The sequence below is a fragment of the Puma concolor genome, chromosome C1 (genome assembly GCF_028749965.1).
Source record: "Puma concolor isolate L17-30 chromosome C1, mPumCon1.1.hap2, whole genome shotgun sequence".
Taxonomy (NCBI): domain Eukaryota; kingdom Metazoa; phylum Chordata; class Mammalia; order Carnivora; family Felidae; genus Puma; species Puma concolor.
The window spans coordinates 19310769-19434948 of NC_141674.1; the positions used below are offsets into that span (position 1 = coordinate 19310769).

A 124180-nucleotide genomic window follows, 5' to 3' on the forward strand; every position below is an offset into this window, starting at 1 on the left:
CACCCCTCCCCCGCTTAAACCCCTGCGATGGTTTCCCATCATATCTAAATGCAGCTTGTTACTTCGGCCTGCAAGGTTCTCGGACACTCGGCCCCGCCTCTGTCACCAGCCCTTCCTGCCCTTACTCCACTGGGCCTGTTCTGCCTTCTCCAGGTTTCCTGAACACGCCAAGTTTGTTTCCCACGCAGGGGCCTCCGCGCTTGCACCCCTGCCTGGGCTGCCCTTCCTTCGTGCTCCGGGAGCCGGCCTCTTTCCACTCAGGCTGCCGTGTAAATGCCACCTCCCGGGGAAGCTGCCTGACCCCTGCACGTGCCACCCTGTCTTACCCCTTCCTGGTTACCATTGTCCAAAATTATCTTCTCTGTGTGTTTGTCGCCTCTCGCCTCCTGCTAGAATATTTAGCTCCAAGAGAGGAAGTACCTCATCTGTCTTCACTTCCATGCTCCAGGAGGCTAGAACAGTTCCTGACACATAGTAGGCCCTTAGTTTGTTGAGAGGCCCATGGGGTCCAGGCAGGCAAAGCTACTGCTACGGTGACACCAGAAGCCTCCGTTTCCTCAAGTGACAACCCCAGTTTGATCTCCTGGAGGGAGAGAGGCTCCTCCCTGGAGAGTCTGCCCCAGTGAAACGCAAGCAGAAGAGAAGTGTGTGTGTGTGTGTGTGTGTGTGTGTGTGTGTGTGTGTGTGTGGAGGGGGGAATAGGGCAGGGTGTGAGGCAGTGACTCCGCTCCTGCCTGCAGGCAAGGCCAAGCCCTGCCTCCCCTGCCAGTGGGGGGGGATGGATGGAGGGGGGGAGGCACCCTCCCTCAGTAGCCTGAAGGTGCCTCCATGGCCGAATGTGCTGCTCCTCCGATGACTGGTGTCTCTTGAGGATAAAGTCCAAGCTCGGAGCCCCAGCCTGTCTTTCCTGCCTCCTCTCCCTTCACACTCCCTCGTGTCCCCCTGATCAAACCCGCTGGACTGTGTCCTCATAATGCCGTAGACAGGCCGTTGATTTTCATGCCACCAGGCCTTTCTTTTGTCTCTGCTGTTTCTGCCCCTGGAATGATCTTCCCCTGGTGCTCTGACTGGAGACCTCCTGAACTCGGGCCTGGCCGGACTTCCACTCTGTGAAGCCTCTCCTGGCCCCTCTTGATAGTCACGGGGGCCCTCCTCTGCGTACATCCCTCTCTCAGATCATTCACCTCTGAGGAAGGGGGGGGTGGGGTGGTCATTGTATCCACTGACTTGTCTAGAAGAGCAGGGACTAGGCTTTTCTTCTCTGATGGATCCCCAATGCCCAGAACCAAGCATCGAAGACCCTCAATAAATATTTGTTGAATAGGTGTGATTTCCCTGCTAGCCTGGGAACGACTTATTTTGATGCACTTCATCTGATGCTACAACCAAATACCACCCTGGCCCACTCATGGCCCAGAAACAAGGTGCCAAAAAAGCCCCTGCAGCACCGCCCCCAACCAGAACCACCCTGCCGGCCCAGTCTCTCCAGGCCTTGCCTTGCCCGGGTCCTTGGTTTAGAGACAAGCCTCCTGGGAAGGGTGCCACCAGCAGGATGCCCAGTCCTGCTCCGTTGCCAAGGCCCAGAGCCTTCTTCCCAGAGCTGGGGCCCAAGATCGGTCCTTTTCCCAGAGGCTCACTGACCTAAGTCAAATCTTGCACACCCGCCCCTCACCCCAGCGCCCTCCCAACCCCAGCAGCTCATCTCCCCAGCCCTGGGCCGCAGAGACCAGTGGGATGTCTGTGTCTTTAACAAAAAGCAAGTGTAATAAATAAAAGTCATCTGGCAAAGAAAACTTCTCTCATTTATTTTCCAGGGGCCTTGGCTCATCAATCTTCCCTTCCTAACCTGCTTTGTGCTCTGTTAGTTTTGCTTCCTCATAGAGCAGAATTTGGTTTTCTAATAGCATCTGTCGTATGCAGGGTGTCCCCAAACATTAGCGGTAATGAGTTGGAAGTGGCACATTTGAAAGCCTTCAGAAGCCAACGGCAGATGTCAGGCTCTCGGTGGGTTCCCCGGGGCTCTGGGGCCAGAGTACTGGGCAAAAGCTAGGTCCACGGCCTACAAGTCTCGGTCCCTGCGAGTCATTCATGCAAAAGACATTGGGGTGCCAGCACGTGTCAGGTCCTGTGGGGGCTCCGGGAAGATGAGCCCCGCCCCTCAGGGCACTGTCATAGCTGGTTATCCACGAAGGGCGGACGTGGCAGTAGAAGAAAGTCCTCGTCCCCAGTCTGCTGGGCCGTCCCCTGCAAGGCAACCGGACAGGAGATCTGGACTCAGATAGACCTGGGTGCCTGAGCTCAGGCTCCTTAATTTAAAAACGAGGCAAACAATCCTCACCTCACTGGGTTGCCTGAGAACAACTAAGCATCAAACACCCAGCACCAAGTCCAGCACAGCGGTGCTCGGTACCTGTTAGATCCCTCCAACATCTCAGACCTGACAGGTGCGTGTGCACTGGGGCTGGCAGTGATCTTCCAGGGTGGTGCTGCTGTTCTCCGCAGCCAGGGTTCTCGTCTAGAGGCTTCGGCAGTTTCTGCCCTCTCCTGGGAAAGAGACAGCCATCCGGGGGCTCCTGGAGACCTTGAAATGATGGAAGAGGGCCCCAGGGGAAAGAGGCTCCTGGAGACAGGAACCAAAAGCATTGACGGATCCAAAAGTGTTTTCTTCAAACTCCATCGGCCTCCATTCCCAGGGTCCTCCTCCAAGCATGCCAAGAGTTGTTCCCTAGAAAAATCACTCCTGTGGCCATGCGACCATCCAGCAGAGGAGAGAGTAGCTGGCAAGTCACAGTCTGGCCTTGCCGGCGCCAAGAGGCCGCCAGCCCCACCAGCCCAGGTATTTCTCCCGCACCACAACCTGCAGGGAGGGTCTCTTCTGACTCGTCCTGACAGGTGAGGACATTCTAGCCCCAGCAGGTGAGGGTCTCAGGGCAGCACCGCCTGTGTGTGGCGTGGAAGAAGTAGAGCCCCCTCCCCCCAGCCCGCAAATGTGCCCCGATGGCCTTCCAGCTGGACCATGAAGGGGATGGAATACGGCCTGGACTTCGTAGTGTTTTATTCTTTTCCATGACTGAGGACGTTTTAGAGAGCAGGTGGGATGAGGGGTACCCTCCTCCGGCCGACAGAAGGGGACGCGAGGCCTGGCGGCCCACGAGTGCCCTCCCCGGCGACCCCCCGCCCCGCCCCGCCCCGCCGCCTCCCTGGCCTCCGCCGGGCGGGACGCCGAGGCCGCTTTCTCTGCGGGAGGCCAAGCGCAGGGAGGAGGCTCGGCGACGGCGGGGCCGGGCTGGCAGGCGGGTGGCGGGGAGTCCCGGCGCCCCTCCGCTGACTCGCTCGGCTCGCCGGGACGCTGCAGAGCCGGCACCCGGCGCGGGGCCCGCGCCCGCCCCCCACGGCCCCGCCCCTCCCCTCCACTCCCCTCCCCGCCCCGCCGCTGCCGCCCCGCCGCTGCCGCCCAGCCGCCGCCGCCGCCGTCGCGAGTCCGCCAGCCCCGCCGCCGCCATGGGCCGGGTCCGGCCGGGCGAGCGCGGGCCTCCCGGCCCCGGCCCCGGCCCCGCCGCTCCACCGCCCGCGCCCCGCCGCGCCCGCGCCCTGGCGCTGCTCGGGGCCCTGGTCGCCGCCGCCGCCGCCGTTGCCGCCGCCCGGGCCTATGCCCGCCACGCCGAGGCCCAGGCGGCCGCGCGGCAGGTCTGGCCCGCGGGGAAGGGCGCGCGCGGGGCTCACCGAAGGCCTGGGCTCGGGGGTCCGGGGGAGGGGGGCTCGGAGGGCGGGGGGAGCCTCGGAGGAGGCGAGGGGAGGGGCTCGGAGGGCGGGGCTCGGAGCGGGCGGCAGCGGCGGCGGCGGCGCGGGGGGGGGGGGGGGTGGTGGTGTCCGGGGTGCAGAGGGAGGTGTGGAGTGGGCGGGGGAGGGGATGGGGAGGCACGGGTTGGGGTTGGGGCAGGGTGAAAGGTCAGGACCGGTGGGCCGGGGACGGTGGCCTGAAAGGGAGGGAAAAGGGGTGGGGAGGGTGGGGTCGGGCAGACTTGGGCAGACTGCTGCGGGGAGGCGGGAGCATCGGCCCAGCGTGCGGCAGAGCCTGGGACAGACTGGAGGGGTTGTCCAGAGAGGTGACCTGGACAGAGGGAGCGAAGCTGTGACCTGGAGAGCCTGGTGGGGACCTGGGGAGTGCCGGGACAGTGCTGGGGGACAGGAGAGGACACTGGCGAAAGAGTGAAATGGAGACGGGGCCAGATGGAAGACTAGGGCAGCCTTGGGGGGTAGTGGATGGTGGATGAAGGAGCAGAGTGAAGCAGGGACCCGGCCGGGGACTGGGGCTCTGGGGTGGTGCAGAGGTGACATCTGAATGGGTGGACTGGAAGCGTCCTCAGAACTCAGGAAGGAGGTGGTGGGAGCTGCCCCCTCTGCCGCTTTGGGACCCCAGCTGGGTATTCACGTGGTGCTCAGCGGAGCCCCTTCCTCCCAAGCAGGAGTCAGCACTGAAGTCCCTGGGGACAGAAGGCCTCTTTCTCTTTTCCTCCTTGGACACAGACCGGGATTTGTACATCAGCCCGGAGGAGTTCAAGCCCATTGCTGAGAAGCTGACAGGTACCAGGAGAGGCTGGGGACTGGGGTGGGGAGCACCGAGGCATGGCCCTCAGCTTCTTGGCCACTGTGTTTGCTCTGAGCAGGAAGGCCACCTGGAGAGGGAGATGATGGGTCCTGACGGCCCTGGGATTCTCCCTGCCCTGACACTTTCTAGTTGGCGGTTTGGGCGAGCCTGAGCCTGTTCTCAAGTGCAAATACTAGTTAAGGTTGCCTGACCCCTTCCAGACATGACTTGAAGCACTTCATCTGCGTTCTCTCTTTAATTTGCACGGTGTCCCGTGAGGTAGCCGCTGTCCTAATTCTCGCGTTTATAGTTGGGGAGACTGAGGCGCAGAGCCAGGATTAGAACCGGGGCCATCTGGCTCCAGGTCCCGCACCTGTTCACAGGTTTGAGGGTTAGAGACAGTACCTGCAGAGTATACAGTAGCTAGCTTTCAATAGGAGTTCTCACTAGTATTACTCAGTATTAAACTCTGCTTAGGTGCTGTCAGATTCCTAGCCCGTTCTAGCAATCCATTTTTATCTAATTGTGATCAGTTATTATTTTTTTTTTATAAAGATGAGGGCCTGAATCATTCTAATGAATTGTTAAATGCCTCTCGTTGTCTCACCCTTGCCCCAACCGCTATGTCCGTTTCTCTCCCATTTCTTGAACTTGGGATCTTGTTATCCAAATTGGTGGGTGTAAGTAGGTCAGTAGATGGCAAAGGCAAGGGAGAGATGCCGGCCGCTCTCGGGCGAGTAAGCACCAAGCACGTGATGGGCTTTCCGTGTCTCAGGCTGGGTCAGGGAGGTTGGCCACTTGCTGGCCCAGTGACCACAGTCCCCGCCACAGGAGGAGGGTCAGTTGAAAAGTGTGAATTTGCTGGAGCAGATGTGTGTCAGTGTCTCTCAGTGACGTTCAGCTCTGTCGTGAAAGCAGATGGGCAGGTAAACGGGTCAGCCTCGTGCGGATTTGCTTTGACCTTTTCTATCTGCAGACACTTCCCTGAGCATCCACACAGCCTCCTCCTTGTCCTTTTTTATGGACAGCGAGAGTGGGTTCCCTCATAATGACAAGCTCTCTGGGCTTGAGGGCACTTTTAATTTTTTTCGCATTTATTTATTTTTGAGAGACAGAGACAGCGTGAGCAGGGGAGGGGTAGAGAGAGAAGCAGACGGAATCCAAAGCAGGCTCCAGGCTCTGAGCAGGCTGTCAGCACAGAACCCGACGCGGGGCTTGAACCCATGAACCAAGAGATCATGACCTGAGCTGAAGTCGGATGCTCAACCGACTGAGCCACCCAGGAGCCCCCCCCCCCCGCTTTTTTTTTTTTCACATAAATCTTTTTCTCCATCAGGGGAAAATAATCCCTCTCTCCATTACCTCGTAGGCCACTACGAGGGCAAAACGGAACCAAGTTTCAGGAAAACAAAAACTAAAATAATTCAAAGCCCAAAATATCAAATCTATGCAGGAAACAGAAGCAGGCTGTCTAGTTGGTACAGTTATGAGTGTGTTTAATTTTCTTTATATCTTAAAGGTTTTACGAATTGTCTGTATTGAGTCACTTGTAAGGAAATAAAACTTTTTATGAAAAACAGAAGGCCATAAGATACTGGACACTGTTATTAATAATTATCTCTGATAACAGTAAAAGAATTGAAAAAACCAGGCAGGCCTAATAAGCTTACACATTCCTATTGTTCCCTTCCTCCAAGGTTTCCTGATTGCTCTTTGGAAAGTTTTGCTGCATTGGCTTACAAATGCAGAAATAACAATGGTTCTTTAGAACAGGGGTTTGCATCAGGAGCTGCTGGGGAGTGCTGATTAAAAGGGCAGCTTCCTAGGGGCGCCTGGGTGGCTCAGTCGGTTAAGCGTCTGACTTCGGCTCAGGCCATGATCTCGCGCCTCGTGAGTTCGAGCCCCGCGCAGCTCAGAGCCTGGAGCCTGCTTCGGATTCTGTGTCTCTGCCCCTCCCATGCTCATGCTCTGTCCCTCTCTGTCTCTGGATAATAAATAAATGTTAAAAAAATTAAAAAAAAGGGGGGGGCAGCTTCCTCATTCTAGCCCCTTAGGATTCTGGCTCAGTAGGTTTGAGGAGGATACGGGGCATCTGTAGTTTAAAAAGGCATCCTGAGTGATTCTGATGATTCCTGGTTAAGAACTGCTCCGCACGCACCCAGTTGGTCTGTCAGTAGGTTCATCAGCAGATGCCAAGCATCATCTCTGTACCACGAACCTGCCCGGGGACAGCAGCCATGACAAGACCTTCCACTCACTGTCTTTTTCCTTAGAGGTGTCCAGGGCCCCTCCCTCCTGTTAGTCACCCCTTCTGAAATAGGCTTCATTTCTCCCTAAACCTTCATCATGACTCCGTCCACACTTGAAGGGCTTGGACTTGGCTTGCCTCGGGCAGGAAAAGATCTAAGAAATCAAGTTCAGCCACTGCCACTGCAGCCCCTCCTTTTACGGACGGGGAAACAAGGCCACCCAGAAAACCAGGGAGAAGCAAGCGTCCTCTCTTCCAAACTGGCATTCTTGAGGACGTTGTAGCCGCAGAGCTTTTGACACCAAAGACAGTGTCAAAGGTGGTTTGTTTCTCACTTTCATTCCTTGTTCTGATCGAGTCTCTGACAAGCGTTCGTTTCCTCACGAGGCCCCCATGACAGGGACATGCGGGGCAGCACGGTGTCGATTCCCCATGTGGGAAAACCAGAGGGGCTGAGGGATTTGCCCCAGATCACCCAGGAGATGGAACCGACCTCAGCCTAGAGCCCGCGTGCTCTCTTCTCCAAGCCCCAGACAGTAGCTTCTCTTTGGTGCTAGGATCCCGGCCGCCAGGAGAGGCAGCTGCCTGCCCACATGTTGCCTTTGGTGGGCCCAACACCAAGTTCATCTCGGACTCAGTTTGCAGAACAAGGGAGGGGGGACGAGAGTGGCCTTTCTGCAGCCAGCTTGGCCTGGTAGAGCACGGGATGGAGTCAGAAGAATTTGGTTTGAGCCCTAGCTCCGTGGCAACCCGACCCTGAAACCTCTGGTAGGAGTAATATAGGTCAAGTTTATTATGGGTTCACTCGGTACCAAACCTGGTGCTACCGCTACATGAATTCTCTCATCCCGTCCTCATAACAAGCCACTGGCCAGACATCATACGGCTGCTAAGGGGCAGGATTTGAACCCACCTCACCTGGTGCCTGAGCCTTTAAGGAAACTGAGTCTTTGAGATCACAATGCCCTCAGAAGAGGGTCATGGTTGATTGTGGGTTTAGAGTAAAACAAGCCTGGGTTTGAATCCTGACTCCCCCCACTACCTAGCTGTGTGACCTTTGGGAAGTGACTTCACCTCTCTGAACCTCTGCTTTCTCATGTGTGAGATAGAGTTGGCAATGATGGTATTCTCTGCTTCTCAGAGCTCCAGGGAAACAAAAATGTGACACTTACTTGTCGTTACTTCGGTCCGTTAACTGTTACTCCAGCTCCAAGCCTGGCTCTCTCACTCACCTGCTACTCACCTGTCTCTTCTCAGGGCTTCCCCTTCCCGAGAAGAGAGGCCCTGAAGCCTGAGAGCAGGGCCCCTCTCCGGGGACCTCACTGACCGTGTCTCATAGGCTCAGCTCCTGCTGCCAGCTATGAGGAGGAGCTGCCCCTTGACCCCAGCGAGGAGACGCTCACCATAGAAGCCCGATTCCAGCCTCTGATCCCGGAGTCCATGACCAAGAGCAAAGATGGGTTCCTGGGGGTGAGTTTGGGGGGGGGGGGCAGGGGAGACTGCTCACGGGTGGGACCACAGATACAGAATCATCTGTGCACACGCACCTTCACCTCCTGAGAATCGGTCTGTGCCCTGCTTTTCTTTCCTTCTTTCCTTTCCTTTTTTTTTTAAACTTATCTTTATTTTTTAGAGAGAGACAGAGAGAGAGCACGCGAGTGGGGGAGAGGGGCAGAGGGAGAGAGAGAGAGACAATTTTGAGCAGGCTCCACACTCAGTGCAGAGCCCCATACCGGGCTCGATCTCACCACCCTGGGATCATGACCGGAGTTGAAACCAAGGGTTGGACGCTCAACCGGCTGAGCCACCCGGGCACCCCCTTTCCTTCCTTCCTTTATTAACTGCCCTCTGTGCCCCGCAGTGTGCCAGGCCCTGGGGGGTCCAGAAGTGGGTGTGGTGCTGACCCTGTTGTCTAGGACACCGTCTGGTGCAGGAGGGATCAGCATGAGCCCCTAACCCAGATGGGATCTGGGCTGGCTTCCTGGAGGAAGAATCTGATAGAGACTGCAGGAGAAGGGGGCTCAGCCAGGGGAGGCAGGGGGAGAAGGGCCTGGGCAGAGGAAGCAGCAAGAGCACTGGAGACTGTGGAGGCAGGCGCCTCACGAAGGCTCGTTACTTTCTGTAACTTGGTCTTTCCCGAGGCTGTGAGTTTCTCAAGGGCAAGGGCTGTGACCTGAACCTGTATGCATCCTCAGGCCCCTAGCCCCATGCCTGGCACTTGACAGCCGCTCTGCTGAACTCTGTTGAACCAGACCTGAGGTTCTGTCCCTGGCAGGGGGTCATAGGGTGGGGAGGGCACCTGACAAATGCTCTCCTGAGCAGCCCCGCCCCGACCTGAGGCCTCACGGCCAAGGTCTCAAGCCCACCATGGCACCGGGGCATCCGCACACCCTGCCGGCCTTCCCAGACCTCCCCCCACCGGCTTGCTCTGTTCCAGCCGCTCCAGATGTCGAGGCTTTGTTCCAGCTGTGAGCCTTCTCGTATGCTGTTCCCTCTGCCAGAAGAGGCTTTTCCTCTTTGCCCAGCCCACACCTACTCAGACTTTCTCCTGAAATGCCACTTCGGCATGAACAAAGGTCTGAAGGCAGAAAGTGCCAGGCCAGGCCAGTCACCTGAGGACAGGGAGCTGGTGCGGCTGGACCCAGAGCACAGGAGACACATGCAAGGGCATCCTGGTCAGTGGGCTAGAAAAGAAGTCACCAGACTACGGAGGGCCTTGGTTGCCTGACTTTGGCCTTCATTCTGTAGCAGCAAGTTACCACAGCAGACTTGGAAATGGGAAGGTTCCCTCGTCAGATGCTCGGCAGGCCGGCAGCTGGGGAAAAATGGGAGACGAGAAGACCAGTTCTCGGGAAGGAAGAGGAGGTGGGGGTGGGGAAGCAGTGATGATCGAGAGGAAGGAAAGTGGGGGTTGGGGCTGGAGGGGTGGCTCAGGCTTCTGGCTGGTGACCAAGTACAGGGTGGGCCCTTGGCCCCATGGGACCCAGAGCAGGGAGTGGGTCTGGTGGGGAGGGCATGAGGTCAGTCTGGACGCACTGAAGTCATGGTGCCTGGGGACATCCAGGGGGACAGTCCAATAAGTGGTTGCAAACACAGGTTTGACCTGCAGAAGATCTGGGTGGGCAAGGTTGGCAGCGATAGTTGGTTGAAGCTGTCCGAGTAGATCAGTCCCCGGCAGAGCAGTGAGGACGGGGTGGGACTGGCAGGGTGCCTGGGCACAGCTGCTCTTATAGGAAAGATGGGTCAGGAGCAGTGCCCCACAGAGCGCAGCCCCCCCCCCCTTGGTGGACAGCTCCCCCTGCAGGGGTGGCCAGCCCGTGGGCAGGACCCAGCAGCAGGCAGCTCAGCCTGGCCCTGCACAGCGGGCCCTGCTTGGAGAACCTGCCTGCTCGGTCCTCTTGGGGATAGCTCTGAGAACCCCCCTCCTCCCTCCTCGCGATGAGCCTGGCCCCCCACCACTACAGAGGCGCGGAAGGGAGAGGGAGCCTGCTACTGTTGAAGACCTGGCAGCTCCCTGGTGGCCAAGTGCCACCCCCCGCCCCCCACAAGGTGCCAGGCACTTGCTGTCCTGGTGGCCACCACCTCCATGCGACTCCTGCCTGGAGCGCAGAGGGCAGGGAGGGGCTACAGAAGGTGGAAGCTGCAGGTGTTATTGGAGGATGCCTTCCAGATCCTGCCTCAGTGTTCTAGATGTGCAGACAGTCAGGCCTGCACAGTCTGACCCTCGTCCCATCCTGTACAGCAGCTCACCAGACGGAGAGGGCACCTTACCGAAGTGACAGGAGATGGCTGAGGGACCCCAGGCATGCCAGGTGCCCAGCCACCGGGGTGCTGGCCACAGGGGAAGTGGGCACTCCCTGGGGATTGCCTTCCTGCCCCTTCTCTGTGGTCACATCCTGCTCTTTGCCCCAGAGATTTCCCCCAAGGTGGTTACCACCTTTCTCCTCAGACCTCCCCCCAAACCCTCTGCCCCCTCAGCAGGACATTATCCTGGGGAGGAGACTTGAAGAGAAGAAGGGGAGGGAGAAGGCAAGGCTGGCAGAAGGCATGGCAGGCAGGGGCAGTTGGGGTCACCAGCTGGTGCAAAGGAGGGAGGCAGGACCATGTGCCAGTGAGGCCTGGGACCGGGGCCGTGTGACTGGGCTTAACCAGGGAGAGAAGAGGCAGGCAGAACCCCTGCACAGAGCAACCCCCCCCCCACCCCTGTACTAGCCCCGGGTGGCCCTGCTTGCCTGGGGCCTGGGCTTGGCCTGAGCAGGCCGTGGGGGTGCCGCTTCCTGGGCTGGGGGCTGGTGGAGGATGGTGGGGTGAGGTGAGCCTCGGCTCCAGGGAGACCTCCAGCCACTCATGGAATGGGGACCTCCACATCGTGGTTCTCAGTGCCCCAGGGCTTCTGCTTTCCTTGCCCCAGGTCTCCCGCCTGGCCCTGTCCGGCCTCCGCAACTGGACGACTGCGGCCTTGCCGAGCGCGGTGTTTGCTGCCCGACACTTCCGGCCTTTCCTTCCTCCTCGGGGCCAAGTGGAGCTGGGGGAGCCGTGGTGGATCATCCCCAGTGAGCTGAGCGTCTTCACCGGCTACTTATCCAACAACCGCTTCTACCCACCACCGCCCAAGGGCAAAGAGGTGAGGGTTGCCTGTAGTGACCCTGGGGCCCTCCACCCAGCCCCAGCCCAGCCACGGCCCCCTCTGCACCTGCTCTCCACCTGCTCCGCACCTGGACCCCCAGTGCCAGGACCACCCCGCCTTCTCTCCTGCCTCCCCTTCCTCACCCCCACCCCAGGCCCAGGCCTGCAGGTCCAGAGCGGAAACTCACCTAGGGGATCAGGACCCAACAAGCCGGCACGGGTCTCCACTGCCCTCCCCTCAGGTCATCATCCACCGGCTCCTGAGCATGTTCCACCCTCGGCCCTTCGTGAAAACCCGCTTTGCCCCTCAGGGGGCTGTCGCCTGCCTGACCGCCATCAGCGACTTCTACTACACCGTCATGTTCCGGTGTGTAGTCCTCAGAGACCCCTCCTGGTCTCTCTGCCCGGCTGGGGACCCGGGGGAAGCACGGAAGGGCACAGCGCCGCGAGGGCAGGGCCTGCCTGGTGGCCTCCAGTGCCACCGCGTACCACCCTCTGGTCTTGGGCGAGCGGTGTTGGCTCTCTGGGCCTCGGTTTCTTCATCTGCGGCTGGGGGTGGTGGTGACTTCCTCCTAGGAACAAGGGGAAAGCGTGGTGCTTGTGTAGCATGAGGCCGGTGGCTGTGATTGTCGCCCGCCCAGAGGGGAGTGTCGAAGAGCTGTGACACCGGGTCACACCCCTGCAGAAGCTGTGAGGGCTCAGAGGACAGTTGGTCACACGTGGCCTACAGTGAAGGCCGAGTGTGAACCGGGCCCTGAGGGCGGGCAGTGCTTCTAGGGCCTCGGGGCTTAACCCTCCCCAGCCCTGTTCTCCACACAAGAATCTGGCCAAGGGTTCCCCAGCTTTGGCAAAAGAGCCACAGTGTGGTGGCAGTGGGGGTGGGGGGGGAGGGCTGCAGCTCAGCAGGGGGCTGGTCCCAGCCAGGCTCCTCTCCCCCCAGGATCCATGCCGAGTTCCAGCTCAGCGAGCCACCTGACTTCCCTTTCTGGTTCTCGCCGGGCCAGTTCACTGGCCACATCATCCTCTCCAAAGATGCCACCCATGTCCGAGACTTCCGGCTCTTCGTGCCCAACCACAGGTGGGAGCCTGGGCCCCAGGCCAGCCCTGCACCCCACCACAGTTTGCCCCGCTCCCCGCCGCCCAGCTCCAGGAGCTCAGGTGCAGGGGCCCCGAGGCCCCCTCAGTCGCTGCCCCTCCTTCACTCCCCAGAGCCACTTCTCTTGGGGGAGGCCTGGAGCTGACCCAGGAGGAGGCAACTTGAGGTGAGCTGAGGTGGGTCATTCCATCACCTGGCAACCATGGCCCAGTTGGCCCGGACTGCCAACTCTGTGCCTGGGACCCAGGGCAGCAGCCAACAGACCCTCCCCAAAGTTGGAGCCCAGTGCCCTCATACTGCTCACAGACCTCCAACAGACCTGTAACCACAGCTTGCTCATGTCCCCCTAGGGGAGGGCTGGCAGGTGGGCAGGGATCTGCCTGGTCAGGATCCAGGAAGCCTTCCCAGGGGAAGAGACATCTAAGCAGAGACCTGGGGGGTTAGGAGGGTTTAGCCAGGCAGAGGGAGCAGCATGTGTAAAGGCCCGGGGGCAGACCCTCCACCACCTGTACTTGCTACCTCAGGCCCTGGGGGGTAGAGGGCAGGGGGCTTCTGGGAGAATTCCATGCCAGCTTTCCTGTGTGCCCAACCTGCTCAGGATCAGCCTCTTGTCAAGAGCATGGGACCCAGAGGGCCTGGCTTCAAGTCTTTCCAGATTCCTCCCTGACAGCAAGAGGCTGCTTAGTAGGTCTGAGTGACCCAGGACAGGGACAAGACCTTGGCTGGGAGGCCCATAGTAAGTCTCCACCGTGGCACCAGTGGGTTGCATGGCTGTGGGCAAGGCCCCGACCCTCTCTGGGTCTCAGTTTCCTCATCTGCTAAATGAAGGGATAGCTCCAGGGCAAGAGTGATAGTTGGGATAGCCTGAAAACAGAAAGTTGTCCCCAGGAGCCAGAGTGGTTTTGTCTCCTTCTCCTCAGCTGTAGAGGCTCAGCCCAGGGCACACCTACCTCCCCACCCCCCTCCCGGCCCCCCAGAGTTGGAGGTGGGGGTCCCGGATTGGATGAAACAGGGCAGGGACAAACGACCAGCCCCAGGATCTCCTGAGCCTGTGTCTCAGGAGCTGGCCACAGGGCTGGCTGCCCACCTCCTCCGGCCAGCTCCCCCGGCCCAAGGTTGGTAGTTGTCGGTGCTGGGCTGCCCTCGTGTGGCAGATGTGCAAATGGCTCGTGGTGGGGCCAGACTTCCTGTGGGAGAGGGCACGCAGGGGAGGCCAGCTCAGGGAGGCCGGTGCCAGGTTTTCGCCCCTGCCCCTCTCTGTGTCCTAGGGGAGGCACTGATGATCTTTCTACCTCAGAGTCTTGAGCAGCACTGGAGACATGACCTGGAGATGTGAAAGCCCTTTGTGAACTATAAGGGGCAGGGCCAGTGGAGTGTTGTGTGGTTGCAGTGCCTTAGGCAGAGGCAGCCCAGGGACAGAAAAGGGCCCAGCCTCGGCTGTCAAAACCCCAGTGGCCCCGAGACCACTTGGGTTCACCTTGCCAGGCCTCAGTGTCCTCATCTGTAACACAGGGAGAGTTGTATACTTCAAAGTCTGACATACGGTTAATGCGCCTTGGTGGTGGGGGTATTCGGCCCTGGCCACCCTCTCACCTGTCCCCAGGTCTCTGAATGTGGACATGGAGTGGCTGTATGGGGCCAGTGAGAACAGCAATATGGAGGTGGACATTGGCTATATCCCCCAGGTGAGCACACAAGTGGTCCAGACCCAGGTAAGGAGACAGGATTCAGCTGCAGGGCTGGGTGTCTCAGGCGGTCCAGGGTGAAGGACAGAGCCCCTGGCAGGCCGAGGCCAACTGTCCCCGAAGCGGGATTCTGGGAAACCACCAGACCCTGCACAGAAAACCCACCAGCTGTCTTCGGCCCCCAGGTGGCTTCACATAGTAGAAGGAGCCCCTGATGGACACTGGCTCTGTCCCAGACTCACTGTGGCCTTGACCAGGCCCTGCCCTTCCCAGAGCCTCAGTTTCTCCACCTTTGCAATGAGTGGGATATCTTTGAGGGTCTCTTAAGGATTCTTGCCCATCTCTGAGACACCCTCACTGATGTCAACCCCCACTGACCTCTGGGCCAGATGGAACTGGAGGCCGTGGGCCCATCGGTGCCTTCTGTGATCCTGGATGAGGATGGCAACATGATCGACAGCCGCCCACCCTCAGGGGAGCCCCTCCAGTTTGTCTTTGAGGAGATCAAGTGGCAGCAGGAGCTGAGCTGGGAGGAGGCTGCCCGGCGCCTAGAAGTGGCCATGTACCCCTTCAAGAAGGTGGGGCTGGGCAGGCGTGAGGGCGAGGGGCGGGCTCTATGCGGCCAGGGCTGGGGGAGCAGCAGGTGGGTGCTAGTCTCCAGGCTGGGTACAGGGCCTGCTGCTGAGGCCACCTCCCTGCAGGGCCTGGCCAGGGGCTTCTCTTTCCTCTCTTTGGCCATTCAGAACTTGGAGGAGCCATTCCCGTGGCTCAACAATACCCTTTCTCACACACACACTCACACTACAAATACACGCACACACACACACTACACAGAGCTCCTGAACAGGACCCTAGCCTCACACTGTAGCTTCTCTCTGTCTCCACTTGGCCCCAGGTCGCCTATCTGCCATTCACCGAGGCCTTCGACCAAGCCAAGGCCAAGAACAAGCTGGTGCACTCAATTCTGCTGTGGGGGGCCCTGGATGACCAGTCCTGCTGAGGTGAGGGAGACCCTGCCATTCTGGGGGAGATATCATACCTCATGGGGTACAGGTGGCTCTGAGACCAGCAGGACTGTCCTGTTGGAACATAGCGGGGAAGGGACTTGGGGACTACACAGGGCAGGGGCGTGGGAGAAGGGCTTGGGAGAAGGGGTTGTGTGCCGAGCTCAGAAGAAGCTGCTGTTCGCAGTAAAAGGGGCCCAGCTTGGTCATTTTCAGCATGGAGACCTTGGCCAAATGACTTCCCCTCCTTTTTTTTTTTTTTTTTTCCAATGAAAGGGAAACTTTATTGAGGCCCTAGGGCCTTGGGGCTCTGGCAGGAGGCCGCCCTGCTGGCAAAGGAAGAGCCGTTGGAGAGGCCTTATTTGACCTTCTTCACCATCAGGTTCACGTTATGGTCTGAGACTCCCCTCCTTAAGCCTTAGCTTTCTCAACAGTGAAGGAGGGGTAACATACTCACTCCCAGAGTTGTGAAGATGGATGTAAAAGTGCCTGGGCTCTGTGAAGTGTTGCACACAAGCGAGAGAGAAAAATAGTGCCAGAGGCTGGCCAGGCATTCACTTATTCAGAAGATTCACCCAAGGCCTACTAGACACAAAGATTCTGGATGTCCGACAATGGGCCCAAAGATGAGTAAAACGGTGCCCCTGCCCTCATTCAGTCAATCGACAAACCTCTTGGGCACCTCCTGCGCCAAGGCGTCGGCCTGGTGCTGAGAGTCTTCTAATAAGGAAGTCAGAAGTGGTCCCTGTCCTTGGGGAGCACGGTGTGTGCAGAAGGCAGACGTGGAGTGAATAAGTTCAAGCGTGGGGTGGGGAGCATCACCCAGGGGAAGATCCAGAGTGTGACGGGGGGCTCAGGGAAGGCTTCTTAGAGATCGTGGTTTTAAGCTGAGACCTGAAGGATGAGTAGGAATTTATCAAGTGACAGGAGGAAAAAGTGTTTTAGGTAGAACAATCCGTGCAAAGGTCCTGGTCCACAGAGTTTAAGTGGATTTAAGAAGCTGCCACTGTCTGCAAGTCCCTGGCTGAACCCCCCCACCCCCCCACCACAGATCTCCGCCCAGGATGCCAGTATATTATTGACTGCAATGGCAGCTACCCAGTATTCGGCACCTACTCTGTGGCAGGCTCTTTGAATCTGTTATCTCACCAGCGTGCACAGACCGTTCTACAGCCCACGAGGTTTATTACCCAGAGAAAAGCTAGTAGGACATGGGAGCGGGCCTCACTCTTCTCGCCGTGCTGTTCCCTGAACAGGTTCAGGGCGGACTCTCCGGGAGACTGTCCTGGAAAGTTCGCCCATCCTCGCCCTCCTTAATGAGAGCTTCGTCAGCACTTGGTCCCTGGTGAGGGAGTTGGAAGACATGCAGGTGAGTGGCAGGCGGACGGGAACAGCCCCGTGGGAGGCCCTGGGAGAGTGCTGGAGACTGAGGCATCAGGAGCGCGCCCAACTGTCCCCACAGAACAACCAGGAGAACCCGTCCCACAAGAAGCTCGCAGACTTGCACCTGGAGAAGTATAGCTTCCCCGTGGAGATGATGATCTGCCTGCCCAATGGCACCGTGGTAGGCAGCCCCCAGTACCTGCACCCAGCCCGGGCCAGGAGCCGCGGGGCGGAGGAAGCAGAAAGCAAGGGCACGGACTTACAGATGGCCTCAGGCTTCAGGGCTGGCTCCACCACTTCCTGCTGGTCTCCCAGCAGCCTGAGCCTCACTTGTCCCCATCTGTAAAGTGGGAACTGCCCTGCCCGCCCTGCCTGCCCCACCAGGTGCTGGGACCCTCCCGTGAGAAGGAGGACCTCAGTAGCACTTTGGGGATGGGGCAGCCGTGAGCACGGGCCGGCGGCAGAGTGGACAGGAAGGCAAGCTCACCCTGGACCATTGTGGCCAGCTCTGGGATGGAAGGAGGAAGCAGGGGCCAGGCCTTGTGACAAGCAGAGAGGACCAAGGGGCCCCAGGCCGAGCCAAGCTGCAAGACCCTACCTCTCCTCAGGGGCCCCTACGAGCACTCACACACTCGACACTCTCGTCAAGGTCTCAAATGGCTTTGGGAGATGGACAGTCACGAGTGCCCATTTTGCAAACATGGACACTAAGGCTCAAAAAGGTGCAGAAACTTGGCGAAAGTTGCACGCTTAAGAGATGCAGCTGGTTTTGAAACCAGGCCTGCCTGTGAGCCTCAGAATCTCCTGCCCCTTACCCTTTGAGTCCTGAGGGATGGTTAGTGTGGGACTGCGGGCCGTGGGAGGGTGACCAGCTTCCCCAGGCTTTCAGGCCGGGGAGCAGTGGGGGAGCCAGAGCTGAGGCCTGCCTGGAAGAGGGCCACCGCTCAGCCCAGCAGAGCCCGGCCGTGGCAGGGCCCTGGCCTCACAGAGCTCGGCAGACAAAACTTGGCCTGGGGACCGTGCTCTCCTGCTCGCTTGACCTTGTGTTTCTTGGCTCCTGTACTGGGCACCTGCCCTTAAGGAGCGGACTAGCCAGTGTGAGAGGCAGAGGGAGAAGCGGGCACACAGAGTGGGTCGGCATTTTGGCCCAAGGGAGTGTGGGGTTCATGGGTCACAGGAACGGGGGAAAGGGGCCGTAGGGGGTGGGGGCGAGGAAAAGGCGGAGAGGCGGGAGGTCCCCGCCCGGCAGGTGGGGTGTGGGAGAGGTCTGCCGGCAGAGGGCCCTGTGTGCGCAGAGGTGGGCGAGGGGAACAGCCTCTGGTTGGCGTCTGCCCTGCGTGTTTGCCATCTGCCTCGGAGCGAGGACAGTCAAGGCCTGAGCGTCCCCTTTTCCTAAGAGAGCGGGAGCAGACAGGGAGCAAGAGGGGCCCCCTCGCTCTCCTCACCCAGACCCTCTCCCAGGTCCACCACATCAATGCCAACTACTTCTTGGACATCACCTCCATGAAGCCTGAGGATATTGAGAACAACGTCTTCAGCTTCTCGTCCACCTTTGAAGACCCGTCCACGGCCACCTACATGCAGTTCCTGAAGGAAGGCCTTCGGCGCGGCCTGCCCCTCCTCCAGCCCTAGTGTGGCCTCAGACCATGAGAGGCCAGGCTGGACGGGGTGCGGGGGGAGCTGAGGCGAAGGCCTCCAACACTGAAGACAGGCCCCTCGGGCTCAGAGCCAGCGGTCCTGGCACATTTCAAACTTCGGGCACCCCCACCCCACCACTCCCAGGCTGCCTGTGCGGTCGGAGGTCAGTGAAGGGTCAGACAAGGGGGTGCCTGGGGTGACCGGACGGATGAACCTCTGACTCCAGCTGCCACCATTAGCCCTTTACCACCCACGTGGTTCCAGAAGCTGCTCAGGACACCAGAAACGGGACCTCAGGTCATCTCCCTGGACCTCACCCACTCAGGCACCAAGCCCAGGTCCTTGTGGGGTGAAGATCCGGGAGGCGTGGTGCCAGGAAGACAGGGCGCCCCTCTCTCCTTACATTCACCGCCCCCCTCCCCCGAAAGAAACGTTAAGAAGGCCCGGACTGGGGGCTGGGGAGAGGTTGCCAGGGAAGCACTCTTGTTTGTCTGGAGCCTTCTTCCTGGCTGCCCTCCTATGCCTGGTGTCCCCAAGGGGAGTCAGTTTTAGCTGGAGACAGCCTTCTGGAGGCTCAGGGAAAAACCCTCCAGAAGAAGTCACTGTACCCCAGACCTCAGCTCTCCAGACCACTCAGTCCAACCTAATGATAGGACCCCAACCCCTGATTTGGGACTTGCTGGAAGCCAGCTGCTTGGGGAGGTTCACTGTGAAGTAGGCTTCTGCTCTTAGCAAGGGAGTCCACTGAGGAGTTTCCGAGGCCCAGGGCCAAGGCACCCCCACCTCCTACCCAGCAAGGGTCACAGTAGGGCTACTGGAGCCAGGCCCCAGCGCCACAGAAGTGTAGCTCAGCCAAAGAACACAGCCTCCCCCAGAGCTGTCAGGGCAGCCCAGACCCGCGTGTCCCCCCCCCCCACTGAATGGCCGTTGACCTTGCTTGGCCTTTCTTAAGGCCTTGGTCTATGTCCCAAGCCACTGACTACAGCCAGTCTTTTTTATACCTGCAGAAAAGTGTTTTTACGTGAAGTTTCTCATAGTTTGTAGATATTTTTGATAACCCCAACACTGAGGAGAAAGAAGGGGCGGTGTCTTCCCCCAGCAGCAGCCCCATGATGGCTGGATCTGAAATCCTAGATGGGCCCAGCTTGATGTCTTTGCAGCTGCACCTATGGGAAGAAATATTCCTCTCTTCCTTTTCTTCCAGCTTTCTAAAAAAGAAAGTCACTGTACCCCCAACCCTATCCTTGTCCTCCACTCAGGCCCATGAGGGTCCCTGGGCTTTCATTAAAGCCTTGGAGCCAAACCTCCCCAAACCCTGCCCCACAGGGGCTCACTCTTAAGCCTGGAAGAGGAAGGCAGACACTTGCTCGGACCACTCCTGGGCCTCCCATATGCTGAGTACCCCTGCCTGTCATTGAAGTATCCACACCGAGCCTTCTCTCTCGGGCACTCTGTTAACTTTACTTCTATTTTCTCATTTAATCCTCACAACCTGTGAGGAGATATTAATCGATCCCATTTTGCAGATGAAGAAACTGAGTCTCAGGGAAGTGAAGTGACTTGCCCAAGGTCACTGAGTGGTAGAGTTGAGATTCAGCCTGTGTCTTGATTTTGGTGTTTTCGTTTTGCACTGCACCCCCACCTCTCTCCCCTACCCATTTTCACGGAGGTGAAAAAGTTCAAACCAAAATGTCTCAGCCCCCTCTGATCTCCAGACAAAATGAGGCATGAGCCAGCAAGCTCAGCCAAGTTCTTTGTGTCCTTTCTGGGAGGCAGTGCTTCTATGCCTCTTAAAGGGAGGGAGGGCACCGAAGTCTGTCTCAGTGCTTCCCAGGGTGGGTGGTAGTAGCCAGTCCCATGAGCCACCCAGTGTCAGCAGAGACTCCACCTCCCTACCCCACCCGGCAGGCTCTTCCCCTCCATGATGGTCCAGGAGGGCCCACCCCACACTGAGCAATCCTTGTCCCTTGTAAGGCGCTGGTTGCTTGGGCTTTCTGATCTTCATCTCATGCCTTTTCCTGACCGCCCCCCCCCAACTGTGCCTTGAAGCTCATGGTGGGGGAGGGCCCTAGCTGCCCTCTTGTCACCCCTCTGCCACTTCTCTCCCCTGTCCACATGTCTTATAATAAAATTGGAGAGACTAGGGTGGTTCTAAGTGCCTTTCCTTTAAGTAGGATATTGGTCAGTTCTATCCTTGGTCTGACTCCTCTTGTGAGATTGGCTTGGCAGATGGGCAAGGGAGCATGACTGGAATGCCTTTAGGGACTCAATTTTCTGTCACCAGAGGGCTCGAGTGATTTTTTTTTTTTTTTTTTTTTTTTTGAGAGAGTGAGAGAGCATGAAACTGAGGGGACAGGGGGAGAGTTAGGTGGGGACAGAGAGAGAGTCCCAAGCAGGCTCTACACCCAGCTCAGGGCTCGATCCCGAGACTCTGGGATTATGACCTGAGCCGGAATCAAGAGTCAGATGTTCAAATGACATCCAGGCGGCCCTCAAGTGATGTTCTTAAAGTAAGTTTGTGATAGACCTAGTTAGTAGAACTTACTACTATTTTTAGAATCTGATGTTCTGTGTTGAGATTCTAAAGTTAATTACACATTGTCTTAGAAGCAGAGCCTGAGACAGGCATTAGATAATTTTTTTGAAGGATTACACTTCAGGAAAAACCTGTATAAAGAGTCAAGAAAGGGTGCCTGGCTGGCTCAGTTGGAGGAGCATGGGACCCTTGATCTCGGGTGATGAGTCTGAGTCCCATGCTGGGTGTAGAGATTACTTTAAGAAAAAAAAAAGCTCTAACTTTTTTTTTTTTTTTTTTTTAATTAAAAGAAGGAATGACAATGGGGAAAAGGAAAATGTTAAGCAAGGATAGAATCTCCAATCCGAGCCCTAGAATGATCACAGGCGAAAGGTTCTGGAACACAAGCCACACCACAGAGTAGAACCTGCCTTTTGTACCCTGTGTTGTTGATTTGGAGGATGAAGTAACTTCGCAGGTTAGAGCTTCTCTTCTCCCTCTTATAAGTGCAATTTTCCAGAGAAGGGGGCAGCTGTGTGCAGCCAACACAGCAGCTGGAGGATGGATTCGCTGGCAGGGTAGAGGAGATCTGGGTCGAGCACCAAGACATCCGCCACCCCTAGAAGAGACAACTGGGGTGAAACTGCAAGATCTGCAATTGACCAGGAGAGAGAATCAATGATTAATTTGCCATCCTGGAAAGAGGGCTGGACCTGGAAGTCAACCTTTATCATTTGAAACATGATAAGGATCAGGGTGGACAACTCTGAGGTCTCTGGCCAGGACAGCTATATAATTTGCAGGATCCTGTGCAAAATGAAAATGCAGGGCCCCTTGTTTAAAAATATATATAAAATTATATATATATTTAAATTTTGTTATATATTAATTTCAGGGGGGAAGATAGCAGAGCATTAAAGCAAGCACGGAGTTCTGAGCAAGAGGCCCTGTGTGACTGCCCAAACCGGTCCCCGCTATGAAGCCAGCCTGTCCCTGGCAGCTGGGACCAAAGAACTGTGGCCTGGGAGCCAGGCACTGCTGTATACTGAGGTCACAGGAGGGCATACGACCCAGGCCTGGCTGCCATGAAGACCAGGACCAGGACGGTGAGGGTTTAAGAACAAAGAGGGAGTGGGTGAGTGACGCTGGAAGGAATGTGGGTCTCTTTCCCAATGCCTCTGGGGTCTTGCCCATCAATCTACCATCTCACTGAAGCTGCCTTGTGTAGATTGTGAGATACATAACGGCTAAAATAGAAAACATTACAAAAAGAGGCCTCTTCCTGCCGGACAGAAGGCTGTAGAGGGTCTTGGCTGGGAAACATGAAGTGTGAAAAGGGGACCAAGGCGAGATAAGGCAAGAGCTGGGTCCCGAGGGCCTGGAGAGCGCCAGGTGGAGGATTCTCAAGGCTGCAGTAGGCTTAGGGACAGCAGGCGCCACACAATTTGGGCGTCTGAGAGGGGCACGTAGTCGGACATCCGCTGCTAGAGGTCGTCTCGGGACTACCCCGGGAGAGCACCTAGAAGGCGGACACCAGCGGCGGATGCGACCAATCAGGCCGCGGGGATGTCCAAGCATAGTCAACTTTTCCCAGGGGCTGGGCCAGCGCAGGCGTGGTCTCGGGGATGGGCGTGTCCCCTCCTTCGGCGTCCCCACCTGAGGCCGCCCGCCGCCCCGCCCCTGCCGAAGGCGCACTCGCCCCGCCCGGAGTAGGGTCCGCCTTATGAGGGCGCGCGAGGTCGCGGCCCGGTGCGCAGCCGCAGAGGATCACTTCCGGGGGCGGATCGGCGGAAGTGAGGGCGGTTGAGGCTGCGCGGCCGGCTGTGGTAGGAGGGGCCGTAAGGTGAGTGAGTCCCGGAGCTGGAGTCTGAGGTAAGACTAGGTCCGAGTGCCGCTCGGGAGGCGGGAGCGCGGCCTCCCGGCCCGACTGTCAACGCAGCCTAGTGTCAGGCGTTGTGCGGAGCCCGCGGCTCCTGCTCCCGCGCCAGTTCTCGCGGGAGCCCATGTTGTCGGCCTAGCTTGGCTGGGAGTGGGAGGACTCAATGCCCGTCTTCGATGGCTGAGCTATTGCAGAGGCTCCTTAGGCGGCCGGGCTACTTCGGCCGCCTCGCTTCTTCTGGGACCCGAGGGCCGCCAGGGCCGGTAGCGAGAGCTTGGCCGACCTTGGCCCCATGGGGTCGGGACGTTGCGGGGGAGGGGAGGCGTGTCCCGAGCGAGCTCCCCGCAGCGGCTCCCCCAGCGCAGCCGCTTAGGGCCCACGCGGACTGTAGCTCGGCGGGGCGCCCGGTACCGAGGTGACGAGAGCAGGCTCTGCTCTGGAGGAGCCCCGAGCCTCCTGCGGGAGAGCGTGTGTGGACAGGCAATGACAGCGGCCCGGAGAGGGGTCGTGGGAGCGCGGAGGTGCTGAGAACCAACCAGCGTTGCCGGCGAACCGGGGGAAGTCTAGCCGAAGACCCTTGGGACGAGGAGGGGGTGAAGGCCAAGCCCGTGTTCTTGTTCGTTCCCGAACAAACGTCGAAGTGCCCACTGCGGACGAGGCAGGCACTGTGCTGTGCCTGGGGAAGGTTCTGCCCTTCGGCAGACAGCACGTTACACGGGGACCTCATTACTGTTGTGAAAGGACTCCGAAGGAAACGAGGGGTGCTGGGGGGGGGGGGGGAGGGGGGCAGGAAGGACCTGTCAGGGAAGGGGAGGCGATGCGTGATCTGAGCCCTGAAGAATGATGAGCTTGGTGAAGAAGGTGCTGGCGTTTCCAGCGGAGGGAATAGTGCTGTGAGGCGGCCAGCGTGGCTGGAGGGTTAGGGGAACGCAAGCGGGGTGGCTGTCAAGTGCGCGAGGGCCCAACTGTAGGCCTTGGGGTTTTGTGTAGTGAGGTTGGGCCCGATTGTGGAGGGCCCCGCAGGCCATTCTGTGTAGATGTGATCCTGTTGGTTATAGCAAGCCGGGGGTGGGCTAAACATAGGAGGAATGTGTCCTAGAAAGATCTATTTGGCTGTTGTGTTAGGCCCAACTGAGTCTTTGGAAGTAAGTTTGGAGAGGAAGTGGCTGTAGTGCCTAGAGTGGGAAACAACAGGGAACCACTGTTCCGTGGAACCTGTGGCAGCACTGACATTCACCAGAGCCTGGCACAGCGGGACTTTGATAAAGGCTTGAGCTGTATGGAGTTGAGCCCATGCAGAAAGTAGCAGGATCTAGACCAGACTTGAAGTGCTTTCTTCTGGTGTGCCCACCGAGTGACCTTAGACAGTTCCTTTCCTCTCTTCAGCCTCCTTTCCCCGTGTGTATCATAAAGTGAGTGATAGATAATTCCCCTCCCACAGGTGAAAGAGAAATCCTGCAAGGGAGGTTTCAGTCCACCCCCCCTTCAGACCCTGCCTCCCAGTGACTTCTCACCTGAGCATTCCCAGCCCTCATGACCGCGTTTACCTTCTGTGCTCCTCTTTATGCCCCTCTCAACTTCCTGTCTTGGACCTGTGCTTTTGTGGCTGTTTTTCATCCCTTCCTACCCCCTCTGAACTCACCATGAGGTTGCGGGGCCAGGAGCCTGAATTCACCTGGCCACCTGTTAACTGTACCTTTCTTAAGCAGCGATATTCAGCCTTTTCTAGAATTATGTATTCAGGTCCCATTTCTCTTCCCGATTGTGAGTTCTGTGAGAGCATGGGTGTGTCTTACTCCTTCCAAAGCCCCTACAGGGCCTGGCACAGAGTGGGTATTGTTAGTGTCTGATGAACAAGGGAATGAGTCCATCGATTGCATCTGCTCACCGTCAGGAGCAGCTGTGACCCCATCCGTCTGTGTCTTGTTTTAACAGTTCATTAAGTACTTTAAAATCCTGTTTCACTCATTGATCCTTAAGATAATCTAGGTGGCAGCTGTTCTTGTTCCCTTTACATCTGGAAAAGCCAACCCTCAGAAAGGTTATATGGCCTGCCTGAGGCTAAAAGACCTGTAGATAGCTAAGCAGGATGAACATTTGGATCTTTTCCCTGTAGCTCAGTAGATTCAGATTGGCAAGAGCTGGCTGTTCATTCTCCATTTGTCTGTTTTACATCTCCCCCTTGCCAGGACCCAGCAGTGCTAGGCTTGGTGGCACGTGCTGGGCTTTTACATCCCTTCTTTAAGAATGATTGCTGGGTTTGGATGGTACCTACAATTTGGCTTTGTAACTACCAAAGGAATCCCTTTTTTTTTTTTTAATGTTTGAGAGAGGAAGAGAATGAGTGAGGAAGGGGCAGAGAGGGAGACAGAATCCCAAGCAGGCCTGTCTGGCACCATCAGCACAGAGCCCAATGTGGGGCTTGAACTGTTGAACTGTGAGACCGTGACCTGAGCCAAAATCGAGTGAGATGCTTAACTGACTGAGCCACCCAGGCACCCCCCAAAAGAGGTCTATTTACATCTTTACCAGTACAGTCAAACCTTGAATTGCGATTAACTTGTTCTGCAAGTGTTCCGCAAGACGAGCAATCATTTCTAATAAATTTTAACTTGATAAATGAGTGATGTCTTGTAATATTGGTAATAGTGACACCGAACATCACATGATCGCAACTGAGCCAATGGTTCTTGAAATTTGCTTTGATATATAAGTGCTTTGGGTTACAAGCATGTTTCCAGAACGAAGTATGCTCGCAAACCAAGGTTTTACTGTATTGCCTCAGGAAAGCTCCCAGAGTTGGCCAAGCTCATGCGACGAGTCTGGAACAGAACCTTTAAGGGTCTGGATTTGGAGCCATTGTTGGGTGAAAGCAGTCTCTTGGGCTGTTTTTCTCAAACCCTGTGAAACATCAGAGCATACCAAGGTTTCTGACTTGATACTTCTACCTTGGTATAAGTCATGGCTCTGCAGGACCTGGTTTTTGTGGGACTTGTGTGCTGGCCATCGAGTACCCACTGTGGGGATTGTTTCACAGGAAGAGAAATCTGGTGTTCCTTAGGATGGCCTGATATGAAGGAGTCACGCCTCCAGCCTCCCCGAGCCCCCAGAGCTGCCCCGCAGCTGCCTTGTCCTTCAAGTGCAGGAGCCGGTTGAAATGTCGGCAATGGAAGCCAATGTGGTAAGGGGCATTCCCAGGGCAGGTCTGTGGTGGGGAAGAGTTGAGCCCTGGGCCTGCTGAAGTTCTGTAGGAAATTCTGAGACTCTCCAGTTAATTTTTCCTTTCCCCTGGAGGCGACCCTTCCACATACGCCCACTTCCCTACCTCCCACAGATAAAGCCAACTCTCGTCTTTGAGGCAGTTAAGGAGCCAGCGTGTTTCTGCTTTTCGGTGCAGAGGAAAGGGAGGGAAGCCTACATGATCCCTACACCCAGCTAATTCCTCACCCCCCTTCACCGATCCTCCCAGCATTGGCAGTGCCTTGGCAACAGCAATATCCCCTTAAGTGGCTGGCCAGGGTGAAGACTAGCAACTGGGGAACCTGCCCGAACTCATATTGAGACTCGACTAACCCCCACACTGCACCGTGTCCCTGGCATTGGGGACTTCAGTCTCCCTGCTAAAGGAGAGGGGAGTAGGATGGGAGAGTAGTTAGACCCATCTCTCAGATTCCTTGTCACTCTCTGCTTTAGACCATCCCAATCTGGCAAAACAAGCCACATGGAGCTGCTCGCAGTGTAGTGAGAAGAATTGGGACCAACCTGCCCCTGAAGCCATGTCCCCGGGCATCCTTCCAGGTAAGTGTACTGGAAGGGCAGGGTAAGTAGAGGCTCAGAGACTGTGGCAGGATGGTGCTACTTCTGTGCCCCAGACTCCTTGGTGTTGCTAAGGCAGGTTGCCTTCCTGATCACTTTTTCATTTTGTCAAGAAATACTAAGTACATACAATGGATACTGGTCACTGTGCCTTCCTGATTGCACATGAAACTATGACCACAACTGTCAGACTTCCAATCTGTTTATAAATGAATAATCTTGCATTTTTTAAATATATATATATTTCTTACCATTTATTCATTTTTTGATAGAGACAGAGAGTGAGTGGGGGAGGGGCAGAGAGAGAGGGAGACAGAATCTGAAGCAAGCTCCAGGCTTCTGAACTAACAGCACAGAGCCTGACACGGGGTTCGAACTCACGGACCATGAGATCATGACCTGAGCTGAAGTCGGACGCTTAACCAGCTGAACCACCCAGGTGCCCCTAATCTTTGATGCCACTGGGGCCTTTAGCACCCACTCTGCAGCAGATTCTTCCCTAGCCCATCTCTGAGATGTACCCCCCCCACCCCCCCGCTTCTGCAGTGGAAAGCTAAGTAGCATTCTTTAGACCCAGCTACCTCCCTCCTCTAAGAACTAATGGTTAAGTACCAGCTCCTGGCTAGGTGCTTAAGGTATATACATTTGGGGAACTGAGGCACAAGTACTTAAACATTCTGCCTACACAGATGTGACAAATATTTCTCTGAAAAGATATGGGTCCAGGTGGAAACAGAAATGAAGGAGGTGAGTTTCTGTATCAGATGCTGAGCTGTGAAATCTGTAGCTCATTTTGGAGTCAGAAGTGGTGTCAGGGATAGTATTAGAGGCAAGAATGGAGTTAGAAGTGTGTGGTATGAGTGGCTGTCCTGTGACCCAGATTGCCAGTTACCCAGAACTGCCTAAAGGGTATGGGCAGGATGTGGTCCTAGCTGCCTGAAGCATCAGAAACAAAGGGAAGCACAGCTAGGGAATGTAGGGACTCAGTGGATGTTGCCCCCACACTTGGCTATAACCTCTTCGGTCCTTTGGCCAGATGCTGCTGGGCAGGGACAATCAAGGGCACAGGCTCCCACAGAGCAGGAGTATGGCATGAGTAGTAGGAGTAATACTAGCTAACATTTACTGAGCACATACTGTGTGCCAGGCACTGTGCTAAGTACTTTATAGACGTTAATTCATTTAATTGTCAATAGTGGAGCAGCACTCTGGAAAGGAAAACAAATGGAGGCTTCCCCTAAGTGGCCCATCTTAACAGTAACTTCTGGGCCAGTGGAAGTCCTTTTCTGTGTAACCTTGGAGCATCACATCACTCCTGTGAGATCCAGGTTCCCTATCTAAAAGCTGGAGCTATCAATTCCTGATCTACCTGCCAATTTGTAGCAGAAACATCTGAATTTAACTCCTGTATAGATGGGTTTTTGAGAAATCATTCCTGGATTTGGTTGTAAATTCCTTTAAGGGAATCTTGCTGATTTATTTTTTAAATTTACCCATTACCCATACAAAATATTATGGAAAATAAAAAAGGAGAAAGGAAAATAAATTACATGTAATCATATAATAACTATTAATGTTTTGGTGTAGTTCTGTTCCATCCTTTCATAGGTGCATGTTCTTTCACTTTGATATGTTCAAAGCATGACAGAATCCTCCTAACCTCCTAATCCACTCAGCCTGGTCTGTTCCCTGGTTGTTGTTCACTGGGTTGAGGGGATATTTTAAGGAATCCTCTTATCCTTTTGGTATAATCATTTCTTGTTATTTAAATCTAAATATTCAAATTACCAAGTTTGCTTAACGCAATGTTGCTATAACAGTGTAGATCCCAGTTAGCTACAGAGGTGTTATAAGGAGCTAGCCAGGAGAAACTTCCTGTTGATAACAAACAAGACTGTTGTCCTTGCACCTGTATTCTCCCAGCCACAGAAAGCAAGATGCTCTTAGTGACCATTTCTGTTAAAAGGCAACTCTGGCCAGTCCCACTGAAGACTCCTTTGCTCTACCTAGGGGCAGCGAATGTTTTCTTTAAAAGACCAGATAGTAAATATTTTAATGTGTGGGCCATAACTACTGTTACAACTACTCACTTCTGCAGTTGCAGCTTAAAAGATGTCACAGACAATACATAAATGAATGGGTATGAACTTTTCCAATGAAACTTTATATGTAAAAACAGTTCCCAGGGCGCCTGGGTGGCTCAGTCAGTGTCTGACTCTTGGTTTCTGCTCAGGTCATGATCTCATGGTTTATGAGTTTAAGCCCCGCATTGGGCTCTGTGCTGGCGGTGTGGAACCTGCTTGGGGTTCTCTGCCTCCCTGTCTCTCAAAAATAAAACATTTAAAACAAAAAACCAGATCCCAGTCCTACCCTAGGCTGCCATGTTTTGCTTGGAAGATAGAACAGACTCAAAACTGGTCTCTTCACTCTCTCATGCATATTCCACACAGCAACCAGAGTAATCTTTTAAAATCTGATTCTTACTTAAAATCCTCCAGTGGCTCTTATTCACTTTCCAGCCTCTTGCAAATCACCCTCCACCCTTAGCTCTGTCCAGTTGTGCTGAGCTATTTGTAATCCCACAAATTTTCTTCTGACCTTTTATTCAAATTGTTTCCAGGAAGCCATCCTGGTACCCAGGACTGAATTAGGTGCTCCCCCCCCCATATGTTTTGCAGTCTTTGATAGTCTCCTCATGATTTCAGTAATTGTTTTTTGATGACTTTTGCTTCCCTGTAGACCCTGCCCAACATCTCTGACCTGTGTCTGAGGGATGTACCCCCAGTCCCTACTCTGGCTGACATCGCCTGGATTGCTGCGGATGAAGAGGAGACATATGCCCGGGTCAGGTAGCTGAGGCAGTAGCTGGTCTGCTGGGAATAGGGAGGGAGCTTCTTTCCAGATGAGGTGGCAGGCAGCAGGGAGAGTGTTCAAGAGGGGCCGAGGGCAACAAAAGCTGTGGGCTCTGAACCTGGCTGTGTTACTCTTATAGCAACGAGTGAAGGAACTTTAGAAGGGGTGCAGTGGCTGGCTGTCTCTGCTGACATACTTGTCTTTCCCTGGTCCAGGAGTGACACACGGCCCCTGAGGCATACCTGGAAGCCCAGCCCTCTGATTGTCATGCAGCGTAATGCCTCAGTGCCCAACCTGCGTGGGTCTGAGGAGAGGCTCCTGGCCTTGAAGAAGCCAGCCCTGCCAGCCCTAAGCCGCACCACAGAGCTGCAGGATGAGTTGAGCCACCTGCGCAGCCAGATTGCTAAGATAGTGGCAGCCGATGCAGGTAGGAGCCCCTGAGTCAGGGCCAGAATATAGCAGGCTGTTCCTTTTACGCTGGCTCTTGGTACAGGATAAGGGTAGGAAAATGATGGTCCATGATTCAGGGGGACATAGGCCCAAAACTCGGGCTGTTCTGAGGCCTAACTAGCCTCTGGTACTCCTTGGATGGTTTCCATTGGCCATTTGGGGCTGACTGGTTTGGTTAGGAACAAAACCTTCACTTTACCTGTGACCTCAGGCAGATTCCCTCCCTTGGCCACAAAAATCAATACCCTCATCCAAGTGTCTTTAACATCACATATTCTGTGAGCCCTCCAGCAGCTTTCATTTTTAATGAGAGATAAGCATTCCCCACCATTGAGAGAGCTATCCCCTTTAAGCACTTATCTTCCGTTTCCTTGTTCTACCAGAGACCACCTCTCCATCCCTCCATCTGTCTGTAAGGCAGAACCGCTGGAAATAGACGGGAGTCTGTCTTGACCTAGTGCATGAAACATCAACATGTGGATCTCGCCCCAGTTGCCCAGGGTTTATCCTCCTGTTCCTTCCATCCTCACTTTTCTGGTCCTTGTTGACTTAAGGTTTGGGAGCTATGACTTCATCTGTTGGTACAACACATGAAAATCATATGGCAGTTATATAGAGGAATTATACTTGAGTTTTTCATTTATATGTTGGCTACATTTTTGTCATCCAAGAGACAAGCTGAAGTAGTTGATGAAAGATGAAACTTAAAAATCTTTTTGTTTTGGAAATTCTCCCTTAAGATTTGAGAAACTAGGAGGACTGTCACCATTCTGTTTTCGCTACTTCTTCCAGTCACTCAGAAGCACTAGCCCAGTTAGAGAAAGGACAAATTCTGACTTTGGTTCTGTTACTGTTGCTTTGGTCGAAATAGGGCTGTCACTCCATAGCCCACTGCAGAATGGGAGGGAGATTTTAGGTGCCTAAGCCTTTACGGGGTGGTTTCTTCCACCCTCCCAGAACACTGGAAGAACTCAGTGCTTCTGTATCTTCTTTAGATCCTGAGAGGGGAGGGTAGTGGAGGAATCCTCCACTGGCTTACACGGACTATCCCGGGCTCTCCCAGAAGGTCACGGTGTCAGCCCAGGAAATGAGTGTTGTTGGTAGGCAGTGCTTGTGGGGAGAAGATATTACTGCCGTGTTCTAGCCCAATGTCCATCCATGCCTATTGTTTTCTCTTTCAGCTTCGGCTTCATTAACGCCAGATTTCTTATCTCCAGGAAGTTCAAATGTCTCTTCTCCCTTACCTTGTTTTGGATCCTCATTCCACTCTACAACTTCCTTTGTCATTAGTGACATCACCGAGGAGACCGAGGTAGAGGTCCCTGAGCTTCCATCAGTCCCCCTGCTTTGTTCTGCCAGCCCTGAATGTTGCAAACCAGAACACAAGGCTACCTGCAGCTCGTCTGAAGAGGATGACTGTGTTTCTCTGTCCAAGGCCAGCAGCTTTGCAGATATGATGGGGATCCTGAAGGACTTCCACCGGATGAAACAGAGCCAAGATCTGTAAGTATTTGATAAGGAGCTCTGGTAATGTATTTACTGTTTAAGTCATTTTGGCTAGTGGTCTAGTAGAAACTTACATAGTAAGTCCTCAGTAGTGGCTATAATTTACTCCATTCACAAAACTAGCTTGCTTGCTTAATAACACCCCGGGCTCTGGTTTGAGGAAAGAGCAACATTTTACATTTGGTTGGGTGATCTAACTCAATCATTGGTAGAGATTTATCTAATCCAACTTCTGTCCCCCAGAGGGGCTTCACCATTTTAGTTCTTGCTGGTGACAAGTGCCCATGCCCCACCCTTCAAAATAGGGTTGCATAATTATTTTAGTATCTCAAACTGGGTTTTTGATAGATGGGAGAATTCCAAAATGTCCCCTGGGGCACCTGGGTGGCTGAGTTGGTTAAGTGTCCAATTCTTGATTTCGGCTCATGATCTCACAGTGTTGGGATAGAGCCCTATGTTGGGTTCTGTGCTGACAACACAGAGCCTGCTTGGGATTTTCGCTCTGCCCTTTCCCCACTCACGCTGTCTCTCTCAAATAAACATTAAAAAATATACAGTGGTCCCTTCTTATACAAGCCAACTGGATTAGCCATTTGAAACTTATGAACTTGGCTGCCCATCAGAATTTGTTAAAAATACACCTTTAAACTTGCTAAAGCAGAACCTCCAAGGAATGGAGCCCTAGGTATTTTAAGTGGGGGTGGGAAGGAGTTTAGGAAATACCTACCTTGAGAAATTCACCTCGCAGAGGAAGCCCTAGAGCTCCAGCCAGAGGGACTCACTACCTTGCAGTGTTTCTCCAAGTGTAGTCTGAGCTACCTTCGTGGGATGCACCAGAGAAGCTTGTTCACATGCAGGTTCCTGAGCACTGAAACACTGAAGTTCAACATCCAGACCCCAAAGGCTGGAGTGTGCAGCTATTTGTAAATGCAGATAAAAAAGCTCTTTTGGGGGCTGGGACATGAAGTTTGTCTCCTGAGTTGGAGTTCTTGTTGAAGGGAAGGTTACTCACCTTGGTATGTCTGGCCCCCAATTACTTGTAAAGGCTGACTGACTCCCTCATTGCTTCCTGGATAGTCAATCCTTTAGGGAAGTCATTTTTAACCTCCCTTCTTGGGGCCTACGCTGGTTGGTCATACCCACAGTTCCTAGATCTCCTGCATTCCCAAATTCAGCTCCTGCTTCCTTTAAGCTGATCTATGCCTTTTTCTTCTGGTCAATGTTTTATAGAATGACTCTCAAACTTTCTGTTACTTGCCTCTTCACCATATTAGATCCAAACTCCTTCTCCCACTTATTTAATAGAAAGAACTGAATTGATAACTAAAAATGAGAAAGTAGCCCCATCAGCAAAGATTCAGAAATGTGACAGATTGATGTTAGTTAACCCTTACACCTAGTAAAATGACTTCATAAGGACATGTGTAATTTAAAGGACCTATATTCTAGGTATCTAGGACACTCTTTTATGATGTATCAGGTATTTAAACCTACCCCAATCTGGAGTTGATTCTGTTCCCATGGCTCCCTTATGATGTGAATACTTTACTGTGAATTCTAGATCTCTTGTAAAAACCTCAGGGAAGGGGCATTTGGGTGGCTCAGTCAGTTAAGTGTCTGACGTCGGTTCAAGTCATGATCTCACAGTTTGTGAGTTCAACCCTGCACTGGGCTCTGCACAGTCAGCTTCAGATCCTCCGTCTCCCTCTCTTTCTGCCCTCTCTCTAATATAAAAATAAACATTAAACAAAACCTCAGTGATAACAGACGTAGGATACTTACCCGATAAAAAGTTCAAAATGGTCATAAAGATGTAAAACTGAGAAGAAGATGGGGAGAAGAATGGATGAACACAGAACTTCAACAAAAAGAAAATATATGAAAAATACAAGTCATGGAGCTGATGAACACAATAACTGAACTGAATGAAAACACGAGAGGGGTTCACCAGCAGACTAGACGGAACAGAAGAAAGGGTAAGTGAACTCAAACACAAAGCAATAGAATATCTCCAATCAGAGCAGCAAGTAGGAGGAAAACAAAAAGTGAAGATAGATTAAGGAACTTAAAGGGGCAACATCAAATGGATTAACATTCTCATTGTAGGGCTCCCAGAAGGAGAGAGACAGAAATCTTATTGAAAAAAGAATGGCTGAAAATGCCCCTTAATGTGGGAAAGGAAACAGACGTCTAGATCCAGGAGGCCTGGAGAGTTCCAAATAAGATGAACTCAAAGAGACCCTAAAAGCAGCAAGAAAAAAATAACTTGTTATGTAAAAAGGAACCCCCCCCCCCCCCCCCGTAAGACTCTCAGTACATTTTCCAACACTTTGCAGCCCAGGAGGGAATGAAAGTGTATTCAAAATGCTAAAAGAAAAATTCCAAACAAGCAAAGTTATCATTCAGAATTAATTTCCCAGACAGTTAAAGGAGTTTATCACCACTAAATCGGCCTTAAAAGAAATGTTAAAATGACCTCTTTAGGCTGAAAAAAGCACTAATCAGAAACAGGAACACATATAAAAGAGCAAATCTCACTGGAGAGATAAATGTAATAAAAATAGTGGATTAATCACTTGTTAAGGTTAAAAACACAAAAGTAAAATAACAAAGACCTAAAAAAAACAAAAGTAAAAACGTAACTGATTATAATAGTTAAGGGATATGCAAGAAAAAATGGTGAAATGTGATCTCAAAAATGGGGAGGGGGAGTAAAAATGTTGAGCTTTAGAATGCGATCAAACAAGTTGGCAACTGTTTTATCAATTTAAAATAGACTTATGGATAGGAGTTCTACTTAAGGCTCATCTTAACTACAAAACAAAAACGTAAATATACACTAGATAAAAAGGAATATAAGCATACCACTAGAGAGTTTCATCAAACCACAAAGGAAGAGAGCAAGACAAGAAAGGTACAGAGAACTACAGAAACAGCCAGAAAACAATAAAATGGCAAGTACATACTTACCAATAACTTTTTTTTTAATGTTTATTCTTGAGAGAGACAGAGTGTGAACAGGGGAGGGCCAGAGAGGGAGGCACAGAATCTGAAGCAGGATCCAGGCTCCAAGCTGTTAGCACAGAGCCCGATGTGGGGCTCAAACTCAAAACCACGAGATCATGACTTGAGCCGAGGTCGGATGCTTAACCAAGCCACTTAAGCACCCCAATAATTATACCCAATAATGGAAACAGACTAAATATGCCAGTCAAAAAACAGTGGCTAAATGGGGCAGCTGGCTAGCTTAGTTGGGAGAGCATGCAACTCTTGATCTTGGGGTCATGAGGTTGAGCCCCATGCTGGGTGTAGAGATTAAATGAATGAATAAATAAAAACTTTTAATGTTTATTTATGCTTAGGAGAGAGAGAAAGAGGAGGGTTGAGAAGCAGAGAGAGGGAGACAGAGGATCTGAATTGGGCTCTGTGCTGACAGCAAAGAGCCCGATGTGAGGCTCGAACACACATACCATGAGATCATGCCCTGAAGTTGGACACTTAACTCACTGAGCCACCCAGGTGCCCCAAAAAGGACTAAAATCTTAAGAAAAAAAAAAAAAAAAAAGGCTATGGTTAAATGGATTAAAAAACAAAACCTAAGTGCTGCCTACAAGAGACTCTTTTAGATGTAGGAACACACACAGATGGAAAGTGAAGAGATAGAAAAAGATACTCCATACAAATGGAAACCAAAAGAAAGCTGGGGTAGCTGTAACTTAGAAAAAAATCGACTTCAAAACAAAGATTGTAGTAAGAAACAAAAGGGGTTATATAATGATAAAGGGGTCAATCCACCAAGAGGATATAATATTTGTAAATACTTATGAACCCAATATAAGAGCATCTATATGTATAAATAAATATTGACAGACATGAAGAGAGACAGCCATACAATAGTAGTCGGGACGTTAATACCCAACTTGCATCAATGGATAGATCATCCAGGCAGAAAATAAGAAAACATCAGCCTTATGTGATGTTAGACCGGACAGACTTTACAGATATATACAGAACATCCCATCTAAAAGCAACGGAATGTACACTCTCAAGTGTACATGGAACATTTTCCAGGATAGATCATATGGTAGGCCACAAAACAAAGAGGACTGAAATCCTACCAAGCATCTTTTCCAGCTCCAGTGATAAGAAACTAGGTATCAGTGGCAGCTCTTTCTGCCCATGGGTTCTGTCCCGTGCTTTAATAAAACCACCTTATTTGCTAAAAAATAAACAAATAAATAAACTAGAAATCAGTTACACAAAGAAAACTGGAAAATTCACAGATATGTGGAGATTAAACAACATCTATGAAGCAACCTGAGAATCAAAGTAGAAACCAAAAGAGAAATAAAAAAATACCTTGACACAAACAGCAGAATGGAAATATACCAAAATTTATGAGATGTAACAAAAGCAGTTCTGACAAGGAGGTTCACAGCAATAGTGCCTATCAAGAAGCAAAATTCCCAAATAACTTTATACCTTAAGGAACCAGGAAAAAGAATAAATGAAACCCAAAGTTAGTAGAAGGAAGGAAATAACAAAGATTAGAGCAGAAATAAATGAAAGACTAAAAAGCAATAGAAAAGATGAAAGAGGTTGTCCTTTGAAAAGATAAAAAATTGACAAACCTCTAGCCAGAATCACCAAGAAAAGGACTCAAAATCAGAAATAAAAGAGATTACAACTAATACCACAGATGTACAAAGGATGAGACTACTATGAAAAATTATGTGCCAACAGTGGACAACCTAGAAGAAATGGGTGAATTCCTAGAAACATACAATCTACCAAGACCGAATCATGAAGAAATAGAAAATCTGAACAGATTGATTACTAATAAAGAGATTAAACCAGTAATCAAAAACCTCCCAATGAAAAAAATCTAAGACCAGATGACTTCACTGGGTGAATTCTACCAAACATTCAAAGAAGAATATCAATTCTCAAACTCTTCCAAAAAACAGAAGAGGAAGGAACTCTTTCAAACTCACTTTACAAGGCCAGCATTATCCTTACACCAAAACAAGGACACCAGAAGAAAATACAACTATAGGCCAATATTCCTGAACACAGATGCAAAAATCCTCAACAAAATATTAGCTAACTGAATTGAACAATACCTTAAAAGGATCATACACCATGATCAAGTGGGATTTATTCAGGGGATTCAAGGATAGTCTAATATCTGCACATCAGTGTGATAAACCACATTAAGAAAACCAAGGATAAAAGTCCTATGTTCATTTCACAAGATGCAGAAAAACCTCTCAAGAAAATTCAACATCCAGTTGTGATAAAAACTCTCAACAAAGCAGGTATAGAAGGATCATACCTCAACATTTAAATAAAGTCCAGAAATGACAAGCCCACAGCTAACATCACACTGAACAGTAAAAGCTGAAAGCTTTTCCTCTAAGATCAGAACAAGAAAAAAATGCCCACTCACCACTTTGTCCTAGCCAGAGCAATCAGGTGAGAATAAGAAAACCTATCCAAACTGGAAAGGAAGAACTGTCACTATTTGCAGATAATACACAGAATACCTTCAAGACTCAAAAACAAAATGGTTAGAAGAAATGAATTCAGTAATTTGCAGGATACAAAATCAGTAAGTAAAAAGCTGTTATTTCTATACATTAATAACAGACTACCTGAGAAATTTAAAAAAACAATTCCATTTACAACTGCATCAAAAAGAATAGAATACCAAGGATTAATTTTAACCAAGGAGGTGAAAACTACAAGATATCAAGGAAAGAAATTAAAGGAGACCCAAATAAATAGATATTGGGAGAAATTAAAGAAGATACAAATAAATATATATTCAGAGAATTAATATTGGTAAAATATCCATACTACGCAAAGCAGTCTACAGATTAATGCAATTGCTATAAAAATTCCAATGGCATTCTGCACAGAACTAGAACAAAGAATCCTAAAATTTGATTTGGAACCCCAAAGACCCCAAATAGCCAAAGCAATCTTGAGAAAGAAGAAGCTGAAGGCATCACACTCCCTGATTTCAAGCTCTATTACAAAGCTATAGTAAATAAAACAGTATGATATTGGCATAAAAACAGAAACAGTTCAATGGAGCAGAACAGAGCCCATAAATAAACTCACACATATATGGTCACTTTACAACAAAGGATCCAGGAACATACAGTGGGGAAAAGACAGTCTCTTCCATAAATAGTGCTGGGAAAACTGGATAGCCACATACAAACAAATGAAACTCAACCACTGTCTTAACACCACATGCAAAACTTAACTCAAAATGTATTAAAGACTTGAATGTAAGACCTGAAACCATAAAACTCCTAGAAGAAAACACAGGCATGTGGACGTAGGACATAGGTTATGGCAATGATCTTTTCAACTGGACACCAAAAGTAAAAGCAAAAATAAACAAATGGGGCTGTATCAAAAAAGCTTCTGCACAACAAAGGAAACCATCAGCAAAATGAAAGGGCAGACTATTGAATGTGAGAAAACATTTGCAAATCATATATCCAATAAGGGTTAATATCCAAAATATATGAAGAACTACAACTTAATAGCAAAAAACAAAAAGACCAAAAACCCAGTCTGATTAAAAAATAGGCAGAGGGGATGCCTGGCTGACTCAGTCGGTGGGTTGTGACTTCGAGCCCCAGGCTGGGTGTAGAGATTACTTACTTTACTGAATGAATGAATGAATGAATGACAGAGAACTGCAATAGACATGTTTCCAAAGACATACAGATGACCAATAGGCACAGGAATAGATGCTTAACATCACTAATCATCAGGGAAATGCAAATCAAAACCACAATGTACCTCACACCTGTTAGAATGGCCATTATCAAAAAAATAAATAAGTGTTGGCAAGGATGTGGAGAAAAGGAAACCCTTGTGACTGGGTAGGAATGTAAACTGGTGCATACACCATGAGAAACAGTATGGAGGTTAGTCAAAAAAATTAAATAGAACTACCATATGATCCAGCAGTTCTACTTCTGGTATTATCAGAAAACAAAAACACTTAAGATGTATGCACCCCCATATTCACTGCAACATTATTTACAAAAAGCAAGATAGGGAAACAGCCTATCATCAATGGATGAGTGGATAAAGAAATTGTGGTACAGATACACAATGCAATATTAAGCCATTAAGAAAGAATGAAGTCTTGCTATATCCAGCAATATGATGCCTTGAGGTCATTTATGCTAAGTGAAACAAGCCAGACTGAGAAAGAAAAATACTGTATGATAGCTTATATGTGAGTCTAAATTAAAAAATAAAACACAGGGGCGCCTGGGTGGCTCAGTCGGTTAAGCGTCCGACTTCAGCTCAGGTCACGATCTCGCGGTCCGTGAGTTTGAGCCCCGTGTCGGGCTCTGGGCTGATGGCTCAGAGCCTGGAGCCTGCTTCCGATTCTGTGTCTCCCTCTCTCTCTGCTCCTCCCCCGTTCATGCTCTGTCTCTCTGTCTCAAAAATAAACATAAAATAAATAAATAAATAAATAAATAAATAAATAAATAAATAAATTAAATAAATAAATAAAACACAAAAAACAAGCCTATAGATACAAAGAACAGACTAGTGCCTGCCAGAGACTGCAGTGGAGATGGGAGAACTAGGTGAAAGGTGTCAAAAGGTAAAAAAAAACAAAAACCAAAAAAAAACCTTTTTAATTAAAAAAGACGATTGCGGTGTGTCTGGGCGGCTCAGTCAGTTAAGCCTCTGACTCTTGATTTCAGTTCAGGTCATGATCCCAGAGTCATGGGATCAAACCCTGCATCAAGCTCTGTGCTGATTGTGGAGCCTGCTTAAGATTCTCTCCCCCAACCCCCCGCCCCTCTCCCCTGCTCACATGCGTGTGCACTCTGAATAAATTTAAAAAGATTGTACCTATAGCTGACAATGTATTATATGCTTAGAAATCTGTTAAGAGCATAGATCTCTTGTTAAGTGTTCTTTCCAATTAAAAAAAAAAAAAATCTAAGAGCTCCCCTGATGAACAGATAGGGTAGTAGGAAATCTTCAGCACACCTTTTCTGTAGAACTAATAAAAGAATAGCCAAGAGTCAAGAATCCCTTCCCCTGCAGAAATGCTACAAAGAAAAGACACCAAAACGTGGGAGAAGCTTAGCGATCATAGACCAGCTCTACCAGGTTGATAGTCCTTTACTTTGCCCACATTCTATAGCCATTTCAGGAAATAGTAAAGCATTCTAGTTAAGAAACAAGCTAACTTGGTTTTGGATTCTGGATTTGCTACTTACTAGCTGAGTATCTAGTGACTGGCAAAACTGTATAATCCTGTGTGTGCTTCAGTTTCCTCATCTGAAAAAAAGGATTTTAATAGCACCAACTTTGTACGATTGTTGTGAGGACTGAATGAGATAACGTATTCAAAGACACAGAACACTACCTGAGACAGAGCAAGTACTTAATAAATCTAAGTTATGATTTTGTCTGTAGGAGCCGGAGTTTACTAAAGGAGGAAGACCCTGCCGTCCTAATCTCTGAGGTCCTAAGGAGGAAGTTTGCCCTGAAGGAAGAAGATATTAGTAGAAAGGGAAACTGACAGAACTCAGCTCTGCAAATTCAGTCTCATGCTCCTGGAATTCCTTCAATAGCTGCCTTCCTCACCACAGACCTTTCTGCCTCACAGTTAGAAATCTTTTTGCAAAGGTCTTGCGGAAATCTAGAGCTTGGACTGAAAGAGAAAAGTTGGATTATGCTTCCTTTGCTTCGAACCTTAGCAGAAGCTAAGGCATGTTTTGCACTGAGACACTTGTTACAGGTAAATGCATAGGTTGGAATGTCTCAGTCTAAAGGATGAGATAGAAGTTTGGCTTTTCCTGCCTCTGTGTGAAAATCAGTTCTAAGTGAATGGCTTATTACTTCACTGCATTAGACCCCATAACTGGTCTCACCGGACACTTTGTGCCCAGCTATCACTCTCAGCGGCTTCCTTGTAGCAGAGCAGGGCTGAGGGGAGGGGGGCTGTATTTGTATGTGTTGACAGGGCAAGGAAAATCTTATGCTGCTCCATCATAAATGGACACCAGTGCCCAGCAACCCCCCTCTCCTCCTTCCCAGTCCAATACCTAGATATAGAGGGTCACACCTCTGGACCAGCTGACACTTGGGCTGCTGCTGGGAAGCCTGGGCTGCTTTTTTCTTAAATATATTTTGTAATACTCTACAACCAGATCTACCCTCCCAGGCCCTGGGCCCTCACGGGTTCCACTGATTGAAAATGCTTTCTCTTCCGTGGACTTTAGTTTAAGCCTAGTACGAAAGAGAAATGGGGAGGAGAGAAGAGTACCATCCTTCTTCTAGGCCCTTGACTGCTCCTTTGCGTTGGGCCAAGGTTTGTACCTACCACACCATGCATGACTCAGACGCCCTCGGGTCCCTTTCTCTACGGTATGTATCCTGTGTGTGTGTGGGTTGAAGCACTACCTGACATTAAATGAAGGATATGGAGAGATACTGCACCTGCTCTTTGTCTCTGGGTTGTGACCCCTTGCATCCCCCATGGGTATAGGATTCCTGTTAATTTTAAGGTATGTGAAGTTTCGTAAAAAGAGGCTTCCCCTCTTTTCTTATAAAGTCCTGCCTATATAAAAACAAAAAAACACTTCTGTAGGGAGCCTCTTGTCCCCTTCTGTAGGGATTTTACCCAAACTCTTAAAGTAGTTCCATCTTACAGCTTGCACACTTGCTCCCTAGGGGCTGTTTGAGCCTCTTTTAAGGTAGCGTACCTGCAACATGGGAAACTGCCACCTGGTGGATAACATCTCGGCTAGAACACAGGTGTTCAGGTGAGACCCTGGCAGTGACAGAGCATATATTATTAAAAAGTTGCTTTTCCAGAAATAAAGCGGTAATGTTTTAATTACCATCAGAGTCAGCTTATAGAGTCATTTATTTGGATTCGTAGTTTTACAAAGGGAGTTCCCTCATACCTTGTAGAAGAGTGGTATCACATCCAGATTGTTATATAGCTCAGGCTATTTTAAGGGAGATGTTTAAACACAGAAGAAGTCTTTAAAATGCTGTAAAATCCCCACAAAAATAAGTAGAAAGCAGAATGATGGTGGTTTTTTTTAAATCTCTCTATCCTCTCTGACCCCATACATCTGGGCCCAGGAGATTTGCCTTATCACCTCAAAAAGGTGTCAGGAATAACGGTCCCATGGTTGAGTGGGTAAGCTAACAGCCAGAGATTAGAAGAACACCCATCCGTAAGAAGCGCTGTTCCAGTCAGGCATCTGAAAGGGCACAGAGGTGGCTCTGCAGGCTGAGTGGGGACTCTTTAGTGGAGGGATGAGTACCTGCCCTGCCTCCTCATTGCTCATCAGAGACTCGCACAAGTTTACCAGCCACCTCTTCCTCAGGGAAAGGCACCATCATACCCCCTCAACAAGTGGCCCCATTGCTTTATTTACACCAAGAAAATGCTCAATTATAACGTCATCCCTTGCCTCCCTCCCACCCACACTCCCAACCCCCCCACCCCAATATTTTCCTACAGCTCTGCCATTTCGAGGTACTTTTAGAACAAAACCGTCATAAAGACATTTAGACTTGATGCCTGATAACCTGATTACCTTCTGAGTCCTGGGTAAAGAGCAAATCAGGCTGCAGATTTAACTGAGTGGGCGTCTCCTGGCACTGAGCCCAACGGCTGCTAGAAAACTGCCCTAAGCCCCGATTCTGGTTGTTGGTTACATCTTGGAAAGGAGCTCTAGAGTTGTGGGCAATGACTCGCTGGCCCTGAGAATCCTCAGTAAAAAGCTGACTCCAAGAGTCCTTGTCATTCTTTTCACTGTCCCAAGAAAATAGAGGGATAGGACAAGGGCTTTGTTTCACTGAGTGTGTGTTTTCCCCATTCCAGGAATCCCTGTATGTTTGAAGGAGGATCGGGGTCTGTCTGGTTTCTTTTGCAGACACCTTTTCTAATGGCGTCTTGTCCAAGGGCTCATGGCCCTTGCCCCGAGGTGGTTTAATGGGTCTCTCCACACCCTGATAGTTCTTTTTCTTAGATCCATGAAGCCATTCCCTTTTCCAGGAAGAGTCTTTCTCTTCCTCCTTTTGGTCCAGTGAGCGAGAACCTTCCAAGTTCTTGGTGAAGGAACAAGATGGAGAGGCTTTACTCTTTCCAGCACAGACTAAGGTGTCAGGCTGGAGCAAAGACAGCACAGTCAAAATTGGTGTTCCCATTCTGTGGTGGCCAGAATCCTGGAGGGGCTGTGGAGAAAGTCCGGCTTCCTGGGTGTCTGCAGGGGTTGAAGTGGCTAATGGGGGTGCCATGCAATCATCCCCTAAGCCCTGGATCAAATGGTCTAGCTGGGTTACATCATTCTTAGACTCTTTGTTGGTCTGACTTTCTATAGGAGATGAAACATTCCTCTGGTCACCACCAATTGTCCTTCCTAGTAAGACAGACATGAGCAAATATTACTCTGCAGGAAAACTCTGCCCTGAGCAGGATTTAGCTGGTTTTTTTTTAAATCAGTATCAGCTACTACCACTACCTAGTGCAGGGGTCTCAGACTTGTCACACACCTTTATAGCTGGTCTTCCTGCTTTTAATCTCTACTTTCTCCAAAATGATTTTTCTAAAACACGGTCCTCATATTATGCTGCTCAAATATATGGATGCTTCCAGTGATCTGCCTAACAGAGTCAAACATGCTAGCTATGCTCAGATCACACAGCCTACTTTTCTGGCTGCGTTTTCATATGTGGGGTTTGTCTAACAGGGCACGTCAACTTTGCTTTTGTTTTTTATTTAACATGGTTTCTCCTAAACAGTGATTTTGGCTAAATATATCGTCCTTTGAGAAGTATGTGAAACAGTTTTCACTGGTGACAACTGCACTGGTGACAGTGCAAAGAACATTAAATGCCCCACTCTGCAAACATTTCATGGGAAAGGGAGTAAAGACCATCAGGATGCTAAGTCAACCAGTAGGAAGGACAATAAAAAGAAACTGCTAATGTTCAGCCTGTCCCTTTGATCAGGCATGGAATGGATCCTGTTCTGCCTTGATGAATTACATGGAATCCTCCCGCCCATTATACCAAGATCTAATTACAAACAAAGCTGAATGATTTCCTCTTCCTCCAACAGGAATCATAGGGCAGAAACCATGTTTTGTGAAAGATTTCTCAACGTTGCCTAAGAATTCAATAGATTATAGAACATGCCAGAATTTTGAAATAGGAGGCATTCTTGAAGAAAATCAGCCCTTGTTACTTAAAGCAAAAAGTTGCTTATTTTAAGTTCTTGTTTGGGGCAGGAAGAGTGAATTTAAGATTTATGCAGTGCAATCCTGGGAATCAAAAGAGTTCAAGCTCTCCCAGCACCCTTCATCCGGCAGACACCCTGCTCTGTAAGCCCCAGCCTGCTCTGAGGTAGCATATCCTCTGAAAAGGGACACGTAAGCAAAGAACTACCAAAGGATGATGAGACACAAGCAACTTTATGCCAACCTTTCTAACAAAAACACATCTTTGACTAATTTGAGAAGCTTTATACAGAAACACCTACTATTAAATAATCTTAGACTGTTCACTGTGGCCAATCCAAGACCTAACTAATGGCAGGTCAGCTCCCGTGCACACCCCAACTCCCAAAGTATACCTTTCTCCCCACCGCTCTGTCAGGAAGTACAAATATTTAATATTAGACTGAGTGAACCAGAAAGAAAATGTTTGTAAAAGCACGTATATATTGCTTTGCAGAAGGGGAGGTTTTGTTGTGTTTTATAACACAACCTCTTCTAATAAGTCACTAAGTTTAACACAAAGCACTAGTGTCACCACTTCTCATAAACGTTGCAGCAGAGGAGAGTGCACGCATTCCTTTCTGCTCCCTGGGTATTCCCAGGCGGGTCACCATACCTGGCTGCAAGGTGAAGAAGGAAGCGATGCTGGTCTGCCGAATGCCTGCAGGTGCAATTCTTTGAGTAAAGGAAATCTTAGCCTTTTTTTCTCCAGGAAAAAGTGTTAGCATTTTGGTGTTTGGCTTCATTACATGTGTCTGAGAAGGGGGAGAAAAAGAACAATAAAACCTATTAATATCAAAACAGGTGCCAGATGGGAGAGATTCAACAAACACCAGTGATCCTCACAGAACCCTACTGGACCCTTTGGACTCCACCCTATCCTAGTCTCTGGGTAGTTTTTGCTGTGTACATCATCATCTACCATTTCCTGCCATACTGATGGTATTTTTCTCAGCAAATCACATATTCCAACTATAGCCCAATCTTTCTGCTTCCCCACGGAAATCAGGCTGACTAAACAGGATTTGTTGAAGTGATTTCAGGGATGACACTCTCTCTTATATTTAAAGATAATGATTCTACATTAGCAGCAGTGGACACATACCTAGTGGTTTTCAAATAGCCACATATGGTTAAGAGCATGGCTCCACAGTCACACAGCTTGGGTTCAAATCAATCCCAATTCTGCCACCGCTACTTATTAACTGTGTGATGTTCTGCAAGTTGTTTAATCTAGGTCTCATTCTCATGTGTGAAATGGGGACAGTAAAGTACCTATCCCATAGGGCTGTTATGAGGATTTGGTGAGTCAATTCACATAAAAGGCTTACACACAGTTCCTGGGATTCATACTAGTTGGTTATTACTAGAAGGAAAAGCAATGAAACAGCTAGTCTTACACACTTTCAGCCCCTTTATACTTTACAGTATGAATTAGAAGATGTACCATAGAGATTTGGGAAGTTTTGTCAACTAACTATAAATCTAACCTCATCTTTATTTAGTGTGATTTGGTTTTGTTTCGACTTGCTGGTTAAGAAATGCCTGAGAAGTAACCTGAGAACGGGGCTATACTCAATTCAGTTTGGTGTGAAAACCAAAGAAGAAATGGCATTTGCCAACATTCATGCTACAAATTGGAGATAGGTCTGAAACTTGAACCCAAATTATTAATTCTAGCCAAAGCTGACTTCATTTTTACATTTGGAAACTAAAATGTACTTTAACTGGTGAAAAAAGAAGGAACTCCTTGATATAAAACTCATACTTTGACTTGCAGTACTGGCTTGGAACTTTCCCTTCCACTACACAAAACTAGAAAACTGGATAAGATACATAACACAACTGATTTTAGACGGTGGACAACAGATATTGCATTGGATTGTGAGCCCTGAGAGAAGAAAAACAAATGAGGTGAGCCCTATGATGACCCTAGCTTTCTTCCTGGAATCACCTGTCGATTAATTAAATATATGGAGACTGGAATTTGGAGAAACTGAGGTGGCCACTCCTCCTCTTACGTTGTGAAGTCCCCCACCTTGAACTTCGGAAGAATTTTGTGACTGACCAATAAAGTATGATAGAAATAACACTACATGGTTACAAAACTAGGTCATAAAAATGTCATGCACTTCTGTCTTGCTTTCCTGAAATGCTCACTCTTGGAACCTGGCCGCCATGCTATGAGGAAGCCCAAGTAGGCACATCACTCTCTAAATGTTATGAGACACATCCTAGATATGGGAAATAGTGAGATAGAATGCAAACAAGTATTTTAGCACCTATATGCTAGGGACTGGGAATATAATGATGCACAAAAATATACAGACTGTTTCTGCCCTGGTAAAGCTTACAGCTTATGGGGGAAAAAAAGACTAATAATATACAGTTATTTAAATGACTTACAAGAATGCCAAGTCCTGCATACACCATAGAAATACAAAGGATTGTAAGAATATTATGAAAAATTATATGCCAACATATCAGACAACCTAGAAGAAATGGATAAATTCCTAGAAACCTATAACCTCCCAAAACTGAATCAGGAAGCAGAAAATTTGAACAGATGGATTACCGCAATGAATTGAATCAGTAATCAAAAAACTCCCAACAAACAAAAGTCCAGGACCAGACAGCTTCACAGGTGAATTCTACCAAACACTTAAAGGAGAGTTAATACCTATTCTTCTCAAATGATTCCCAAAAATTGAAGAGGAAGGAAAACTTCCAAATTCATTCTATGAAGCCAGCATTATCCTGTTATCAAAACCAGATAAAGGCACTACTACAAAAGGAGACAACTATAGGCCAATATCTCTGATAAACACAGATGCATAAATCCTCAACAAAATATTAGCAAACCAAATCCAACAATACACTTAAAAAAAATCATTCACCACAATCAAGTGGGATTTATTCCTGGGATACAGGGTGGTTCAATATTCACAAATCAATCAATATGATATATATCACATCAATAAGAAAAAGGATAAAAACGATATGATCATTTCGATGGGGTGCCTGGGTGGCTTAGTGGGTTAAGTGTCCGACTCTTGATTTCAGCTCAGGTCACGATCTTGTGGTTCGTGAGTTTTGAGCCTGCATTGGACTCTGTGCTGATGGTGCAGTCTGCTTGGGATTCTCTCTCTCCCTCTCTCTCTTCCCCTCCCCTGCTCATGCTGTCTCTCTGTTTCTCTCAAAATAAACTTTAAAACAAAATGATTTCAATATATGCAGAAAAAGCATTTGACAAAGTACCACATGTATTCATTATAAAAACTCTCAACAAGGTAGGTTTAGAGAAAACATACCTCAACATGATAAAGACCATATGAAAAACCCACAGCTAACATCATGCTCAATGGTGAAAGTTTAAACTGACAGCTTTTCCCCTAAGATCAGGAACAAGACAAGTGTCCACTCTTACCACTTTTATTCAACATAGTATTGGAAGTCCTAGCTTCAAAAATCAGACAAAAAAAAAAAAAAAGAATAAATGGCATCCAAATTGGTAAAGAAGAAATAAAACTTTCACTATTGGCAGGTGACATGATACTATATATAGAAAACCCTAAGGACCCCACCAAAAAAACCACTACAACTGATGAATGATTTCAGTAAGGTTACGGGATACAAAATCAATGTACAGGATGCAAAATCAATGTGCAAAATCCGTTGCATTTCTACACACTAATAATGAAGCAGCAGAAAGAGAAATTAAGAAAACAATCCCATTTACAACTGCACCAAAAATAATAAAATACCTAAGAATAAACAACCAAGGAGGCGAAAGACCTGTACTCTCAAAACTATAAAACACTGATGGGGGCACATGTGTGGCTCAGTTGGTTAAGGTTAAGCATCTGACTCTGGGTTTCAACTCAGGTCATGATCTTATGATTCGTGAGTTCAAGCCCCCTGTCAGGCTCTGTGCTGACAGTGCAGAGGCTGCTTGGGATTCTCTCTCTCTCTCCCTCTCTCTCTGCCCTTGCCCTGCTCATGCTCTCTCTAAAGAAATAAATAAACGTAAACAAAACAAAACAAAAAAACAACACTGATGAAATAAATTAAAGATGACACAAACAAATGAAAAAAATATTCCATGCTCATAGATTAGAGGGACAAATATTGATAAAATGTCCATACTACCCAAAGCAATCTAAATATTTAACGCAATTCCTATCAAAATACCAACAATATTTTTCCACAGAACTAAAACAAACAATCCTAAAATTTGTACAGAACCACAAAAGACCCTGAATACCCAAAGCAATCTTGAAAAAGAAAAACAGAGCTGGAGGTATCACAGTTCCAGATTTCAAGTTATATACAAAGCTGCAGTAATCAAAACAGCATGGTAAGGGCACAAAAATAGACACACAGATCAACAGAATGAAATAGAAAGCCCAGAAATAAATCCACAATTATATAGTCAATTAATCTTCAACAAAGGAGGCAAGAACATGCAATAGGAAAAAGTCTCTTTAACAAATGGTGTTAAGAAAACTGGACAGCTACATGCAAAAGAATGAAAATGAGGGGTGCCTGGTGGCTCAGTCGAAGTGTCTGACTTCAGCTCAGGCCATGATCTCACAGTTTGTGAGTTTGAGCCCCGCATCAGGCTTCATGCTGACAGTGCAGGGCCTGCTTGGGATTCTCTCTCTCCCTTTCTCTCTCTCTCTCTCTGCCCTTCCCCTACTCATGCTCTGTCAAAATAAATAAATAAACTTAAAAAAAAAAAGAAAAAGAAAATGGACCACTTTATTACACCCTACACAAAAATAAACTAAAAATGGATTGGATTAAGGATCTAAATGTGAGGCCTGAAACCATAAAAATCCTAGAAGAGATCACAGGCAATAATTTCTCTGATAGCAGCTGTAATATTTTTCTAGATGTCTCCTGAGGCAAGGGAAACAAAAGCAGAGCAAAAATAAACTATGGGGATGACATCCAAATAAAAAGCTTCTGCACAGCAAAGGAAACTATCAACAAAACTAAAAGACAACCTACCAAAGGGGAGAAGGTATTTGTAAATGATATATACAATAAAGGGTTAATATCCAAAGTATATAAAGTACTTATATGACTCAACACCAAAAAAAAAAACAAAACAAACAAACAAAAAAAAACCCCTCAAATAATCCAATTAAAAAATGGGCAGAAGACACGAACAGACATTTCTCCAAAGATATACAGATGGCCAACAGACATGAAAAGATGCTCATCATCACTCATCATCAGGGAAATGCAAATCAAAACTAATGACATATCACACCTGTCAGAATGGCTAAAATAAAAAACAAGAAACAACAGGTGTTAGCAAGGATGTGGAGAAAAAGGAACCCCTGTACACCTTGGGAGTGCAAACTGGTACAGCCACTGTGAAAAACAGAATGAAGGCTCTTTCAAAAATTAAAAATAGAACTACCATGGGGCACCTGGGTGGCTCAGTCAGTTAAGCCTCCGACTCTTAACTTCGGCTCAGGTCATGATCTCATGGGTTCCTGAGATCAAGCCCCGCGTAGGGCTCTGTAATGACAATACAGAACCTGCTTGGGATTTTCTCTCTCTCTCCCCCTCCCCTGCTCGATCTCTCTCTCTCTCTCTCTCTCTCTCTCTCTCTCTCTCTCTCTCTCAAAATAAACAAACATTTTTAATACAAAAAAACCCACAAAACTACCCGGGCGCCTAGGTGGCTCAGTTGGTTCAGTGTCTGGCATGGCTCAGGTCATGATCTTGCAGTTCTTAAGTTCAAGCCGCATCAGGCTCTCTGTTGTCAGCACAGAGCCAGCTTTGGATCCTCACTCCCCTCTTCCTCTGCCCCTCCTCCACTTGCATGCTCTCTTTCTCTCTCAGAAATAAACATTAAAAAAATTTTTTTTTGTTTAAAGAATTACCATATGATCCAGTAATCTCACTACTGGGTATCTACCGAAAGAATACAAAAACACTAATTCAAAAGGATATATGTGCTCCTATGTTTATTTCAGCACTATTTACAATAGCCAAAATATGGAAGCAGCCTAAGTGTCCACTGACAGACGAATGGATAAAGAAGATGTGATATATATATACATATGGAATAGAATATTATTCAGCCATAAAAAAGAATGAAATCTTGCCATTTGCAACATGGATGGACCTAGAGAGTATAACACTAAGCAAAATCAGTCAGAGAAAGACAAATATCATATGATATCACTCATATGTGGAAGAAACAAAACAAATAAACAAAGGAAAAAAGGACAAACCAAAAAACAAACTCTTAACTATAGAGAACAAACAGGTGGTTACCAGAGGGGAGGCAGGTGGGATGCTGGGTGAAGGGCTGAAGAGTACGCTGATCTTGATGAGCATGGAGTAATAATACATGAGATACTAAGTCACCGAAACTAATTTAACACTGTTAACTATACTGGAATTAAAGTTTTTAAAAAATACTAAGTCCTATAGAGAAGACTTACAGAAACTACACATTATGTTGAATACCTGAAACTAATTTAACACTGTATGTTAACTCTACTGGAATTGTTTTTTTTTTAAATACAAAGTCCTATAAAGCAGACTTATAGAAACTACACATTACCAGATAACAGTAAGACCTCAATTAGCAAAACATCTTAGAATAAAGCTTTTCACCAAGTTGGCCATCTTAGCAGGAATAGAACATTCTTTCCTCAGGTCAGAGCAGTATCAGGAGTGACAATGTCCCCACAGTTATAACTCCCTTACAAGACTTATGGCTTTAAGGAACTATGTTTATCTCAGTGAAATGAGTGAGCACAGGTCATCTGGAACTGAGGGGACCCAGGTACAGTCCTTTAGCTCATTATCCTTACCTCAAAATAGATCCAACCCTTGTGTGTATATTACACAGTGTAAGAAAGCCTGTCTAAAAGGCACAGGGTTCGTACAGGACCAAACACGTTGGTAAGCCACAGCCTAGGTATTAACAATTCTTACCCTGTAAGAATGCCTCAAAGAATCTAACTTCAAGAAATACATTCCCTCCAACCCAAAGCATCTCTAGTCCTTTGGCATTATCACATTCATGGTCCCATTGAGTTTTCTTCTTTCAGAGTGGTAGGAGTAACTGACTTCCTACAACCACGGAGGCCCTGCTATTGCTATCACAAGGATCCCCTGGGATGTATTTCTACAGAGAACAATGTTTCTTTTGGCTGCAAATCACCTCAAAAGTATGGCCTTTTCTTAAAGACAACTCTATTATCAAAGCAGATCTGGGATCATATAATTCACCCTTCTAACTATTGGAAGATGTTTGTGCTTCCATGGCATTGAAGTTCAGTTTAGACCTCGTTCTATTTTTCTCTCTTCCAATAATTTATCTGCAAGTCTGTCTTAAAGTTCTGCTTTCAAACCAATTTAATTCCCCTTTTTTATGATTCATATGGCCTTCAAGTCTAGTATATACTTTGATCCAACTTACTTTTTTCATTATGGTCACTGGTCTTGAATTTATGTATGAAATCTCATTACCCTTATATACTGATAGCTTTGAAAAAAATACGAACACGTGTTTCTTTTTGCCCTACTTCTTTTATGCTTGAGATCCCACACTCCTCTCTTCCCACTTCTCCAAGTCCGCCCTCCTCCTCAGTCTCTCACAGAAAACCTTTTCCAATCAGTCACTGTCACACCTTATCAAGTCACGCTGAAAGTGATGCTAGCTAATAAGGACACCCAAAAGAGGACTGTTTAAGGGGTCTGACCCAGAAAAGCTGCCAAGATTCCCATCATCTCCAACATAAATGAGCTTGGTTGAATGAATAATAATAAAGTATTCATTCAAAACTTGCTTCAAGCTCTCCAAACCTGTGAAACAAATAACACATTATCCTAGTTCAGATATCATAAACTCTTGCCTAGTCCTAGACTATTACAATAGTTTCTTAACTGGTCAGGCCCTCATTCAATACCTGTTTCAATGAGTCCCCCACCCAATAACTAATCTTCTTGTAGTATAACTGTCAGCATACCATCTTGCTCAAACTCTATCAATCATTTCTCTACTACCTTCTAGCATAAAGTACCAACTCTCAGACCACACACATCAATGATTCCAGTTTATCTTTTTCTCCATTACCAAAACCTCTGTGTATACTGTAGCATAATACTTACCTATATGCCAGTTCCTATTATGGCCTCCACCTTGCTCATTTCTTTGCCTCACACAGAAGGGCCTTTTTCACACCCAAGTCTGAAATGCTACATATACTTCAGTTTAGCCCCAAGCATTCCTGATTCCAACAACCAGAGGTGATCTCTTCCCTTACAAACTTGGCATTTATCACTTGGTATTTCAAGACTTACCTGACAAAATCCTGGTATCAAAATTTGATTCACATACTTTTTTTCTGTCCTCCACAGAACTAGCTTAATGCACAGAGTGAGCACTTAATTCAGTAAATATTTTAGGAAGAAAGTGGGTATATAGGAAGGAAACATTCTGATTGTTTTATATATGTAACTACTCGTTACATTTTCAACATCAACAAAGCTCCCAGAAAACATTAAGCCTTTTCCAATACTGTGATCAAAGCCAAGGTGAGCTCCTGTCACTGTAATTTGTGTCACCCATAGGTCCAGAGCACAGACTGGATGAGAAGTACACCCATGGAAAACTAAAGGTTTTCCTCCCAAAATAATCTAACAATACAAAATCTGTTACAGGAATCTTCTCTGGAACCACCCGGCACTGATTTTTCATCTTAACCTAATGACAACTTCAACAGGGGTAACAGCAAAAAGCAATTTCTTTTAAGTGTCACAACTAAACTGAAGACCTGATATGTCTACATCCATTAGCATTACTAAGTCTCATAAAAAGGGCACTTCTTGCTAATGAGATTTTTCTCACTTAAAGAATGTCCCGCATACCAGATCATTATAGTATGGTGTTTTCATACACATGCCATCAATGTTGCCCTAATAAGACTATGTACTGAAGGTCTGTTTAAGCTTCCTGATTTTAACTACTTCCAGTACAGCAATGGCCAAATGTGGCCCTCTCAATAGCAGAGATGATGGTCCCATGCGAAAAGAAGAGCACTGTGTTCACTTAAATTGCAAAGCAGGTGCCTTAAATAAAATGCAATGGAGTTGGGGCGCCTGGGTGGCGCAGTCGGTTAAGCGTCCGACTTCAGCCAGGTCACGATCTCGCGGTCCGTGAGTTCGAGCCCCGCGTCGGGCTCTGGGCTGATGGCTCGGAGCCTGGAGCCTGTTTCCGATTCTGTGTCTCCCTCTCTCTCTGCCCCTCCCCCGTTCATGCTCTGTCTCTCTCTGTCCCAAAAATAAAAATAAACGTTGAAAAAAAAATTTAAAAAAAAAAAAAAAAATGCAATGGAGTAGAAACCCCCACTCTGGAACAAATCTTCAAGTCCCCCTGGAAGGTGTCAACTTTGTGAAAAGAATTACTGTGTATGTGTGTGTGTTTGTGTGTACACACACACAACATATACAGTTGACCCTTGAACAATGTGAGGGTTAAGGTCACCGACCCTCCCACACAGTTGAAAATCCACACACAACTTTTGACTCCCCCAAAAACTTAACTACTAATAGCCTACTGTTGACCAAAAGCCTTGTTGATAGCAGTCAACTAACACATTACATTATATGTATGTACATACATTATATGTATTCTTACAATAAAGTAAGCTAGAGAAAAGAAAATATTAAGAAAATCATAAGGAACAGAAAATATATTTACAGGACTGTACTGTATTTATCAAAAAAAAAAAATCTGCAAATAGACCCACGCAGTTCAAACTGTGTTGTTCAAGGCTCAACTGTACATACAACCAGCCCATGTTATATCTATTCTCCCAATTTCCAAACACTATTTCAAGACTTTTTTTTTTTTTTCTTTTTTCTCTACAATCATCTACTTACTCCAGTCCCAATTTCTGGCTCCTAAATGTAAACAGAACTAAAGGGAAAATGCAAACGTCCTTTAAAAAAGGAGAGATGCCAAGGGCTGCAGATAACTGGACAAAAGCCACAGTTTAAAAACATTTAAGAGACTTCCCAACTCCTACCAAGCCCACATTTAGGTCCTTCTTTTTTTTTTCTTTGTAGTGTTTATTTATTGTTGAGAGAGAGCTAACTCAAGTAGGGGTAGGGGTATGTGGGCAGAGAAAGAGGCAGAGAGAATCCCAAGCAGATTCTGAGTTGTCAGTGCAGAGCCCGAAGAGGGGCTTAAACCCACAAACTGTGAGATGACGACCCAAGAGGGTCGAAGACCCAAGAGGCAGACACTCAACCGAGCCACCCAGGCGTCCCATGGGTCCTTCTTGAGCATAACCATGTTTTAAATATATCCATAGAAAGCAATAATCCGCCAAAAATAACAATTTAAACTTATACTATTCTGAATTAGGCCCTTGTCATCTCTTGCCTAAATTTCTGCACTATCCTCCAAATTCCTCTAAACTTTCAGTGTACCACTTACTTTCACGTAAGTACAACTGGGCTAATCTTGGAGACTGTTATGTCAAATGCCTTCCATGAATTTCCCACCACATGGTACTATTACCCTCCTAGTCTCACCTTCAACTCCCCTACATTTTTAACAGCTTTTTAACAACTACATAACAGATATATAATCTTTTTAACAGAGATATAATCCACATACCATAAAATTCACCTACTTAAGTGTACAGTTAAGTGTTTTTTAATAGAGTTGTATAAACATCACCACTATCTACTTTTAGAACATTTTGCATTGTACCCATTAGCAGTCATTCCCCGTTCCCACCCCACCCTAGCCCCAGGAAACACTGACTTACTTTTATGTATCTAGAGATTTGTCTATTCCGGACCTTTCACACATCATACAACAGCTGGTCTTTTGTGACTGGCTTCTTTCACTGAGTGTGTTTTGGAGGTTCATCCAGCTTGCAGCAGGTGTATGAACTTTAGTCCCTTTTTAATGCCAAATAATATTCCATTGTTTGGATATACCCTTTTATCTATCCATTCATCATTGTTGGGCGACTGGGCTGTTTTTATTCTTTACTATTACAGGAAATGTTGCTACAAACATTCAAACATTCACTCATTGGTATACGAGTTTTTTGTGAAAATATCTTTTCATATTTCGGGTATACACATAAAGGCAGAAGTGCCAGGTCATACGTTGAACGTATAGGTAACTACGTTGAACTTTTTGAGGAACTGCCAAACTGTCCTGCAAACTGCCTCTACCGTTTTATACGTGCACCAGCAATGTATGGGGGTTCCAGTTTCTCCAAGTTGATAACAACTTGGTATTCTCTTTTTGATTATAGCCATTCTAGTGGGTGCCAAGTGGTTATCTCCTTGTGGTTTTGATTTGCATTTCCCTAGTGACTAATGATATCGACTATCTTTCCAAGTGTATATCTGAATAGACCTATAACAAGTAAAGAGATTAAATTAGTAACTTAAAAACTTCCTGCAAAGAAAAGTCCACTGTGTGCCACCTGAATTGGCTGAGAATTGTCAAAACCGGCAAGTTTAGGCTCCTCTTTGTTTAAGAGGCTTCCTTTAGCTCCTGTCTCTCCTCTGACACTTTGCTACAACCAGCAAGAAGAAACGAGGTAACACCTTCGGTACTGCCTAGAAATCTCCTTAGCTGCATCACATCACCCAGTTCCTTAAGTACGTTCTCCACCTTCCACCTCACTACAGCCAGCAGTAGTTGTAATAAACCTCCTGTCACTACGTAACAAGGATCCCCTTTCCTCTAATTTCCAGTGACATTATTTTCACTTTCCTTTAAACCCTCACCCACAGCTTCCTCAAAGACCATCCTAGTTCTAAAAGCAGTTTTTAAAAGCTCTTCAAGCTTTCACTAGCACTCCCTTCAAAGTCCTTCCAGCTGCCACCCACTGCCGCATTCCAAAGCCACTCCCCCATTTTCGGTTTTTGTTAGGCAGCACTCCACTGCCAGAACCAAAATCCGCATTAGCTTTCTATTGCTGCATTAACACACTGCCACAACACTTAGCAGCTTAAAACAACATTTATTATCTCACAACTTCTGCGCATCAGGAATTTGAGAGCAGCCTATCTGGGTGGTTCTGGCTCACAATCTCATTAGGTTGCATTTACGATATCAACCAGGACAGCAATATACACTTTCAAGGTGGCTCGCTCACACAACTGTTGGCAAACACAGTAAGGTTCCTCTATAAAGCTGCCTGCATATCCGCACAACATGACAGCTGACTTCCCCTAAAGAGACAATGAGGCTGAAGCTGCAATGCTATTTATGACCTAGCCTCAGAATTCTAACATTAACACTTCCATCACATTCTAGTCATCAGAGTCACTAAGCACAGCCCACATGTGGGGGGTTGCTTAATCTCCACCTTTTAAAGGAAGGCGTATCAAAGAATTTGTGGACATATTTTTAAACCACCACTCCTTCACCCACTATAAAAAATAATCTTGTCTTTCTCTAAATGCTTAGAATTTCCTTACACCTCTAAGGCACTTATAGTCTGTCTGACAGTTATGTGTGTACCTAACATATCCCATGCTGCCAGGATTGGAACCATCTTATCCACCTTTTTATCATCTGAGGACACCTTACACATGATGAAAAAACACACTGGACCAAGAGTCAGAAGACCTGGAATCGAGCCTTAGAGCTGCACTTACTCCGATGTGATCTTGAGCAAATTTCTAGCCTAACTTCAATTTCTTCGTCTGCAAAATGGAGATCATCTCACCTCCCTCACAAAGCTTACTGAGAAAGTTAGGTCAAACAATACATGTAAAGAAGTTTTACAAAACATAAGCCATTACATAAAGATCACATTGATAAACATTTGTTAAGTTACATTTACAGACCCGTATCAGTATTATAGTACTGACCCTAATATAGTGTTGCTACAATGGATTTCAGTATTATTATTATTAAGCCTGTTCAGTTTCAGTGAAATACTTTTCTCCTCTATTTTTTCTTCTTTTTTTTTTTTTTTTGGTTAAACACTTTGACATTTTACCAGAGGGCTCCAGGCCATCTTTGCTCTAAAAAGCTCAACGTCCTCCCACTTATCTTCTCATCAGAGTGAGAAAAATAGAATCAGCAACTATAACTGTATCTAAAAGGTTTTATCTAAAAGCTCAGATGGATTAGTTCACTCAATCAGTTTTTACTGAGTACCTACTACGTGCCACTGTTTGAAGGACTGCCCAATGCAACTTTCATTCTAGTAGAGGAAAATAATAAATGAACAAGTAAATATGTAGTATTGTAGTATATCTGATGGTAAAAGGGCTACAGAGAAAAATAAAACAAGACTAAGGTGTTACGGAGTATGGGGAGTAGGGGCTAAGTGAAAGGCATTTTTATGGTGATTAAGAAGTGGACTCAATGTTAAGTTGACATCCAAACAAATGAAAGAGCAGAGCCATGTGGCATTTTAATCCCTATGTATTTGAAGTGAGGTGTATAAAAGTCCCTGCAGAGATACGCTTGGTTGGAAGACCAGTATGACTAGAGCAGAGTGAGGCAGAGAAAAGGAGATGAGGTCTAACATGTGAGAGGGAGCCTGCTTGGGATTCTCTCTTTCTCTCTCTCTCTCTGCCCCTCTCCTCCACCCACCCTGTCTCTCTCTTTCTCTCTCTTGAATAGATAAAATAAAACATAAAACATAAAAAATATTTAAAATGTGTGAGAGGACATACATGGCCAAATCGTCCCTTGCAAGCCTCAGAGATTCCGGGTTTTACCAAAGATAGGAAATCACTAGATGGTTAAAATTAACAGTGAGCAAAGGGTCACTCTCATTCTGACTCGGGCAGCAGTGGTAGAAAGAATAGGAAATTATGAGATTATAAACACAGTTGAAGGCAGAATGCAGAGGATTTGCTGATGGACTGAGTGTTAGTAAAGCCGCACAGTGGCATTCAGCGTTCTGCCAAGGCTGGCCAAGAAACAAACCACTGATGCCTCAGCCAAGATTTCTGACAGCTTCACATTTCTGTCTCCTTAGTTAGGCCCACTTCTCCTTCTCTGCTGCATGTATCTCAAGGGTAAGAAACCTTCTGCATTATAGGTGAAGAAATAGAAATTATTTTTGAGTTGTAATGATATTTTTTTTTTTTACATTTATTTATTTTTGAGAGACAGAGCATGAGCTGGGGAGGGGCAGACAGACAGGGAGACACAGAATCCAAAGCAGGCTCCAGGCTCTGAGCTGTCAGCACAGAGCCGGACGCAGGGCTTGAACTAACAAACCGTGAGATCATGACCTGAGCCGAGGTCAGACGCTTAACCGACTGAGCCACCCAGGTGCCCCAATATAATGACATTTTGAATATAGTACACCTAAGAGACAGCAAATACACAAAACACATAATGAATCTTCTTACTTCTTTATTGTGTAGAAAAATCTTAGAAATATTCCTCAATATTTTAATATAGAGGTATCAAAGTTAAAATACAAAATCTAAAAACCATGTAAACAAGATGGCCTTTTCAAAAACTCATACTAAAACTCATGTCTCACATGGAAAGTTCTCCCATCATGTATTTAATGAAAGATGAACAGCAGAAAAATGTTTGATATCATCTCATCTGTGGGGAAAACAGATTTATATACATAGAAAATGTCTCAAAGGATACCAAATTGTTAAAAGTAGCTACCATCAATGAAGCTTTTTACTCTTTTGTTTTGTGTATTTTGTGTTTTTTACTGAATACAATTCTATATATTTTTTTTTACAAACATATATTACTCTCAAATTAAAAAAAAAAAAAAACTGAAATGAAAACAAATACAGTAGCCTCCATACCAAGGCCTAGGGAATGAGCTGAGCTTGCCATGTCTGCGGAACCAGGAGAGAAGCAAATCACTCCAAACTCATCGGTATCTATCTTCCAGCCAGACTACAAACCACCCCAGTAGTCTCCCCAAAATAACAGACAGTTATGTTTAGAGATCAAGTGGGAAGGGGCATGTTTTCTAAAACACTTGGCCACTAGCAACTGCCTTAATGCCTGACATTAAAACTCAAACAAATGTGTGCCTATTTGATAGATGCTTTAGGAAAAGGCAGGTTTCTACATCCTGTGAAAGGGAATCTTTAGTACTTTGCTCTGGGCTGGAAGTCTTAAAAAGTTAGAGGAAAAGGAACTAGTCAGAGAACCAAAGTTTTCAACAAAATTTAATAGAAAATTTTAGGGACGCCTGGGTGGCTCCTTTGGTTGAGTGTCTGACTCTTGATTTCGGCTCAGGTCATGATCTCACAGCCATGAGATGGAGCCTTGTGTTGGGCTCCTGCGCTGGGCTGGGCATGGAGCCTACTTAAGATTCTCTCTCTCCCTCCCTCTACCTCTCCCCTGCTCACACATGTGCTCTCTAAAAAACAAACAAAACTTTTAACACACATTTCTCTCCACACACATGCACCAAGAAAAGGCCATGGGAGCACATGGGGAGAAGGCAGCTCACTGTCTGTGAGCCAAGAAGAAAGTCCTTACCAGAACTCGACCAAGCTGGCACCCTGATCTTGGGCTTCCAGCTCCCAGAATTGTGAGAGAATGAATTCTGTTGTTTAAGCCACTCAGTCAACAGTAGTTCGTTATGGCAGCCTGAGTAGACTAAGGCAAACTACTGCATGCAATGGATACTATTCCACATCATGGAATACTATATAGTCTTTAAAAAAGAATAAAGCAGCTCTTTGTGAATGCATATGAAATGATACATAAGATGCAACAACAAGTGAGAAAAAGCAAGTTGCAGAACAATGTAGAATATGCTACTTATATGAAGGAATAGATATTGTATTTGCTTGTACATATACAGAATATCTCTGGAAGGATACACAAGAAAGTTGTGGCCTCTGAGATGGGTCAAGGATGGTTAAAAGTATTAGGTAGATATTTCACTGTATATCCCATACATTTTAAATCATTACCAGACAAATTGTAATACCTACCCCAAATATGTTTTTTTAATATTTATTTTTTAGAAAGAGAGAGAGAGTGTGGGCACATGCAAGTGAAGGAGGGGCAAAAGAGAGGGAGAGAGATGATCCGAAGCAGGCTCTGTGCTGACAGAGAGCCTGATGCAGGGCTCGAACTCACAAGTGGTGAGATCATGACCTAAGCCAAAGTCAGACTCTTAACGAACTGAGCCACCTAGGCACTGCTACTGGCCCCCCCTCCCCGCCGGAAAAACATTTTCAAGTAAAAAAAAAAAAAATTTTTTTTAAGGAACAGGTGGTTTGTTATTTCTCAAAAAAAGGACTTTAATGGAGGCACCTGGGTGGCTCAGTCGGTTAAGTATCCAACTTCAGGTCAGGTCATGATCTCACGGTTCATGAGTTCAAGCCTCACACTGGGCTCTGTGCTGACAGCTCAGAGCCTGGAGCCTGCTTCAGATTCCGTGTCTCCTTCTCTCTCTGTCCCTCCCCCACTCACACTCTGTTTCTCTCTCTCAAAAATTAATAAACATTAAAAAAATTATTTTTAATGACTTTAGGGGCGCCTGGGTGGCTCAGTCAGTTAAGCATCCAACTCTTGACTGCCACTAAGGTCATGATCTCACGTTAGTGAGATGGAGCCTCACGTAAGGCTCTGAGCTAACACTATGGAGCTTGCTTGGTATTTTCTCTCTCCCTTTCTCTCTGCCCCTCCCCTGCTCACACTCTCTCTCTAAATAAATAAACAAAGAAACAGTTTTTAAAAATGATTTTAGAGGCACCTGGGTGGCTCAGTCGGTTAAGCATCTGACTTCAGCTCAGGTTGTGATCTCTCGGTTTGTGGATTTGAGTCCTGTGTCGGGCTCTGTGCTGACAGCTCAGGAGCCTGGAGCCTGCTTTGGATTCTGCGTCTCCCTCTGTCTCTGACCCTTCCCCACCTGTTCGCATTCTGTCTCTCAAATATAAATAAATAAACATTAACACAAATAAGAATAAAAAACGACTTGAGTTGTAAGACACTTTTTAACAGTCATCAATTACTTTGTTCAGGAGATTGTAGCCACTGTAAGGGAGCAAAATTTGCCACCCCAAAATGTGTCCCTTTGGCATATGTATTAGTTTAGGCTGATTACTTTAAAAAATTTTTTTATGTTTTGTTTTGTTTTGGAGAGAGAGACAGCGTGTGAGTTGGGGAGGGGCAGAGAGAGGGAGACACAGAATCCAAAGCAGGCTCCAGGCTCTGAGCTGTCAGCACAGAGCCCAAGGCAGGGCTCGAACCCGTGAACCGTGAGACCATGACCTGAGCCGAAGTCAGACGCTCAACCAATTAAGCCACCTAGGTGGCCCTAGACTGATTACTTTTTTGTTGTTGTTGTTTATTTATTTTTGTGAGAGAGAGATAGAGCATGAGTGGGGGAGGGTCAGAGACAGGGGGAGATACAGAATCAGAAGCAGGTTCTAGGCTCCAAGCTGTAAGCACAGGGCCTAACACAGGGCTTCAACCTACAAACTGTGAGATCATGACCTGACTGAAGTCGGACATCCAAACGAATGAGCTACCCAGGCACCCCTACAGGTGCATTTCTACACACTAATAAGGAGCTATCAGAAAGAGAAATTAAGAAAACAGTTGCATCCATTTACAGTTGCATCAAAAAGAAAAAAAATACCTAGGAATAAATTTAACCAAAGAGATAAAAAGACCTGTATTCTGAAGACTGTAGGACATGGATAAAAGAAATTGAAAATGATAAAAATAAGTGGAAAAATCGTGCTCAGGGACTGGAAGAATTAATATTGTTAAAATATCCATACTACCCCAAACAATCTACAAATCCAATACAATCCATCAAAATACGATTTTTCACAAAACTAGAACAAATAATTCTAAAATTTGTATGGAACCCCAAACAGACAAAGCAATCTTGAGAAAGAAGATCAAAGCTATAAATATCATGCTTCCTGATTTCAAACTATACTACAAAGCTATAGTAAAACAGTACGGTACTGACACAAAGACACATACATAGGTCAATGGACTAGAGAGCCCATAAATAAACCCACAAGTATATGGTCCATTAACCTACTACAAAGGAGGCAAGAATATACAATGGGGAAAAGACAGTCTCTTCAATAAATGGTGCTGGGGAAACTGGACCACTATCTTAACACCATATATAAAAATAAATTCAAAATGGATTAAAGACCTTAATGTTAAGACCTGAAACCAGAAGACTGCTAGAATGAAAGGCAATAAGCTCTTTGACGCCCATATTAGCAGCAGTTCTTTGGACCCGAATCCTCAGGCAAGGACAACAAAAGCTAAAATAAACACAGGGGATTACGCTGAACTAAAATGCTTTTGCAGAGGAAACCATCAACAAAACAAAAAGGCGACCCACTGAATGGGAGAAGATATTTACAAATCACACATTCAGTAACACATTTGGTTAATATCCAAAATAAAGAACTGACACAACTTAGTATAAAAAAAGATTAAAAAGTGGGCAGAGAATTTGAAAAGATTTTTTTTTTTTTAACGTTTATTTATTTTTTTGGGACAGAGAGAGACAGAGCATGAACGGGGGAGGGGCAGAGAGAGAGGGAGACACAGAATCAGAAACAGGCTCCAGGCTCTGAGCCATCAGCCCAGAGCCCGACGCGGGGCTCGAACTCACGGACCGCGAGATCGTGACCTGGCTGAAGTCGGACGCTTAACCGACTGCGCCACCCAGGCGCCCCGAAAAGATATTTTTCCAAAGAAGACATACAGATGGCCAAGAGACACTCCTGAAAAGGTGCTCAACGTCACTAACCATCAGGGAAATGTAAATCAAAGCCCCAGTGAGACATTACTTCACACCTGTTAGAATGGCTAGTATCAAAGAGATAAAAAATAACAAGTGTTGGAGAGGATGTGGAGAAAAGGGAACCCTCATACACTGTTGCTGGGAACACAGACTGGTGCAGCTACTATGGAAAACAATATGGAGGGTCTTCAAAAAATTAAAAATAAGGCGCCTGGGTGGCTTAGTCAGTTAAGCAACCTCCGCTCAGGTCAAGATCTCACAGTTTGTGGGTTGGAGCCCCATGGAATCCTCTGTCCCGCCCCCCTCTGCCCCTTCACTGCTTGCACTCACCTTCTCTTAAAAATAAACATTAAAAAAAAAAAAAGCAAAAAAAAAAATTTGAAACTAGAATTACCATATGCTCCAATAATTCCACTTCTGGGTATTTACCTGAAGAAAATGAAAACACCAGTTGGAAGAGATACATGCACCCCTATATTCATTGCAGTATTATTTACAACAGCCAAGATATGGACGCAACCCAAGTATCCATCGATAAACAAACATAAAGAAGATGTGATAATACCTACAACGAAATATTACTCAGCCATCAAGAATGAAACCCTGGGGCGCCTGGGTGGCTCAGTCAGCTGAGCATATGACTCTTGATTTCGGCTTAGGTCATGATCTCACAGTCCTGACTTGGGTTTGTGACCTTGAGCCCCACATCTGGCTCTGCGCTGACAGCACAGAGCCTGCTTGGGATTCTCTACCCTCTTCGTTGGCCCCTCCCCCGTTTGCGGGCGCTCTCTCAAAATAAATAAATCTTTTAAAAAAAGAAAAAAAAATGAAATCCTGACATACAGCATGGATGGACCTAAAGGGTATTACACTAAGTGAAATAAGCTAGACAGAAAAAGACAAATAGGTCTGACTCCACTCATATGTGGAATCTAAATAACAAAAGAACAAACAAAACCGAAACAGATACACAGGTATAAGAAACTGTTCGTTACCAGAAGGGGGAGGCGCCGGGAGCCGGCGAAACAGGTGAAGGGGATTGAAACAGGTGAAGAGGATTAAGTCACAAACTTCCGATTACAAAATAAGTCATGGGAGGTCAAGTACAGCGAAGGGACTATAGTCAATCACACTGTAGTAACTTTGTAGTTACAATAATATCGTAGTAACTGTATGGTGACCACAGCAACTAGACTTATCGTGGGGATCACTTCTTAATGTGTAAATGTTGAATCACTATGATGTACACCTGAAACTACCAGGATATTGAATGTCAAGCACAGTTCTACCCAAAAAACAAACAAAAAAACAACACTCCTCGGAGCACATTTTCTGTCCACCCTCCCCCCACACCTGGAAGCCTTGCAGTCCCAGTCTCTTCCTTACCCATCCACAGCCTGCCTGCCTTCCCCCCCCCCCGCCCCATTCCTCTCCACTCTTCCCAAACCCCATTTTTCACCCTTCTTTAGGCTCCAGTCCCTCTCGCCTCTGAATTCCCAAAGCCGTTCCTTTCTTGGTCCCCGACTTTACCTCCATCACCTCCCCTCTCACGCCTCCAGGTCCCTAACCCCTCCCCCAACACCCTCCCGCGCGCCCACGACCCACCTGCACTTTCCGCCTCTTCAGCGCTGCCGCGTCCAGCCACACGCCGCAGGCCTCCTCCTCCGGGCCTCTCCGCCTCATGGCCGCCGCGGACACCCAGCCCACCAGACGCGTGGCTCTCGCTGCCGGTCCCGCGGCCTCAGGGAAGGGCTATAACGGCCGCCGCCGGCGTTCGGATCTCGCGCCAACGCTGGGGGGGCCGAGCCAGGACGTGGCCGCCGGCGCAAGCACCGCCCCGGCGCGCGCCCCGCCCCGCCCTCAAGCCCCGCCCCTTTCCTTAACTCCCGCCGGAGGCTTTAACCGTGGGTTCGCTCCTTGCCCTTTACCGAGGCCTTCACGTCATTTGTGACGGGTCTTCTGACTCGAGAGTCGCTTTCCCGCGACTGTGCTGTGTCAACGCGTTCGCGACACTGCATAAGGAATATATGCTTATATGCTTTTTGCTGTGTTGGTTGCACTTTTTAAAAAATTTTTAAATGTTTACTTGTGACAGACAGTGAGCGGGCGGGGGAGGGGCCGAGAGAGGGGAGACACACACAGAATGTGAAGCAGGCTCCAGGCTCTGAGCTATCCGCATAGAGCTCGATGGGGGGTCCGAACCCACCAACTGTGAGATCATGACCTGAGCCCGAGTCCCACTGCGCTTAACGCACTGAGCCACCCAGGCGCCCCTAGTTGCACTTTCTTGCTGTAAATGTAACTTCCCCGGGGCTCTGGGTTTTGAGTCTCAGTAACCAAACACTCGAGTTTATGAATTACTCTTGAAAGTGAAAAAAAGATCTAAGCATAACTATGAGACCACATGGGAGAGGATTTAGAAAATGGGGAGAAAAATGAAAGCTCAAAGTTTGGAGTCCCAGGCCTATCAGCTCCCAGTCCTGCCTTCACAGCTCATGTGTGACCTTGGATTTTAAAGAGGATCAAGTGAGGTAACATTTGTGAAAGTACTTTGCAAATTCTGAAAGCCCCTCAGAAATGCAGAAGTGCTGGCATCCCACTCATCCATTCCATCCCTAATCACGTGTCCCATAGATGTTCTTTATATATGTATATAAATTATATACATATATACATATGTATATAACTATATATAAATATATATAAATCATATACAAAAAATTATATAAATTTATATATATAAATTATATACATATAAAAATATATATAAATATATAAATATATAAATATATAAATTATATACATATAATATGTATACATATATATATTATATACATATAATATGTATACATATAATGTGTATATATGTATATATTATATATAATATATACATATTATATGTATATAATTATATGTGTATAAATTATATATATTATATATAGTATATTATATATACATATATGTATATATATATAATATATAATAGGATATAATATATATAATAGGATATCCTATTATATATATCCTATTATATATCCACTGTGTGTGTGTGTGTGTGTGTGTGTGTGTGTGTGTGTATACATATCGGGAGAATGGTATTTCTTATTCATTTGGGCTTTTTTAAATTATCTGTACTTCCTAATTTTCCTTCACTGTACATATAAAATCCTCCTTGATTGAAGGAAAGACCAAAAAATGAAGTCCTTGTCAAGTTATAAAGTGGGATTATGTTCCTTTATCTTCTAAAACATATTTAGTAATACAACTGTGCTCCCTTCCTTGCCAAAATGAAAAAGTTCATACATATAGTGTATAGGGCCCCCGACCCCATCCCCAGGCAAAGATAAAACAGGAACTGCCTTCCTCCTCCCTGTTCTGATCCCTGGGGGCCCCAGCTTCCCCTGGAAAGCCCCCTCAACACAGTGAGCAGGTCCATGGGGGTTCCTGGGAGAGGAGACAAAAAGCCAAGAGGCTGGTGTTATCACAGTTACTTTATTGCATCAGAGTTCAGACCACCCCTAAGTCCAGCCCCACTGAACTCCTCCTTCCGTACAAAGGAAGGCCTTTGTATAGGTTTTTCCTCTACCAGGAATGCACTTCTCCATTCACCCTTTCCAACCCAAGACCTTGAGGGTCACAGGCAGCACTGATTATTCCCCTCCTCAGTGCTTCCCCTGACAGGCCATTCTGATGTGAAAGCTTTTATCATCCTGCATGGATCCACAAGCCAGCTGGTGGCCTGCCTCTGAGCAGAGGCCCAGGAAACACTGAAAGCCTAACTGAACGGTGATCAAGGAAACCAGGAGACAGGCTGGGAACAGGATATGCAGGACATCAAGGCCGGAACTAGAAAGGCTGGGGGCTCACCGGGTGGGGAGATGACTGAAGAGGTATGGGGCACTGATGGGATCCATTTCCACTTAACACAATCTTCTATCTTTGGGGACTTCCTGGAACTCTAAAGCTCCAGGCTGGAGGTCAAAGAATGGTAAGAGTAGGCTACACACATTAGGAGCCTCCCCCTTTCCTATCCACCAATGACATCTGGGTAGAGGGGGTTTGCTGAGCCCTCTTCTGCCTTTCAGATCAAAGCAGACTCTGGCCTGAATTCCACTGTCACTCCCTCTCAGATCATCTGGAAGCTCCAAACCAAGGTCCTGGGCCCAGCTGACCCCCAATCCTCATCCCTAGCGAGAGGCAATGGGGGGAGGCAGGCCAAGGTGGCCCACATTTTTCTCTCTTTTCCTCTCCCAGGGCAGGCCCAAGCGGTGAACCCCAGCAGCTCGCGGCCAATCCCCAAATCCAAGGACTGGCCATCACCACCCCTGGCAGCTGAGGCATACACAGAAAGTCACCGAACGCCAGACACAAACAACGTTACCAGGCCTTGTTCCCATCTGGAGCCAAGCCCGGACCCCTGGGCCCCCACTACACCTCCCTCCCTCCCTCCCAGCTGCCCACCCCCCCCCCGCCCGCCCCCGCCATTCACTGGGCCTTCCGGTTGAGTCTGTGCCGTACCAGCTGGCTCAGGAGGAACGCGGTCAGGACACTGCTGCCCACGGTGAGCAGAAAGAGGCCAGAGAAGTTGTGGGGCCAGCGGGTATGCAGAGGCTCATAGATGGGCCGCCGGGCCTCGTAGTCCAGTGCCACGGCCTCCAGCTGGGCCAGCGTGCACAGCACCAGGAAGACATGGAAGAGCTGGTGGCCCTGCCCGAAGACGTGGCAGCTGCCAGGAAACCAGCGCTCAGGCATGAAGGTGGAGAAGAAAGCGGCGGCCAGCAGGAAGAAGACCACCTGGCACTTGTGGTAGAGAAGAGCCGGGTCGTCTGAGGTAGGGTCAGGGGACACCAGGATGCGATGCACCACGGGGCTGATGTCCAGCGCGTAGGCCAGCGCTGAGGGCACCTCCTGGCAAGTACGGCCCAGCAGGCCAGGCTTCTGGATGTACTTGTTGTAGCAGGAGCCAGTGCAAGAAAGCCAGGCGAGAAAGGCGGCCACGGGCAGGAAGACGGCCTGCACCCGGGCGTGCCAGGCAGGCTCGATGGCATAGTAGAAGTGTGCCAGGGCGCTGCCGAACTGGTACACGGCCACGCCCACGTAGTCCAGGAAGAAGAAACTGTAATGCCAGAACTCGGACTTGGCCTGCAGGAGGTGAGCCAAGGCGCTGAAGGAGAGGTAGGTGAAGGATGCGAGGAGGAGGATGAAGAGGGGCAGCGCGTGCGGGTCTCCCCAGATGCCCACGGTCCCCACGAAGACGGCCAGCCGCAGCAGCAGCACGACGGCTGCCAGCAGGTGGGTCCACACATTCACCGCCTCGTTGTGCTGCTGGAACAGCGTGCGGAAGTAGAAGTGCCAGGTCTGATGCAGCGGCCGGTAGCCCACGTAGATGTACGGCTTCCAGAAGAGCGGTGGCACTTCGGCACGGTCCACTGTGAACACGGGCTCTGGCCGCCTGGACGGCCGAGGCTCCTGGTGGGCCTGCCGCAAACTGGGCAGGAGATGGCTGAGCTTCTGGGCCACCATCGTGGCCATGGCTGTGGGCCAGGCAGGGAGCTGGGAGAGTGGCCAGAGCAAAGTCAGGGGACTGGTGTCCTCGACCCTTGATGGCACCACCAGCAGCAGCTGGGAGGCTCGGAAGCCCAGTTCTTAGTCCCTCCTTCCTGCCCCCTTGTCCCCACACTGAGTTTCAGAAGAGAGGAGTCGTCCTAAGGAAGAGCTAGCTCAGCAAGGATCCCGTGACTGTACTCCCCGATGTATCTCATGTGCCTCGAACAGTGCCTGGCATGTAGTAGATGTTCAGTAAATTTCCGAGGAATAATTAAGGAGGCTCACTACCTCAGCCATTTCCATCCCAGTCCAGGCTCCACACAGCAGCCCCTGCTGTTTCCTCCTGTGTTCATGCCGCCATCTGTGTTCATCTGGTGGTGACAATGACCTTGCTGACAGACCCGCTGCCTCTACCTTTAGCCCCTTCCGAGTGACCAGGGTCTCCCACTCACTTTCCATCACCCTACATGATCTGGCCCCTGCTACCTTTTTCCAGCCTTATCGCTCAACCGCAGTGCCCTTCACATCCAGCCATAGCCTCACCACACCACTGGGCCTGCTGTTTCCCACATGTCCTCAGGTTGACACAAGCTGTTCCCTCTGCCTGAGGCATTTTCCTCATCTTGCCTACATGGCAAACTCCTAATTATCCCTCAAAACCCGTTTCTTCTGTGATACTTTCCCCGGCCCCCCGAACCTCTGATGATGACCTCTCTACTTGAGTGCCTACCATAAGATACCAATCCTTTCACTAGTATAACGTTCCCCATGGGCATTAAACTTGCTCATGTGAGCTCACTAAGGGTAGGCAGTGTGTGTCATTATTTTGTGAACCGCTGGTGCTTAGCAGGCGGCTGGCACTCAGTACTTGTTAAATCAAAGAACATAACAGCGTCCCGGTAACATTTCATACCCTTTAAGTCTCCAACTCAAAAAGCCACTTTTGTTCCTGAAAGTCCCTGGTAACAACTGGTCTATAAAACAGCCCTCCCCCTCATCCACAACTCCCCTCAGAAGATCCCTCCTCCAGCCTTTCCATTCCCACCCATGCTTGTTAATGCCAAAGAAGTCAAATCTAACCCCTCAGCCTGCGTTCGAGACCCTGCTCCTACCCTCATTCCCACCTAACCCAAATAGCACACCCTGTGCCAACTTCCTTTCCCTCACTGAAATGCTTTTGGGCCAGGGGACCTCCTTACTGCCCCCCTCCCACTTCCCCTGTATAGGTTATACAACATAGCATATAAAACATATTCATTCATTCATCCATTTGTGCATGTAGCAAACACTGTGCCCCTCCTCTGCCTCCGATCCTGTGCTCGGTCCAGGGGAGGGCAGAGAGGAAAAAGATTTCATCCCTACCCCTGGGAACTTCATAGTATGGTGGAGTTACCGAGATGAAAACAAATCATAGCAAATGCTTATACAGTACTTGCTATGTGCAAGACACTGTCTCAAGCACTTTATGTACAATTGACTCATTTATGCTTCTTAACCCCCTGTGAGTAGGTGCTCTCATTATTCCCATTTTTCAGATAAGGAACTGAGGCATGGAGAAGTTAAGGACCCTGCATCCCCCCCCCCCCCCCCACCTAGGTAGGATCTGAACTCAGCTTGCAATCTTAACCACTGAACTGCCCTTTGCAAGACACGGTGAGAAGTGCTATTCATCAGTCCCTAATTATATACCCTATATACAGTTTGGCCCGGAACCAGTTGCTTAATTCAGGCTTATCAGTATTCACTATGGCATTCATTAAATCAAAACATCTACTGAAAAACTAGCACCTGCCAGACGACTCCCACCCCTCAAATTCTCTCTAACAAGTTTATTAGACTCAGCATCCTGGTTTTCTGTCCATCTTTCTTTCTTTCTTTCTTTCTTTCTTTCTTTCTTTCTTTCTTTCTTTCTTTCTTTCTTTCTTTCTTTCTTTCTCTGTCTTTTTTTCTGTCTTTCTTTCCTTTTTCATTTACTTATTTTGAGAGAGAGAGCAGGGGAGGAGCAAGAGAGAGAGGGAGAGAAAGAATCCCAAGCAGGCTCCAGCCTGATATGAGGCTCGGTCCCACAACCGTGAGACCACAACCCGAGCCAAAATCAAGAGTTGGACGCTCAACTGACTGAGCCACCCAGGAGCCCTGTCCATCTTTCATCAGATATTTATTGCAACTACCTGTGCACCAGTCACTGTAACAGGCAAGGAGATCCAGGGCAGGATAAAGCACTCACGTTTCTGCCACCAGCAGCACCATGATCACCCCCAAAAGCCCCCTGATAATTTATACACAGTCCAAGTAAATGCAGGGAGCTTGCCATGCAAAGGCAGCAAGACAAGCCGCCAGCCCATCAAGCCTCCTCACCCTAGCCTGAAGCTCCCCCCGCACTACACTTCTCAAGTCAGCTCTGGTCTCTGGCCTCCCCTGGTCCAATGAGGAGGCAGGAGTTAAATAAGTTACTACAGGGGCGCCTGGGTGGCGCAGTCGGTTAAGCGTCCGACTTCAGCCAGGTCACGATCTCGCGCTCCGTGAGTTCGAGCCCCGCGTCAGGCTCTGGGCTGATGGCTCAGAGCCTGGAGCCTGTTTCCGATTCTGTGTCTCCCTCTCTCTCTGCCCCTCCCCCGTTCATGCTCTGTCTCTCTCTGTCCCAAAAATAAATAAACGTTTGGAAAAAAAAAAAAATTTAAATAAGTTACTACAATACTGCACAAGGGGAGTACAGGACGCCTCCACTTCCTATTCCCCAGACAGCCTTGCCGGCCACTTCCGTCCAGACCACAAGAACCCCCTGGCCTGCTGTGCTAGTGGCGGAACCAGCAGTGGAGGTCCTCTCCTCCCCAAGAGCCTGGGCTTCAGCCTTCACCCCTGTCTACAACTTTGGCTTCCCAACTCGGAACCTTGGGGAGCCAGAAAAGGCCTCTGAAAGCATCTCATGCAGCACCCTTGTTTTACACTGAGAAAACAAGAGCCCAGAGACAGAAAGGCCTTCCCCAGCGTTGCCCAATCCAGCAAGGTTTCCATTCCACCCCAAGGGAGAAGACCAGGGAATGATAATGTGCGATGGTGGCCTAGTTCCTGGGTCCCTGTGATCCATTAAATACAGTCCAAGGCTCCATATCCCACCCTTAGAACTTCCCAAGGCCTAACAGCCTATTAACGTCTCTGAGAAGTCCTACAGCAAAGAAGCCAGCTTCCCTCTGTTGAACCTACATGTGTCAAGCCTACCTGACCAAGGATTCTTTTCCTAGTAATAATTATATTACAAAGCCAGCTGAATTGGGGGCACCTGAGTGGCTCAGGCCATGATCTCACAGCTCGTGAGTTCGAGCCCCGCATTGGGCTCTGTGCTGACAACTCAGCCTGGAGCCTGCTTCAGATTCTGTGTCTCCCTCTCTCTCTCTCTGCCCCTCCCCTGCTCACATTCTGTCTCTCTCTCTCTCAAAAATAAATAAACATTTGAAAAAAAAAAAACCAAAACCAGCTGAAATGTAGTAAGTGTTTACTATGTGCTCAGTCTTTATAACCTTGTTACAATTAATTCTCATAACTAGCCTTTTGAGGTAGGTATTATTATGCCCATTTTGCTGCTGAAGACAGTGAAATTCAGAGAGGTTAGGAGCTCCTTCCCAAGGGAGGAACATGGACAGAGAAACAGAGAGAGAGAGACAGAGACAGAGAAGCCAGAATTTGGACCCAGCTCTCTGACTGCCAAGTACAGGCACTCTTAGCCACTCTGCTGCTGCCCTGCCTCCTGTCACACCAATCTCCATCATACTTTGGAAAAGAATGGTCTAAAGCAGGTAGCCAAGGCCTTTCCCATTAATTATTTCCTTAGTCTTCCAGCAACTGACACACATCTAGAGACCTCAGCCTCCCCACATTACCAAGCCACCCACTGGCTCTACACCAACGAAGCCCTATCTCACAGCTCCCTCCTCAGGTGGCAATAGGTCACTCAGGGCCCTCCTCCTCCACCAGACGCAGTGGACCCTAAGCACAGACCCCAGAGGCTCCATCCTGGGATAAAGAGATCCTGTTCCCTACTTCCTTTAGACTTCACCCAGCAGCCCCATTCCATCTGAACAGGTCTGTTTTCGGAATTCGTTCCCATCTCCTGACTCCAGGGGAAAGGAGCAGGTGCAGGGGTCCAGTAAGAGCTGGAAGGATGAGGGGAGGGATCCAGAGGCCACCCTCAGAGAATCCTGAGTCATCTGCCCACCAGGCTGCCAGGACCTGCCTGCTTCAGGGCCCCCCTTCCTGGCCCCCCTCCAAACCTAGGTTACCTAGGGAATTTTCTCGAGCCTGGGGGCTGATGGATTCTGCTGTGGGACTGGGCAAATTCTCCAGATGCCAAGCACCTGTGGTACTTCCACAGGTGAGGGTCACTAAGGGCGGGGCTTCCAGGGACTGGAGGTTGTCTTGTGTGATGTCACCAGAGGGTGGGGCTAAAGACAACCTCCACCTCTCCCTTCCCCTCCCCAACACCATTCCCACATTGGTCAAATCCAGGCTAACCACTGCCCTCCTAGCCAGGCCACGGCTGCACAAGGAAGCTCAGCATTAGCCTCCACGGGAAACATCTGGGAAAACCCAGTGGCTGGCTACAAAGTTATGACTTACCCAAGATCACACGGCAAGGCAGGCAAAGCTGGGCTGAGACCAGGTGACCAGGGCCTGGTTGATGGGTGTCAGGAAAACTTGACTGGCTTCTGTCCCCCTACTCCCCAGGAATCATAATGGAAAGAAGTTAGGACTGAAGGAGAAAGCAGACACTATGAAGGCTCATGAAGGAGATGGACTTCAGATTCAGACAAACCAGGTTTGACGCCTGCTTCTGTAACATGCTAGCTTTGTGATCTAAGACAAGCGACTCACCTTCTCTGATCCTTAGTCCCTCATGGGAATTACAATATCATCTATGGCACAGACTGCTTATAAGGATCTAACTTTATTCGGACAAATTTTTAGCACAGTTTAGCAACTTGATAAATGATTGCTACTATTACTAATTATCATTAATAGTAGTCGTATTTGCAATACCCCAGCCTGAAAGATTCACTTGATGTCCCCTAAAAAACTGTCCTCTTTTGGCCATCAAGAGCTGGTTCCACTGGACTTGGGGGCTTCAGTTAACCTTGTCCCTTGAAATATTTACTTTTCTATGAGGATGCATGTGAGGACCAAGGAAATTTGGCTGGAGTTGGAACTTCTGGAGACACTGACCTTATTTAATGATTAAATTCTCCCCAGCATAGACCATTCAGAGTAACCCCTGTGGATTCACAGAGCCCTGAAGATTTGCACTTGGGCACAGACGCAAGAGAGGTGGCTGGGAAATGAAACTGCCAGGGAGAGGGTTGCCACTCCGGCTGCCCCATCCCCCAGTGGGAGGGTGAAGGGGTAGACCATGCTAGCAGGTGATCCAGAAGGCATAAAGTCTGGCCAGGGCGTGTCCTGCAGGTTTGGGAAGCTTCCAGGTTGGCCGAGCCCCAGAACAGAGATCTCCAGGGCTCAAGTGGGGGCTCCTGTCAATCCGAGGAGCTCTGTCCTCCTCTGCCCTCCCACCTCCCATTCTCCTTTTCCATCTCCTCACCTAGCTTCCCAACCAAGTCTTGCCCCAGTTCCTCCTGGCCTCTACCCGACACACACGGTCCAAAAGTCCCGTAAGTACCTGTGAGCAAAACAGAAGACCAGGTTGTCGGGATGGGGTAGTAAATGGGCTTTGAAGTGGGAGAGCCCCGGGTTATACCCATCCCGTAGATTTTAGTGCACACGGCAGGCAAAATGCGACAGGGCTGGGGCACATGTTGAATGAAGCAGACAGGCTCACCCACACAAACGATATGCCCACGGGCCTAGGAAAATCCAGCCCCAAGAGAAGCCACCGAGGTGGTGACCACGCAGAATTGGAGAGAGCTGACGTCCCAAGGGAGGGCATCTACCACTCCGGCAGACTACTTCAAGTGAAGCCATGTTCCCATTTTTATGTGAGGATGGGATTTCAAGTCTGAAACTTAACAGCTCTGTGACTTTGGTAAGTCCCTTAACCTCTCTGAGCCTATTTCCTCATTGATAATCAAAGGATAATAATAGCTACCCCTTGGGCTCTTGTGAAAGCAAAACAAAGTTACTGATGCAAGATGTTAGTTCTGGCACAGCATGGCGCCGCTGTTTTTGCTGTTTGTTGGATTCTAGTCCCGGCTCAGCCGCTTAATCCCTGTGTGACCTTGGACAAGTCCATTCCCCTTTTGGCCCTGTTTCTCCAGATGTCAAAGGAGAGAGTGAATTTATCAGTAACGTCAAAGGTCCCTTCAGGCCCTGAGACATTCCAATATTTGTTTTAGGCCCACTATGTGCCAGGTGCTAGAGCGTCAGCAGTGAACAAAGCAATTAAAACACTTCCCTTATAGAACTAATAGCCCAGCTAATCAACAGCTAAGGGTAAGAACTAAGGGTGTTAATACCCTGCCTTCTTGGAGCTTAATAGCCTAACGAAAAAAACCCACCTAATATGAGTATTTGGTTATAATTAACTTTGTCTCTTGCCTCCATCTTGGCACGTAAAATATTCATTGTTGCTTCTCTGGGCCTTCATTGTTCAGCACACTCCCTCAAGACAACTTTATCTTGCCATAGAAGACAAAGTCTAACCTCGTAAAAATAATAGTAAGGCAGGCTTGGCTGGCTCAGTAGATAGAACACAAACTCTTGCTCTCAGGATCATGAGTTCAAGCTGCACATTGGGTGTGGAGCCTACTTAAAAATACATACATACATACATACATACATACATAAGATAGTAAGGCCAGATCTGCGTTAACACAGGAGTTGTTAGGAGATCCTTGAGGGATCCTGACAAGGACAATACCACATACAAGCCCAAAATATTAATAAGATGAGGCACTAACATCGGTAATTTACAGTGGCTTGCTGTTTACAAGGAACTTTCACCCACATTTCACTTCTGCCTCAAAGCAACTCTGAGCCTCCGTGTAAGCTGGCATCACAGCCCAGGAGGCAGGATGGCAGAGGGCACATCATCTGACTCCAAAACCAGTGCTCTTGCCCTTTATCCATTGTGGTCAACCTCCAGTCACCCAGGGGATGGCCATACATTACACAAGCAAAGGTTTCATCCCCGGCTGGCCTCCTGATCTCCCAGCAACTGGGTGACCTCCTTCAATGTAAACCAATTCCCAGACTCGGCAGAATGTGTTTAAACAAAAAGTCCTTCTATTTCTTCCAAAACCAAACGGACATCATTTTTGCTTTTTGTAACCGCACTTTGGGCCTCCATTTGTGATCGGGATAGAATAAATAACTCAAAGGGATTCTTCTGTGGAACTCGGACTCACAAATGCTCTGAGGACAAGGTAGAACTCTAAGAGGAAGGCAGGCCCAGAGAGGTTGGGTGAGCTGGCTACAGTCGCCCAGCACAAGGGATGGAAAAAGGACCCAACTTTCACCACTGGCCAGCAAGGGCCCCTCTGGTTAGGGAAACTGAGGCTGGAGAGGGACAGCCTTTCACCACGAGCCTCAGAGGTGGCACAAGACTCTGGTTGTGAGGCTGAGACCCCCTTCCATGGGAGCTAAACAGAAGGTCTTGGGCCATCCGTCCGGGTGCAGCCAGGCTCCGGGAATCCGTCAAACCCTCAAACTCACCAGCGGTGGCCTGACCAGGCCCCCCTACTCAGGCCAGGCCAGAATGGGCTGCCCCAGGGAAACCTTTGGGGAGGGGGGTCCTCAAAGCCTGCAGGCTTGAAGCAAGTGCTATGGGTGGTGTGGGGCTCCCTCCCCTTTCCTCATTGGGTGGGGAAGCCTCCATGTTTTCCTGACACCAAGGCAGGCCTCTCCATCCCAACCGGCCCAGGAGTCCCCAGAGGGGGACCCTCTCACATCACCCAGTTCTAGGTACTCATGCACCTTCTGCTCCTGGGGTCTCCCTGGATCCGCCTCCCCCCCAGCCCCGCCGCAGGCGGAGCAGCGAGCCGCCGGCCTCTCCTCCTCCCGGCCACCACGGCCGGCCCAGGCCGGCCCTCCGCCCTGCCCACTCCCTCGGAGGTGCTCCCTTCCAGCTGGTCCCCCAGCATCCTCCCACTCTTGCCCGGGGGTGCTCCGACTCCAGCCTCTCTCCCCGCCCGCGTGCGCGCCGCTCCCCGGGAGCACGCCCCGCGCCCCGCCGCCGGCTCCTGGTACCTGCGGCGGAGCGGAGCGGAGCGGCGAGGCCGGCCGGCTCCGACCGCGGCCCTCGGCGTCCCGGCGCCCCGCCGACTGATAAAGGGGCGGCGGGTGGCCCGGCCCAGAGGCGGGCGGGGGGCGGGGCGCGGGGCGGTGCTTCCCTACCCGCCGCGCCCACATGTTGCGCCCAGCGGCAGGGGGGCTCCCCACCCCCGCGACCGTGCAGTCCTGGGAGTTCCTCTGGCGATCGTGGGGCAGAAAGACGCGGAGACGGAGGCCCGGACAGCAGAAGTGGTTGCCCAAGTCCCCGGCTGGGCGGTGGCGCTGCGGAGCCCGCTGAGCGGGTCCCACTTCCGCGGTCTTGAACCACCAGCTCCCGAGCCCGGGTAGCTGACTTGCGGGCGCCGGGCAAGTCGGAGCAGGAGCGCGGATAATTCCAGCGAAAGCCCGCCGCCCAGCCCCGAAGCCAGCAGGAGCCGCACACGCCACCGCTCATTGGGCTGTTTCTGGTCGAGATGGGCCTGGCCTTCCCCGTCTTCGTGTCTCTGCCTGGGGAGTTCCACCCCGCCTCTGCACCCCTGTCTCATTTAAGTTCCCACCTTACCTCTCTCCGTGGGCGGTTTCCCCTGGTCGGCCAGCCCAAGGCCTGGTGTTTGAACCTCTGTTAAAACACCCACTTTCTACTCCCTAGTGTAATACCCTGGTGTAATATCTCCCCCCAGAAGTGGGAGCACCCAAAGGGTGAGGGATCCCTGCATACACGAGGCCCTCAGCGTATCGTCCCTCCCCCGCACTAGACCAGCAGAGTGGGAGACACCCCCACCGCGTCTGGGGTGCACACAGCCTGATGGATACAGAGCAGAAAGGGGACAGTCTAAAAGGGGACACTGCTCTGCCCTCAGGGAGTTTTGAGTCCGTTCAGAGAGACTGTGCAGGGGGCTGGGCGAGGTGACAGGATCCACATCCTGGTGCTACCCTTAACTCACTATGTGACCTTGGGCAAGTCTCCTTGTTCTCAGCCTCCAGTTTATTACTTATAAAATGGAAACAGGAATACCTGACAGGTTGTTAGGAGAATTAATAAAACAACGGGTATGAAGGTTCATTGTCAACCGCAGTGAATACTAGACGAATGTATATTTCCTTATTATATTATAACAAAACATATATAATCATAATGTACTAGGATGCAACAGGTCTTTACTTCAACAGATTCAGACAAACCCAAACCCTAAGATTTAGTGAAATCCCTATTACTCATGTGGAGAGACAAAATAGCATAAAAGATCCCATCATTTAGAACAGGTAGGGAATAGGAAACGGACAAGTAAGGACATTATGGAAATTATATTCTAAGGTTTATTTATTTATTTTGAGGGGGGAGGAGCAGAGAGAGAGAGAGAGAGAGAGAGAGAGAGAACCCAGGCAGGATCCACAGAGCCCAATGCGAGGCTCAAATTCACGGAACCGTGAGATTATGACCTCAGCCTAAGTCAGACACTTAAACGACTAAGCCACCCAGGCACCCTGGAAATCATGTTCTATATGATGGAATATATTCTATCATAGTGAATAAAAACTGAAAACTTGGAAGGTAACTTAGACTCAGCTTCCAGTTTGGAAACACCTGCTCTGTACTCAACATGTTTTTAAAGCTACAGTTTATTAAGCTCTTGCCCTCAGCTGAGAGCCGTGTGCTAAACAGTTGCCATAACTACCTCCTTTGATCCAGACAACCCTATTAACACATTTTACAAACTGGGAAACTGAAGATAAGAAAGGGCACATGGGGCTGTTATATTATCTCATTTAGTCCCATGCATTCCTACAAAATTGAGTGAGATGACCCCCCCCCCCATTTTATGGATAGAAAAACCGAGGCCCAGAGGACAGAAATGATGTATTCCAGGTCACATAGCTCCCGATATACTTAGGTTCTGAGAAATGGATCTGGAGATGTGCTTGGGGAGAAAAGTCACTTGCCCGTGACACTTGGCTATGGATATTTAAGAGCTGAATGATAAAAATAATTTTAAAAAGGAACAGCGATCAGTTACGGAGCACTTGCCGTGTGCCAGGCCCCATGCAAAGCCCCCCTTACATGCACTATAAGCCCATGAGGATGTAGTTTCATTATCTCATTCTGTGGATGAGGAAACTGGTTCCAGAGATGCTACTTGCCCAAGGCCACCCAGTTGGCTAGTGGCAGGCCTGGTTCCCAGCCTAGCTCTTATCTGGTACACAGTACTGGCAACAAGATGTGACGCTGTGGGGCCAGGACAATTCCTCCCCTACCCTGCTGCCCCCCGCCCCCATTCCTTTTCCAGCCCAGGCAGGGTGAGAGCAGCTCCAGGGCAGCCAAGGGCACCTCCCTCCCCTGCCCTCCCCCAGTTCAGCTGCCTGGGTGAGGCCCAATGCCTTCCTTGCTCCCAGACCCCAAAGCCCTGTAATCCTTTGCATCCACACTCTAGGAGAGGGTGGGTGGAAAACCTATCCAGTAACCTATGCATCATCCAGCTGCCTTCCTAGGCATCAGGTCGGGTCATTAGAGGACCAGGGTGTCCAGGGAGATCAGATTCCTGGATAGGCCTAAAGAGTCAAAGGGCCTCAGAAGTCAGGCGCTGAGCCAGGAGACCACCGGGGAGGGCTTCAGCGCATCCAAAGTAAGAAAAAGGATGTGTGGCCTGAACTGTCCTGAACACATTCTTATCTTTTCCCCCAAACAAGGGCATCCGCTCATTGGGGGCAGCAAAGCAGTGACACACAGGAGTGTATCCTGTCTGGGTTCGCACCTTAGCTCTGCCCCTCCCCCCAGGCAAGTTAGGTAACCTCTCTGGGTATCTAGTTCATTCATTCTCAAACAGGTCAATACCCTCCATGTAGGGTTGGTATGAGGAGTAAATGAAATAACCCATGAAAAGTACTCACACTGACTGGCAGAGACTGCTTCCTCAACAAATGCCAACTATTACTCTATTTCAGTTCTTTATTCCTTCCCTTTGCCAATGAGGAAAAGGAAAGGCTTGTTATAAGCGCCCCCTCCCCAATGTTTCGGTGGTTTGTTACACAGCATGGTTGAAATAATTCCTGACTCATACACATAGCAAGGCCAGGATTCAAACCCAGAGGGTCTGACCCAAGACCACAGTTTCAACTGTGCATGGTGCAGTGGGGGCACAGCGCCGGGGGGTACTGATTGCCTACAGAAATTCTCTGCCTAAAGTCCACTTGGAGAGAGTCTTACAGGATGAGGAAGAGTTCACCAAGGCATGAGGAGGGAAAGGACTTTCTAGACAGGGGGAACAGCATATGCAAAGGTGCAGGGGTCTGAATGGCGGGGTGAGTTTCCGAAATGAGCCATCACGTGCTGGGGCTGGGGCACAGAGGACCGGCAGGCAACAGATGGCATTCGAAAGGCAGGGAGGGGCTGGAAAGAAGAGAGCCTTGCCAAGGTGGAGGGCTTTATCCTGAAGGCAGTGTGGAGACTGGAGTCCGAGAGTAGAGAGAGGGTTTTCTCTGGGTGGGATGGGGTGAGGGGGGTTTCAAGGACACCAGAGAGGTCGGGGGTGTCCCCTGGGACTCCATGGCTGGGTGTCTGACTCTTGCCCGCAAGCCCCAAAGGGGACGCAAGCCAGGAGAAGCAGAGCGGAGGCCAGTGGTAGAGGGAACTAACTGCATTTCCACGGAAGCAGGACACAGGTATGTGCTGCCCCCAGGCCTGAACTGCGCCACAGGAGAGAGGCGGCCTTAGATCCAGCCCCAGAGTCTCCCGTAGGGGCCATGAGGTCTCAGCAGAAAGTGGCTGGAGGTGTCCCGGGGTGTCCTGCAATTGTGGGAGCCATCGTAAACAGCCGGCCCTCCTCAAGGGATCCGCAGATGAGCCCCCATGGTGACTGTCCCCAGCAAGGCAAACACAAGAGTGGCCCGGGCCGCACCGTCACGGCTCACCATAGATTTCAGCTTCAGCACGAGTGGGCAGTCCCATGCCCGCTGACCTCAGCCCCACTCCAGCGGGCATGCCTCTGCTCTCCAGCCTCTCGGCTCTCCCAGAAGCCTTAGCTCAGCCTGCCGGTTTAGGTGCAGACTAGAAGTGCAGGCTGTTAGCACCCCGAGAGCAGCACTCATGGAAGCTGTTGGAGAAAGCTCCAGCCTCCCGCTCAGAAGAAGACAACTCTGGGAGGCATTCTGTCTGCGCCAGGCTTTCTGGAGCCCGGGAGACCGACCGAAAGCAGCAACCTAGAAGATACCCCCCACCCTCCTTTGTGCTTTGCCTGCTTCCTCCTCTCTGTCTCCTTACTCCCTCCCTTTCTGCTTTCTGGGGTCACCTCCCAAACAAGCTACTCGTGTCTAAGTCTCTGTCTCAGGCTCTGCTTTGGGGGAAGACGAGACCAGGGCTTCCAGGACCACCCCTTCCCCCCACCAAATAAAAGCTTGAAACACCTGCCGAGTCTGGAGAGCTCAGGACAAATACAGGGTAAGGCAGACCTTTCCTGAACCTGTAATCACACTGCCCCTTCCACGTGCCCTCCCGGGCAGCCCTGAACAGGTCAGACCCTCAGCGAGCAGCCGGGGCGAAAATGAGGGCTCAAAGGGCAGAAATACAGAAGCTAACCATGCACTTCTCTCCTACTCCAGACTCCAGGTTGCCAACACATTCCTACCTCCTGACCTTTCCACTTGATACTCCCTCTGCCTGGAACTCACTTTGCCCCAGATAGGACCGGCATGAGTCTGGGGCCCTCTACAAAATGAAAATGCAAGTCTTTGTTCAAAAATTAAGAATGTCAATATAGTAAGAACAGAACGTGAAACCAAGCATGGGGACCCTCCTGACCACAAAGTCCTGTGCGACTGCGTGGGTCACATGGCCGAGAAGCTGGTCCTGGCTCCAAACAGCTGAACTTCTGTCTGCTGCCCCACTGCCTTCAGGTGTCTGTTTAAATGTCACCTTATCTGATGGAGCACCTGGTTGGCTCAGATGGTAGAGCATGCGACTCTTGATCTCAGGAGCCCCACATTGGGTGTAGAGATTACTTAAAAAATAAAATCTTTTAAAAATATAAATAAATAAATAGGGAGGCCTGGGGTGGCTCAGTTGGTTGAGCATCCAGCTTCACTCAGGTCATGATGTCACGGTTCATGAGTTCAAGCCCCTCATCCGGCTCCGTGCTGATGGTGCAAAGCCTGCTTGGGATTCTCTCTCCTCTCTCTGCCCCTCCTCCACTCGCTCGCTCGCTCTCTCTCAAAATAAAAAAATTAAACATTAACATTTAGAACCTGCTGTTCCTCCTCACGTGCATTTTGTTTTTAATGTTTATTTATTTACTTTGACAGAGACAGAGCGGGGGAGGGACAGAGAGAGAGAGAGACAGAATCTTAAGCAGACTGTGTGCTGACAGCACAGAACCCAATCCAGGGCTTGATCGATCATGAGATCAAGACCTGAGCAAAAATGAAGATTCAGAGGCTTACCGACTGAGCCCCCCGGGGCACCCCTCCTCACCTGCATTTCGAACTCAACAGATCACTTAACCGAAAGTAGGTTCGAACACCAATGGTCATTACGGGAGACTTTCAATCTCCCCAAACTTACGTTTCTCGAAACTGGATTGGACAGTCATGGCTCTAAAATTGTCAAAACGGGTGCTTCGGTGGCTCAGTTGGCTACTTGGGATTCTCTCCCTCTCTCTCTGTCCTCCCCCACTCACTCTCTCTCTCTCTCTCTCTCAAAATAAATAAACATTTTAAAAAATTAAAATTAAAATTGTCAAAACAGCATGGGATGCCTATTTTGATAGGTATTTTGAAGCTTCCAAACATGATCAGCGGATTTGCCTCTCTGCAAAATACAATTTCTAGACTGAGGCAAAGAAAGAATAAAAGGGCTCCTCTTCTCCTCTCCCATCTTCTCTGCCTCAGGACATGCTTGGGCTCCCGCCCCACTGCTGGTGCCACACCCCCCTATTCCCTGTGCACCAGCCCCCTCTCCTCTGCACCGACCCTCCCCCCATCCTTTCACTGAACTTCCCTTTTCCCCACACCTCTCCCTGCGTCCTTCCCTCCTGAACCTATTAAAACCTGCCCCGTTTAGTTAGGGCCTCTGAGGTTCCAAATAACCCTGTAGTTTTTTCATGTTCCCTGGACAAAGGCCAGATTGCAAGCCATAGTTAAAAGAGTTTCCTAAAGTGGCAGAGGATATCCATAGCTTTGCTGAAGAATTAACAGGTATTCAAACTCACCAACCTGGCTTCTTTTTTTTTTTTTTTTTTTTTTTTAAGATTTTATTTTTTAAGTAATCTCTACATCCAACATGGGGCTCGAACTCACAACCTGGAGATCATGAGTCGCATGCTCTACTGACTGAGCCAGCCAGGCGCTCACCGGCCTGGTTTCTTTTTTTTTTTTTTTTTTTTTTTTCAACGTTTATTTATTTTTGGGACAGAGAGAGACAGAGCATGAACGGGAGAGGGGCAGAGAGAGAGGGAGACACAGAATCGGAAACAGGTTCCAGGCTCTGAGCCATCAGCCCAGAGCCCGACGCGGGGCTCGAACTCACGGACCGTGAGATCGTGACCTGGCTGAAGTCGGACGCTTAACCGACTGCGCCACCCAGGCGCCCCGGCCGGCCTGGTTTCTAATCAGATTTATATCCATATGCTTTTCAGTGAGGACCAGGCCAAACATTGGATAAAATGAGCCTGATGCCAGAAAACTCCCCGGAAATGTCCGTGAAATATTTACAGTGGCTTTTCCTCAGCCCACTGATCGGAACAAAGTTCACAAAATTCGGGCTTGCACACAAAAACCTTATGAACCTGTTTGCAACTACTACCGCTGACTCCAAATTGTCTTTAAAGAAAATCCTGATCTTCCTTTAGATGTTGGATCTGCCTGAGGAGCATTTCACTCTGTGTTTATTAGTGGGTTAAACCAGGACCTTTCTCTTTTAGTTAAAAGGACCAGGATGGAACAGGAAACTATGTCCACTCCAGATCTAAGCTGGCAAACCAGCTCACTTATACCCTAGATGAGTCACCTAAAAGAAAGACCACTAAAATTTGGGGCACCTGGATGGCTCAGTCAGTTGAGCTCCCAACTTCGGCTCAGGTCGTGATCTCCTGGTCTGTGAATTCAAGCCCCATCCATGTTGGGCTCTGTGCTGACAGCTGCCTGCTTCATATTCTGCGTCTCCCTCTCCCTCTCTCTCTCTCTGCCCCTCCCCCCCACTCTCACTCTCTCCTTCTCTCAAAAATAAATAAACATTAAAAGCAAGACCACTAAAATTGTTAATTTTCAACTCCAGTAAATCAAGGCCCCTCAACAAAACCAAACTCCCCCCCCCCCCCCCACCATTTCTGCTATTATTGCAAAGGATCAGGACCCTGGAGAAAAGATTCTTACAACGCAAGCGCTCCAGGCTCCTTCAGCCCCCTAGCCGCCTTTCCTGTGTCGTCCTAATTGGTAGGTGCTCTTCCCAGTCCCTCCTCTTTATCAGCTCGGAGAAACCACTCTCCAGATTGGGAGTGAATCTCTCTGTGTCCTCAGACCTACACTCTTGGCGCTCACCCCCCTGCTATAAGGCATCTACCTTGGAGTGCTAATACAGCCCAAGTAGAGGGTCCCTAATAAACCTCAGCAGGTGCCTGCCTCTGAACCTATTCCCTTTTGTTTAGGCCCTTTGAGAGATACGTACCCTTTTCTCCTGTCCATTTATTGGGCTGGGAAAAATAGAAGAGGAGGCTAAAAGGGGAAACCCTGAGACAAACGTCTTAAACACCATACCTCACAACCTGGTTGAAAAACTTTTTTTAGGTAAACTCTACCCCCAACATGGGACTCAAACTCACAGCTCCAAGATTAAGAGTTGTATACTCCACCGACTGAGCCAGCCAGGTGGCCCTTGCTGAAAGAAATCTTAAAAGGTATAAATATGTGGAGAGACAGTCTATGTTCATGGACTGAAAGACTCAATATTGTTATGACAGCAGTTCTCTCCAAATTGACATATATATTCAATCCGTATCAAGCTCCCAGCAGACATTTTTTGTAGAAATCGACAAGCTGATCCTAATATGTATATGACAATGCAAAGGACCCAAATTAGTCAAAACAATTCTGAAAAAGGAGAACAAAGTAGAGGACTTCCTGATTTCAAAATAGACTATCAAGCTACTCAAGTAAAACACTATGTTGCTGGCATATGAGTAGACCTAGATCAATGGAACAGAACCGAGAATCCAGAAATAAACCCTTACATTTACGATAAGCTAACTAAAAAAAAGATAAGTCAGCCTGGGAGAAAAGATTTGCAAACATCATGTATCTACTAGATATATCTACTAGAATATATACAGAACTCAAACTCAGTAAAAAGATAAATAATTCAATTAAAAAATGGGGCAAAGGATCTGAACTGACATTTCACCCAAGAGGATGCCCAAGGGCCATCAAGCACAGGCCAAGGTGCTCAGAATCCTTGGTCATTGTAGGAATGCGAAACAAAACCACACCTAGGAAGCTACCCACAAGAACTGAAAACATGCATCCACACAGAGAATTCTACACGAATGTTCATAGAAGTGTTATTCATCATAAGCCCCCAACAACGGGAACGACCCTAACATATACCAATGATAAACAGACAAATATACAATGTGGCATGCCCGTACAATAGAATATTCTTTGGCCATAAAAAAAAAAAAAAAAGAATGAAGTAAGATGCATGCTAAAAATGGACGAACCTCGCAAACATTACGCTCTGTGAAAGCAGCCAGGTGCAAAAACCATAATGCGTGATTCTATTTCCACGAGATGTCCAGAAGAGGGGAATCTCTGAGGCGGAAGGTAGGTTAGCAGTTGCCAGGGGTGGGGGTGGGAACAGACACGAGAGATCTCCTTCAGATGATGGAATGTTCTCAAATTAGACTGTGGTGATGGTTACATTACTCTGTAAACTTCCCGAAAATCTGGAATTGTACACATACGAGAGGTAAAGCTTATAGTATGTTAGAATCTGTCTCAAAAAAGCTGTTCAGAATGACATTGCCATCAACATCTTTAAACTAAAGATTTAAATTTTTATATTTTCTCATTGTGCAGAGGAGATCACTTTTCAGACGTGCTGCCTGATTTCAGACCCATTGCCTGACTGGCCCCCTATGGCCCACCTGAGCTAATTGCTTGGGATACATTTAATTTTCCCACTTGGAACAAGAGACCTCAAATCCTTTTTCACACGGACTGGCAAAGTCTGGTAGGGCCCTCGGAAAAGGGAGGCATTTCACAGCTGGAAGAAATAGAGGCCCAGAGAAAGAAAGGGTCAAGACCACACGGGCATTTGGCACAGGCCCCATCAGGGCCTGGCACAGACTGGGTTCACCAGACAAACCCCAGGGGAAGCAGTCATTGAATGAGCTAGACTTAGTGTGGCACAGGCAACCCCTCAATTCTTTTTTTTTTTTTTTTTAATTTTATCTATTTTAAGAGAGAGGGAAAGAGAGAGAGAGAATCCCAAGCAGGCTACGTGCTATCAGTACAGAACCCTACTCAGGGCTCGATCTCACAAACCGTGAGATCACAACCTGAGGTGAAGTTAAGAGTTGGATGTTTAACTCACTGAACCACCCAGGTGCCCCAGCCCCTCGATTCTTTCTTGTCAGAGCCCCGTTAGCTCTGTTAGCCCCGTTAGACATCTGTGCCTGCTTGTGGCTTGTGGCTTCTCTGTCCTGGGGGTACATAGTACAGACACAAGCTCATTTTCCAAGTATTAAAAAGTCTGGTCCTGCTTACTATCGTTTTTCTGTTCTATTCAGTCTCAAGCTTCTCCTCCCTGATAGCTCAGAGGAAGAGACAGAGGTTGAAAATGCCATCACTGGTGTGGTTGTAATCAGGCATTGGTGCCTCTGGGCATGGGAGGTACCCAAATGCAGATTCTGTTCCCATGGGGCCCTTCTGCGGGCTCCCAAGGGAACGCCCCCCCAGGGACCTCCCCCAGCATTCCCAGGCAGAGGGTGGTACTCCCTAGTGGATCTCTCCTGACCACCCCCCTCGGTTTCTGCACCCCCCATTCCCTGCTCTGCTGTAGTTGTCCTGTCTTGGAGGAAACCCCTTGGGTAAGATCCTTTTCGGGAGGCTCACACCTTCCTTTCCACCATGGAAACAGTCATCGTTTGCCACCGGCAGGCAGGAGAAGCCTATTCCCAGAGCAGCTGGTTGGTGAGCTGCTGGGCCCTCACAGTCATTGGATCTTTGATCCTTACAACAGACTACCAGGCAGGCATTTTACCCCTACCCCATCCGCCTTCAAGATGAATAAACTGAGGCCCAGGCAGCAAGCAGAGCTGGCTAGCGTTAGAATCCAAGTTTTCTCGACCCCCAAAGCCCTTTTCCTTCTTTCACATCAAGGATCCTCTTGGCCAGACTGAGGTCATTACCATCATTAACAGCGAGTACTTAGTGGGTGCCTAGCAGGTCAGACCAGGCAATCTAGGCAGACGGGAGCCCCAGGTTTGGAGAAAGGGCAGAAGCAGGAGGGACACAGGACTGGTCAGGGGACCCATGAATCCAGAAAGTAAATCTGGAGGAAAAAAAAAAAAAAAAAACAAGTCACTAGGTGATCTGCAACCTGGGGCCCTGGGACAGGAGGTGGAGATGCCATTAATCGAGGCTAAAACAGTGGTTTCCAAACCCTGTTACAAATGAAATCACCCAGGATGTTTAAAATATACCAAGGCCTGTATCCCACCCCCAGACACCCTGATCTAACTGGTATGGAGAGCAGCCTGGGCATTGCAGCAGGGGTCCTGGCAGGGATGGGGTGCGTGGAGGAGAGGTAGGCAGCTCTGGGGGTCTGATAGGAGTGGCAGTGACATGGCCCCAGGGAGCCCGAGCTCCCAGCGGGCTGGCCCAAAGTGGCACTTGGGAAAAGATTAGTTGGAGACTGGTGGGAGGGAAGGGCAGGAGGGCAAGAATGGAAGAGAAGGGGCACCCAGGTGGCTCAGTCAATTAAGCATCTGGCTTTGGCTCAGGTCATGATCTCGCAGTTCGTGAGTTCAAGCCCCGCGTCCGGCTCTGTGCTGGAACCTGCTTCAGATGGTGTCTCCCTCTCTCTCTCTGCCCTTCCCCCACTCATGCTCTGTTTCTCTCAAAAATGAACAAACATTAAAAAGAAATTAAAAAAAAAAAAAGAATGGAAGAGAAGAAGAGAAGCAAAAACCCAGGAGGTGCAGTGAGTTCAAGTGCACGCTCTGTCACTTTCCCTGTGACTGGGGACAAATTGCTTCCCCTCTCTGGGCCTCAATTCCTCCATCTGGGAAAGGAAGGGATTGAACTTCATGACGTCTGAAGATCCTTCTGGCTCCAGGGATGCACCTGACCAGGCCCCAGTAAGCTGGAGCTCCTGCTGTGCAGTAAGCACGGATGGCCTTCCTGATCTACAGATCTGGAAACAGATCTGTGAACACACAGCACACCACACTCTGGGCACGGGACTGGCACAGACGTTCACAAGCAACCCTGGGCCCTCCCCAGACTCCCTGGCCGCTGCATCACGCTGCCAGCCACAGTTTGTGGAAATTTCCTCTCAGCCCCTCTTAGCGCAGCAGGGGAACGTGGCTGTCCTTCCAGCTTCCGGTAAAAATTTCCAACGGGGGGGGGGGGGGGGGGGCACAGCTGGTGGGAGACGCAGCGCCTCAGAGCTGGGGAGAGACAGAGATCATGACAATGGGAAGGGGGCGGTTCCTAGTTACAGGCCACACAGGGTTCATGGGGGGGGGGGGGGGGCGGTGCTGGGCATCCTCCTTCAGCAAGCATTTGCAGAGACCTCACCTACTGTGCCCTGGCCCCTATTCCAGATGCCGGGGACACAGGACAGGGTAGTCTCTGGCCTTCTGGAGCATGTCTCCTAATGGGGAGAAGAGAATATACATGAATACTGTGAATGAAACGAAGCAGGGTAAGGAAACGCGGAGCGACGCTAGCGGCAGGGAGGCAGCTAGTTTAGACGAGCTGATCAGAGAAGTGGGTAAGGCGACATTGTGTGATCTTTGCAGAGAAGAGCAAGCACAATGACCCTGAGGCAGGGCCTCAGCCAGGGGTGGGCGTGTTGAGGCTGGCGGGGAGGGCGGGGGTGTGTGGAAGTCATGAGATCAAGAGTTTCCTGTGGGGCCTTCCCATGGCGAGGACTTTGGGTTTTATGCTTAGCGCTATGGGGAGTCCACAGGGTGGAGGTGGGCGGTTCTGAGCCGGAGAGTGACGAGACCTGACTTACATTTTATGAGCTTGTTTCTGTGTTTGTTTTATTTACTTACTTTACAATCCAGGGCTGATATTTCTCTATCAGGGTCAGGCTGGCATAAATGCGCACCTTTGGCCAGAACAAAGTTACACTTGGGAAGGACCTCGTAAAATAAACACTGTGCAGTTATATCCTTCAGAGACATTTGCAAAGGATGATGGGTGGGTCTGAGTCACCCTCCTGCTGCTCTCGCTGGCCTACAATCTGCTGGAAGGTGGAAAGAGCAGACTGCAAGGAAGCCGGCTTGCAGGGGATTTTAGATTTTAGGGCCAGAGGCATAGCCCTCTTTGATGGCTATGGTTTCTTCCTGCATTCTGTTGGTACCCTGGCAATGCCTCATGGGCATACAGGTCTTTTGGGACGTCAACATCGCACTTCAAGACTGAACGAAGAGTGGGGCGCCTGGGTGGCGCAGTCGGTTAAGCGTCCGACTTCAGCCAGGTCACGATCTCGCGGTCCGGGAGTTCGAGCCCCGCGTCAGGCTCTGGGCTGATGGCTCAGAGCCTGGAGCCTGCTTCCGATTCTGTGTCTCCCTCTCTCTCTGCCCCTCCCCCGTTCATGCTCTGTCTCTCTCTGTCCCAAAAATAAATAAACGTTTGAAAAAAAAAAAAAATTAAAAAAAAAAAAAAAAAAAAAAAAAAAGACTGAACGAAGAGTGATTCCATGAAATGCCACAGGACTCTGTTAAAGAAGACCATAGGCCCCAAATGGTGTCACTAATGTTAAGGCCTTGTTTCAGTCAACCAAGACTTAACACCTGACCCAACAACAGTTTCAATGCCCCAGGAATATACCCTTTAACCAGTCCAACTGGAATTTCCTGATAAATACTAGGAGGTAATCCCTTAATAGACCCCTACCATCCCCTTTAGGAGGGCAACCTTGTCTAAAACAATGCATTTTTTGCTAACAAATTCCTGTTTCCCCCTCTCCCCGCCCCAATCTTTAAAACCTTTCATTTTGAAAACAAAACAAAAAAAACATTAATTTAATTTAATTTAATTAAAAAAAAAATGGGGGGCGCTTGGGTGGCTCAGTGGGTTAAGCGTCCGACTTTGGCTCAGGTCATGATCTCGCTGTTTGTGAGTTTAAGCCCTGCGTCAGGCTCTATGCTGACAGCTCAGAGCCTGGAGGCTGCTTGTGATTCTGTGTCTCCCTCTCTGTCTGCCCCTTCCCCACTTATCCTCTGTCTCTCTCTCACTAAAAAATAAATAAACATATGAAACGCCCAGAGTCTAAGAGACCCCCAAAAACGAACCACCAGAGTCCAGAGTCAAAGCTAAGCAGCAAGGGTCATTTATTGCAGGTTCGAACCTGGACCTCTGCGCCCCCATTGCCGGTGACGCCAAGAGGCCCTGAGAGAGGTTTTTACACCCCTTTTATAGACAGGTACAAACAAGTCATGGGGAAATCAGGAATCTTCCACAGTTACAGAGCTGCGATTGGTTGGTGTTTAAAGTTGGACACTTAACAGTATTCGATTGGTTCCTGCCTTTAGGTCAGACCACAACCGGGGGTACGGGTATCACAATGATTGATCAGGAATACACGGATGTGCCAAGTAACAATGGTTGATCAGTAGTACACGGATGTGCCAAGTAACAATGGTTGATCAAGAATATACGGATGTGCCAGGCAATAATGATTGATCAGGAATACATGGGCGCGCCAAGCAATTGTACAGAAGCGGAACAAGCTGGTTAAGCTTGGTTAGGTTTCAGTTTCCCATAACTTAAGCTTTTAAGTTTTAATTTTCTCAGGCCTCTCACATAAACAAAAATTTTTTTAATTAAAAAAAAAAAATCTTCCATTTTGCACAGCTCCTGGGAGCTCCCCTCTACCTGCTAGATGAGTTGTTGCCATATTAATGAATTATTTAATAATGCCAATTTACTTGGTTAAGTTTTGTTTTTTAACAGATTTGGTGGCAAGAGTGGGATCCAAAGCGAACCCTTTTGAGTTCATTGTGTTTCTCACCATTTCCTAGGGCCCCTGGTAAGCTCCTCTTGGTTTGAGCACTACTCTTTTTGTGTTGAGCTCCCAATCTAACAGACCTTCCAGGCCAGGGTTAACAGGTCAGTCTAGATTGACAGGAGAATCTAACAGAGCACCAGTCGTTAGCCCTTGGTTCAGTCTGTAGTTCTCCACTTTGTGGAATCCCTTTCCCCCATTCCAGTCCACAGTCCCTGTTTACTGGAGTCTGCTGGCTTAGTATATTCTGGAAATTGCTGGTGGCATACACAGGCCTTCTATTGGCCAATCTGCAGGAACTTCTAAACCCCAGACCGAGGCTCTGTCCTCAGATTCCACACTGGGAGCTGCAGATAGCAGCTATAGTCCTCCATTCACTTGGATCAGCTCAACAGTCTCCATTCTCTGATGTCTGCTGGTTCAATCCTTTCCCATCCCCAGTTCTTTGGCTACTGGTGGTGTCCACAGTTCCATTTCCTGGGCTACTGTTGGTTTCTGTTAGTGTGCACATGAAGTAAAGGCTTAGCTAAAAGAAAAAGATATATAAATAAGATGGGATCTTTGAAATCCAAAGGGTTAAACATAGCACCTTCCAGCACACCTGTTTATTTTATATCTAAGAACTATGGGGTTTCCTGGGTGGCTCACTCAGTTAAGTGACTGACTCTTGATTTTGGCTCAGCTCACGATCTCATGGTTTGTCAGATGGAACCCTATGTCAGGCTCTGTGCAGCACAGAGCCTGTTTGGGATTCTCTCTCTCCCTCTCTCTCTCTGCCTTTCTCTTTCTCTCAAAACAAATAAGTCAAACATTAAAAAACAAACAAACAAACAAACAAATAAAACCTATGGTCCCAAAAGCTATAAATATCTTGAAATTTTAAAAAAAGGCAAAATCTTACTAAGCTTGTTTTGTGTCCTGAAGAACTTGGCTTGGTAACCATCAGGTTGGGGACCCGAAAATAAGGCCAGACAGATATGTGAGTTGTCCCCCTTTGGTGGCGAGATATAGTGAGATATGGAGATATGGGTTAAACTCCATTTTTGGCTAAGGTTCAACCAAACTGCTATCAGCCCTCAGGGGAATGACAACCTAGAATTACAATGGCCTTTATGAGGAATGTTCCAGGTAAATAAGATCATTAAGAAGTACACTTAAAAGCAAGGTTTGGGGGAGCCTGGGTGGCTCAGTACGTTCAGCATCTGACTCTTGATTTTACCGCAAGTCATGATCCCAGGGTCGTGGGATTGAGCCCCATGTCAGGCTCCGGAACCTGCTTAAGATTCTCTCTCTCTCTCTCTCTCTCTCCCTCTGCCCCTCTCTCCTGCTCACATGCTCTCTCTCTTTAAAGTAAAAAATAAATAAGTTTAAATTTTAAAAAAGACAACAACAAAGACCAAGAATAGCAAAAAGTTCAACTCCATTGAAAGTTTATGCAAAAAACTGATAAAAAATCAAAAGACACAAGAGGAACGTAATATGTAAGACTGAAGGCATTCTTACTGCTTACCTCCACACTCCTTTCTTTGAACATTCATTCTAGTTATCCTTTGTCTGAACTGCCTTTACACAAAAGTCTGCTAGGTTAATGGCTTAACAGACACCTCCGTATCTCCCTTCAAAGAAGAGCCCTTGGTGAGCCCCTCCTGGAGGTGATGAGACTAAGGGATTTTCTGGTAAACTGCTATTCCTTTAAGCAACCAAGGGAAAGCTTAAATTAAAAAAAAAAAAAATCTGGGGCATCTGGGTGGCTCAGTCAGATAAGTGTCTGACTCTTGATTTCAGCTCAGGTCTTGATCTCACAGTTCATGAGTTCAAGCCCTGCGTTGGACTCTGCACTGACAGCACAGAGCCTGCTTGGGATTCTCTCTCCTTCTCTCTCTGCCCCTCTCCAGCTTGCATTCTCTCTGTCTCTGTCTCTCTCTCTCTGAAAATAAATAAATAAACATTAAAAAAAAAATTCCAAGATTCGTCAGTTCTTTAACATCTAGGCTACAATCCAATCCTTTGAGGGATCGAAAGCAACTGTCTTTATCTTACAAATCTTTATAAAACTAGAAACACAGCTCTAGAGGCAATTCAGAACTCACTTAGTCCTTTAGGCAACCCTAGACCTCCTCTATTTGTCTCAAAAGGCTTGTAAAGTATTAGCCTTAGGAAACCAAAGTCCTTTTTGGAGGAACTTGCATTCTTTCCCTCTGTCTTTAAGATGAAAATGTTAAAAGTATAAACCTCAGGGATATAATTCTTCTCAGAAGGAAGACTTAATGGGGAAAAGTCATTTGCAATTTAGACAAACGAAAAATCATGTGTCTTCTCCACAAATATTAGTAGAAAAAACTTTAGCCGTCTGAGCAGGTAACTTTAACTCATTCCATCTCATGGAAAATCGATTGGGATCCAAGTGTTCTTTTATCAACTAGGGAGTTTTGTATTATCATACTTATCGCCTGAACATAAAAATGTTCAAACAATAATTATAGGTGCTCTGTTTATATGCTTATGTGTGCCTATTAGAGATGCGTGGCATTTAAAAAGAACTCTATATACATTTTAATGATCAGAAAAAAATCAACTAAAGGGGCGCGTGGGTGGCTCAGTTGGCTAAGTGTCCAACTCTTGATTTTGGCTCAGGTCATGATCTCATGATTCGTGGGATCAAGCCCCACATCAGGCTCCATGGTGACAGCACAGAGACAGCCTGCTTGGGATTCTCTCTCTCCTTCTGTCTCTGCCCCTTCCCTGCTCATGCTCACACTCTCTCTCAAAATAAATAAATAAACCTAAAACAACAACAACAACAACAACAACAAAAACCAATCAACTATGCAGTCGTAGCTGCGATTACTAGGGTCTGAAAAAGCCAGTCAATAAAAATAAACTTAAACTCTATACTGAACTGTCCCAAGTAGAATGTCTATCTTATTTTATTCACTAAAGTTTTTGAGGGCTCCAAACTATGGGGTATGTGGCCAGTGGCACACGTGTACAAGACCTCAAGTCCAAGTGTGGGACAAGTGTAGCCAAAGCATAAAGCGAAGCTAATTATGTTTAGTAGACTTGGGGCTCGCACCCAATGTCACTTGTCCCATGAGCACTGTGCCATCAGCAAGTGAGACCCTGGTGACGTCAGCAGAATGAGAGGGTAACAACTGTAGAACCACAAGGTTACAGCAGAAATGGAGCCATTAAAAGACTCCATGATTTGCCTTAGGTCACAGACATGTTAGTCACAGAGCACGGACTGTCCGGAATTTCATGGCCACGAAGCACTTGCATAAATATTGGAATGAACAACCATTCAGTTTTTAGTTTATTGATTACAAACCACAAAAAAAGCAAGTGTTAAAACCATTTAAATGATGGATGCCCTAAATATGAGGATTTATCCCACCTAAATGGCAACTGAACTCTACTAAATTGCTTTGATGTATAAGTGACAATAGCAAACGTTTGAGCATTTCCTATATGGCAGGCATTGCATGTGACATATGGGGTGCCTGGGTGGCTTAGTCAGTTAAGCATCTGACTTCAGCTCAGGTCATGATCTCGCGGTTCATGGGTTTGAACCCCACGTCAGACTCTGTGCTGACAGCTCAGAGCCTGGAGACTGCTTCAGATTCTGTGTCTCCCTCTTTCTGTGCCCCTCCTCTGCTAGTGCTCTGTCTCTGTCTCTGTCTCTCTCAAAAATAAATAAACATTAAAAAATTTTTAAAAAATGGGAATGCAAGCTGGTGCAGCCACTCTGGAAAACAGTATGGAGGTTCCTCAAAAAACTGAAAAGAGAACTATCCTACGACCCAGCAATTGCACCACGAGGCATTTATCCACGGGATACGGGTGTGCTGTTTCGAAGGGACACATGCACCCCCATGTTTATAGCAGCACTATCAACAATAGCCAAAGTATGGAAAGAGCCCGAATGTCCATCAACGGATGAACAGATAAAGAAGATGTGGTATGTATATACAATGGAGTATTACTTGGCAATCAAAAAGTTGCCATTTGCAACTACGTGGATGGAACTGGAGGGTATTTATGCTAAGTGAAATTATTCAGAGAAAGACAAAAATCATATGACTTCACTCATAGGAGGACTTTAAGAGACAAAACAGATAAACGCAAGGGAAGGGAAACAAAAATAATATAAAAACAGGGAGGGGGCAAACCATAAGAGACTCTTAGATATGGAGAACAAACTGAGGGTTACTGGAGGGGTGGTGGGAGGGGGGATGGGCTCAACGGGGAAGGGGCACTAAGGAATCTACTCCTGAAATCATTGTTGCACTACAGGCGAACTAACTGGGACGTAAATTTTAAAAAATAAAAAATAAAATTAAAAAAAACTTTTTTTTAAGTCGTGTGACATGTATTAACTCATTTAATCCCCACAACAACCCCAGGAATAGCTGTCATGATCACCCTCCCAGGGAGGAAACCGAAGGACGGGAAGCAGTGTGCCGGGACTCAGATCTACATGTCTGGTGTCTGAGATTGTGCCCTAACTACTGGCTTAAACAAATTCCACTTTAACAAAATGGATATTAAGCATATATATCAGAACTTAAAAGTGGGGGCGCCTGGGTGGCTCGGTCGGTTAAGCGACTGACTCTTGATTTCTGTTCAGGTCATGATCTCACAGTTCGGGAGATAGAGCCCCACGTCAGGCTCTGTGAGGTCAGCGCAGAGCCTGCTTGGGATTCTTTCTCTTTCAGCACTCTCCCTCTCTGGCCCTCCCTGCTGTGCACTCTCTCTCTTCTCTCTCTCTCATAATCAAAATAAAACATTAAAAACAACAATAAAAAAACACATTGTGTTGATTGCTAAGCCATACAGCCATAATTTCCTGCTGTTTTTCTATATTCCCCTTCACTTCCTTATGATCTTTAACCAGTATTTTTTTTTTAATTTTTTTTTTCAACGTTTATTTATTTTGGGGACAGAGAGAGACAGAGCATGAACGGGGGAGGGGCAGAGAGAGAGGGAGACACAGAATCGGAAACAGGCTCCAGGCTCTGAGCCGTCAGCACAGAGCCCGACGTGGGGCTTGAACTCACGGACCGCGAGATCGTGACCTGAGCTGACTGAGCCACCCAGGTGCCCCAAAGATTTTATTATTTTTAAGAAATCTCTACCCCAACGTGGGGCTCAAACTCACAACCCTGAGATCCAGAGTCACATGTTCTACCGACTGAGCCAGCCAGGCGCCCCACTGTATTAATATTATACGACAAAAGCATCTAGACTCCCTAATTTATTTTTAAAAAATTTTTTTTCAACGTTTATTTATTTTTGGGACAGAGAGAGACAGAGCATGAACGGGGGAGGGGCAGAGAGAGAGGGAGACACAGAATCGGAAACAGGCTCCAGGCTCTGAGCCATCAGCCCAGAGCCCGACGCGGGGCTCGAACTCACAGACCGCGAGATCGTGACCTGGCTGAAGTCGGACGCTTAACCGACTGCGCCACCCAGGCGCCCCTAGACTCCCTAATTTAAAAGGTTAAATGTCAGATATACAAATAATGCTATTTTCTCCAATAAATCACAATTTTTACAATTTCTGCTATTTTGGAACAAATGTTAAAATTCCCACAATTTAAGTATCATTAAACATGAGTTGAAACACACTTAGCATCTCAAAAATTGTTATGAATGGTAGAATCTACAATTAACTGTAAATCTTACATTGGTGCTATAGCTCCCCTTTATTATTTTATTTCTTAATTTTTTTTAATGTTTATTTTTGAGAGAGAGAGAGGGAGAGAGGGAGCATGAGTCAGGGAGGGGCAGAGAGAGAGGCAGGCAAGAGAATGCAAAGCAGGTTCCACATCGTCAGCACAAAGCCCTGTGACGGATTCAAACCCATGAACCATGAGATCATGGCCTGGGCCAAAGTCAGACATTCAACAGACTGAGCCACACAGGTGCCCTTGTTATTTTCTTTCTTCTTTCTTTCTTTCTTTCTTTCTTTCTTTCTTTCTTTCTTTCTTTAAATTTTTTAATGTTTATTTATTTTTGAGAGAATGAGAGAGAGAGAGAAACAGAGCACAAGCGAGGGAGGGGCAGAGAGAGAGGGAGACACAGAATCCAAAGCAGGCTCCAGGCCCTGAGCTGTCAGCACAGAGCCCGATGCGGGGCTCGAATTCACGAACCGCGAGATCATGACGGGAGCCAAAGCCCGACGCTCAACCGACTGAGCCACCCAGGCGCCCCTTTATATACATATTTTTTAAGCCATTTATTTTTGGTACTCTCTATACCCAATGTGGGGCTCAAACTCAGGATGCTGAGACGAAGTATCCCATGCTCTTCCAACTGAGCCAAGTAGGTGTCCCTGAGTCCTTTCGATACTAAAAGAGATAAGGCTTTTTACAAATATTTAACTTTCTTACTGTCTACAAGTTGTCATTTTGGTTAAATGGATAACTAAGTATTATTTCACAGTGACCTATGATCTTGTTTGCCCCAGTGTTTTAAACATTTTTTTTTAACTTTTTAAATTTGAGTATAGTTGACACACGTTTTAAAACCTTTCCTATATTTTTCATTTTGTTCCTTTAGAATTATTTTGTTAAATCATAAACGTACAACAGCTCCTTAGCTCTACACATGCACTTACATTTTTTTTAATTTTTTAATCTTTTTACATTTTATTTAAAAAAAATTTTTTTTCAACGTTTTTTATTTATTTTTGGGACAGAGAGAGACAGAGCATGAACGGAGGAGGGGCAGAGAGAGAGGGAGACACAGAATCGGAAACAGGCTCCAGGCTCCAAGCCATCAGCCCAGAGCCTGACGCGGGGCTCGAACTCACGGACCGCGAGATTGTGACCTGGCTGAAGTCGGACGCTTAACCGACTGCGCCACCCAGGTGCCCCTACATTTTATTTTTAAGTCATGTCTACCCCTAACGTGGGGCTAGAACCCACAACCCCAAGATCAAGATGGGCAAGCTCTACGGACTGAGCCAGCCAGGCGTCTCAGCACTTCATTTTTTTTTTTTTAAGGAAAAACAGTATGTCTTATTACACCATGATCCTGGGTAATAGTTTTTCAAACTGTGAGAAAAATCTTTAAAACGGTTTCACATGTCACCTGAAACTTACAGATTCAACGTCATCAAAAAAAAAAAAGAATCCTTCCACACTCTTACAAAGACCACTAAAAAGAAACAACAATCAAAAAGCTGTTTCAAAGGCATTTTTTTTTTTTTTTTGGACAAATGTTCCAGAAGTCAAATTCTAAATGAAGTCACTTTTACCTCTAGCTAACTTGGGGGATTTTTCAGGGAACCCCTAAAACATCTCAAACAAAGAGAGAGTTTAAACTAGTCAGATTTATCTGGCACGTTGAATTAACAGGAAGCACTGTCCAGTAAATGAGGATAACCCTTTTTTGGTTGTACCGCGTGGGTCAATGTTATTCATATATGTGTTTTAGAAATTGCATACAATTCCTCAAGTTCCATATGCCCTGGTATAATGCTATCAGTCATAATTCTAGCTATTATCTTAAAATATGTGTCACAGAAATAACCAAATTTCATTATCAATTAGATTGTAACAAACTCTAATTAGACTTTTAACAATGCCATTTTTAAGTCTTTTGACATTTACAGACAGTTATTGTTTCACTCGGATGTTTTTGCAAAAGCTTCCTGCAAATGTGTTTCATCCTCAGAGAAATTCATGGAAAGGAATCGGACAAATACCCTGGAATACAGATTTCTGAGAACTTTCAGATCATAAAACTAACCTAAATAAGAATTTCCAAAGCCAGTGGAAAAATGGAGTCAAACAGAGTGAGAATTAATAACATGGAACCAAAGGAACTGAGGAAGATGATCATTTTTATGACTTTTGTTTAAAATATCACTGGTTTTGGGGCACCTGGGTGGCTCAGTCGATTGAGCATCCGACATCAGTTCAGGTCATGATCTCACAGTTTGTGAGTTTGAGCAGAGCCTGCTTGGGATTCTCTCTCTCTCTCTCTCTCTCTCTCTCTCTCTCTCTCTCTCTGCCTTTCCCCACCTCTCTCTTTCTCTCTGTCTTTCTCTCTCTCTCTCTCAAACTAAATAAACTTAAAAGACATTTTTAAAAATATCACTGGTTTTCTGGGGCACCTGGGTGGCTCAGTCAGTTGAGCAATCAACTTCAGCTCAGGTCATGATCTCGTGGTTTGTCAGTTGAAGCCCCACATCAGGCTCATAGACGCTGTCAAGCACAGAGCCTGCTTCAGATCCTCTCCGTGTCCCTCCCCCGCTTGCGCTCTCTCAGAAATAAATAGAACATTATTTAATAATAAATAAAATATGTCACTGGTTTTCTAATGTTTTACTTTTCCAAATTTGGGGAAATCTTTGTCTCTTTTACGCTATCAATAGTTTGATAAGGTATACCTTTGTGAACAAAGAGACGTTCACTTTTCTTCCCTACCTGATCCTTCCAGAATTCAAAAACTCTTGAGTATTCTTCTGATGGCAAAATAACTAGTTATTTACATAAGTTCAATGAGAGTCTATTCTCCTTGTAACAGGAGACAATTAGAAACATGGATTATGTTACCAAAGCTTTGACCGGAATATTACATTTGGAAGAGATGTGCCTAGATTCAGGTATGACCAGTTTTAAGGAACTGAGGCTGATTTTACAAGGCCAAGAAAACCGCCTAAGAAAAAAATTAACCTGGTAACTTGCTTAAAATTTTCCAGCAAAGCAGTTTTAAGAAGAGGCACCGGGGTGGCTCAGTCGGTCAAGCGTCCTACTTTGGCTCAGGCCATGAACTCACATTTTGTGAATTCGAGCCCCACATCAGGCTCCCAGTCAGCACAGAGCCTGCTTCAGATCCTCTGTCCCCCTCTCTCTCTGCCCCTCCCCTGCTCATGCTCTCTCTCTCGAAAATAAATAAACATTTAAAAAGAAAAAAAGTTTTAAAAGGATCTTACATACAAGACGCCTCCTGGCTCAGTCCACGGAGCATATGATTCTTGATCCCTGGGTCATGAATTTGAGCCCCATGTTGGATGTAGAGATTACTTTTTAAAAAGAAGAGAGACCTTATATGGCCAAGCATTATTCCTGCAACAGACATATAAATAATCAGGCGATGTTTAATGCAAGTTAGTTTTACTATTAAACATATAGGGTAATTGTAGGGGCACCTGGCTAAGTTGGTTGAGCGTCCGACTTTGGCTCAAGCTATGATCTTGTGGTTCGTGAGTTAGAGCCCCACATTGGACCTGCTGCTGTCAGCCTGTCAGCACAGAACCCACTTTGGGTCCTCTGTCCCCCTCTCTCTGCCCTCCCTCACTTGTGCTCTCCCAAAAATAAATAAATATTTTAAAATAAAATAAAATAAAATAATATAGGGGCGCCTGGGTGGCTCAGTCAGTTGAGCGTCTGACTTCGGCTTAGGTCATGATCTCACAGCTTGTGGGTTTGACCCCACGAGACCTCATACACTAAACACGCAACCTTTTCTCCATTCCTTTCTTTACTTTATTCTGACCCTGGCCTGGAAGGACGTGACAAAGGGGGTAAACTTTGCCTTCAGATTGTGGACTTGTCATCAAACGTTCCTTTGTGAACTCAAAGTCATAACCATATCACAGATTATAATCTGGAAAAAAAAGTCACCATCTGGGATTATTGCACCAAAAGAGAAATGAAAGATTCAAGAACCACAGAGTACTCCTGAGAATGGTGCTAATGTCTTAAATTTTGATCACATCTTTCGGTTAAGCTGAGAGTCTGATCAAAAGGGAGGAACTATTTAAAAAAAAAAAAGGCTCAGAATGGTGTCACTTATGTTAGGGCCCCACGTCAGTAAACCATGACTTAATGCCTGACCTAACAACGGCTTCAATCTCCCAGAAATGTAACCCTTAACCAACCCAAGTGGAATTTCCTGGTCAAAGGGAGGAGGTAACCCCTAGTGTTCCCTACCATTCCCCTTAGGAGGGTGACCTTGCCTAAGACAATACATTCTTTGCTAGTAAATTCCTTTTTTTCTGCCCCTCCCTGCTTTTAAAAACCACTTTGCACAGCTTCTTGGCGTTCTCCTCTACCTGCTAGATGGGATGCTGATTCATAAATTGTTTAATACAGCCAATTAGATTTTTAAATGGACTCGGTTAAATTTTTTTTTTTTTTTTTTTTTAAACAACCCCGAGCCCAGGAAGGAGGGCTGGAGGAGACGCTCTGGAGACGTGGACCTCTTGCTGCCCAGGGTGACGCCTGACCATCAGAAGCTCACAGTCCTACTCCAGGGAGGGGAAGGAGGAGGACATAGCAGGGCATCTCCTGTTCCAGATCCCTACAGATATGGCGCAGCTCTCCTCCCTGCCACACGCCAGCTCTCTCTCAGCAGTGGCAGTGAAACTGTAACCTCAGCCCACCGAGATCCTGGATCTGTCATTGTCTCTCCATCCCATCTACCCCACCCCCATCCAAGCCACCCTCCTCTCTCTTTCCCACACCCCTGCTCCCCGCAATCCACTTTTTTCATGGTGGCCGAAGGATCCTTTACAAACATAATCCAATCCCATCCCTCCCTGCTTAAAGCCCCAGCAGCTTGTCATCACTTGTAAAATGGATTGCCACCCTTTGTTCTGGCCCACAGGCCTCCATGGCTGGGCCCCGACCACCCTCCTTGCACCGGACCCTCTTCTTCACTTATCCAGCCACATGGGCCTCGCTTATGCTCCTTCCTCACATCTGCTGGTTCCTGCCTTTGGGCCTTTGCCCGCCATTCTACCTGCCAGGAACACACGGCCCCCCACCCACCATATCTGCAGTGACCCTCAAGCCCTGCCACAGTCACTGTCTATTATATGTCTATTATATCAACCCTTTTCATTTCCCCCATAGCACTCATAAATATATATATATATATTTATTGTGTCTCCTATACCAGAATCGAAGCTCATGAGGACAAGGACCTTGTCTGCCTTGTGCAACGCTGTGTCCCCAGGGCCTAGTACTGTTACCGGCATGTAGGAGGAATGCTTGTATCTGTTCAGTAAATAAATGAATGAATGAATGGCGAGGCTTGCTTTGGGTACTGTCTTAGGGACACCTAAAGAGACAGGAGAGGAAGGAGGTCGGGACTAGAAGACACGGTATCTTGAGATAGGAGTCAGAAACTGGAACCAACCAGCGATCATCTTCCCACCAACAGCCAAACCGTCCTCCCTGACTGCCCAAGTGATCCTGCCAGCAGGAGCGTGTCTGAGATGGGAGTCAGAGTCCGCCTGGGGAAAACAGGAGGGAGAAAGTGAGCGTGGGCACGTGCCATGTTGAACCCACACAGAATACAGGCTGGGATGGGACCTGACCATTTGGGGAATGGTGTTGGGTGCGCCACCTGCTGGCTGTGCCACTGACCGGCTATGGGTCAGTGATGAAACTTTTCTTTCCTTCTTTCTTTCTTTTTTTTTTTTTTTTAAGTGTTTATTTATTTACTTTTGAAAGAGGAAAAAGGAGACACAGAATCTGAAGCAGGCTCCAGGCTCCTAGCTGTCAGCACAGAGCCTGATGCGGGGCCTGAACCCATGAACCGTCCGATCATGACCTGAGCTGAGGTTGGACACCCAACCAACTGAGCCACCCAAGCACTCCTGTGACGAAAGTTTTCTGAACCTCAGTTTCTTGTCTGGAAAATAGGATAAGAATAGCATTTACTTCACAAGGACGCTTTAAAGATTCGGTAAGATGAAACATGTGAAATGCCTAAAAGCTACGGTGCGCAGAAAATGGTTAAGTGCTCAGGAAACCTTCACCAGAAAAGAGAAAGAAAAGAGAGACAGGAAGGAGTGACAGAGAGGTAACACAAAAGCAGGTAGCTAGCAGGGCGCCTGGGTGGCTCAGTCAGTTGAGTATCTGACTCGATCTTGGCTCAGGCCATGATCTCATGGTTTATGGGTTCGAGACCTGCATCGGGCTCTGTGCTGATAGCATGGAGCCTGCTTGGGATTCTGTCTCCCTCTCTTCCCCTCCCCTGCTTGCTCTCTCTCTCTCTCTCTCTCTCTCTCTCAAAATAAATAAAAATAAACTTTAAGCAGGGCGCCTGGGTGGCTCAGTTGGTTGAGCGTCCAACTTCAGCTCAGGTCATGATCTCGTGGTTTGTGAGTTTGAGCCCAGCGTTGGGATCTGTGCTGACAGCTCAGAGCCTGGAGCTGCTTTGGAGTCTGCGTCCCCCTCTCGCAGTCTGTCTCTCTCTCAAAAATAAACATTAATTTTTTTTTAAATAATAAAAAAAATAAACTTTAAGAAAAAAAAAAAAAAAGCAGGTGGCTGGTAACCCCGTGGCAGCCCAGTCTGACAAGGTCTAACGTGCTGGGAGTTCGTACCTGAAAAGACACAGAGATGTAAAGCATCCCAAACTTTAGAACTCTCTCCCCAAAATGGGCTTTTGAGTTCTTCTGGTTCAACTCCCTCATTTTACAAAGGTTCTGAGTTCCAGAAAGGACAAACATTTCTCCAAGATGTCCAAAGAGTTGGCAGAAGAGTCAAGAACTCAGAGAAGGCCAGTTGCAGTAGATTAGGAGCTCCCTGTTCACAGTCTGGAGAGGGTCTGCCTTCCTCTGTCCGCCCAGCTGCAGTGAGGGGACATGGAAGACAGAGAAGGCCCTACAGTTTGCAGAGTGGGCTTGGAGGGACAGGGAGAGGCAGGGGACTGAGACAGCTCATCACCCAAGCACCAGGCTCTGTGCTTCGTTAAACTTGTCCCCAGGCTCAATACTCATCCAGCCTGTGACGGATTATCCCTATTTCACTGATGAGTGATGCCCAAAGTCCCTGGGGAGCCAATAGAGCTGGAACTTCAACCCCATCCTGTGTGACTCCGGGAACCCCTGCCCTGCTTCTACCTGGGAATGGAAAGGTTTGCATTTGGGACCACCGCTGACTGATCATCACCTGGGGCAAGTCTTTTCTTTCTGGCCTCACGCTCTTTCTCCGAACAAGGAGGGCAGACACAGAGGTCGCGGAGGGCTTTTCCAGCTGTAGCTGACTTTGTCGGGATTCTCAGCAAATGCACCTCCCCCAGCTGAGTCAGGAGGAAATCCTGCCTTCCCAGAAAGCCTTGCAGCCTCTCATCTGCCTTTCCTGCCACAGGCGCTCGGAAGCTGCCCTGTCCCGGGGACAGCCCAGGTCCTGCCCCAGCCCCAGGCAGCACGGAAGCTTCTTTCTCCTCCCTTCCAGGGTGGTGCCCATGGCTCCACTCCCCTTGTCCAGGGAGCCTGGACCTCAGCCCCCACCACTTCCCGGGACGGGGGGGGGGGGGGGGGGGGGGGTGGGGGGGGGTGGGTGGGAAGGTTGGGAAAATGAAGCCAAACATTGTATCAACTTGTGCAATCAGGTGCCCAAACCTTCAAGGCTTTGGGAAACCCACAGGTCAGTGTTTCTCAAACGAAATTAAAAAAGAAAAAAAAATTATCTGCAGAAAGCTCACACTTTTGTAAAAGTAAAGAAATATACTAGACAGTGGCAATGGTTACATAACATTGTGAATGTGTTAATGCCCCTGAATTGTACACTTAAAAATGGTAACAATGGCACATTTTATGTTATGTGGATTTTACAATTTTTTTAGATACAGTAAAAAAAGATGCAAAATACCAGCCTCAGCTTCAATAGTCTTCGACTGACGTTGTAAAATTGTCATAAAAGTTTCGAAATGCTTACTTTCAATGTCTGTATTATCTCATTGCAGCCCAGTAGCCTGGCAGTGGTCCGAGGGCCACTCTTTGATAGCGCTGATTGAGGCCGTAGAGAAGGGTGGACTGTGGCCGGAAGGAACAAGCCTCCCACATCCCTGCTTCCTCAAGCAAGCACTTCTGGAAACCAAGCCACCTAACCCCAAGCAGCCTTAGGCCAAGCATGCTGGTCTGACTTATGGCTGGAGCCCTCATACCTTAGTCGGTCTCCCAGGGCCTTCTCGTTGTACACTGTTATTAAGATCTCCCTAGGGGCGCCTGGGTGGCGTAGTCGGTTAAGCATCCGACTTCAGCCAGGTCACGATCTCGCGGTCCGGGAGTTCGAGTCCCGCGTCGGGCTCTGGGCTGATGGCTCAGAGCCTGGAGCCTGTTTCCGATTCTGTGTCTCCCTCTCTCTCTGCCCCTCCCCCGTTCATGCTCTGTCTCTCTCTGTCCCAAAAATAAATAAAAACGTTGAAAAAAAAAAAATTAAGATCTCCCTATCAGTGACCCCTAATACACACAGGCAGCTGTGGGTTGGGGTGGGGAACGGGGTGAGGGAAGTACAGAGCAGAAGAGTGCCTTCTTTCCTTTTAACCCCTAGACCAAACGTGGCCCAAGCCTCACCTCTTACAGGAAGTCGTCCTGGGCCTACAGCTGCACTGAGGAGCCCCCATCTGCATAGCGCACGTCTCCCTGGATTTGCATTGAATGGTTGACAAGGTAAATTCAGAAGAGGTGCCGCTCCTCTGTGGGTTGGGAGGGCGGTGGTGTAACGTGGCCCGGTGTGAGGGTCTGGCCAGATTTCAGGCCCTGGCTGAGTGCCCCCAGGCAGGGTACAGTCTGCACAACTGAGCAGTGGCCTCGATGGCTGTAGCTCTGGGCCCATCTCTGCCAGACTTTGGGGGACTGAAGAGTGGAAACTGTTTTAGGGATGGTACACCTTGAGTACGGTGGTCTCTGTCTTGCTGAGGAACAGAAAACATTGTGGGTTCTAAAAAAAAAAAAAAAAATCTAGGGGCGCCTGGATGGCTCAGTCAGTTAAGCATCCGACTTTGGCTCAGGTCATGATCTCACGGTTCGTGAGTTCGAGCCCCACGTCGGGCTCTGGGTTGACGGCTCCGAGCCTGGAGCCTGCTCCAGATTCTGTGTCTCCCTCTCTCTCTGCCCTCCCCAGCTCATGCTCTGTCTCTCTGTCTCTCAAAAATAAACATTAAAAAAAAAAAAAATTAAAAAAAAAATCTAGACACCTAGACTCCGATTTTAGAAATTCTACCTCCAAAGGTCTGATGAGGGTCCCAGAGTCTATTTTGAAAGTTTGTCATGTGACTCTGCTGCCCAGCTGGTGTCTGGCCCCTCAGAGGTGCCAGCAAGCATTTGGAGACTGTGCTAAGGGAAGTGCAGCATGTCTGTGGGACAGTTAGGGACCTGTGGCCTCAGGGGACAGAGCTAGGGGACATCAGAGGGAGGGGAGTCGCTTTTTATTGTATTTCCTTTTGTACCAATTGGACCTTTGACCTACAAAAAAAAAGTTTGACTGACTGATGGAGTTGCTGTCATCTGTGTCAGGGACAGCAAAGGCAGGCCTACAGCCCGGCCCTGGGTCCGGTCAAGGACAGAAGTGGGCGGGCCAGAGGACCGATTGCTGTAGTGCGCACATCCCACCTCAAGGTGGCAGCAGCTGCCCAGAGCCTGCCGACTGTGTCTGGGCGGGACTGTGAGCCCAGGGTTGCCAGATCTTCCAGGTTTTTCAAGATAAGCCTGAAATCAAATTTTCTAGTGGAATTAATTGTCAACTAATTCAAAAATTTAAGCAGCACATGCTGAACACAACCTGCCTGCAGACCGATGATTCTGACTGCAGGCCACGGGTTTGTGCCTTTGGATCTGAAAGGATGCCATTAAGTGTAGGGCACCTCCGAGGCCGATCTGCAAACCAGGGCAGAGCCATCTTGTGCTTCTAGAAAATCGGAATGACTTCCCATGGGGTCCACACAAGAAGAGGACAAAGCAAGTGCCCTGAGGTGGACCATAAGAGTCACTGGTCCACTCATCATGATTTAATTCAGCACAGATTTATTAACCTCCTACTGTATGCCAGTCTCAGAGCCAGAGATCCAGCGGTGAATGTGACAGGCACAGTTCCTGCTCTCTGCGACCCTTCATTCTAGCTGGGGAGACATACTCGAAACAAATAATTGCCTAATAATTCATTTGTGATATGTAAGGTGCTGCAGTAGAGCTGGGGGTTAAAAGTTAGGGTTTGATTCCTGACCCCACACCCTTAGGTATGTCACTTTGGCAAATCACCTGATCTCTCAGTTGCCTCATTTCTTGCCTGTAAAGTGGGTAAGATAATGTCATAGGGTTGTTCTGGGGACTCATTGAGATCAGGCAAATAATAAGCTGCTGCACACAAGAGGGGGGCCTAGGTGTGGCAGGGAATTCCCCCCCCCCCCCCCCCCCAGTGATGTTGGGCTTCCTGCCAGCAAGGGCAGTGGGAGGCCTCCTGTACGTACAGAGGCTCAGTCCCCTGGTAACCGCCATTCTGCTGAGGTGGTGGCCATGGGCATCTGGCTATTCTGCCTCTGTTTCTTACCCTCTCTGTCCACTTCACAGTAGGATCTGGTGCCCAAGGACAGGGAAGGTACTGTTCTTGATCATACCGGGAGAAGACTGGGCCTTTCAGCTATGGGCGAGAGCCCCCTCCACTGAGGCTGCTGCATTTTAAGCTCCTCAAACCCTTAACTAAGCTTTAAAACTCTGGGGGCATGTATAAACCAAGGCAGAAAATCTTCCCCATGCCCCTTCAGTGCAGAATACCAGCTTCGGCGGGCAGAGGTCTCAGCCACAGGGCCCTTTGGACCTTCTGAATGACCTGGCCCAAGAGGCAGGAGGCAAATGGCAAGGGACTGAAGTGTCAGCAGTGTTTCTGGGGCCTTGAACTTCGGCTCAGTGGGGAGAAACCTCAGTGGTCAAAACATGGTTCGAACTTCCTGGGCACCTAATCCAACATTCTGCCCAAAGGGAAAGCTCCTTCTTTTTCTTTTTCTCTTTCTTTCTTCTTTCTTTCTTTCTTTCTTTCTTTCTTTCTTTCTTTCTTTCTTTCTTTCTTCTTTCTCTTTCTTTCTTTCTCTTTCTCTCTTTCCTTCTCTTTCTTTCTTTCTTTTCCTTCCTTCCTTTCTTTCTTTTCTTTCTTTCTTTCTTTCTTTCTTTCAAGTTTATTTTGAAAGAGAAAGAGAGAGCACAAGAGCAGGAGCACGTGGGGGAGGTGCAGAGACAAAGGGGCAGAGGATCTGAAGCAGGCAGGCTCTGCACTGTCAGCACACAGCCTGATACAGGGCTTTAATTCATGAACCAGGAGATCATGACCTGAACCAAAGTCGGCTGCTTAACCAACTGAGCCACGCAGGCACCCCTGGGGAAAGCTCCATTTTTTTTTTTTTCCTTTAACATTTATTTATTATCAAGAGACAGAGAGTGAGCAGGGGAGGGGCAGAGAGAGAGAGGGAGACACAGAATCCAAAGCAGGTTCCAGGCCCTGAGCTGTCAGCACAGAGCCGGACGCGGGGCTTAAACTCACAAACGGCGAGATCATGACCTGAGCCGAGGTCAGGTGCTTAACCGACTGAGCCACCCAGGCGCCCCTCAAATATCTCTTTTCCACCAAGGCCTGCCCATCCCATGTCTAAGCACAAAGGTCCCAGGAGGAAGAGACAAGCTTCAGTTTCCACTCAAGCTAAAAGGAATGGAGTGTGCTCCTTGATGACAGCCCCCAGGCTGAGGTCACACCGCCTGGCCTGGAGTGCTGTCAGGGGAGGCGGCCCCACTGGGGGATGGGCACTGGAAGACAGGATAGAGGACACCCAGGCTGGGGAAGTGCTCAGGCACTCCCCACTCACAGGCACCCCCTGCTCCTTCCCTCCAAGTTGTAGGCCTAGAATTTGAATGAAAAGAGATTTCACTAGCCTAGCTCAGGCTTCTCATTTTAATTTTTTATTTTTTAAATTTATTTTTATTTTATATTTATTTTAGGAGAAAACTGAGGCCCAGGGCTAAGTGCCTCTCCGAAGGTCAGAGGTGAACCAGAAAGCTGGGATTTTTTGAGGTCATGGTAAGAAGCATCAGGCCTTCAGTTCCTTGTGACGCATCACGGTCACGAGGTGGGAACTCAGGACCACTGTGGTATTAAGTCAGAGCCACCACGGGGTTGGTGGGAACTAACTGGGTGGGGTATCCTCCCTCAGCCCATCTGGACTCTTTTCAGGCTATTTCCTAAGCTCTGCTCCCTTCTCTACTGGTCTTATACGAACACGAAGTTCACTGCCATCTGTAGGACGCCGAGTGTCAACACAAATTTCTATCTTCACACGGTCTTTATGTCCCAGTTACGCAAAACCGGCATCTAAAAGATCCCTCCAGGCACCAGGTCACCCGTGCCAACCTCTAACTGCTCCGTGCCAGAGGCTGAGGCTGAACAACGCTGAGGCTGAACAACGCTGAGTCCCTGCACAAGCCTCACTTTGTCCTATCATCTGAACTATCGTTCTACTAAACTCCACTTGATCTTGTTCCTGTGTTGCCCCACGTGGCCATAGCCCTTTAAATTCAGCTTTTTCCCCCAGAACTACAACTGATCATCTTGGTCTAAGTAAATCTGGAGGCCAATTCAAGGCATCACAAACGCTCATAATCCTTCCCAATTTGAGTATAAACTTGGCTCACTCACTGGCCTCCGGTTGATAAAGCCAGAGCCGAGGAAGCACGTGCAAGGCAACCAGCAGACCCTCCTGCAGTCTGGCCACCGGCACTGTCTCACCTCTCACTACAGATGCGTGGCTTCCAAGGGCTTTTATACAGATGTCGAAGCAAATAATCCTAGGCAATTAAGGCCATTTCCCAAATAGCACCAAGGAAAGCTGCCAAAGGCTTTCCCTGAGTTGAGAAGCAAAGCTCTGACAATGGTGAATATCATAACCTCTGGATACAAGATGAAGTAGATTGCGAACCTTAACCACTCAGATCAGACGCTACTCTAGAAAATAAGGCTCCCTTTAACCTCTTCCCAGAAGGTTGCTACATGGGCGCAGAGGATTAGACGAATATTCCCACTTTGGAGTCATGGCTTCTTCGGCAGTAAAGCACTGGAGGGCACATCCCCACCCCACTGGTAACATAAAGCAAATACACTGTCAAATACCTCTAACTAGGATCTCCAGATTTCCTCTGAAGCCTTCTCTAGAAAGCCCACGAAGCCCATGCCTTAATCTGCCTTTTTAACAGGGACATGGGAACAAAAATAAGCTTGTTTGTGAATAAACATCTGAAAGACCATCGGGACAGCTGATCTGGGCGGGGCATCAAAACACAGTGAGGATTGTGGAAGAAGACAAAGCAGGACCACTCTGGGGCAGAGAACTTTCGGTGATGTGTGCACGGGGTGTTTCTGGAGGCCAGAGGCCCCGTCTGGAACAAACAGCAACCAGGAGGGCCTCTAACACGTCACAGTTTATTACCTGTAGAGGAAGAAGTCACTGCCACCAACAGCACTGTGCAGTTTTATTAACCATTCAAGTACAGTAGCATCTGGTAAGATCGGGACAGAATTGGGATTTAAAAGTGAACAGATATTCAGCATCTAACAGTTTGAAAGAAGCCACTACATACTCTTTTCACAAACAGGTTTTCACAGAGCCAATACAGTACTAGCCATTAACCCAGCACACCAGGTGTGCTGAAGTAGAAAAGATGCAACAAGAAAAATAGCTACATTAGAAAGACTTCAACACTTTAGAAAAAGAGTAAAACACTTTCAGTTTCTCCCCTTTAGCCCCTAAAACAACATCATACAGTCTGGGTCTACCTATACAGTCCTACATCAGCTTCTAGAATATTTGTCAGGAGGGCAAAAATAAAATGACACTGGCCAGTACAGTCTTTGGATATTTGGGAAGGGGAAGGGGAGAAAGTCAGTTCTCAGAACAAATTAGTCGGCTTCAGTTTCATCAGCAGGGTCTTTGGACTCTTTGTTCTTCCGTACTTCTTCAATGTGCTTGTCCTGTGAAGAAACGGCATTCGTCATCAGTCTAATTCGAAAGCCTGCCAAGGCGCTCACCCCAAGAGTCCCAACGGCAGCATCAGGGCGTGTATTATATATCAGTGGGAATCACATCACATACTTAGAATTCTAAACATGATCTTCCAGCTTCCTTGGGTCGCTCGGGGAACCTACTGACTGAGCCTCCTACGACTCTTCCACAGAATGTACAACTATTCTGGAAATTACTGCATAGTCTGTCTTATTTCATTTTAATATATTTTTTAAAGATTTTATATTTTAAGTCATCTCTCCATTCAACGTGGAGCCTGAACCCCGACCCCGAGAGCAAGAAAAATCGCACACTCCACTGAGCCAGCCAGGAGCTCTGCTCCACCTTATTCTAAAATAAGATACCTGTCATTTAATGTGTCAGGGCCTGAAACTGGTGACAAAGACACCAACCACCTAGATCAAGGCCATTAGTTCAGGCCACCTCATTGGGGCAGACTTCAAGCTCTTGACCCTCTCCAAGCCAGGCTGGGACACCAACCTTCTCCCGCAAGCGCTCCAGTTTGGCAGCCATCTGTGCCTCTCGGTTCTCTTTGTTGGCTTCCATTTTGTGGGTCAGCTTTTCTTCCGCCATTTTACTGAAGTTGTTGTTCTCCTCGATCGCTTTCTGAAGCACTTCTTTCTCATGCTCCCGCTTCTCAGCAAGCTGCTTCAAGACCTCGGCTTCGTGGGACTGAAAAATGTGTAAGAGGCTAGACTCTCGGACGTTTATTTAGCATTAGGTAAGATGACAAAAGAAACGATTAATTGGGAGGACTGAAGAGAGACAGAAAATGAAATCTCCTTAAACAACACCTAAGTCAAGGGCCTGAATTATCCGTCTCAAAATACGGTGAAAACCATACTGTTTTTCGGGTATTCGTATTTACTTTGGAAAACTGCCCAGGTTGGTTCAGAGTCTTGCCTACTGTTCTTTAAGGGAATCCCTGTAAGATTTACTGCTTAATGGTAGCAAGAGGACTTGAGTGAGGTGCACGCGACAAAGGAGCTGTACTGTAAAGAATCTGGCTCTTGAACTTGAAAGTCCACCCAAAGAAAATTAGCTTATTATGAAAAAATGCAACCATATCGATAAAAAGAAAAATCTATGAATGATAGGGAATTTAAGACTAAGACCCCAGATTACTAGAGAGAGTTCTGTTTCGAGGAAAAACTTATCAGCCCTTCTCTTTAGAAGCTGCATTCACTTCCAGACCACTGGAGCTCTGTTACCACAGTGTGCCTCCTTCAACAGACTCGGGATGGCTTGTTACCAAATAGATTCTGATGTGCTTGGAAGTATCACTGACTTGCGCAAAAACCGAAGAGCACCTGCCACTGGTTCTCTTCTGCGAAACCCCAGTCAGGGGAAGTGTCACTACATTTAGGCAGTTACTGCATAAAAGCATGGGCTGGTGACGACAGGGCTGGGGTCGACTCCTTAATTTTTTTTGTCCAGCTACTGGCCGCATCTCCTCCACAAACTCAAAAACTCCATGAACCTCCATAGGAACTCTATCTGCACAGAGAAACAGGTAGAGAGGACCCAGCCTTGCACACACTGCCACTCTTCCTGGAGAAATGAATCACGCGCAGGGTTGACCGTGGGTCAGTGCACATATACATGACATGTAGCACTGAAATGTCCATGGTGCATGTTACAGCAGCTTAAACAGGGGCCTGTGTATGTGGTTAGATGTGTTAGACTTCAAATTGCATTAACTGTGTTGGTCAGGGGCAGGTTACCGCTTCACCTTCTTGTGCCTACTTTCCCTAATTTTATTAAAAAAAATTTTTTTTTTCATTAAATAAACTCTACACCCAACACGGGGCTTGAACTCACCACCCCAAGATCAAGAGCCACATGCCGTACTGACTGAGCCAGCCAGGCGCCCCTCCCTAATTTTAAAATTAAACCCACTCACCTCAATCAGGGTTGTTGGAAAGGAATGAAATGGGAATTTCTATATAAAGTTCTTCATGAAAAGAATAATATTGGATGGAAGGAAATGCACCAAAACGTTAACAATGGTTATTTCTGGGAAGTAGGATAATGAATATTTTTAATTTTCTATGCATAAACTTTTGTGATTCTCAATTTTTCTATAACAAGCATTTCCACACTTGTTGATTCTTCGGATTTGTTTTTGAAAATGGATACTTTACAGAATTGCTTAGGTAAGAGAAAAACTGCCCTAATATCATCATGCCAGTGGAGCAACACAATCACATTACCAGCAATCTAAAATGTTTTTATTGTACAGCTCTCAAAAAGCAAAACAAAACAAAAAAACCCACAGACACTACACACACAAACCACACCGAACTAATTCCCTCCCCCAAAAAAGGGAAAGAAAAAGAAATCATGTACCAACAAATCTATTTTTCAAAGAGAAAGCATGAGAGAGGCAGGAACTTTGGTTTCAGACAAACAGAGGCTTGAATTCTGGCTATGATACTCACTAGCTACAGGACATGGGAAAATGACAACATTCTCAAGACCATTTTCTCCTTTCAGTATCTCAGACATCTACCCTTTAGGGTCATTGTATTAAAGAAAAATAGAAGTAAAGGACTTGGTACATAATAGGAGTTCAGTAAGTGATGCCTGGCCTTTTCTTCCTGGCATATGTAATTTACACAGTGTGTAATTACACAGATGTGTAATAATCACATCTAGCTACAATTGTTTTTCTCCTGTTATGGAAATAAAACTGATTTGCCACATTACATAAATAAATACCCTGTTCTCTGTGAATTGTGATGTTTACCTTGCGTCTTTCTTCTGCCGCTTCTAATTTCTTCTGAATTTCCTCCAGGGAAAGATCCTTCTTCTTTGGAGGGGAAAGGGGGAATTCTGGGACGGATTCTTTTGATCGAGGGCTGAGAATCAGCTCAAAAGCCTGGCCTGAGGCACGCTTCTCCAGTTCTTTCACCTGGATATCTGGATTTGATCATATTTATAACGTATTCAGAAACATGGGGTTTTCCTATGCTAATAAACTATCCTGTAATTTTCTAAAAACTAAATCAATTTAATGAAAAGATTTAGGGCTGATGAAGCTTCCGTTTGCAGGCAAGAAATTACGTAAATACCACCTCTCAGAAAACCAAAGCGCAGTATTTTTGGATTAATAAATACCATTCTGAGATATCAGTGCTTGACAATCACTTTCATAAATAAAAGAAAGACTTGTGCAAAACTCCACAATTTTGCTCTAGACCAAGCCAAATCATCAAATGGTGAAACAATTACAAGCTCTCAGTATATTCAAGTGATATTTTTTCTTTATTCTCCGATTTATAAAATGGGTTTTTATTTATAAGACCAAAACACAACTGCCAAATTAATGGCTTGAGGCCTGAATCCATCTCCTATTATAAAACCCTAAACCCATCAGTATTCAGCTTTTCCAAATAGATTACCTACCAGAAGAAGCCATGGTGAACAGAAGACAAGAGACTGGCAGTGTATTCTACACAATCCACTGGCAAGGAAAACCCTGAAAACGATTTTTAAAAGCATGCAATCAATTTCTTTGCATTTCTAGGTCATTGATCCAAAGGGACCTCAAATAACATCCACATAAATCAGTGTCAGAAAAATCACTACTGTGGAATTAAATAAGACATCATTAACTAGAAAATCATAAAAATCTAGAAAATACTGAAACATTGGTAAATGTGAACTAAATAGAACATTGGTTTCAGAAAATCAAGTCAACTGAGCTTGCCTGTTCAAAAAACATCTCCGCGATTTTAAATTTAGACAAGGTTAAGTCACAATATATATTTTTCTCCTATAAACTCTAAAATACCCCCCTCCACGCCCCCCCGCAATCAGCGAGAAGATATTCCAGATTCAACTCAACAGTGAGACCGGAGCCATCTTAATACTGCCTACAACTCATTGTGCAAATGAAATACCCACCCCTGCTTTGTCTGTGTCTGCCATGGTGGAAAACAAAACGCCCAAGCTAATATTAACCAATAATGTTGAACTCCTATTGTTCTTGGGGCCTAAGCTCCTTATCCAACAGCGGGCAAAATTAATCAGTTTTATGAACCTCTAGGCTTTAGGTTGTAGTATCTGCTGCCTTATATCATGAAAAATTCTACATCCCCCCCCCCGATTTTTTTAAGGTCATTATCCTTGTAGACCCCAGCCTGGTAAGAAGACATAAGATTACAGATTCCAACAGCTGGAAATTAAAATCCGAGGCAACGAAACGGTCTAACCCCGGCAGAGCATGAGACGCAGCACCGGACCCAGGATGGGCGTGGCCCCGGTCAAAGCGAGGAAAAGCGGGTGGCCGCCCCCGGCCAATCAGAGCACGCCCTGCGCTCCGGCCCCTGGCCCCGCCCCCTTCCTCCCCGCGCCTTTTCGAATCTCCCCGAACTCACAACACCCCGGAGCCCGCGCGCGTGGGAAGGGGAGGGATGGGCGGGGCTAACGGTCCTATCTGGGTAACTCCGCCCTTCCCGGGCTAGCCCCGCGCTGACGAACCCCCCCCCCCAACTCCCGCCAAAAACATCTCGAGGCCACCCCCCACCCCTGCAGCAGCTCGGCGGGTGGGGCAGGCCCGGGGAACTGGCCGTGGGATAGCCCCGCCATCGGCCCGCCACCTCCTCTCTTCACTCCCTCCCAACCTGCCTCCAGCCTAGTTGTCTGTGCCCCTCGCCGCGAGAACAGGATTGCTCTCGTGGGGTGTCAGCCTCTCCGGCTCGGCCCTAGTCACTGGGCGAGGCCGACAGCGGGGACGGGATGAGGCCCTAGTCGCCGGCAGTCTGGCCCTAAAACCGCTGCTCCCTAGAGCCGCCCCGCCCCTTCAAACAATGGGGACCCCAGTGGGGCCGCGACTGCACAGGGAAGGAAGGAGGCAAACGAAGGCCCACGCCCCCTATTGTCTCCACGACTGCACCCCGGGCTAACACCAAAGACTTGCCCAGCTGGCCGCGCCCCCTCCCCACGATAGCCGCGCCCCCAGGGAGCGGGGACAAAGCCGAGACTCCGCCCGAGCCACACACAAAGCGGAGCGACCCCCGCCCGCAAGCCCCTCTTGGGGCCCGCGGCCACGCCCGCCGCCCTCCAGTAGGGGGCCGCTGCCATGGCCCGGCCCCTCCCGCCGGCCGCGTCCCTCTCGCTGGCCCCTAGCCTCCCGCCGCCTCCTCCAAGAGCCCCGCACCCACCTGCTCGGTCCGAGCCGCCTGGCCACACTCTGAGCACCAACAGACCCGGGCGCGCACAAAAGCGCCAAACAGCGGCACGTGACCTCCCGACCGGGCTTCCTATTGGCTGAGAGCCGCGGCACGTGCCGACCCCTCCCCCCAACCCAGTGGCCCCGCCCCTCGGGACCCCCAAGCACCTCGGGAAGTGTAGTTCAGGCTGGCCGGGTAGGCGGACAATGCGAAGGGTTGGCCGCGTTTGGGGGTCTCCCGGGTGTGTGCAGGGGGACGGGGCGGTTGTCTGGCCTTGGAAGAGGGTTATACGATGGCCCCTAGCCTGGGTCTGAACCAGCCCTCCAATCTCTAGGAAAAGGGCGGGGCCGGGCGGGGCGGGGTCCCTCTGTACCTCTCAGAGGGTGGCCGACTGGACTCCGCCTCTGTTGAGCCACGTGCCCCGCATCGCCCCAAGGGCAACGCTCGCACAGCGATGGGCTTCTCCGGTGCTACACCCCCTGCTGCCACCTAAGACGCCCAAGCCCTTGTTACAGGACAATGCCACTCTCTGCCCTTGTAAGGCCCTCTGCAACCCAGCGCCCTACCTCGAAACCCGCATGTAACCTGCATTGTGACATCATCATAATCCCTTACCCACTCAGTTAACAGGTCCTGGGCGTGGCCCTTCCTCACTGTGTGCCTTCTCCCTACCATGCTCGGGTCCTGGAGCTGGTGACCAGAGAACAGTGGGGGGAAGGCGTGAGGCTCTGGAATTTGATCTCCTTTGCTTAAATGCAGACTCCATCTGTTCAGCCTAGCCTTTTGCCTGATGATAGGGAAGGAAGAGCAAAAGCAGTTCTAGACTACACAGACTGCAGTTAAGTGTTGCTTTTGTTCTTGGAGCACGTGCTCCCCAGTGCAGTGCTGGGCCCTTTTAAAGAATCAAAACAAAAGGGGGAGCCACAAGGTCACGGTTCCTCCTGGCCTGGTTAGATGAGAAGTACAGCAGAGCTACAAAGGAAATTGACCGGAGCTATCTTAGAATGACTGGACTCCCTCCTCCCACAAAAAGGCCAGAAGGAAAATAAAATGAACATGGTTTCCAGATCCCTCCTCCCATTCCCCAGACCAAGGCTGTGTCTTTGGGATTCGGGTGGTGGTCATAACACCAACGTGTCTGCTTTGCGATCCTCATTGGGCAGAAGGACACCTTCATTTCATGAATCCACGGGTTCAGTTTTCCCATACCAAGAAATGAAAATGACTAACTGCTGAAACAACAGCCCTAATTTTGAAAGACTCTCCATGTCCAGCTAGTCTCTAGGGATGTACTAGAGATAAATACAATAGGTGCCTGAGACAAGGAAAACTAGATCATACAGGCAGCAGACACCCCACACAAAGCAAACAATTAGCAATTGGCTGTTGGCTGAAATATGCTTGTTGTGGCATTTTCTCCAACAATCGCCCTTGTGTGGGGTCAGCCTCTCCCCCGCCCCCAATCTAAGTGGTTTTCCCTTAGCATGTGAGCAGGAACAGGAATAATTCAGATTCTAAGCCCTGAAAGGCTTCTCCCTCTCAGACCAAACTTAGCCACAAAACAGCCAGGTGTTTCCATCTGTCAGTTTTCTGAGTGAAATCTCAAAAATCATTAGAAAGGCTGGAGAGGGGTGGGGATAAGACCTCACTGAAAAGTGACAGATTGGCAGGCAACACAAATAAGCACAGAACCCAAGGCCAAGAGGTCTATTATCCCCCGGAACCAGCCTTTCATGAAGTCTTTGTACTTGAACTGGAGGTTTGCAGAGGAAGGTCCCACCCATTTGATGCATTTTTTCTTTTAATATAAGAAACTGCCATGCAAAAATCTTACGCTTCTGACTATTAATGTTGTGACAGGAAAAAAAAATCTTTCAAAACACAGATTATTTTAAAGCACTTATATTGCTTCCCCCACCTTTGCTTTCTCCCTAGAGCAGATGTCTATTTCCATGGAAACCACAGCTAGGAACGAAGATGTTAGAACTCATGTAGATTTTTTAATCTTTTGTAACGATGCTACTCAGCTTGTGGGTTTGTTGTTAGATGCCTAGCCCTGCCACCATCTCTGTGGCAAGGATTTCCTGAGCTCCTCACTACAGCTTGAGGACTGAGGGGGCGGGGGTACGGTTGTCCTTTTAATGATCCTGTGAATAAAAAGGTGTTTGTGTGGTGAGATGATCCCTGTTTCTTAGGTGGGGCTGCTTTTCTGAGATCCAGACCATAGCTGTTAATTGTCAACTCCTATGGGTGTGCAAACGTGAGCCCTGAAATAGGAAGGACTTTCAACCCTAAGGAGAGAAAACAGCTTTGCCCCTTCACTTTGGAGAGGGGCAGAAGCTCCTTTCTTGCCAGCTTGCTAAAACTAACTTCAAAAGCCGCTCCCTCCTGAAGCGGTAGCAAGGAGTTAATGTTCGCATCTTGGAGCTGTCTGTCTTTGCCCATGAGAATTATTTTTGCCTCTGCTCAGATGGTTCGGTCGGATTGCTGTGGAGCTAGCTGGCTGTGACTATGGATTAGCAGAAAGTGAAGTTGAGATATGGCAGCCATCCAGCTTATTTGATCTGCGTAGACAGCTAAAGGAGAGCACTTCAGGCTTCAAAGTCTAGATGGGATGTCTACACGGATCAAACGAGCCGGGCCGTTGTCAGATCTCCTCTGTTCTTACACAGCACCGCAGCCTTTGTTCATTGTTGGTTCTGAGGCTACAGAGGTGGCCTCTCACTCGGGCGCCGCCGGGTTCCAGCGCTGCTTACAGGGCCTGTCCTTGGCAAAAGGGCATTGTGGGAGAGGTTTTCTCCTTGTCCCCAGCTTCTCTGTTCCTTTTGTCCCCTTATCCTTAGGCACTGTGCTCTAACACTCCCTCCCCTGTTCAAGCCCTGCCTGTGAATCTGCCACTTGACATGCCTGTCTCACTCATTAGACTATCAAGTCCAAGAGGGCAGGGTTGTGCCTTTGTCTTGTCATCCCTTGTGCCCAGAACTGGGCCTGGCCCAGGATGCTGGGATCTGGATGCTCACTGTTGGCTTTAGGCAAGAACAGCCTCTGTCATCTTCAGCTTCCTCTTCCGTAATGCTAGACACCTGTACCATATAGGAGTGGTGAGGACTGAATGAAATAAAGTACGTGAAGGCATGTAGCGTGATGCCTGGCACATGTTAAGGGTTAATGCTAGAGAAATTTCTTGATTACTATAGGTTATGGAATGAGTGAATGAATGGATGAATCAATGAATTCCCACCCTTTGGTGGGAATCAGTTACTGGGTTAACTCTTCCTATGTGGTGTTTTAAAAAATTCAATTAATTTCACATTTTGGACAACCCATACATGCAGTTCAGAAAGTGGGGCGCCTGGGTGGCTCAGTCGGTTAAGCGTCCGACTTCCGCCCAGGTCATGATCTGAGTTCGAGCCCCACGTCGGGCTCTGTGCTGACAGTGCAGAGCCTGGAGCCTGTTTCAGATTCTGTGTCTCCCTCTCTCTCTCTCTGACCCTCCTGCATTCATGCTCTGTCTCTCTCTGTCTCAAAAATAAATAAACGTTAAAAAATAAATAAATAAATAAATAAATAAATAAATAAATAAATAAATAAAGTAAAAAAGTCCTCCTCCCTTCTCTGTCCCCATCTGCCAAATTCACCAACCCTCCCCAACCATAACCACTGTTGTCAGTTTCCCATGTATCCTAGAGTCTCTTCAACAAGTTTGTACATGTGTATTCTTATTCCCCCTTTATAATACAAATGGTAGTCAACCGCAATTGTTCTGCACTTAGCGTTTTTTCATTTGACCATACATACACGTCAGGGATGTTTTCCCTGTTCGTACATCAGGCATTTCCTTGATCTGGGATCCACTGTATGAATGTTCCATAATCTAGGTAACCTGTGCCCTATCCATGGCTTTTAGGTTATTCCCAATTATTTGCTGTTTCAACCACTGCTGTAATGAATACCTTGGATACATGGCATTTTCCACATAGGTGAGTATATCAGGAAGACATATTCCTAGAGTGGTATCGCAAGGGCAAAGGGCAAACGCCTTTGTAATTTGGATGTGCCGAATTGCCTTCCACGGGAGTCATGCTAGTTCAACACTCACCATCTGGTGTTTTAATTCATTGTCTCCGTTCATTCAAAAATGGTTTGAAAGGCTTTGTCCCTAGAAATTTCAGGCATCAGGGAAAAGGAGGGGGAGGACTAGAAATCCCAAGAAAGACGTGACTGTCAATTCTGTCTATATTAATAACTCCTATAAATACTTGACAAGCAGCAGCTGATCTCAGAACAGCTCTGGTGCGTGCGTGGTAGTATTCCTCCCAGTCAGTCTTGTGGTAGAAATGTCTGCAGGTGTCACTGTGAGACTGGAAGCTTTTTGAAGACAGTCGTTTTCTTGGTGGTATCCCACTCCCCTCCCACGATGCTTGACACAATGCCTGGCATGTATCTTACTTAATTAATTCGAAAATGTATTTTTTTCCCTCTCCTTTTTGTATCTCTGAAATTGGTTATGCCTCATGCTCAGTAAATAGCATGTCATAATTACTGATAGCATATTTTCTTAGTGGGACATAAAATAATGGTGTCTTAAAATCAATGGCATTTTTAAAAATAGGCTCCGTACCCAATGTGGGGCTCAAACTCACAACCCCGAGATCAAGAGTTGCGTGATCCACCAACTGAGCCAGCCAGGCGCCCCATCAGTGGCATTTTTGAGTCAATGAAATATGGTAAAGTGTACCCATGTTAAATGTGTGGGTGGAATGACCAAGGTATCACTGCCCCTGCCTGTCTTCTCACTCTGTGTTCTAACCCTTATGGTTTTCCAGTTAGTTAGTGGCTTTGCTAGCCACTTACCCTCCACGTTTCAAACTTCAGTCAGACTCAACTCTTCCCTTTTTCTCACCCAAGCCTCATTATGGAATCTTCCTGTTTTCTAGTTGAATGGAACCTTTAAAATGATAATAGCTACAAGAAGAACAAAGCTGCAGCACTCACACTGCCTCATTTCATTAACTTACTACAAAGTTACAGGAATCAAAACAGTGTGGTAGTGGCATAGACAGACATATAGAGTAGTGAAATAGAATAGAGAGCCTAGAAATAAACCCTTGCATATATGGTCAAATGACTTTTGACAAGGATGCCAAGACTCATTCAATGGGGAAAGGACAGACTTTTCAACAAATGGTGCTGGGAAAACTGGATAGCCACATGCAAAAGAATGAAGTTGGACCCTTACCTCACGCCATATACAAAAATCAACTCAAAATGGACCTCAATATAAGATCTCAATATAAGACCTGAAACTATAAAACTCTTAGAAGAAAACACAGGGAAAAAGCTTTGTGACATTGGATTTGGCAGTGATTTCTTAGATGTAACACCAAAGGGACAACAACAAAGGAAAAATATCGGACTTCACAGAAATTTAAAATTTTGTGCATCAAAAGAATATCAACAGAGTAAAAAGGCAACCCACAGAACTGGAGGAAATAATTGCAAATTATATATCTCATAAGGCATTCATATCCAGTACAAGAGAGGGCTCCTAGAACTCAACAATGAAAAAACAAACAACCTAATCCAAATATGGGCAAAGGCCTTAAAGAGACATTTCTCCAAAGAAGACATACAAATGGCCAATAAGCACATGAAAAGATATTCAGTGTTACCAATCATTAGGGGAATGCAAATCAAAACCACAAGGAGATACCACCTCATGTCCATTAAAACAACAACAACAACAACAACAACAACAACAACAACAACAAAAAACCCCAGAAAATAACAAGTGTCAGAGAGGATGTGGAAAAACTGGAACCCTTGAACACTATTGGTGGGAATGGCACATGGTATGGCCACTGTGGAAAACAGTATGGATGTTCCTCAAAAAACTAAAAATAGAATTTCCATATGATCCAGCAATTCCCCTGCTTGGTAGGTACCCAAAATAATGGAAAGCAGGGTTTTGAAGGGATATTTGTATACCCATGTTCACAGCAGTATGATTCATAATAGCTAAAACATGAAAGCAAAACTCAAATGTTCATTTACGGATACACAGATAAGCAAAATGTGGTCTATCCATACAATGGAATATTATTCGGTCTTTAAAAAGAAAAGGAAATTCTGGCACACACCACAACATGCTTGAACCTTGAGGCTATTAAGCTCAGTGAAATAAACCAGTCACAAAGAGACCAATACTGTATGAGTCCACCTACAGGAGAAGCTTAGAGTAGTCAAAATCATAGAGATATAGAAAGTAGGATGATGGTCCCTGGGGCTTCTAGAGAAGAGGGACTAGGGGGTTAGTGTTTAGTGGGGACAGAGTTTCAGTTTTACAAGATGAAAAGAGTTATGGAGATGGATGAGATAGTGGCTGCACATTATGGATGTATTTAATATCACTGAATTGAAAACTTAAGAGTGGTTAAGATGGTAAATTTTATGTTACGTGTATTTTCTTACAATAAAAATAATTGGAAAAATGGTGATAGCTTACATATTTCTAGAATGCTTACCATGAGTCAGACACTGGTCTAAACACTCCCCACGTGATAACTCACTTAACCCTTATATCAATCTTATGAAATAGTATTAGCCTAACTATAAAGCTGAGGAAATAAGGGCGACTAACTGTCCCAGTTTGCCCAGGACTGAGGGGTTTTTCTGGGATGCAGGACTTACCAGTGCTAAAGGTAGAAAAGTCCCAAGCAAACCTGGATGAGTTGGTCACCCTAAAGGAAACTGAGGCACAGAGAGACCATATCTTCCTTAGACCTGTCACACAGGGTCCTTGTCCTAGGCCTTGTACGTTCAAGGGCCGCACTCTGACCCTCCAGCTGTGCCCCTTCCCACAGGCAAGCAGTCCCCTGGGGCCCAGGATGTGAGCCCCTCTGGAGCCTGGGCAACCCTTCTAAATCACACTCTGAGAATCTGGGACTCTAGAACTCCCTTTCCAAATGGCCTTAGGCCACTTTCAGCCTCTCCACCAGCCCCTTCCCTGGTTCATCCTCCCAAGTGCAAACTTCCCTGCCTGAGTGCAGGCAGGACTGGCTACTGTATGGAAGGGGTATGGACAGAACCTGGGTATGAGGGCCAGGAAGAGGAGCTGGGAAAAGGAAGCAAAGGGGGCTGGCTCTGTTACACTCTGACCTGCAACTCCAAGGAATCCAAGAATTCTCAACTCAAACCCTGGCGTTCTAGATTATTATGGAGGTATATTTATCAAGGTGAAAGGGTAAAACATACATTAAAAAGGAATTAGTGATAACTCTTAAATACTTACACCTAAGGTATGTGGCCTTCTCTTTTACCCTCCTGCCTTGGGTCTGGCAAATGTTAGCACTAGGCCTGCAGAGATTAAATCACGTGTCCACCTAGGCTACCCAGAAGTGCCGAGTCTGTGGCAGCCTGGTTTCAAGTCTACGCTTTGCGGTATCACCCTAAACTGTGTTAGCTGGCTAACTCCAGTACTTGACAGACGGAGGAGAAAGGGCCCCAGAACGTTAGACATTGACCCGAGGTGACACAGCTAATTCATGTCACCACAGGAATTTGAATCTGGTGCTTTCAGTGATGCGGCAGGTAACTGTTCAGTTACTACTACTTGTGTGAGCTTGGGCGGATGACTTCTCCCTTTTTCGGCCCGTGTCTCATCATCTGTGAAATCGGGAGAATGCCCCAACTTCATAGGGTTGTTCTCAGGAACCACCGCCTGAAATGCTAAATGTAAAGTTCCTAGCCTTGTGTCGGATGCGTAACAAACCCTCAGTAAGCGACGGCTGCGGTTTTAAGCATCAACCACGGCTCCGATCATGCCACTTTTCTGCTTGAATATATTCGATGAATTAAACTTTGGGGAACATTTGGGCGCCTGGGTGGCTCAGCTGGTTAAGCATCCAACTTTGGCTCAGGTCATGATCTCACGGTTCGTGGGTTCAGGCCCCATGTTGGGCTCTGTGCTGACAGCTCAGAGCCTGGACCCTGCTTCGGACTCTCTGTCTCCCTCTCTCTCTGCCCCTCCCCCACTCATACTCTGCCTCTCTGTCTCTCCAAAACGAATAAATGTTAAAAAAACAAAAGCAAAACACTTTGGGGCACATCATAGAAGAAACATCAAAATTCCTGAAATCTAAAAAAAGAATTTTTTTTTAAGACTCCCTTAGATTTATAGTCCGAGGGTTATCCTGGGCATGGCATTTGAGACCCACCATGAGGTTACTGCAATCTAACTCAAGATCAACTAAACTCTGAGACTCTTTGGTTCTTCATGAAGATCTGTCATCTGAAAAAAGGATAGTTAGAGGGTAGCACAATTAAGATGCATGGAAGGACTTAGCTAATTACAGAATGGACCTCGTAAGAATGAAGGAGATTCTTGCTATGAGAAGTATCCAGATGAAGATTTGTCAGTCAGCTGCTGGGAATGCAAGAAGGATTCTTGCCTAAGGAAGCAGGTGGACTCCCCTCATGCTTTAAGAATCTTCTTTAATGAGATGGGGAAAGGCTGCTGGTGATAATTGTGCTAATGGAGTAAACAAAGTCTACCCGACCATGTGTACGATATGAACTCAAGTGGGAGCCAAATAAAATGCACCAAAATTTTTGTTTGGAGGGTAAAATAACAACTGAGTTTAGTTTTCTTCTTTGTACTATTCTAGAATTTCCAAACTTCTTCAAGTGAACATATACTATTATATTTTAAAAACAGAGAAGAATTTTGTCCTCCTTACTGATCTTATGTACTCTCATGTCTCTGAAACCTCTACCCTCCCACTCTCCCCCCTCCAAATCTCCGCTTTACTGGACTATTCTCAGCTCCATGAAAAGTTATACATCTAATATGTTCCAGTGTTTTGCTGACAC

At 47.8% G+C, this 124180-nt stretch overlaps 5 protein-coding genes and 1 long non-coding RNA gene across 15 annotated transcripts; 2 read left to right on the forward strand and 4 right to left on the reverse strand.

Moving 5' to 3' along the window:
- Positions 1 to 1781: 1781 nt before the first annotated feature.
- LOC147577850 (uncharacterized) lies at positions 1782 to 3168 on the reverse strand. Its single transcript, XR_015254549.1, has 2 exons — positions 2339 to 3168; positions 1782 to 2244 (listed from the first exon to the last, which is right to left on the reverse strand). It is a non-coding gene; the product is annotated as an uncharacterized LOC147577850 (long non-coding RNA).
- A 304-nt stretch (positions 3169 to 3472) lies between these two features.
- On the forward strand, positions 3473 to 20411 carry SELENON (selenoprotein N). 2 transcript variants are annotated; one of them, XM_086716085.1, is made up of 12 exons: positions 3473 to 3687; positions 4467 to 4584; positions 8176 to 8306; positions 11248 to 11460; positions 11618 to 11829; positions 12403 to 12540; positions 14162 to 14243; positions 14633 to 14821; positions 15139 to 15244; positions 16504 to 16616; positions 16710 to 16811; positions 18092 to 20411. In XM_086716085.1, exons 1-12 carry the CDS (start codon positions 3502 to 3504, stop codon positions 18260 to 18262), a joined length of 1761 nt encoding a protein of 586 aa, XP_086572211.1. In that variant the 5' UTR covers positions 3473 to 3501; the 3' UTR covers positions 18263 to 20411. The 2 variants fall into 2 exon arrangements, with proteins under 2 accessions (XP_086572211.1, XP_086572212.1); XM_086716086.1 differs by having other exon boundaries at positions 11705 to 11829.
- Positions 20412 to 22510: 2099 nt separating this feature from the next.
- MTFR1L (mitochondrial fission regulator 1 like) lies at positions 22511 to 66765 on the forward strand. Of its 3 annotated transcripts, none has more exons than XM_086716090.1 (7): positions 22511 to 22655; positions 25700 to 25843; positions 26356 to 26460; positions 29218 to 29327; positions 29547 to 29758; positions 30963 to 31284; positions 66596 to 66765. In XM_086716090.1, the coding sequence occupies exons 2-7, from the start codon at positions 25820 to 25822 to the stop codon at positions 66675 to 66677; spliced, it is 855 nt and encodes a 284-aa protein (XP_086572216.1). In that variant the 5' UTR covers positions 22511 to 22655; positions 25700 to 25819; the 3' UTR covers positions 66678 to 66765. The 3 variants fall into 3 exon arrangements, with proteins under 3 accessions (XP_086572216.1, XP_025788858.1, XP_025788861.1); XM_025933073.2 differs by lacking the exon at positions 66596 to 66765 and adding an exon at positions 39760 to 40775 and having other exon boundaries at positions 22512 to 22655; XM_025933076.2 differs by lacking the exon at positions 66596 to 66765 and adding an exon at positions 39760 to 40775 and having other exon boundaries at positions 22514 to 22626.
- On the reverse strand, positions 41198 to 64174 carry AUNIP (aurora kinase A and ninein interacting protein). 3 transcript variants are annotated; one of them, XM_086716088.1, is made up of 4 exons: positions 63947 to 64174; positions 44200 to 44338; positions 41901 to 42725; positions 41198 to 41300 (listed from the first exon to the last, which is right to left on the reverse strand). In XM_086716088.1, the coding sequence occupies exons 1-4, from the start codon at positions 64022 to 64024 to the stop codon at positions 41296 to 41298; spliced, it is 1047 nt and encodes a 348-aa protein (XP_086572214.1). In that variant the 5' UTR covers positions 64025 to 64174; the 3' UTR covers positions 41198 to 41295. The 3 variants fall into 3 exon arrangements, with proteins under 3 accessions (XP_086572214.1, XP_086572213.1, XP_086572215.1); XM_086716087.1 differs by lacking the exon at positions 41198 to 41300 and having other exon boundaries at positions 41807 to 42725; XM_086716089.1 differs by lacking the exons at positions 41198 to 41300; positions 63947 to 64174 and adding an exon at positions 54398 to 55026 and having other exon boundaries at positions 41807 to 42725.
- A 60-nt stretch (positions 66766 to 66825) lies between the features above and the next one.
- Positions 66826 to 76153, reverse strand: PAQR7 (progestin and adipoQ receptor family member 7). 4 transcript variants are annotated; one of them, XM_086716091.1, is made up of 4 exons: positions 76079 to 76124; positions 73476 to 73553; positions 72166 to 72599; positions 66826 to 68259 (listed from the first exon to the last, which is right to left on the reverse strand). In XM_086716091.1, exon 4 carries the CDS (start codon positions 67871 to 67873, stop codon positions 66827 to 66829), a length of 1047 nt encoding a protein of 348 aa, XP_086572217.1. In that variant the 5' UTR covers positions 67874 to 68259; positions 72166 to 72599; positions 73476 to 73553; positions 76079 to 76124; the 3' UTR covers position 66826. The 4 variants fall into 4 exon arrangements, with proteins under 4 accessions (XP_086572217.1, XP_086572218.1, XP_086572219.1 ...); XM_086716092.1 differs by lacking the exon at positions 76079 to 76124 and having other exon boundaries at positions 66826 to 67894; positions 72503 to 72599; positions 73476 to 74648; XM_086716093.1 differs by lacking the exons at positions 72166 to 72599; positions 73476 to 73553 and having other exon boundaries at positions 66826 to 67894; positions 76079 to 76153.
- A 33411-nt stretch (positions 76154 to 109564) lies between these two features.
- Positions 109565 to 115381, reverse strand: STMN1 (stathmin 1). 2 transcript variants are annotated; one of them, XM_025933474.2, is made up of 5 exons: positions 115301 to 115381; positions 113541 to 113613; positions 112882 to 113054; positions 110613 to 110804; positions 109565 to 110080 (listed from the first exon to the last, which is right to left on the reverse strand). In XM_025933474.2, the coding sequence occupies exons 2-5, from the start codon at positions 113551 to 113553 to the stop codon at positions 110009 to 110011; spliced, it is 450 nt and encodes a 149-aa protein (XP_025789259.1). In that variant the 5' UTR covers positions 113554 to 113613; positions 115301 to 115381; the 3' UTR covers positions 109565 to 110008. The 2 variants fall into 2 exon arrangements, with proteins under 2 accessions (XP_025789259.1, XP_025789267.1); XM_025933482.2 differs by lacking the exon at positions 115301 to 115381 and adding an exon at positions 114301 to 114321.
- Positions 115382 to 124180: the final 8799 nt, after the last annotated feature.

Bases quoted from the DNA above. Each gene is read 5' to 3' on its own strand.
- MTFR1L (XM_025933073.2), top strand. From the start codon at position 25,820: ATGTCGGCAATGGAAGCCAATGTG. The intron at 29,328-29,546 runs GTAGCTGAGGCA...TCCCTGGTCCAG, and splicing joins GAGACATATGCCCGGGTCAG to GAGTGACACACGGCCCCTGA. The intron at 29,759-30,962 runs GTAGGAGCCCCT...TTTCTCTTTCAG, and splicing joins GATAGTGGCAGCCGATGCAG to CTTCGGCTTCATTAACGCCA.
- AUNIP (XM_086716087.1), bottom strand. From the start codon at position 64,024: ATGAGGCGGAGAGGCCCGGAGGAGGAGGCCTGCGGCGTGTGGCTGGAC. The intron at 44,339-63,946 runs GTGGGTCGTGGG...CCCCCTTCTCAG, and splicing joins TGAAGAGGCGGAAAGTGCAG to ACACATGTAATGAAGCCAAA. The intron at 42,726-44,199 runs GTATGGTGACCC...CTGTCTTACTAG, and splicing joins CTTCTTCACCTTGCAGCCAG to GAAGGACAATTGGTGGTGAC.
- PAQR7 (XM_086716093.1), bottom strand. From the start codon at position 67,873: ATGGCCACGATGGTGGCCCAGAAGCTCAGCCATCTCCTGCCCAGTTTG.
- STMN1 (XM_025933474.2), bottom strand. The intron at 110,805-112,881 runs GTAAACATCACA...CACATTTTTCAG, and splicing joins CGGCAGAAGAAAGACGCAAG to TCCCACGAAGCCGAGGTCTT. The intron at 110,081-110,612 runs GTTGGTGTCCCA...GTTTCTTCACAG, and splicing joins TGGAGCGCTTGCGGGAGAAG to GACAAGCACATTGAAGAAGT.